This window comes from Giraffa tippelskirchi, chromosome 4 (assembly GCF_054371585.1).
Source record: "Giraffa tippelskirchi isolate mGirTip1 chromosome 4, T2T-mGirTip1v1.2.pri, whole genome shotgun sequence".
Lineage (NCBI taxonomy): Eukaryota > Metazoa > Chordata > Mammalia > Artiodactyla > Giraffidae > Giraffa > Giraffa tippelskirchi.
Window position 1 is genome coordinate 120,285,522 of NC_137278.1, and position 144,179 is coordinate 120,429,700.

At 39.0% G+C, this 144,179-nt stretch overlaps 1 protein-coding gene and 1 pseudogene across 5 annotated transcripts; one reads left to right on the forward strand and one right to left on the reverse strand.

Moving 5' to 3' along the window:
* Positions 1-7,453: 7,453 nt before the first annotated feature.
* KITLG (KIT ligand) lies at positions 7,454-106,619 on the reverse strand. 5 transcript variants are annotated; one of them, XM_081483551.1, is made up of 10 exons: positions 106,107-106,619; positions 66,561-66,674; positions 52,926-52,988; positions 34,177-34,347; positions 31,518-31,677; positions 30,710-30,787; positions 22,115-22,224; positions 21,386-21,453; positions 20,321-20,397; positions 7,454-11,811 (listed from the first exon to the last, which is right to left on the reverse strand). In XM_081483551.1, the coding sequence occupies exons 1-9, from the start codon at positions 106,119-106,121 to the stop codon at positions 20,358-20,360; spliced, it is 819 nt and encodes a 272-aa protein (XP_081339677.1). In that variant the 5' UTR covers positions 106,122-106,619; the 3' UTR covers positions 7,454-11,811; positions 20,321-20,357. The 5 variants fall into 5 exon arrangements, with proteins under 5 accessions (XP_081339677.1, XP_081339681.1, XP_081339680.1 ...); XM_081483555.1 differs by lacking the exon at positions 20,321-20,397 and adding an exon at positions 36,150-36,193 and having other exon boundaries at positions 106,107-106,313; XM_081483554.1 differs by lacking the exon at positions 30,710-30,787 and having other exon boundaries at positions 106,107-106,589.
* Positions 106,620-128,764: 22,145 nt separating this feature from the next.
* On the forward strand, positions 128,765-135,504 carry LOC145545641 (small ribosomal subunit protein uS2 pseudogene; annotated as a pseudogene).
* The last annotated feature ends 8,675 nt before the right edge of the window (positions 135,505-144,179 follow it).

The window sequence follows — 144,179 nt, forward strand, 5'->3', positions numbered from 1 at the left end:
ACCTGTGTCTCTTATGTCTCCTGCATTGGCAGGTGGGTTCTTTACCACTAGCGCCACCTGAGAAGCCCCTCTTAACCTCATAGTAATTTAAATTTACTTCCTCAATCATCTTTATTGTTTTTGTTTCACATCTATTATTTATTTAAGTAGCTTTTCAATTATTAAGTAAATAAATACAGAAATGACACAATTTACCCAGGTAGAACTAATGGTAAAGAACCTGCTTACCAATGCAGGAGACATGAGACTCTGGTTTGATCCCTGGGTCAGGAAGATCCCTTGGAGGAAGATATGGCAACCCACTCCAGTATTCTTGCCTGGAGAGTCCCATGAACCTGGCAGGCTACTGTCCATGGGGTTGCAAAGAGTTGGACGTGACTGAAGTGATGGAGCATGCACGCACAGAAGTGACAGAAACGGATCCTTTGTTTTACATGTTTGAATCAGGAGTTTGTAATTTCTGAATTGTGTTATGAGCCATTCCAAAATATCTTCCCAAATTGGAGTTAAATGATGAGTCCGAATTTCATCAGTTTTTTTTTTTCCCTCATGTGTTTTGACTTTTTGTTTTGAATCTTTAAAAAGTATATGTTGGAAGTCTTTAAAATGTCATCATGTCCCAACAGCCTGATACTGGGGAGACCATCTTGTTATACAAAAGCGCAATAGAAAGTGCCAGTTTGCATGTGTTTAAAATACTCTATTAACAAGAGGACCCTGAAAAGAAAAAATGTAACAGTTGCAAATAACCAAAGTGATGAGCAATTGTAGATACTGTGTGAACTGCTTTTACTCTGATGGGATTAAGGGAATGAACTGAACAGGACACATACCCTATGTTCTTACATGTGTTTTTTAAAAGAATCCTTGCAGCTGCTCTGTGAAAGGCACTGTTAAGAGAATGATAAGACAAGCCACAGGCTAGTAGAAAATATGTGCAAAACACATATTTGACAGAGGTCTTGCATCTAAAATATGCAAAGAACTCTTAAAATTCAACAGTAAGAAAATAACCCAATTTTAATGGACAAAAGATTTGAGCAGACGTCTGACCAAAGAAGCTATATAGATGGCAAATAAGCATATGAAAAGATGCTCATTTATCATCAGGGAACTACAAATTAAAACAATAATAATATACTATTACCTACGTATTGCTGCTGCTGCTGCTAAGCTGCTTCAGTCGTGTCCGACTCTGTGCGACCCCATAGATGGCAGTCCACCAGGCTCCCCCGTCCCTGGGATTCTCCAGGCAAGAATACTGGAGTGGGTTGTCATTTCCTTCTCCAGTGCATGAGAGTGAAAAGTGAAAGCGAAGTCGCTCAGTCGTCTCCGACTCTGTGCGACCCCATGGACTGCAGCCTACCAGGCTCCTCCATCCATGGGATTTTCCAGGCAAGAGTACTGGAGTGGGGTGCCATCGCCTTCTCTAAACCTATGTATTAGGAGAGCTTAAAAAAAACTGACAATAGCAATCACTGGCAAGGGGGTAGAGCAGGAGGGCCTCTGATTCATAGCTCCTGGGAATGTTAAATGGTACAGTCACTTTAGGAGACAGTTTGCATTTTCTTAGGAACCTAAGAAGTCTTACCATACAGCTCAGTAATCATGCTCTAATTTACCTAACTAATTGGAAAACTTATGTCCACAAAAAATTGAATGTTTACAGTTGCTTTATTTATAATCACCAAAAACTGGAAACAACTAAGAGGTCCTTAATAGGTAAATGGATGAACAAACTCTAACATAGTCATACAATGAATATTCTTCAGTGAGAAAAAGAAATGAGCTATCAAGCCATGAAAGACATAGATGAATCTCTGACGTGTATTGCTAAATGAAAGAAGCCTGTCTGAAAGGGCTATCTATCTATCGTAGGATTTCAATTATATGACATTCTGAAAAAAGCAAAAACTATAAAGACAAAAATCAGTGGTTTCCAGAGGTACGGGGGAGGGAAGGAATATTGAATATGCAAAGCACAAGGGATATTTTAGACCAATGAAACAATTCTGCCTGATGCTATAATGGTGGATATACAGTGCTATGTATTTGTCAAGACCAGTACATTGAGAAGTCTAAAACATGTGCCCTTATGTACAGATTCTCTGGTTCCATAAAGATGGCAATTTTGTTAAATTCTATTGTGCTTCGTCACTATTAAGAGGGGGAATAAAGTCTGATTTGTTTATAAATGTCTAGTCTGCATTACTGAGTATTTTCTGGCTGAGGAAAGATAACTGCTTTTTTTTTTTTTCCCAGTTGCACTGGATCTTTATTGCTGTGTGCAGGCTTTCTCTAGTTGTAGCAAGTGGTGCGCACTGGGTCTTTATTGCTGTGTGCAGACTTTAGTTGCAGCAAGTGGTGCACAGCCTTCTCTTTTCAGTGACTTCTTGTTGCAGAGAATAGGCTGTGGGTGCTCAGGCTTCACTAGCTGCAGCATGCAGGCACGGTATTTGTGGCTTGAAGGCTCCAAGTTGCAGGGGCTTCAGTAGTTGCGGCTCACCGGCTTAGTTATTCAAGGCATGTGGAATCATCCTGGACCAGGGATCGAACTTGTGTCCTCTGCATTGGCAGGCAGATTCTTATCCACTGCGCCACCAGGGAAGTCTGAAAGCTACTGTTTTGATGAAGCATTAATGAAACCTGCAGAGTCTTCCATTTACAATTTACAATCATTTATGATGATTGTGACAGTTTTCCCTAAATTAGCTTCTGTTCCATTCATTTTAAACCTTGTTTCTCCTCCATCACTGACATATTTCTGGGGTCAGTCCACAGAACACATTCACCAGGGCCTCATAATACAGCCTCTGACCACACACCTTTGGGTCATGATGCCCTAGTGCACTGGCACAGTGGTCAGTGAGAGAGTTGCTGGAAGCCACTGCCACACAGAACACTTACTAATAACCTAAAGATAAATGGAAATGATGGCAATTTTTACAAAAATATATTTCTGTGGGAATACATTGCTAGTCCCCTTCCTATGACTTATAAAAGAACTATGTAACAAAGGACCAGGCATTTAAGCTTCTTCAGCTTCACAGAAAATCACCCTCCACGTACGCAAGAGTCCTTGGAAGTTCTCTTTTATTTTCTTCAGCTTTCAAGATGAAATAGCAATCAGGATGGATAACCGTGAGAATGAGGAATGAGGTAGGTAATTTGGAAGAGAAAATAACATATGAAGTGTCTATGAGAATGGAAAAAGACTAGGGAAATTGTTGAATGGCATTAGGACCTCCTTCATGTTCTTCAGGAGGAATTTATAGAAAAACCAGTAGGTGTGATGGTGTATTACACTCTGGCCATGTTTAGTCACACAATTATACACCAAAGAGTGGGTGGAGAACTGGATTTGAGCAGGGGGATCATTGCCAAGCAAATATTGCAAAGTGAGAGGGATCAAGGGGGAAGAAGATGATGCAGAGAGTGATTTTAAAACTGGATTATGAATTTTAACCTGTGTAAAGAGAGGAGAAAGGTTATCAAAAGTTGATGGTTAGTGAAAAGTGGTAAAATCAATAGGTTGAGAGGTCTTGTGGATCAAAGGATTGTTAGAATTGAATGCATGAGGGAGTAAACTGGAAAGACACAGAGTGATGACAAGAAATGGGATGCATGGAATTGAGATACGAATGAGTTGCTGTTAATGGCAATGACAAAGCCTACAGGGTTACCATCAGACTGAGTGGGCAGGGTGGTGTTGAGGACTGGTCACTAGGACAGACATTTCAAAGACCTAAAAGGACAGGATATTGAAAGGATCATGTATATGTGTATCAAATTCCCAAGAATTAAGACAGGAGTACAAATGAGTTGGGTGACAGTGAACCTTGGTGCTCACACAAATAAGAAATGAAGGAGAAGAACTTGGGAGTTAGTACATGAAAGTAACAGTGAATAGCAATGGGTATGTAACCTGATAAAATGAGATTCAAATATTGGAAGAATTAGGGAGTAGAAAAGAAATACCCAGAAGCAGCAATGAGGAGCAGATAACCCACTCCCAGACCCAGTTATGCAAGAAATGCAGCCACCAACAGAAAGGGCTGAAGAGACAGATATATCCTCAAAAGAGAGCCTCATTTTAATTTGGAAGAAAAATTTCTAAAAGTACATTGGATTTTACTAAGTATGGACTGGAATTCCAAAGGGCACATGTTTTATTACAATTTCAATGTCCAGATATAATATCTGGGCTATGGTAGGGGGTAGAGGTTTATGCCAGCTGATGCACTGTGTTACACACTTTTCTAATAAATGGAAAGGGTAAGGTTAGAGGATATAGTATTGCATATAAATGTATATACACAGTATTTCTGATGGCTAACAAGAAATAATTGTTTTCCTCTGGAGGAACTAACTAATGTTGGAGGGAGAATTTTGCCTTTATTTTATACTGAAATACTGCAATGCATAATGATATGAGACAATCAAAATATGAATACTTATTCGGTCTTTTCTTAATATTTATTTGGCTCAAGTGGGTCTCAGTTGCGGCACCTGGGATTGTCATTGTATCATGCAGGATCTGTCATTGTGGTGCAGACTCTCTAGTTGTGGCACGCAGGCTCAGTAGTTGTGGTGTGTGACCTTAGTTGCTCTGTGTCATGTGGGATCTTAGTTCCCCAACCTGGGTTTGAATCCGTGTCCTCTGCAATGCAAAGCAGATTCTTAACCACTGGACCACTAGGGAAGTCCCTTGGGTCTTTGGCATTAAAGAATTATTACTTTATCTTAGGTGTGACAAGGGTATTAGGATGATGTATTAAAAGTTATAATTTAGAGATGCACGTATATTTACAAATCAATTATTTGTAGGTATCAGCCTAAAAATAATATGAAAGGGGGGGTGGAAAAGAGGAATAAATAAGAGACTTAGAAAACTAAGATCATTCACAAGTTGAGTAAGGTTGAAGCTAGGTTATGTTTACATGGAGTTTCATTACACTGCTCTGTCTACTTTTGCATATATCTCAAATTATCCACAAAAAGTTACAGAAAATAACTCATTTAACACTGCAATAGGTAATATCTATCAGATAGAATTTTGTTTCAATTCCATACTTTATTATTTGCATTAAATTTGGAGAATGAGTGAAAGTCACTCAGTTGTGTCCGACTCTTTGCCACCCCATGGACTATGCAGTCCATGGAATTCTCCAGGCCAGAATAGTGGAGTGGGAAGCGTTTTCCTTCTCCAGGGATCTTCCCAACTCAGGGATCGAACCCAGGTCTCCGGCATCTTGGAGGTGGATTCTTTATCAACTGAGCCACAAGGGAAGCACAAATTTGGAGAATGCAGTGATATAGATATTCAGTTCTAGTCCTTGTGTTATTTATAACTTAAAGGGGAAAACAAACTATTAGCAAACATCCCCCCCCACCCCGAAAAATTATGAGGTGAGTCAAGGAGGGCCTTGAAAACCATGTTGAGTTTGGGTTCTCTCCTAAAAATAATTAGAAGCCCTTTCGGTGTTTTAACCAGAGAAATATATTATCCGTTGTCTCCATATTATTCACTCTAACAGAGGAACTGATTGAAAAAGTGCTCAGTAGTTGAGAACTGTGATCAATTACAAGGCTATTATGATCAAGGCTTATATTGATGGAAGTTCATAATATAAAATGTGAGTAGAGAGAAAATCAGCAGAGAAATTGAAAAGAAATGGTGGGTGAGTATGTGTTGTGTCATAAAGCTGGAGGATGGTCTCAAGAGTCCAGTACCAACTAAGGGTTAATAAGCAGGATGACTATTTATTGCCTAAGCCACATAAGCCATGGTGTCTGATCTTGCCATTCCATCTTTCTTCTCAGAAACATGCAATGGCTTACCCTAAGAATAATATGACTTCCTTGTTTTGGTATCCAAGGTTCTGTTCTCATCTCACTGTATACCTCTTTATGGGTTCCATGCTCTCAAGACACAACTGATCTGATTTGATGGGATAAGCTGAAACATTTTACAACTATTTGCTTCAGAAAACACTGCACAGGCTGGGCATGATTCTCCTTCTTTATCAAAATCTGTCTCATCCTTGTAAGTCTTGGCCCAAACACCAACTCCCCCATAACCATCCCCGGTCTATCCATTTCTCCTTCCTTCATGCTGCAACCATACTAGCTGGACCTCAGTTTTGCACTTAGGAAGTTTCTTCACTGCGGCTTTATGCAGTCAAAAGTGGTTTTCATATGTACTCAACTTCCCTCATAGCTCAGTCGGTAAAGAATCTGCCTGTAATGCAGGAGACCCGGATTTGATTCCTGGGTTGGGAAGATCCCCTGGAGAAGGAAATGGCAATCCACTCCAGTATTCTTGCCTGGAAAATCCCATTGACTGAGGAGCCTGGAGGGCTACAGTCCATGGGGTTGCAAGAGTCAGACATGACTTAGGGACTAAACCAACCTCAATGAAGTTAGAAACCTCTTGAGATCTAACAATGTGTTAATTCAGCTTTACCTTCTTTGATTACCTTACCTATCTTTCTCAGTTACTTAACCAATACATATTTATTGGGATAAAATGATTCCTTTTTTTAATCTTTCTTATTGGAATAGAGTTGACTTATAACGCTGTTAGTTTCCACTGTACAGCAAAGTGAATCAGTCATACATATACATATATCCACTCTCTTCTCGACTCCATCCCCATATAGGTCACTACAGAGCACCGAATAGAGTTCTCTATGCTATACTGCTGCTGTTGCGGCTAAGTCGCTTTAGTCGTGTCCGACTCTGTGCGACCCCATAGATGGCAGCCCACCAGGCTCCGCCGTCCCTGGGGTTCTCCAGGCAAGAATACTGGAGTGGGTTGCCATTTCCTTCTCCACTATGCTATACAGTAGGTTCTTATTAGTTATCTTATTTTTAACCTTTTTTATTTTGTATTGGAGTATTGGCAGTAGATAATGTGATAGATTCAGGAGCACAGCAGAGCGACTCAGCCATACACATGCATGTATCCGTTCTCCCCCAAACTGCCCTCCCATCCAGGCTGCCACATAACATTGAGCAGAGTTCTCTGTGTTCTACAGTCGGTCCTTGTTGGTTATCCATTTTAAATATAGCAGTGTGCACATGTGGATCCCAAACTCCTTGACTATCCTTTCCCCACTGGCAACTGTAAGTTTCTTCTCTAAGTCTGTGAGTCTCTTTCTGTTTTGTAAGTTCATTCGTATCATTTCTTTTTAGTTTCCACATATAGGGGATGTCATATGACATTTCTCTTTCTCTGACTTCGCTCAGTATGATAATCTCTAGGTCTATCCATGTTGCTGCAAATGGCATTATTTTGTGGAATAAACTGATTTCTTATCACCTTGTGTGCATATCACAGCAAAATACAGATTGATGTTTCCATAGAAAAAATTTGAGATTAGCTTAAATGCTCAATCAACCACATTATGAACATGTGTGATAACCTTAAGATATCAAATCACAGGAAAACTTTGAGTGCATAAAATTCTTTATTTAGAACAATAAAGTATATGTATATATAATGTAATTTCAAATTCAAACCTGTATAAAAAAGGGTCAGGACATATACCTATTTTAAAAAGTACACATACAGTACATACACATACACATCACATTTTACAAACTTTTTTATTTAATTAAACTTCAGTCATAATAAAACTATAGAATAGTGTTGAAAGACATTTACATTACAATATGCAAACTCCAATCTATGACTGAACTAGCAATATATCTATACATCCATCTAAATGTCTGAATACTTTAAGTCCACTGATTAAAAAAAAAAAAACAGTGGCAAGTGGACACTATAATCACACATTAATCCTTAGAATATAGGAGAATAGGATATTTTGATTGGAAACTTTTACTGAGTCATAGCTCAGAAATTAAGTAACTGAAAATATTATGGTTTTTAGTTTAAACAATGTTATTTTCAAAAAACAATATAATTAAGATGTAATTGTAGATGGCACTTATAAATAAATCTACAATGCTTAGGAAACATTTTTAGGATCATGAATATCCATTATAATATGGATTATTTCTAAAACAATACCTTGTTAGGAAATGAAAGTACCATTATTTTATCTTCACAAAGGGCATTTCCAGCAACACTATAAACACCACAAATGAAGTGGTTGGAATTTCAATCTGAATGTTTGTATTTTAATGCCAATTTCAAAATAATACTGTTTCCAAACAAACTGGCTTTCTTTAAAATTCTTATCCCACTTTCCAATTTTAAAATTTAATTTATGGCTTACCCATCTCCAAATGGATTCTAAAGTATCTTTTGGCACTTAAGAACTTTATGAGCATCTTACATTTTCTGCCCTTAGCTTTTAAGAAAATGAGAGATTTGAATGCTTAATGTGGTGCACTTCCAAATGCTACACACATCTTATAGTATCTTTTCCTGGATAAAATATACTCTTGGTTTTCATTCTCCCGAGGTAATCCAAAAATGTTTATTTAAGCAAAGGAAAAAGCCATCTCTTGTGTAAATGGTTATCCAATTCAACCTACAGTAGACTGAATTTCACTTTAAGAATGGACCATATTTACATTACAAACAAGAACAGCCATAGCTTTTTATGTTCAAATTGCTTATTCACAGAGATCATAGTTGGATATTTTGTATGTGATAGCTTCAGGTCTATTTTATCTATCATCTTTGTCATTCACATATCAATAGGTTTCTCTCACACCTATGGTATGACCTGACTTCACCACATAAATAAATAAAAAATTGAGATCCAAAGAAGGGCAGTGATTTATCAATACAGGTTAACAGCAAAGTGGAAGCTCCTGACAATTTTTCCTAACATCCATCCCACTATGTCAAACTGCCTTTTTGAAAAATGTATTTTTTAGTTAAGTCAGAATAGGTAGGCAATGGCTAAACGCCCTATACTGGAGTTACATTTTGAAACCAGAAACTAGCTGCAGAAAAACATGAAGAACTATCTATGAATTCTGAATGGATTTTTCTATAAATTTAAAATTTCATTTGAATTAGAATAGTGAAATATGCCACAAAGTTTCCCCAAAGTACTTTAATTTCTTACTAAAAGCAAATGTTTCTTTGTGAACATACTTTATCATAAATTGTCGTTTTCACATACTTAGTCCTTTTTAAAGAGAATAGGGTATTGTTCTATAAAAGTGTTGAAAAAATCATCTCTGACTCATTAGAAAGTGGCAGTGTGGTAAGCACAACAGATTACAATACAAAATCCAGCAACACTTCAATATCCCTGGGCAGGCATCATTTATCACAGAGCCAGTTTCTCTACAGACTTGGGTTCTACCAAAGAGGTACAAAGCTTTTAGTATAATTTAGAATCTGAAGACTTCTGAAATTATTTTAAAAGACAATTTTAAAACATTACAAAAGAAGACTATCAGATACACGGCACCAAATTTAAAGGGTGATTTCACTGTTTAAGATGTCAGTTGTGAGTTTTCCATGATTTATAAAGGCTATTCAGAACACATACTGGATAAAGTAAAGCAAAGATATATATATATTAATCTCCAAGCAGATATGACAGTTAATTCTCAAGCAACTACCATCCAAAGTAATGTTCAGCATTTTTCTATTGTTCATGTATTTTATTGAATTTTAGTGTTTTAAAAATTGGTATCTATACAACTGTCAATGAACCAATACATTTAATTAGGCAGAATACATCTCCCCTCACCCTACCATGCCAGATTTCATAACTTGCTGAATTTGTTTATTTAACTCTATTGATTTAGGACCATGTCCTTGAGTGTTAAAAACCCAGCTACCAGTTTTGAGAACAAAAGTACATTTATTGTACTCTGAAGCTCATTAAGCAGCATTTTCACATACCTATGAAAATCAAAACCATTGCTGAAATAAACTATTAGATTGAGAAGTATCAATCTTCTCAATCTATACATGATACACACATACTCATGTTAATCTAGTCTATTCAGAACAGTATCACATACTGAGACAGGTCCTTACAGCCATTAACTTGATCTCTTTTATTATACATATCATAGTTGTACCATGGGATATTTGAGGGCCTAAATAAATTAATGCAGCTTCCCAAAGCACCTGGGTTGTATCTTAGAGAAATGACTAGTACTTGAGGAACCACAGCACTTTAGAGAAGACAAGGGTCATAGAAATCATCTGAGCTCTTTGGTATAAAAAAGAGCAAAGGCCACTTACTGGAGCTGGATTCAAATTAGCATTGAACGTAAGCTAAAATCCAACTCTACTAGAAATTCTTGGACTAGTAAAGTCAAATAAAATGTAGCAGTTTTTCATGCCCTTCTGTGTCACTGCATTGAAAGGTAATCTGATGGTGGTAGGATATGGCAATGATGTTATCACAAGGATGAAGTTAGAAGGAAAGCTTTGGATTCCTTTATGTTCATGATATATTGAAAGAATCTTCATCAAAATAAACCATAAGAAATCATTATTTGACCTTAGTCAGATGTTTCTTTGATATAAAAAAAGAAAATTGGCAAGGGAAATTCACTTAATGTCTTTACAAGTTCTGGTTTAAAAAGTGCAATGTCCATCTTGGGAATTTCTGCCAATTTCACTTAATATGACAATAACGCTGTCACATATTTTAATAGCAAACTGACATGCATAACTACATAAAGCTCTCTTTTTATTTTTAATTCATAAACCTTAATGAATATAGAGTGCCTGATTTTAAATAAATGGATCCTTTAAACAGATAATGGTGATTATAGTATAAATGACTAAAGTTACCTGATTCCCTGCATTCTTGTAAAAGCCAAGTCACCTAATTTTCAATACCCACTATCAGCATGTGAGTGTGGTTTTCTAATCTTAGATACTAAATATCATAACTTATTTTTCCTCTCTCCCACAGCAGAAATTGAAAATGGGGCCTCCATACATTCAGTGATTCCTCCTAAGTCCCTTTACATAACTCTGTAATAGTTTTAGAATATAAACATCTTGTAATATATTTTGCAAGCACAATTTATACACTTTAGAGTGGTCAAGGGCAAAGGCCGGCTTCACTAGGGGTGCCAGATGTCCTCCTCGGCAGATGGTTCTGCTGATCAGCGTCCACAGCTTCTTCATGTGACAACTCTCCAGGAGTCTCTTTTCTGCAAAGGCATCATGTTGTCATTCAGTACTGGCTAGCTTGTATGGACAGACCTAGCCAACTATGTCCATTTGTCTCGTGGGATACATGTGAGCACCTTCTATGTCAGGAAGAGACCCAAGTTCAGACCCATATCCCTCACTGATCAGCAGCTATGAGGCTGACCTGCACCTACCCTCACACTGTTTCCACTGCTTTCTAAGTAAACAGTGGATGATGCTACTGAGTTTTTGTTTTTTGAACATTTTCTAGATCCCTTTGATAAAAATGATGACCCCCACCCCCCACTATCCAGGCTGAAATCTACTTGCAGACCAAGATAACTATGAACGGCAGGTTGTCACTGTAAAATAAAGCTATGTGGTTTTTCAGCAGTTAGATGCTTCTGGAGGCATGCAAAATTGTATGTGCAATCTGGGACACGTGCTTTCTCTCCCAATATCAGTTTGCAAGTTCTAATTGAGACCACAACTCCCTGTAGGTCCTTAAAATAGAGTCCCGCTCCATACAAGTTCTTCTTGATAGATGATTAATTCAGTGCCAGTTTCACAGTAAAACACTTTGTTCCAATTTCTCAATCATCCATAGAGAGTCATGGGTAGCAAGAACAGATAAAGATGCGGTCTGTCACTCCAGACAGAATAGGAACTTGTTTAAAGCTGCTTCATTTATGAAGCAAACATGAACTGTTACCCGCCTAGAGAAGAAAGGAAAAGAGAGAAATTATATAGCATATCTGCTTTCTGCCTTCTTTTCTTTCTCAGTAGCTAAGTTCATGTGCCTACAGAATGAGTAATAGATTTACAATGTATGTTTCACAGCCTAAAATAACTTGACAAATATTTTCCTAGATATTAGTGATCACTCTCTGATCTCTCTAGTAACATTTTACCAAATCTGAAATGATCTTTTTATTTAGTATGTCTTCCCATTAGAAGGTAAGCCCTCTGAGGACATGAAGCTTTGTTGATCTTTTTCATTGCTGTATTCCAACAACTGAAACAGTGCCTGGGACAAAATCCATACAGTTATCCCCTGCTTTTTCCAAGTTCTCTTTACACTACTTTGCTTTTACAAAAGACCTACATTAGTACCGGTTTTCAACACATGATAGAAGTCTGAAGAGGATTTTTGCTTCTATGAAAAAAGGCAAAAAGTGATACAGCATTCAGGATTTGTTTTGCGATTAGCAAGTGTGCACCCCATCAGTATGAGTGGCACTTCCACCAACTTCTTTCCCTGGAACTACACTTAGAATCTCAGCATAAAGCTACTGTATCATCTTTGAACTGTGTCTATAAGCGTCTGTGCTTCTCCTCAATTTATTTTGTGCATCCTGTTAGTAAGATGTGTCCTAAGATGATTGCTTCTTTGCTTTAAGCCATTTTGGTTTAAGAAAGGTTTCATAGGAATGCTCTACTCTTGGATAGTGCTGGAGTGGTCTGTGTGTGCGTGCTCAGTCATGCCCAACTCTTGGCGACCCCATGGCCTGTAGCTCACCAAGCTTCTCTGTCCATGGAATTTTCCAGGCAAGAATACTGGAGTGGGTTGCCATTTCCTTCTCCAGAGGATCTTTCAGGCCCAGGGATTGAACCCATGTCTCTGGCATCTCCTGCATTGGTGGGCAGATTCTTTACCACTGAGCCACAAGGGAAGCCCCACTTATATTTGATAAATACGTCTTGAACATGGAGTGGATGAATGAATGCCCTGTGGCTTTCATAGCCCCAGGCACACCACAGATTATCTCCGTTTGTGATGAGAGTTATCAATCTATGTAGCCGTGAATTTCTCTAATGAGGCTATGAAAAGGTTGTAGACAGGCAGTGAGGTATGAGGGACAGTGGCGGTGTCAGAGTGGAGAAGTGGAGTGGCATGAAATATATCAGGATTCCCACAAATGACAGCCTTCCAGCCACTGAGCAGCACCAGTGTCTTGACTGCCTACCCAGGTTCTAGCAATCACTTCTTCCAACCAAGGAAAGAACAGCAGCAAGATGTCCAGTACTGTGAGCCAAAAAAGAAACAAAGAAACCCTGTCATCATGTCCTGACAAAGCCTCTCGGGAAGTTCATTTGGCCTCAGTGCAGCTTATTGTACTTGTATGAATCATGAAAGCCAGACTCTGTTTTAGTTTTTCAGTGCTGGGGTTAAACCGCTGAGCTGTTGACTCAGCTCTCAGATTTTTCAACTTTTTATTCTTATTTTAATTAATTGATTTATTTTTCGTTGTGCTGGGTCTTTGTTGCTTTCTCTAGTTGTGGTGAGTGGGGGCTAGTCTTCACCGCAGGGCAAGGGCTTCTCATTGCGGTGGTTTCTTTTGTTGAGCAGCACAGGCTCTAGGCACGTGGGCTCAGAAGTTGTGGCACTCAGGCTTAGCTGCTCCATAGCACATGGAATCTTCCTGGACCAGGGATTGAACCTGCACTGGCAGGTGGATTCTTATCTGCTGTGCCACCAGGGAAGTCCCAGATTTTTCAACCTTCAACTGAAGTGTTTGTACTTTTATCTTTTCTTTTTTAAATTATAGGCAGCGTTTATATGTTATCTTTAATCACAACCCCTAAATAAATGTGTATTTTGCATTTAGTTTCTTCCCTGTGAAAAGTTACAGTGTTAGTCATTCTGTTGTGTCTGACTATGTATGACCCCCATGGAGTGTAGCCCACCAGGCTCCTCTGTTCATGGGATCTTCCAGGCAAGAATACTGGAGTGGGTTGCCATTCCCTTCTCCAGGGGATCTTCCCGACCCAGGGATCGAACCTGAGTCTCCTGCCTTGTAGGTGGATTATTTATCATCTGAGCCACCAGAGAAGCCCCTACTCTTCACCTATTTTTGTCCTTATTTATCAATCGCAGAATCAGAGGTCACTGGTTTTAAAATGTTTGAGATCATTACACAGGCTATATTAAAAACTTTATAGTATGAGTGATAAGAAGTACAGTATTTTTTCCAGTAATATACTAGATGTATATAATCTCTAAATGTAATATATTTTGTATATTCTCTAAATGTAATTTACTAAAAATATAAATATATAAAATGTAATAATATACTAAAAACTGTATTATATGACAATTTACCAAATTCTGAAAAATAGGAAAATTATATTTAGGAAAGCAGAATTAAATCCTGAAGGAAAAATTAACAGACATTAAGAGAAAATTCCAGAAATACAAATTACCAAGTTTAAAAATAAAGCTTGGTTAGAAAAGCAGAAGGGACTAACAAAAGGCAAAAAAAAATAGGTATTTTTTAAAAAGCTATGAAGAATTCGAAATTCTAAACTTAAGCAGAGAGAAACAAGATTGGAAATCACTTCTGACTTTGTCTTTGAATCATTCAGAAAAAAAAAAAAATTTAAAAGCCAACAGCTGGTTTCCTATAGAACAAAACTACTATTTTTATAATGATACCCTGGATTCTTACAACAACCTCATGAAATAAACAGGCTGAGCATTATTATCCTTTCAGTTATATTTGAAAAACCAGGGATCAAAAACAACTGACTCATCCAGGAACCTACAGCTAGTTAAGGTGCAGCTCAAGGTTTGAACCTAAGTCTAATTCCTTCTAATCCTCTGCATCACAATGTATCAACAGAGAGCGAGCTCCAAAACCAAACCTTCAAAGCTCTAGAAATTCTTAGGAACAAAGTGGTAAAGAGTCACAGATCCGGCCCTTTGGTAACCAACCATTCCTGAGTCCTGTACATTAAATGTCTCAGCATAACTTGCCCTCATCCTTATTCCAGTTCTAGGATCTCCCTTCTGTCTTAGCTCAGATCCACTGGAAACTTCCAAGTTATGTTTCTTTTATAAATCTCTCCGCCAGCCTAATTATAATAAGAATTACTTTCTCCACTTACTATGCTGGGATAAGTCTACAAATACTGCTATATGAGTGTCTACAGACTCATGCTGTTTACCTCCAACCAAACTGGGCTTTCTCCATGATCATGCAGTCCTTCCCCCAAGGTCTCAATTAAAATTCTTTGTAGATGACTTCCCAATCCCAAATCTACTATTTCCATCCCTGACTGTTCACTGAAGTTCCAGTGCAACACATTCGGTCACTGGTTAATAATTACTAACATCTCCTTCTCCCATTTTTTTCTAATGGTGCTGACATCTGATTGGTCTTATAGGCTCCAAATCATCAAGAATCCATGTGCCAATGCAGGAGATGCAGGTTTGATTCCTGGGTCAGGAAGATCCTCTGAACAAGGAAGTGGCACCTTACTCCAGTATTCTTGCCTGGAAAATTTCATCGGCAGAGGGGCCTGGCAGACTACAGTCCATGGGGCCACAAAGAATCAGACACGACTGAGCACATACATCCCTGAGTGCTATAATAGCAAACCTTACATCCCACCAGGAACTAGGACTTGATTCTTTTACTGCCGTGTCTCCAAAATGGCCTATGCTTTCCTATTTCCATGGCTGTGACCCTAGCTCAGGTTGTCATTCTCTCACATCTGTTTTGAAAATCCACTCGTAAGTACACTTCCTGACTCCAGTTCACCACTCCCATCCATCCGGCCACATCAACATCTGATTACTTTCCTAAACTTCTGCTTTGATTGTATTACTCACATTTTTCCTAAACCCTCCAACAACTCCTTATGTGACTCAATAGTGTGTAAGCCCTGTATATGGAATTCAGACCCTATTTCACACTGATGTCCATCCTTTCTTAGCATTTCAACCCTCTATGTGTGATCTCCAGCTGTATAAACTCTTGAACACAGCCTGTACTTTTGGTCTTCTGATTTAGCTTATGCCATTTGCAGCAACTTCCCTACTGCCAGTAAAATTTTAACAATCATTCAAGACCTAGCTCAATACAAATGCCACCTCCATCACCTACCCAGTGAAGCTTTTCTCCTAGCGCTTTCGCTCCCCTGTTAAATAAGACAGTTGCATCAGTTCATTTCAGTCGCTTAGTCATGTCTGACTCTTTGCAACCCGATGGACTGCAGCATACCAGGCTTCCCTGTCCAACTCCCAGAGCTTGTTCAAACTCATGTCCATGAGTCAGTGATGCCATCAAACCATCTCATCCTCTGTTGTCCCCTTCTCCTCCTGCCTTCAATCTTTCCCAGCATCAGGGTCTTTCCAATGAGTCAGTTCTAAGACAATTGTATGTGGTGGTGCAATTCTAAGGGATGCCATCCATACCATTCATTATCTAGAGTTATGTTGAGGGTACATCCTCTACAACCATATGCAGTGGCTTTGCCTTTGATTCTTTACTGCATTTCTCTGTCAGCTCTTTCTGTTGATTTTTAACCAACCCCTTCTTTGGTGCTTTTAAAAATAGATTATTTATACATATGTCTTATCTCCTTTTGCAGGCCATAAGCAATCTGAGGACAGAACTAGGTTATAGTAAGTTTTGTTATACTAGAGCTTGTTGGTATCATATTTGTGATTAGAATGAAGAGGAATATGTGCTATGATCTACTCTATTTCTCTCTCCTAAACTGTGCTACAGGCAACCTAATAAATGAAAAATTCTGGGATGTCACATATGAATACTTGTCATCAGCTAGTTGACGAAACACATTTTTAACTTTTCACAGCGATAATTTCACATTTGATATCAAATAATCACAGCTTTAGTATATTTTCTCCTAGAGGCAACTTATTTTTGTTTCTGGTTCATTATCTACATTCCTTCCCTGTATTTAAAATATCAAACCCTCCTCTTCATTTTCCAGTTATAGATTGGAGATCTAACTATTCCATATGTTTTCTATTCTAGTGTTCCGATATTTGTCCTGGTTTAATTTGTTTTAGTTCAGGGAGAAATTTTTGCTACAAACCCGAGTCATTCCTTATATTTTCCCTTTTTTTGTTAACCAAGAAAATGTCTATAATACAAATTATATCCAATTTTTAAAATATATAATTACAACTTCACATTTCATTTATATTTTGATACTTTTTACTATGGTTATTCTTATTTCTTGGAAGACTTCCTCTCCTACCATGCCACAGCCTATTCTCCCTCCACCACATCCCTTTCCCCAAATTATTTTCAATTTCCTTGGCAGGTTTTAAACCTCTATTCAATAAATGGTCACAAATGATACACAAACATTTTAACTTTGGGGTTTGCAGATTCATGATAATGAGCTGCTTTTTACTTCCTTTTATATCTATCTTTCCCTCAACATCTGAATTCTTATTTACTTCTACCTACACACATCTATTTTTACTACACAAAATTTATTCTCACATTATTGCAATTCTTTGATGTATTCATTTATCTCTTCATTTATTCAACAGATACAGTCATCATCACTCACATGCGCAAAGTATAAACTACATAGTTTAGTGGGATTCTGTAAAGAAATTGAGAAATGAGTTCTGTCCTCTCAGAGCTTATGGTTTATAAGAGGACACAAAACATGTATGTAAGTAATTGTGATATCTTCCTAATTTATTAGTATGGTATGAAATGTAATATAAAATATAACTGTGTGCGTGCTCAGTCGGGTCCCACTATTTGCAACCCCAAGGACTGTAGCCTGCCAGGCTTCTTGGTCCATGGGATTTGCCAGGCAAGAATACTGGAGTGGGCTGTCATTTCCTCCTCCAGAGGATCTTCCTGACCCAGGAATTGAACCTGCAACTCCTATATCTACTGCACTGGCAGGTGGATTTCTTTAGCACTGAGCCACCTGGGATATCATAGATATTACTTTCATTTGGAAAGACAGCTTTTCAGAGAGGGTGGTTTCTGACCTGAGCCTTGAGAGAGTTTTGCCAAGATGATGATGAGTAAGGTCATCTACTTCACACCAACTACTCAATTATTATGTGATGAGTTTATTTTAAACAATCTGGGGCTTCTTTAACCTGCTTAATTTTCATCCATTTAATTATATGAGTAATATTTCAGATTCTAAGAAAATAAGTTAGCCGTTTCCTATATGACCATCTTCCCCTTGCTGTACACACTTTGCTGTCCTGAACAAAATCAGCAACTTAAACATACACATATAAGATAAAAGTAAACCTTACTGCACTTTTTTAAAAGATTGTTTTAAAACATCTTACTTTATTGCAGTAAGAACACTTAATATAAGTTCCAGCCTCTGAATATATTTTTAAATACACAATATAACTTTTAAAAAAAAACTCTAAGCATTATGTTGTACAGCAGATCTCTAAAACATACTCATCGTGTAAAACAAAACCTTTTCAAAAAGGTCATTTCACAAGAACTGTATTCCTTACCATTTAGTAAGCTTTTCATTTAGGGTTTATTTATTCCCTCAGTCACTTATTCAATAGACATCGACTGAGCGCCTATAATTGCTTAGGCAACAAGTGAGGTGCTCGTGAGGAGATACAGCAAGCAGCATACAGCCTTGGTTCCTATCCTTGCGTGTCCCCTGACTGGTAGACATGTGTTAGTTGCTTGCTTACAGCCTTTAAAATGCCATCTTGTTTTTCCCTCCTAGGCCAGTGCCCTGGGCTTTTCCATCAAAATCCATTCTCCAAATGTCACAGGACAAGTACCACAATTAAACACCACATGACCTGAGGGCCCAAACAGGATCCCAGTGATGCCATCCAAAAGCAAACCACAGAGGACATTATTTGAACCTTGAAGGTTCAATTAGCCACTTAACGTGTGCTTGGTGGATGTCTGGCTTAAGGGAACTGAAACGGCAGATAGGGAAGAAGCAGTAGGTTTGTACTGGGATTCAAGGGCCGAGAAGTTAAGTTTTTAGGAATAACAATGATTTCAGCTTAGGGAATACTGGGCCTGAAAGTAAAGAGAGTCAAGTGTTCCTTTACAGTATTTGATAGGAAACATAAGCCTAGAGAGGGCTAGGATGGAAGCAGAAAAAAAGAGAGGGTGCTATTCATGCCCCAGACATGGTGATCAAGGGCATGATTCAAGGTAAAAATGAAGTCTGCATAATAGCAGGGTTCAAGTGTGAGAGGCATATGTGACATAATTACTATTATTATATGATGTTATTTTGGGTTGCTAAAAATGACATTTGATAAAAGCGAGTTCTTGGAGGAGACAAGAGACTCTGCGACCCAGCTTCCCTGGGGAAGATTCAGTGTAGAGAGAAATCTCTGAATCTGGGACAGAAGGGAGAGCTGGAAGGACAGTGGCATGAAAGTAAAGGGCGAAGCTCCCCAGACACCGTGTCTGTAATAATCTGGGCAAGTAAATGATCCTCCAACCACAAGGGGGTGCAGGGGAAGAATGGAAGATTTAGAAAAAATGAAAGAACACTCATACACCACTGGAATGCATGGGAGTTCATGGGCAGAACAGAATTAATAGCCAGTTGGTGGAAGTAAAATGGGAAGAGCGTGCATGATGTTGAATCAGGTTAGTGTCATTCAGGGTGCTCCCCGCACCACGTCTGCAACTTTTTTGGAAGCTAAGACAGTAGACAGGAGAGAGGAGAGGAGATATAAATAACAGCGCCCTCTAGTCACGTTCTCCTGGTCTCCTTTCTCCCTGAGCCCTCCACAGACCCACACAACCACCAACCTCAGGTATCTATCCCTGGCTTGTATTCAGTGCAGCTGGGGGTCTGGACTGTGATGAGGCACAATGATGACCAGTCATGTGGCAGGTGGCACCTTACCTTGACACTTTCCATCTCCTGACTATGAGGGATTTTGACCTTTACTCCTTTTCCTTAAAATAGCAGGGAAATGTTTTTGGTTTTCATTTGATTGAGCATTTAACAAATGAGATAATTTTCCTTTCATGTTATAGTAATCACATCTAATTGAAATTGGTTTTATTTATTCTTCTGTTTTATTTTAGTCCTACTTTGCTCTATTTATTTGCCCTTGTTTATTTTCTGGCCTCAAAAATAAGAAGCACTCAGGAATTCCCTGGTGGTCCAGTGGTTAGGACTCCACAGCTTCACTGCTAAGGATGTGGTTAGGGACCCAAGATCCCACAGGCCGTATGGTGTGGCCAAAATAAAAACAAAGGAAACACTCAACTGTTAATGTGTTGTATAACTCCTATACAAGATGAATCCACTAATCTGGAATAACACTGCTTGCCTTTCAAAACTTGAGAATGCACAATTCAATGTAACAGTTTCAGCTGACATACTGACATCAGCTTGATAGAAGACAATAATTCTGGCATCTAGGATGCTGTGTAGTTCCTGTTATATCTTTTAGCTTGAATTCTAAAAACTTACCAATGTACGAAAGTAACAGTGTTGATAGAAGCCACAATTACACTTCTTGAAACTCTCTGTCTTTTTCTTGCAACATACTGAAAACCAAGAAACATGCTTATTTGCTTTAAGACAGATTCTGAAGTATAACATGATCTGGGCATTGTAAAGGGCAGTTTTTACTTTACAGGAGCAAAAGTCTTGCTAAATTGGGTAGGAAGTTTACTTTTATAATATTCCTATAGGGAGGACTTCAACACAGTCTCCCCAAGTCTTTAAAAAATTCTCTACACATATGCAGATACATATACAGAAAATGCTTATATGTGCGTAATATGTGAATGTGTACACATGCAACATGATATAAGAGAAAATAACACGCCAAATGGAAAAACTATAACTGAATGTAAAGTCAAAGTATTGGTCCTGGGCAGTATGTGGTAAGAGTAAAATAGTGATCAGAAGTCAACTATCGTAAGTGGAAAGGTATCTTAAAACAAATTTTGTATCTGGCTTTAAAAAAATACTGAGTAAGTTGAGATAAGTTAAAGGCTCCAAAAGCCAGAACGAGGTCTAATATATGAAGCATGAAAGAGAAAAGTACTGAAAATATCTTGACTAAGAGGTTATATCAAGAATGGGGTTTACAGAAGGAGACAAAGGTGGAATTTAGAAGGGCTGAGGAAGGTTTTGTGGCAGCAGCTCAGTCAAGATGAAAATAATGACTGCTGCTAAAGAAGAAACTAAGCATGTCTCGGTTATAGTGTGGAAAAGAGGAGGGTAAACGTGCCTCCCGAGCTCCATGACCAGGAACATGATGAGCAAGATTCTGCTGCTTATTGAAAAAGAGCATACCCTAAGAAGGGTCAGGAAGACAATTCTGTAAAGGTATTTCACAGGTAAGTGGAGATGGGGGACTGAAGAGACAATGGGAGATCAGAAATGGAGCTAGAAGTTGGAAGACATTGGTTAGGAGCTGCCATCATGAGAGTGAAACACTTCTTAAAAGATGTTATGAGCACATGCATGGTATGCGAAGTGGCAAGGTCAAGCTTACTGATGAACATATTTAGTAAACTGAAATACCTTATTTCATTATCCTCTTCATTAATCTGTCTGTTTTCAACTGTCCTTGTAAGATTTGGTTGTTTCTTCTGGGAAAAGAACAATGATATGTATTGTAAAATTATCATGTCCTATTTAAGAGTTAAATAGTCTCCACTATTATGTTTTCATCAGCAGGTAGCCTATGAAAATACTTTTGCAGTAAGAAATTATGAAAAATGCATGGTATTATCACTGAAAAGTTTTAGGATGTTGGAGATGAAAGAGTAGTAAAGAAACTGAAAGATTTAAATAGTAATCAAATTAAAAAGACATTTCAAAATGCTGACTTGCAATCATTTAGCACATTTAAAAATTTTAGACAGGCTTCAATGAGAAGAGAACGTAAGAGTAGAAATCCAAAATAGCAGATCATACAAATGGCATTTCTAGCTAATTTTAAGCACATTGTATATTTATTCCTTTTTATATTCAGTTCAAACTAATAAAACCAGTTTTTACTTTCTTAAGTATGCATTCTCAGTTAGAGGAGTGGTCTTCAAAACATAAGGAGGAATGGGAATATAAACCTTTCTAAGGTTTATATTCTGTGGAGGCTGTAAGTTAAGACATATCTTATCTTACTATTTACTTGGTAGGATCCTTTCTTAGAAAAAGGCAGTTTGGTAATTATTTATGTCATGTAGTATGAACAAATAAATATGTAAAGTTTTTGATTAAAGGGGAAAAAAAAAGAATAACAACACTTACCTTCCAGTATAAGGCCCCAAAAGCAAACCCGATCACAAGAGAAAAGAATGCTGGCAATGCTATGGCTGCCCATTGTAGGCTGGAATCTTCAATGGAATTTGAGGCCTTCCCTGTAATTTAAACAGTACAGTGGTGAACACCGCATACCCATACCCATGCCAGAGGTTTTGCTCTTAATGCTGTGGTTGTTCCCAACTGTTTCCGAAATGTACTCTGGACTTATCTGTTTAAAATATTTAACATACTGATTTTGCTGCTTTCAATACAAGTTCATGTAGTTTCTGAAAGATGTAAGGTGAAAAAGAAACCCCACAGACCGAAGGCTGTCTGACTCTGTTAATGTGGACCCATATGGAACGCAGATAACATATACCTGAAAATGATTTCTATCTAATCAAGCAAATCCATCTTCTATGCCTTTATCTTCTAACACCTTTTCACTTTTTTACACATCACAGCTTGCCAAGAAAATTTAAAAATGACATTCTGCAACCCGATCAAGGTCTCAATGCATCAAGCTATGTCTGGCCTGCCTCAAATTTTAAGTTAATATCTGCACATTATGCTTAGGGTATTTTCAGGGACCTTAAGCTTAGAATTGTGGTGTCTCTCCATTGCATCTTCAGTTGGCATTTACTGGATACCAAGCAGTGCTCTGCACTGTGCTATGGACTAAAGATTTCAATTTTTCAGACTTTCTGTGTTAGAAAGCCAGAGACTACTGAATAGGGAAGAATGGCTGGAAACACCAGTGTCTCCCCATGTAACTAAGTGAGAGAGGAAACCTGTGCATGCAATCTGCTTGGGACACCTCCATTCATCCTGCTTTGATCTTCCTTGAGAAGCAGAATGATTCAGGAATTAAACAACAAAACTCCCCTCAGGGTCTCTTGCTTCCATCACAAAACTTAACATTTTGACAGATTTTTCCTCTCTGTCTCCTTACAAGAAACAACTTCCTTGTTTGAGAATGTGGACACATGTGTGTCAACTTGTAAGAGTTAAACTTTCAGTTCTCTTTGGAAGGTGTAATACATTTATAAATTGTGTAATTTCAGCAATCATATCAAAATGTAAGCCAATTAAGTACAAGTGACTGTTTTGGGCTATGATATTTTGCAATGATACTTGGGTTACTGTGTCAGCCTACAGTCACCTATTTAATATCAAGTACCTAAAGTACATGATCTAAAAGAATCAAACCACTGTATGCATATCAGCATTTAAGAGGGAAAAAGAAACTCATAGATTTAACCTGAGAGGTAAGAAACAAAATCTTATCTATTGTAGTGAGAATAGGAATTGCCCATTTCCCTACCATTTGTAGTTGGAACAGGAAAACTCACTAATTCTACAATTCTTTTATGTTTCCAAAGAGGTTCTCATAATACTAAGTTTGGATGTGTGCTGGGGCAGGGTAGGGGAAACACAGTGAGTCATGGTGCCCCTTATACTTAAAGGAGATTGAGTAAAGAAGTGGACTCTTCCATTCATGTAACTATGAATCACTTCCTAAGACCAGACTGGCAGATCTTTTGGCCAACCCCATGGGAAATATGTTTTAGCCATCTTAAAGCTCGCCATGAATTCTATCACCAAAATTAGCCTGAGTTATAAAATGGGATTTGGCATAATCGAAGGAACACTACTATTACAATGATACAGCCATTTTAAGGGTTATATAGGATTATATGTGCTTGTCTGAGATTTTGCTACTATTTATAAAAGTGATTTCTATGAGGAAATGTGTTTGGCGTTACAGGCAATTCTGACCATTTTAGAAATGTTTGTATCACTATCGGTAAATAATAATTTGGGTATTTGTATTTGTATTCCAGTGACATGTTCAAATTCCCATTGATGGCCAACCCACTATGGCCCACACTGTCTATTTTGACTACTGGCATGTGATTATGATTTGGCCAAGTGACATATCCAGACATATACAGAGAACAAAAGGAAGCTATGAATATTTTGTCCCCAGACTCCAATGGAAAACTGACTAGTGGGGATGATGCTAGGGAGAACTCCGTTACCTATGTTTGAGCAGCCAGATGCCCCAGAGTCACGGCAGCTAAACATTTGTTCTTCCTGTTCTATCCAAAGGCCAAATCTTGAATTGTTATTAGTCAGACCAGAGGAAAGACCACACCCACCAGCAGTAAGCCCAAGGAACTTATTACAGAGTGAGGTGCTCTGGGATTCCCCACTCTAAATCTTTCTCAGCTAGGAGTACAGCCCCCAGGAGAGGTGTCACAAATAAAGCCAAGCTGGAGGAGAGACTAAGAACTCTTCCAGGACGCTCTCCCAGAACACTGACTTGTTAACCAAACACTGATTTGTTAACCAAAGTGCTACCCCTAAAACTGTGGCCCTGAACAAAGTTCTGGAATTTGACTAACACCTAGCACCAGTCTTCCTGTATGAGAGAGAAAAGGAGATAGGAGGTGGTCAGATCCATAGGAACTGACTTCACCTGCTACAGAGGTGTCACTTCCTTATTTCTTCTCAATGTGAATGGCTTCACAGCTAGGCGTTGGGTTCTCTTCAGTGATCCCGCCATCCGTCTTCCAGGAGAGAAAATCTACTTTACTAGAAAAGGGTTGCTTATGCCTCCAAGGCATGATTCCCAATACTTGCTACTGCTGCTATCCATCAGGGGTCAATGAGATCTAAATTTTGTGCCTCAAGGGCCAAATGAAGGGTGTGTGTGTGTGCTAAGTCACTTCAATTGTGTCTGACCCTTGAGACCCTATGGACTGAAGCCCGCCAGGATCCTCTGTCTATGGAATTCTCCAGGCAAGAATACTCGAGTGGATTGCCATTTCCTACTCCAGGGGACCCTCCCAACCCAGGGATCGAAACTGTGTCTGTCTCCTGCATTGGAAGGGGCATTCTTTTACACTAGTGCCACCTGGGAAGCATAAATGAAGGGTATTGGCGTTGCTTTTGTATAAAGATGCCTCAAAGTTTATGGGGTTGGGAAGCTCATCTGGACAGGATTTGAGTAATCCTGAATTCCTGAGTTCTTATCCTATTAGTTATTATTATGAAAATTGTCTAGTATTCAAAATTGGTGGGAACTGACTTATGTGGTTTGACTAATAATGCCAGACATCTGTACAAACATAGACCACAAAAAGCTGTGCTACAATTCTGCTGAATTTCTTCGTAGAGTGAGTCTGCTTATGGGCACCATGCCCATGAATTTATCTCTCTTCTTGGTCCTTAGAAAACATGCAACTCAGTCTTCTCCCGTGATTCAGAGCTCACCACAGGCTCACCACTTACTGACCCAGCCTAGCGGCCTCTAATTGTTCTAATAATTCTTGATGAACATGTGCTATAAGTCAGGCACGGTGCTAAGTACACATGTGCTAACTCATTTAAAACTCATAGAAAACTTATGAAGGAAAGATTATCAACCTCCATTTGAGGAGTCCAGAGCAATTAAAACACTTGCCCAAGATCACACAGCTAGCCAAGGGCTAGAGCTGGGCACTGGTCTTTCTAAAAGATGTGTAAGGTAATGTCAAAGTAAGGATTTTCTCTCTGTCATGTAAATATACTGTCTGTAAGGATCGCAAATTTAAACATTTTTAAAACACACTTTAGCTTGGTACAAAGAACATTACCATTACTTTGAAAGCACAACTCCCTTTGGATAACTTGTACACTTTTACCTTATCCCATGATTCTCCCTTATAAGCTACAGGAAGGGCACTTATGCCTCTGGACTGCTCCATCATATGCCATGGTCCTCTGACCAGCATGGCAACATTTGGGGTCTTATCCGTGAAAACAGCATGCTTTCTTCAAAGTTCCCTGACCGTACTCCCGAAAACATCTTTACTTTCCTTATGCTATAACTAAAGACATTTACATACTTCTATTAAATATAGTATAAATAACATAAAATATGAATATTTTTATTTGTGTCTGCTTCTGAGACTGTACACTCCATAACAGCTAGTCCTATCCATGGGTATCTAAGTGCCATATTCATGAGTGAGAATACCTGGCCAAAAGCTGCTGATCATGCAAGACCCACTTTTTTTTTTTTTTACAAAAAAGAAGAAAGGGAGAAAAGGGGAAACAAAAAATAAGTCTGGTCATTCATATTGCCATTTAAAAACTACCGATAGTCTCAAAGGTATAGGACTGAACAGGTGTTTTATATTCAGTTGTCTTGTAAGTAGAAAAGATTTTGCATTCAACCCTGATGAGAGCAATCTGAACTTCCCAACATAAATAATTATATACTAAACAAATTATACTAGGCAACTACTTTCAGACCTTGGCCAAAAGGCACTGCGAGAGTATAATACCTGAGAGAGGGAAAAGGCAAGTAATAAGACACACAACTGTCCTGATTTGCTGGCTGGGTGACACCTTTTGACTTAGTAGTCTCACTGTGATAGAAATCAGAGAATGAAGCTTAGGGTTGCTGCCTTCGCTGGAGGCAGGGTTATTTTTGGGGGAGGAACTGTGCAGAAAAGAAGTGCTACAAGTGTCTGGAGGAGACTCAATCATTGGTTGAATAATAAGCTGTACATGCACAGGGAGAAAATTCACAAAAGCTGGCAATAAACATTGTCCAGGAAGCTATGACAAACAAAGACCCTAGCACTCAATTCAGAGACAAAGAAGTTCTGACAAGCAAGAATGGAGAGATTTTTCTAGGCATTCAAGAAATACCTCAGGGACACCATGCCTTAGAAACAATGTTACTCTCCCTCCACCCTCTAAGAAAGCTTTAAAAAAAAAAAAAAAAAAAAAAGCCTAGGAAGGAAGAGAAAGCTGATCTGCTAGGAACTGAACTAACCGCCTATCAGAACAAAACAGTCACTGAAGGAATGCTACAAAATCCAGATGTTCAACAACATAATATCTATAAAACCCAGCATATGTTCAAAAATTACTAGCCAACTGAAGGAAGATGTGACCCACAATCAGGAAGAAAAAACATCAGTTAATAGAAACCACACTGGGATGACCTACATATTAAAATTTGAAAACAAGAACTTTAGAGAAGCTATTGTAACTATTTCCAAGAGCCAAAAAGGAAAATATTGTCATAATGAATATGCAGATGGAAAATCTCAGCAGAAAAATATAAAATATAAAAAGAATCAAATGAAAAGTCTAGAACTCAAAGTACAAATTTAGAAATGAAAAAAATGCACTGGATTCAAACCCATAGAACAGATAGCACCAAGAGTGAACCCTATGTAAACTGTGGACTTTGGGTGATATGAGGTGTTCATGAAGGTTCCTCCATTGTACAAATGTACCATTCTAGTGGGGGATGTTGATAATGAGAGAGGCTATGCATGTGTGGCAGGGAGTATGTGGGAAATCTCTCTCTATTCCCCTCAATTTTGCTGTAAACCTTAAACTGCTCTAAAAATAAAGTCTTAATAAAAAAAAAAGTACTGGAAAAAGGAAAACTTACTGGAAGAAAAATTTAGCAGATGACAGAAAAGTCAGGGAACTTGAACGTAGGTTGAAATTATTCATCTTGAAGATTAAAAAGAGGTTGGAAAAAAAATGAACAAAACTTCAATGATCTGTGAGACTGATTTTATCAATAATATATGTGGGATTATTGTGTGTGTGATTGTACATATGTGTGATTCTTAAACTTACATATCCAAGAAGCTTCTTGACAAACAAGAAAACCACTCCTAGGTGCATCTTAATTAAACTCCTAAAACAGAAGTAAATTTTGAAAGGCAGAGAGGGAAAATGACTCAGTACATATAAGGAAAAACATCATACAAATGCTGGCTGCCTTTTTGTCAGAAACAATAGAAGCAGGAAGACAATGGAGTGACATCTTTAAAGGACTCAAAGAAAAAAATTCTGTTAACCCAGGATTCTGTATCTAGTAAAAAGCACCTGCTATACTGAAGACAAAGACATTTTTCTATTAAAAGAAAAAGAATTTGTTGGCAACAGATCTGCACTACACAAAATGCTCAAGGAAGCTCTTCAGCCAGAAAGGAATTAACTCTAGACAGAAACTTGGATTTACAAGAGGAAATGAGGAGTAACAAGAAATAATAAATATGTGGGTAAATGTAAAAGAATTTTTTTCCTTCTCTTTAAACGATGGTTTTAAGCAATCATTTTAAGACTGTATTGTGAGGTTGATAACCTGCGTAAATGTATATGTCAACACTGCACAAAAGATGGTTATAGGCAAGTGGAACTATCCTGTTGCAAGGTTCTTACATTGTTTCTGAAGTGCTACAACATTAAATAGAATGTTACAAGTTAAGATGTATATGGTAATTCCTAAAGCAACCACAAAATGATGCCAAGAGGTGCTGTTGAAAAGGCAACAGAGTAATTAAAATAGAGCACTAAAAGTCAGTCAATCTGAACACAAAAGAGGGCCGGAGGGGAGGAAGAGAGGATCAGTAAGCCTGTGGTGCCAGTAACAAAATGGTAGACCCACATCTAACCACACTGATGACTGTATTAAATACAAAATGGATGAAACAGTCTAATTAATGAAAATAAGGGACTAGATAAAACAGCAGGGCCCAACTTCATCCTGTCTATCAGAGATATACTTTTAAAATAAAGACAAGAAGAAAAACAATATATATGAAAACAGTAAATATAAGAAAGGCTGGCTCTACCAATGTCAAACAAAATATGCTTCAAGATAAGAGCTCTAGCAGAGTTAATAAGGAATATTTCAGTACGATGTAAAAGTCAATTAATCAGGAAAGATATAACAATAATAAATGTATAAGTACTTAATAATAGAGCTGCTAAGTAGGTGAAGCAAAAACCTTAGAACCAAAACAAGAAATAACCAAATCCACAATCAAAAGGAAAGATTTTTAATACTCCCCTCTCAGTAAACGATTAAAAATTCGACAAAAAAATGTAATAAGGACAGAAGATCTGAACGTTATCAACCACTTGTATCAAATTTCAGAATGCTACACCTGAAACTTTAATATTCATAAAATGTTTCAATAAATTTCACAAGACTACAGTGTATGTTCTCGGACAATAATGGAGCTAAGTTAGAAAGCAATAATAAGATATCTAGAAAAATCACATATTTTTAAACAACAAACAACCCACTTTTATATTCCCATCAACAAAAGAAGAAATCATAAGGAAAATTAAATATTTTTAAAGAAATGATGATGGAAACACAATATATCAAAATATGTGGAATTCAGCTAAAGCTGCTTATAAGGAAATTTATACCTTTAAGTGCTTATTTTAGAAAAGAAGAATGGTTTAGAGTCAATGATCTAATTTTTCTACCTTGAGAACTTAAGTTGGAACAAATTGAACAAATTAAACACAAGGTAGATGTAGGGAAATTATTAAAGGTAAGATTATAAATCAATGAAGTACTAACAGAATTTTAAAAGTCAAAAATTGCTTCTTTGAAAAGATAAATAAAATTCTTAGTAAGAAAGACCTTAACATATACAGTGTCTTCAAATTTTTCAAATCCAATGGGTTTTTAGAATTTAAGATTTTAGAATATTTCTGTCCTATAAATATTGTATATTATATAATATCCTCAGTGAAGTATGAGTAGCACCCTATAGTCGAACACATTAATATTTCTTAATGAAAGGCATGCCCACTTGTAGAAGGTAAAGATTACAAATAACCTCGTCACAATTCAGGTCAGGTTTTGGTGGCAAAACATCCAAAACAGATTGATTTTAAAGGTTTTCCTTTTAATTTCTGAATTGCAGCATTGCTAATGTGGATTTGTATTAAATTGATTACTCTTTTTTACAGATAGGTCTTTGATGCTCTTGAACATATGCGAGTGTTCCATTACTAACTTTTAAGGGATGATCTTCTCAGCTAAGATCACAGGATGAATTTTTTCCTCCTACAGCATCCATGAGACTAGAGGGTCAGAATATTTAGTAAATCCAATGACCCTTATAGTGACCTTTGCCTAGGTAGGTAAGTTTAGTCTGTCAATTGTGTCCAACTCTTGCGACCCCGTGGACTGTAGCTCGCCAGGCTCTTCTGTCCATTGGATTACATTTGAAAAAGGACATTAGACTTTCAGGAAACTGGATTCTTCTTCACGAACAAGGATAGAAATTTTAGAGAAAGAAGCATATTGTCTCCCAACATATAATTTATAGTAAGATTTAAAAAAATCATCAAATTTCCAAACATGAATAGTAAATAGTGTTATACAAAACAAAACAGAAGATATCCTTGGAATTTTACACAGCCAGCACCTGTATTTTCCATTTTAAAATTCCATTTTTTGTCAGGCAAATTCCATGCAAAATATATTTCAAGTCAACAATGAAAAAAGTTTAAATCATTTGAAAGTAATTTCATGCCTTATTGAAAACGATCTTAGCAGAAAATTTATTACCCCAATTAAACATTATCTCCAGCTTTAGGGAAATCCAATTGTGCAAACATAATTATTTAATTCTCAGGAAAATCATAACAGGAAGAATAGTAACAGAACAGAATTAATAGTAATGATTGTAGAAATTTCCTTTAAAGCTCATGCAATACTCCTAACAAGCTAATTGGAGCCATGCATTCATTAAATCAGATATATGTACTTACTGCTACTGCTGTCATTCCTAAGGGAGCTGGCTGCAACAGGGGGTAACATAAATGGTTTTGTGACACTGACTCTGGAATCTAAATAGAAAGCAATAATGTGTCAGTGTTGCACGGTGATTTACATAAATTAAAGAGTGCTCAAAAGGTGAAGTGCAATATTAGAGTACTTTCCAGGACTATTTCCCAAATCTTGATTGTTCAGATCCTATTTGTTTTATACTGGGTCCTGCTATTCTGTTTTTATGAAGAAATTCACCAAAGTCACCTTACAGAACAAAGATTCACTGCCTACACATGCTAATAAATGTAAATAATGCAAATGGTGGCAATTGGTCACTTTTTCAAAATAAGTAATGAAATCAAAATTTTGTATCATAGGGATGGTAGTGGGGAGGAAGTCTCAGCACAGGGTAAGTGGTGAAGATCAGAATTCATGACTCAGAGTTAGACCCCTAAGGAAAAGATTTGAGAAGGGGACATTAAGAAGACTGGAAGTGAAGAAGAATATAATTGTATATTACTAGTAAATATCAGGTGAAAATGAGGGACTAGCTCATATATCGTTTACTCACATGCAATTTTGTACCTTGAAGATGGTTAAGTGTTGTTTGGGCTTGAACACCAACAAATATATAACTGGTTTTTTTTTTTTCTTTCATGCCACTGATATTTGCTTTTATATTAGACATACACACACATGTCTTTTTCTAGCTATATATATATTTGAGTCAGAGGTAGATTCTTACCTACATATATAAGATTCAATCCTGCTTTTTACATTTATATTAGTAATGCTTGTATGTCTTACCTTTTTCAGGACTTGATGTTGAGGAAATCACACATTCACTCATTTTAGAAGCCACTATCTCCAAGTCCTTGAAGGCATCGATGGATTTATTAAAAATTCCAAAGAATTTCTCAGGAGTGAACTGCCTGGGTTCTGGGCTCTTAGATGATTTTTTTACATTCTAGATGAAGAAGAAAAAAAAAAACAACAAGATTAGGTTTTTCAAATAGTCTGCAGATTTAACTAAGGTCAAAATAATAGACTACAAACATGCCCTTGACACATTCAAGTGAAACTGACACTTTTAGACAACTGTGTTTATTTTTTTTAAGTAACATTGTTAATATTTTAGGAACATATCTATTGAGTTAAATTTGAATTAGATTTTTAAAGTCTTTTTTTGCCTCTCCATAGGGAATGTAGGATCTAGTTCTCCAACCAGGGATCAAACCTGTGCCCCCTGAAGTGGAAGCCCAGAGTCTTAAACCACTGGACCACCAGGGAAGACTCTAGACAACCGTTTTAACATTCATAATTCAAACTGGCACTACAGGACAAATGATTCCATGCAGTTCAGTCTGGGGCTCAATTCCGGATAAAAGGAAGAGGGTGGCGGAGAGGGTGAATAAGGTGAAAGCAACATCATGACAATGAAATAATCCTAACAACAAATTACAGACTGTTCTCTTTAGAGATGTTCATTAAAATCATTAGTTCTCATTAAAAATATACACAACACATGCTCCAAATATGCACAAATTAAAAAGTCTAATGATGATAAATACTGGCAAGGACATGGAGCAGAGGGAGTCTCTTACGTACCAGTGGAATGACATAAATTGGCACTTTGATATTAGTAAGGTTAGACATACTCCCATCCTGTGACCCCAAAACTCCACTCCTAGGTAACTACTTTAAGGAAACTCTTGCAACATGTACCAGGAGGCATATTAAGAAAGTTCTTGCCAGAAGTGTTTATAAATTCTTACACCAATCAACAGGAGAGTGGTTTAATAAATAGTGGTATATTGAATCAATGAAATGTTCTATGAACAGTAAAAAAAAAAAAAAAAAAAAATCAACTACAGCTTTAATAATCAATGTGGATATCTTATAACACAGAGTGGAAGAAGCAAGTCTCAAAAGCATAAAAAGAGTATGATTTTCTATAAAATCCCCAAACAAGTCAAAGCTATATTTTAGGAATTCATAAATATATGAAAAGTGCAAGTCGCTCAGTTGTATCTTTGCCACCCCATGGACTATACAGTCCGTGGATTTCTCTAGGCCAGAATACTGAAGTGGGTAGCTTTTCCTTTCTCCAGGGGATCTTCTCAAATATGGTTATCTATAAATAAAAGCAGGCAATAATAATTGGAGTTAACACCTATGTACCACTTACTACATACTACTCTGTTTTATACATGTTAAACTCTGAAACAACTGAGAGATACCACCTGGTATGAATCTCTTGGGTTCTAGCCAAGTGCCATGGTTAGTAAAGGTACACTTTTTGGTATCTGGAATGCTTTTCTAGATAAATTACCATTTGTTGACCAATTAATTCATCTTTCAGGCCCTAGGGCATATCTTATTTTATTCATGACACTTTGTCTGATATACTCTACTTTTTGTGACCTCCACTTATTATTGCCATTAGTACATCATTCACATGGATATGATAAAAAGGGATGCTAACTCTAGGATGTCATTGATTATAAGATACATTCTGATTGGGAAATTAGAAAGTAAAACAGTAGAAATGATGAATTATAGTGATTAGGTTACTGGCATTATGAGAATTTTAAGATTGGAGAGCACAAATGGGATGGAAGTCGGGTCTTAGAGAGTGACTGGAATTTGAATGGAGACAGAGTATTTGACTATTACTACACAGCATCATGGTTAAAGCCTTAGGTTTGAACTTCAATAAGGCCTGTAGGCTAAACCTTGGTTTGTGAACTCTATGCCAAAACAGGTGTCCCAAGAGGTCATTTATTATATAGACACACTGTTATAAAATTTAAAAAAAACTGTTAACATTTTACTTTGCCAAATTTGGTGCTAAAAATTCATCATTAATCACGTAACATCAACTTCTCTTATTGTCCGCATTTTAGGTGTAAAGAAGATGAGCAAAGCTATTACTGAACAAAGCCAGGATTTGACCTCCAGCATCTCATCCTTAGTCTCTAGTGGGTACATTGCTTCTTTAATATGCTTAGAACCCAAAGCACTGCCATACCCATACTCTGAAGTGACAACTAATTATCAAATGACCCAAAGACATTAAAATGCATTTCTTTGTTGTGATATTATTACTATAGATAAGAGGTCAAGTGTTCAATATCGGCAATTTTCCATTTAAAAGTAAATGAACATTGGTAACCTCATAGGAAGGCTATGAGAACCTTATCCATGAGATAAAGTCAGGGTTGTTTTTATAAGTGTATTGTGAATACATTTATTTTTATATTAAGTGACAACATTTAATTGTCTTAATATACATTTCAGTTGTGATATAACTATAAACATTTATTTTCTGTGCTCATCTTCAAAATTTTTTAAATTATAAATTTATAAATTAAAAATCTCACAAACATGTCCCCACCCCTGCCATCACTAATCAGCCATAGGTTACAGAGATGAGTGATAAAAAGCAGTCCCAATACAAAGTTACCTCAAATGAGTGTTCTTCCATGCACTCCACAAGGTCATCAACTATTTTCACAAGTTTGTCTATGATAGAATAATTACTCAAGCCTTCAGAAATATTTGAAAACTTGTCCAGAAGATCAGTCAAGCTGACTGACAGTTGTTCCACCATCTCGCTTATCCAACAATGGCTAGGCTGTAAGAAATTGAAAGAAAAGAAGACAAAGCACCTGTTTTAAGTACAGTCATTGACTGCTGGACAAAAGATTTCCTTATATCAGAATAGGTTAGTTCTTAGACTAATAGGTTAGTTCTTAGACTTTTGTTTATGTCATACCTAACAGCTGTTTCAAAATTTCCAAATGCATAAAGATCAGAGGAAATTGTTGATGGTAAAGATTTTGCCCTTCCATGGAAATAAAATTAAGACAGAGCCCTTGACAAGGTTCAGATACTGCAAAATTTAATTCTATTGAAGCATATTTATTTCTTACTGATTGTATTCAGAAATGAATTTTAGACCCAGAGAAATTAAAAAAAGAATTATAGTGGGAAAGATTCCTATTCTTCAAAGAACTTCCAGTCTTTTGGGGAATTGGAATATGAATCAGTGGATCAATAATAGCTTATTTTTCTCAAGATCTTGAGAGATTTCAAAGCTTCTTCATAGGTCAGTTCCTGTGGGTGTTAAAAAAAAAAAAAAATAGCCCTGACAGAATGTGGTCTGGGAGAGAAGCACTTTTGCTTTAGTGTCAGGACCAGCTACATAATTTGTGGGACTAATAGTAAAACGGAAATGTATTTACTGTTCAAAACGTGTTCAAAAAATGATGAAGAGTTTCACGATGGTGACAGCAGAGCATGAAACCAAGCGAGGAGCCCCACCCGTGAAGCCAGGGGTTAGAAGCTCAAGCCTTGGAGTCAAGCAAAACTGGGTTCAACTCTGGCTGAGAGAATCCCGACAAGCTACATAAATTCTCTGAGCCTCATTTTGCCCCTCTGTAGAAAAGGAATATTGAAAGTAAGGTAGTTCTGAGGAGATGAGGTACATAATTTGAATGTAAGTTTCATGAGGGTAGGATTTTTATAAAATTGTGTTCCCTGTGTGTCCCTGAGACCTAGAATAGTGTCTGGCATATGTGAGTTGCTCAGAAACTAATTGCTTAACTGATATAGAAGTGAAAAAAAATAAGTGAGAAAAAATACTCCATAACAGGGGTCCCACATTTTCTGGAAAGGGCTAGACGGCAAATATTTTCAAGCTTTGTATGCCAAGAGGCAAAAATCAAGAATATTGTGTAAGTCCAGTTATATAAGAGAAAATGAATTTCCACCCATTCTTATTACTGTTTAAAATGTAATGATTATAATTGGATATAATTTCTTTTGCATAATTAATAATTTAGCTTCTTTTGTAACACAGGTTTAGCAATAAGAAGAATGGAATTCTTTATTTTGGGTCAATATTTTTGTTCACTTAGGGTTAAAAGCATTCTCTATTATCAAGTAGACTGTAAATGTTCATCGGTAAAAAGACAAACTCAGCTGGCTGTACATGTAATATCAGCAACAGACTGGATCTGGTCTATAGAGTGTAGTTTGCCAACCCCTCTTATACATTACTGCAGATAAATAAAGGTTTAGATTATTAGGGAAAACTTCTTAGTATATTAGAATAAATTATAACATTTTTAAAAATTAATGTGACATCACTTAAAATATAATACTTGGAAATTTATATACTTTGTATACTGTAATATTCTCTTTTCTCTTATAAAGAACTTTGAAGTCTAGGTTCTGATTTATATTTTTAACTCTGTTAAAATGTTATAATGAAAAAAATAAGACAGTTATTAGACAAAGGTAAAATGGTCTTGGCTTATTAAGATCTCACATAATTTTAAATTATTTCTATTGTAATAAAAATACATAATCAGAGAGGGTAACTGACGCCATGTAAAATAAATAAAACCCACTACACTTTATTTTTCTACTTACCAGCAGAATATCTCCGTGGGGGAAAGTCATGTAATTCGTGTTTTCTAAATTATACAAGAGAGCCATTTTACATTTATTTAATAGAACAATTTTAATTAATATGACTCAGCCAAAGGGTAAACTGGTTTCTCTACAATAGGTACCTTGCAATTTCTGGAAGCATTAAATGCCATTCAAAACTTTTAGGGAGTGTTGGCTCTGGCTTCAGATAAGTAGAATAAACAAACTCCTAGTGGGAATTAGTTCAATTTGGCCATTTCATTTGACTCACTAACCAAGTTCTCAAAGACTGTTTCCAAAATATGCTGAGAATGAACTCTTTGTTTTATAAAATCAGTGCTTATCTTAAGCACATGCAAGTTCATATTTGCATCATTAACAAGTCTCTTTACAAGCTCTCAGTCTTTCTTTGGAGGCTGATTGCTCTACCAAGTTTCCCTCCATTTAGACAGCAATAATTCCCTTTAGATAGTCATCCCTATCAGCAAGAGGCAGATTTCCTAGGATATGGGAAACAGCACATTCTGTAAATACTGCTTTAGTAGTACTTATATGGTAGAACAGCCTTCACCAATTAGTTCATCCCACTGAAACTGTGCAAATTTTTCCATGGCAAGTACAGCTCATGTATTAATCTTTTCAAACTCTGTCCTTGCTCCACTTTATGAATAAGCTCGCTTGTCCTTCTCTCTGATTCTCTGATGTGTAGTAACCAAAATCAAATTCCCCTATTCTGAATTAAGGTATTGGGGTCTTTGCCTTAAATGAACAGGTTGTTTTTTCTTTTTGTTTTTTGTTTGTTTGTTGCTTTTTTGTGGTTAAAGCAGAAAGGAGTTTGTTTATATGTTTCTTAGTTTTCAACTGGGAATTCTGGGGTGCTTACTGTCACTTCTGTTTATCTCTATCTTCAACTGAACTCTGTGTTTACATTCCTCATTCAAGTTCTTACTTAGCTATGACTACTCGCCCCATGGCCACCCACCCTTGTTTTCACATACCTAATCAACAGTCCAAGCAATCAACTTTTCCCAGAAACATTTTCAACTCTAAACCTGTAATTTCTTACTGTTAAATCATGGAAATCCCACAATCAAATCCTAGCCCAATATCAGCCCCTTTAAGGTTATGAAAAATTCATTAATATTTGACATAAACATCGAGACTACACTGCTGAAAAATATATTTCTAAACACCTTTAACTGTATTTCATTCATTATATATTCTTGCATAATTTTCTTGGAAAAGACTATAATCAATTCAAAGTTATTTCTTTTCACTAATCTGTTTAAACAGCTATATTTTAGCTTTTAAAGTTTGTTGAATTTAGGAAAGATAAAACTGAGGTGAAATTTCTAATTTCTAAATTTAATATTAAATATCAGCCAGTTTTAACTTGTCTGCCTACAAGAAAGGAAACCAGCCTTGACTAGAACATCAAGCAGTTTTCCATTCTCTTTTTAATTAAATATAGTCAATGATTTGCAGACAGCAAAACACAGTGACCTAAATATTTGATTTGTGAGATGATATGAAGTCTGTTTTTCAACTCTTACAAGATTATTATGATTAGGAAATAGATAATTAAAAGTGTGCAGTTCACAAATTTAAATTTTTCCTTTGCCTTAATAAACAGGCATTACTGTCACTCATCTTTGAGAGACCATTTTAAACAGTTTTATATTGCATAGCTATTAACTCACAATATATATTAGAACAATGTAAGATATAAATAATATTCTCTATTTCACTAGAAGAATGTGAAAGATTAGTAAAGTTGATAGAGTCAAACAGAATGTCAAAGAGGTGATGTAAAGAGTATGTTTCAAATTCCTGAAGTACATATAATGTTTTATTCACCCAAATACACACAAAAAGAAATATAGTTTTTTGCTTTGAAAGGGAAAGCTTGTCTGGATCTTCCTTGAATTCATACTCTTAATTTCTTACCTTCGTTTTTGGTAGCCTCTGTCTTACATTTTCTGGATCAATTATAACAGCTCTACTTTGGATTATTGGAGCAACATATGCTTTCTATTCATGTTTGTGTGTGTATATATAAATGATATATAACATGTATCATTCTAGAATGCTAACTGAATCGATGACATTGAATCAATGTCCTTGAACTGCTCACATGCCACCACCACAGAAGTTTTGGGTAAAAACTATGAACTTCCTAAGGATTTTAAAGTACCATAAGCACCAAATTAATGATAAGATTAAAAAAAAATAACTATGATTGAAAGCATTCTAAACATAATTAAGAATATGATCACTTCCAAAAACCAACAATGAAAACTCACACATTCACACAAATTTAAAATAGATGATATGTGAATTTCACAGGATATGTGATATAATATCTCTGCAGACCTGGAACTGGTAAATTTGAGATCGTGGCTGAAATAAAAACATCCGAGAGACTTATTAACTCTGGCCTGCCTTCTTCTCTCCATCCCCTGGTTTCATTTAAGAAACTGTTCTGATTTCTTAAAAAAAAAAAAAAAAAAGAAACTGTTCTGGTTTATTAGCTGAAAACATTTGACACAGTATTCTGAATCAGTCTTAGATGAAGAGTCTCCAAGAGCAGTCCAGAAGCCTTTTGGAACTAGAATCTGAAAGTGGACAAAACACACACTAATGTTTCTTCACGGATGTACTTGGCACTACTTTTCCATTTAGTAACTGTTCTTTGAGAGATATGTGTCTGCTTCGTCAGGAAGCCTCATGGAGGTATGTGCACTGTGAGGAAATTCTCCACAAAGGAGCTGGGATAAAACACCCATTAGAGATTCTGAGGGAGCAAACCCCTGGCTCATAAACTATGAGGCTTCTGAGGAATATTCACAATGAGTCTCACCCCATCTTCTAATCCAACTAATCTAATTACCAGCATTACCGCCCAGTTTGATTGTTTCTGTTTTGTTTTCTTTTATGTGTCAACCTTCAATCTTGCCAGAATTAGAAGTATGAATGCCCACAGGCACAAAGCACTCCTTTCTTTCCTCTTGTGCTTCCAGCATTTACCTCCTGGCTGGTCAGTCAAAAAGAATCTAGCACCATGCCACTAGAATCACAATGGTTTAGATCTGGAAGAAATGCTAAAAGGCCATCTGGTCCAGCCCCACCAATTTCATAAATGGGAAAATCAAGGAAGGCCTCCAGCAGTGAAGTGGTTCACCAAGGTTACACAACAAATTTAAAACAAATATTAGAAACCAAAACTCCCAAGCACTCGCCTAGTTCTTTCATCAGTAAATACAGTCAAAACACATACAGCTGCTGCACTTTCTTCTGCTGGGTTCTCCATGACTCATGTGGTCCCACTTTTGGAGACACACTGGTCCTTAAACTCAATTAAAAGATAACTTAGGAATTAGAGATGGCTCTGTATCATTTCAGTGAATCCAGAACTGTATTATAGGAACCAGATTTCTTCTACTAACTGTTGCAACCAAACAGCAAATGCTAATTGCTTTCAGTGGGCTTCCCTGGTGGCTCAGCTGGTAAAGAATCCACCTGCAATGCAGGAGACCAAGGTTGGATCCTTGGGTCAGGAAGATCCCCTGGAGAAAGGAATAGCAACACACTTTAGTATTCTTGCCTGGGAAATCCCATGGGCAAAGAAGCCTGGGTGGGCTACAGTCCATGGGGTCACAAGAGTTGGACACAAGTTAGCTACTAAACCATCACCATCAATTGACTTTAACGGACTCTCCTTACTCCTTCCGGTTTTTACTCTTAGGACTAGAAAGCAGACACTCCTTGCCAATCTCAAACATTTCATGGGCAGGCAGATTTAAAACATTCCTACAAAAACACTTTGTAAAATATTGTGTGCTCATGTTACTGCTGTAGAGTCTCCAAAACCTTAACTCCTTTTTTGAGCTGGGTTTTGTCATGATTTATTTTAGTCCTCTCTCTAAACAATTAATTTGGGTCTTCAGTGTTCACTGCAGACATCTAACTGCATTTTCTCGCTTTAGAGTAGAAACCTCAATCTGATTAAGATGGTAATCAGTCCAAACACTATAAATGCATGTTGTTTCCCCAGGCAGGCCTATAAATGGCCTCTGGGCCAGATACCAAATAGCACCAGGAAGAAAGGTCAACGTAGGAGATGAGGGCAACTGGGATGAACTAGAGGCTGAGTCTAGCCCTAACTCTGTTAGCACACTTTGTGATTTTAGGCAAGTCACTTAATCTATTCAGAGCATCAGTTTCTCTGTCTCTAAAATATCTCTGTCTAATCTGTGTGAGCTAATAGCAGGGGCCATTAGCCACCTTCAGCTACTCATCACTTAAAATGTGGCCAGTATGACTGAGGAACTAAAATATCAATTTTGCTTAACTAATTCAACATGTTGAAAGTTAAAAAAATCATTACTTGATTTGGTGACTGGAACACTTTTAAGAATCTTTGGAAAAGCTTAGGTATGTGAATCTGTGTTTTCAATTGTCAATTTGATAAAATTCTAAATGAGTAAATATTTCTGATGAAAATTTAGTGTCTGAACTGGAGTGTACTGTAGATATGAAATACACAGTGGATTCTGAATAAATATTAAATATTAAAATATGTTGATAATTTTATATGGTTTACAAGGTACAGCGATAACATTTTGAATATATTAGACTAATAAACTGTATTATAATTTTTCATGTTCCTTTTTTTTCTTTGTTTCAATGCAGCTACTGGACAATTTAACATTACATATGTGGCTTCTGGGCTTCCCAGGTGGCTCTGTGGTAAAGAATCTGCCAGCCAAGATCTCAGCAGACACGGGTTTGATCCTTGGGTCAGGAAGATCCCTTAGAGACGGAAATGGCAATCCACTCCAGTATTCATGTTTGGAAAATCCCATGGACAAAGGAGCCTGGTGGGCTACAGTCCATGGGGTCACAAGAGTCAGACAGGAGTGAACAATTTAACAACATGTGGCTTCTATGCTATTTCTTTCAGGTAGTAATGGTCTAGATGTTCTGAAAGTATCTTAATATAATCACTTACTTATTAAGATGGGCCCTGTAGTTTGAGTATACAAAAGAGCCACCTAACAAATAGTATTTAATGTTACGTTTTATTCATTTACCTAACATTTTATACTTATTCCTTTGAAATAAATATTATATGAGAGCTAGAAGTAGACAACTACAGTGTCTACCTGACTGACTTCCATTTCTATAGTAAGCATTTCAAATCATAGGGGTGGATCCTCAGGATCCACAATTGCAAACAGTGACCTTGCCCAGCAGCCACAGCTGACTGGACAATAGTGGCCTCCTGAGACAAATGGTCAATCGGAAAGTCTCTCCCCCAAATAGGCAGTAGTGATAAGAACTGATAACTAGTCTCTGAGCAGGGTCAAAACTGTAATATGTAAGTGTGGGAGCTCTGGGCAGCCATTACACCACCAGGTGACTGAAAACACACAAAAAATTCTGCACAGGCGAAACAGAACAAGGCAGAGATGCAGAAAAGGGAAAAGGAAAACCTGGAGGCTTTCCAATCCCAGTCTGAGCCCCTTCCATGAAGCCTGGCTGCATCCCTCCCCTTGACTTGAAATGCTATTCTTCAGTACCTTTACAGAAATGGGACTTTTTTTTTTTTTTTTGATGAAGCTTGAGTTCATTACTGTTAGCGAGAACCAAAGGAATCTAAACAAATAAGGTAGGCTCCCTCAAGATTTGGAAATCAGACATTTTTTAGCCTGCAGTTAAATGTTTACTGGTAAGTAGCTTTTGAGTGGCTAAGACTGCTAAGTCGCTTCAGTCGTGTCCGACTCTGTGTGACCCCATAGACGGCAGCCCACCAGGCTCCACTGTCCCTGGGATTCTCCAGGCAAGAATACTGGAGTGGTTTGCCATTTCCTTCTCCAGTGCATGAAAGGGAAAAGTGAAAGTGAAGTCGCTCAGTTGTGTCTACTACCTGCTCAAATGGTAAGGAAATACAACAGAGTGAAAGGTTTGATTCCTAATCTTTAGATAAATACACTAAAAAGAGAAAATATGACAACAAAATAATTGTGAGGACATAGAACAACTATTGCATGTACACTATATCTTGGGTTTTTCACATCTTAATCATTTCTCACAACAATACTATGAGACAGATCCATAACACATACAATTTTAAATAGCTGTGTAAGCAATATATGATCAACTACCCCAAATGATTAGTTTTGAGACAAATTCTATAGAAACTGAGAGATAATAAAGTAACAGATGAGGTCCACAGAACAGATACCACATCAGTATTGCTCATCACTTTGTCCCACACAAGCACCAAGCAGAAGCACAGATTAGGGGTGATGTCAGTTTTTCCTGGCCAATGATACAGGGCAGAGAGCATGGTCTGGGACAGTAGGAAACGGTCTAATGAGAAATAGGGATCTTAAGCTGACCTTGGAGGAGATGACCACTAAGATGCATTCAGTACCAGGATATTGCAAAATTCTGTGGATAGAATTTGGATGAGTGGATGCGTGAGGAAAGAACATTCCTAGCAAAGGGAGGCTATACCATGCAGTCTTGGAATTGAGAATAGAAGAGAATGGCAACCCACTCCAGTATTCTTACCTGGAGAATTCCACAGACAGAGGAGCCTGGAGGGCTAATAGGTTTGCAAAGAGTTGGACAAGACTGAGTGACTAACACTTTCACTTCAAGGTGATTCTAGGAGGGTGGGACTCACCTGACTGGATGACAAGTTTGTGTTGCAGAATAATGGGCATTAAGATGAGGTGGTTGGGGTGGGGCAAGAAGGTTATTATGGAAGGTTATGAACATCAGACTCAGGAATCCGGCTTTCATCCTTCAATCATTGGGAATAGTGAGAAAGTTCTTGATTAAGGAAATGACTCAATTAAAAGTAGTAGGGTAACAGAAGGCTCATGGAAATCATGATTTCTCAAAATAGCAGGATATTACTCTTAGACCTAAAACTTTTTACGAAATGCATACATATCTAAAAGAAGATGAGTAAAACACTGAGGTGCAAATACTGTGTGATAAGTTACAGTCACTCACCGCATCATCATAATCTTATAGATTCTATTCGATTGGTACTTCAGGGAAATTACAAGTGATTACATCTTAGAGAACTTTCCTCCTTCCTTCCATCTTCACTTTCAGCACATAAGTGCCTATCATACATTGAGTACAAAAGAAGCAGGGCAAACGCTAACAGAGTTTTGTTAAGAGGACACACTGGTCATAGCAAACACCCTCTTCCAACAACACAAGAGAAGACTCTACACATGGACATCACCAGATGATCAATACTGAAATCAGACTGATTATGTTCTTTGCAGCTGAAGATGGAGAAGCTCTATACAGTCAGCAAAAATAAGGCCTAGAGCTGACTATGGCTCAGATCATGAGCTTCTTATTGTAAAATCCCGATTTAAATTGAACAAAGTAGGGAAAACCACTAGGTCATTCAGGAATGATCTAAATCAAATCCCTTATCATTTACAGAGGAAGTGACAAATAGATTCATCGGATTAGATCTGATAAACAAAGTGCCTGAAGAACTATCGATGGAGGTTCCTAACACTGTACAGGAGATGGTGACCAAAACCACCCCCAAAAAAAAGAAATGCAAGAAAGCAAAATGACTGTCTGAGGAAGCCTTACAAATAGCTGAGGAAAGAATTGAAAGGCAAAGGAGAAAGGGAAAGACATACCCACTGAATGCAGAGTTCCAGAGAATAGTGAGGAGATACAAGAAAGCCTTCTTAAGTTGAACAATGCAAAGAAATAGAGGAAAACAATAGAATGGGAAAAACTAGAAATCTCTTTAAGAAAGTTGGAGATATCAAGGGAACATTTCATGCAAAGATGGGCAAAATAAAGGACAGAAATGATAAGGACCTAAAAGAAGCAGACGAGATTAAGAAGAGGTGGCAAGAATACACAGAAGAATTATTCAAAAAAGATCTTAATGAACCAAATAACTATGATGGTGTGGTCACTCACCTAGAGCCAGACATCCTGGAGTGCAAAGTCAAGTGGGCCTTAGGAAGCATTACTATGAACAAAGCTAGTGGAGGTGATGGAATTCTAGCTGAGCTATTTCAAATCCTAAAAGATGATGCTACAAATCTGGAAAATTCAGCAATGGCCACAGGGCTGGAAAAGGTCAATTTTCATTCCAATCCAAAGAAGGACAATGCCAAAGAATGTTCAAACTACCATACAATTGTGCTCATTTCACATGCTAGCAAGATTATGCTTACAATCATTCAAGCTAGGCTTCAGCAGTATGTGAACTAAGAACTTCCAGGTGTACGAGCTGTATTTAGAAAAGGTAGAGGGGCCAGATATTATATTGCCAATATCTGCTTGGAACATAGAAAAAGCAAGGGAATTCCAAAAAAAATCTGATTCATTGACTGTGCTAAAGCCTTTGATTCTGTGGATCACAAAAAACTGTGGAAAATTCTTTAAGAGGTGGGAATACCAGACCACCTTACCTGCCTCCTGAGAAACCAAATGCAGGTCAAGAAGCAACAGTAAGAACCAGACATGGAACAATGGACTGGTTCAAAATTGGGAAAGAAGTATGTCAACACTGTGTAATGTCACCCTGCTTATTTAACTTATATGCAGAGTACATCATGTGAAATGCAGGGCAGGAAGATTCAAAAGCTGGAATCCAGATTGCCGGGAGAAATATCAACAACCTCAGATATGCAGATGATACCAGTCTAATGGTGGAAAGCTAAGAGGAACTAAAGAGCCTCTGATGAAGGTGAAAGAGAAGAGTGAAAATGCTGACTTAAAACTCAATATTCAAAAAACTAAGATCATGGTATCTGGTTCCATCACTTCATGGCAAATAGATGGGGAAAAAGTGGAAACAGTGGCGGATTTTGCTTTCTTGGGTGCGAAAATCACTGCAAATGGTGACTGCAGCCACAAAATTAAAAGACGCTTGCTCTTTGGAAGAAAAGTTATGACAAACCTAGACAGCATATGAAAAAGCAGAGATATCAATTTGCAAGTTTTGTAGAGTCAAAGCTATGGTTTTTCCAGTGGTCATGTAAGGATGTGAGAGTTGAACCATAAACAAGGCTGAGCACTGAAGAATTGATGCTTTCAAACTGTGGTACTGGAGAAGATTCTTGAGAGTCCCTTGGGTAGCAAGGAGATCAAACCAGTCAACCCTAAAGGAAATCAACCCTGAATATTCATTGGAAGGACTGATGCTGAAGCTCCAATACTTTGGCCACGTGATGCTAAAAGCCCACTCATTAGAAAAGACCCTGATGCTGGGAAAGACTGAGGGCAGGAGAAGAAGGGGATGACAGAGGATTAGATGGTTGGATAGCATCACTGACTCAAAGGACATGAGTTTGAGCAAACTCCAGGAGATAGTGATGGACAGGGAAGCCTGGCATGCTGCATTTCATGCAGTTGCAAAGTCAGACACGATTGAGCAACTGAACAATAGTCATACATTGGACAGTGAGAATGCACAAGCAAAATTATACAATTCCTGCCCTCAGGAAGTTTATAGGTAAATAGAAGATTACAACTAAATAATTGCACAAATAAACAAAAACATTCTGAGGAGTACTATTAAAAGTTTCTAATATGAGGGTATGGCTTCCTAAAGGAGAGCGAAGGCTTCCTTAAAGAAGTGCAATTGAAAATGAACTTGTCAGACAAACAACAAATGCTTGAGAGGGTGCAGAACAAAGGAAATTCTCCAATGCTGTTGTGGGAATGTAAGTTGGTGCAGCCTCTGTAGAAAACAATATGGAGGTTCCTCAGTACTCTTGCCTGGAAAATCCCATGGATGGAGGAGCCTGGTAGGCTGCAGTCCATGGGGTTGCTAAGAGTCGGACACGACTGAGTGACTTCACTTTCACTTTTCACTTTCATGCATTGGAGAAGGAAATGGCAACCCACTCCAGTGTTCTTGCCTGGAGAATCCCAGGGATGGCAGAGCCTGCTGGGCTGCCATCTATGGGATCGCACAGAGTCGGGCACGACTGAGGTGACTTAGCAGTAGCAGAAAACTAAAAATCGAGCTACCATATGATCTTTAGCAATCCCACTCCTGGGCATATACCTGGGCAAAACTACAATTCAAAAACATACATGCACCCCTGTGTTCATAGCAGCACTGTTTACAACAGCCAAGACAGGGAAAGAACCTGAATGTCCATCAACAGAGGAATGGAGAAAGAAGATGTGGTGCATAAACACAATGGAATACTAAGTCATAAAAAAGAAAAAAACAATGCCATTTGCATGGATGAAACTAGAGATTATCACACTAAGTGAAGTAAGTCAGAAAGAGAAAGGCAAATATCATGACATCACTTATATGTGGAATCTAAAATATGACACAAATGAACCTATCTATGAAACAGAAACAGACTCACAGGCATAGTGATCAGACCTGTGGTTGCCAGGACAGAAACGGGGAGGGAATGAGGGGTGGGGAGATGCAAATTATTACATGTAAAATGGATAAACAACAAGGTCCTATTGTATATCACAGAGAACTATATCCAATATTCTCGATTAACCATAATGGAAAAAATATTAATGTATATTGATATAAAACTGAGTCATTTTGCTATACAGCAAAGATTGACACAACATTTATAAATCAACTACTGCTGTTCAGTCACTAAGTCGTGTTCTACCCTTTGTGACCCCATGGACTGCAGCACACCAGGCTTCCCTGTCCTCTATCTCCTGGAAATAATCAACTATACTTCAATTTAAAAAATTAAAAAAAAAAAAAAGAAAAATCATAGAAGAAAAAAAAAGAAAATGAAAGAGGAGTTATCTAAAGAAAAGAATTGACCAGCACACTAGGTTCAGAGAAAGACATGCAGGAAAGGAACAGGGGCAGCAGGGAACACGTGAGGCTGCAGGACTGAAAAAGAATCTGGAAAGGTGCCAGATCACCAGAGTCTTGGAGGCCATGTTTAAGGAGCTTCTTTTCCTAAGAGTAACCGTTCAAAGTATATGAAGAGGAGGGATAAAATGACCAGGTCTGTTTGTTTTGAAGAACCACTGTCTTTTAAAGAAGAGTTGAAATATCAAGTAATAAATCCTTGACTGGTGAGGGAGATGAGAAGACCCAGAGGGGGCAGACCAGCAAAAAAAGGTATGAATAGTTGAGAAAGTGAAATCGTCCAGAAGGGAGGAAGGGTGCTGCAAAAGGGAGATAGCTGGGAGCCATATTTTTAGAATAACATCATGTATTGCCAATGACTTCTTTGTTTAACCTTGACTTAAATAAAAAAACAAAAAACTGACATGACAGTAAAGACTGGTTCATGTAAAAATCATTAATAGATACTGAACCTACAAGAGAAACTTTGATGAAGAAATGTACATGGTCTTCAAGTATCTTCCCAAAGATTGCTGCTTAGTTGTTAATGAGTAAATACACAGGAATAGTGGGTCACCTGAACCAGGAGATTAAAACAAGCAGCACTACAGGGAGATGGACACTGTGCCTCTGGGTGTGATAACTAGAGGACACATCATTCCTTAATGTAGCATCACACCTTGGGATGCTTATTCTGACAAGACGGTTGGATGGCATCACTGACTCAATGGACATGAGTTTGAGCAAGCTCCGGAAGAGGCCTGGCATGCTGCAGTCCATGGAGTTGCAGAGTCAGACAGGACTGAGTGACTGAACAACAACAACAGGCTGAAATTAAACACCTTCCCTCTAGTTCCTAAACTCCCTCTCATAAGGATTTATGTGATTAGATTCGGTCCACCTCGATTTTCCCAGGATACCTTCCCCATCCTCAGATCCTTAATTAAATCTGCAAAGACTCTTTGCCATGGAAGGTAATATAGTCACAGCATGAGACATCTTTGGGGGACCATTATTCTGCTGATCATACATAGTATCAAAATGCAAATCATGATGTTGGATTAGATCTTGTACCAGAAGAAAAATGTGCCAGAAAAATTAGGTAACATTGAAATACAGCCAACAGATTGAAGTATTTTAGTTACTGCTAAATTTATTCAAGTGGACAACTGTGGTTATGTAAGAGAAAATACTCAGGAAACACACACTTAAGTATTTAGGGGTAAACAGTCATTTTGTATATAATTTACTCAAGGGGTTTAGGTATGTGCATACACAAAGCAAGCATTTATAAAGCAAATGAAGCAAAATGTTAAAAACAATTGCTGCTGCTGCTAAGTCTCTTCAGTTGTGTCCGACTCTGTGCAACCCCACAGACGGCAGCCCACCAGGATCCCCTGTCCCTGGGATTCTCCAGGCAAGAATACTGGAGTGGGTTGCCATTGCCTTCTCTGAAAAACAACTGAATCTGTATTAAAAGGTATATGGGTGAATATTCTTATAACCTTCAGTAAATTTGAAAGTATTTTCAACTAAAAATTTAGATAAAAAGTGGTAAGTATGTAATTTAACTAAAAGCGGATTAACTTTATTATGCAAATACCACAAGCAACTCAGTTTATATCATTTTAGAGAGGTCAGAATGACTGCAGATTGAGCAACTCAATTTCTGTTCTTTCTACAATGACATGACTAGTAAGTGAAAAGGATCAGAAACTGATCCTTTGAGGATCAGTTTGAGGATTGAGGATTTTTAGGCTAAGTAAGAATTTAAAGGAAACCCTAAGTCTAACAATATTATAGTTTCAAAGAGTTTAAACTAAAATTGGTAATTATTGTTAGATTTAAATACCAACCAGTGGATCATACCCGGCTATTTGTGAGAGACAATCTGCTGGGTAATTTTCTAAAAAGGCACTTAGAAAAGTAACCTCCCTTTTTCAGGAGTATTTAGTTGATTTTTAAAACAAAACCAAAAAAAAAAAAAGTATTCTATTCTAGAGCTTTCTTCTGCCCAGGGCCTCCAGCAGAATTTTATTGGTTTGGCCCCAGAGATTCTTTCTGGTACCCATCCTGGCTCCCACTCCACCTTGTATTGTTTAAAGACAAAAGTGGGACTCCAACCACTGACAAATAAGCCTGAGCCTCTCCATTGGGAAACTCCTCTGGTCTTGGAAGAAACTAACATTTTTAAATGAAGGTAAAACAAAGCATAAGACCCCCTGTTTCTACCCAAAGGCTATGTTCGGGTTTGTTTTTCTTGCCAACTGTGGTAGCCAAGAACAGAGTTCCTCCAACTGTGCCAGGACGGTGTGCCAAGACCAAATAATAGTGGACTTTTCTCAATTACAGAAACAAGGAGGAAAAAATACGTGGCAATGAATCAGTTTTATTTTTATAAGTTTAGCTCTTGTTAGCACCAGCCAATACCAAAATCTATGATTCGGCACAATCTATGATTATACCAGCACAAAAGAATCTATTTTGCTATTTTCAGTTTAACACATTGTTTTTCAAAGTGTTGCATGACTTCTTTAAATGAGTTTGCCAGCCCCAGCCTAAGTGCTTCTATAGCCAGGAACAGGGTATGTCTTTATTACCTAGATGCTTCACTGAGAACTCTTTGCCTTGCTATTAATAGATACCCACATGAAGGGTTAAGAGTCAGATGACCTAGGATTTCTTTCCAAGACTATCACTTTATAGTTGTTTAACCTTGGTCAAAATGCTTCTGGTTTATAAAGCTCAGGGTGTCATTTGTATAATAAGAATCACAGTAGCCATCCTGCTTTCCTATTTTTCTTAATCATCCAAGGAGATTACATGTGAAATCATTTTGCAAATAGAAAAGCATTATAAAAAGGCCAGCTACCCCATCCCCATAATTACTAGTTTTTGAACATAAGGTTAATTGATGTATGTTTGTTTGTTTCTTAAAGTGTCTCATAAAGTGCTCACTCCATAGTTTTCCCTAAACAAATACTTGCTGAGTGAGCAGATGATAAGATTAATTAAGGTTCAGGCTGCTATAAAATTTACATTACTATATCTCAAGAACTTCCCTTATTCAATAGGACAGACATTGACCTAGACCTGCTTGTCTAGGTCACAAAAAGGATAACTGGTTCAACAAGAAGTTACATGTTCTAAGGAATTCTAAGGAATTTAGTAGACAGTAAAGATTTTAGCATGGACTAATGAAAAGAAATATGCCTTTCAAGAGAATCCTCTTGAAATGACAACCTTACAAAGTTTGGAAGACTGTTTAAGCACAAGCAGTTAGTGATGTGCTTATTTAACCTATACGCAGAGCACATCATGTGAAACGCTGAGCTGGATGAGTTATAAGCTGGAATCAAGATTGCCAGGAGAAATATCAACAACCTCAGATATGCAGATGATACCACTCTAATGGCAGAATGCGAAGAGGAACTAAAGAGTCTCTTGATGAGGGTGAAAGAGGAGAGTGAAAAAGCTGGCTTAAAACTCAATATTTAAAAAAAAACTAAGATCATGGCATCAGCCCCATCACTTCATGGCAAATAGAAAGGGAAAATGTGGAAGCAGTGACAGATTTCCTCTTCTTGGGCTCTAAAAGCACTGTGGATGGTGACTGCAGTCATGAAATTAGAAGATGATTGCTTCTTGGCAGGAAAGCCATGACAAACCTAGACAGTGTGTTAAAAAGCAAAGATATCACTTTACTGCCAAGGTCCATATAGTGAAGTCTAGGGCTTCCCTGGTAGCTCAGCTGGTAAAGAATCCACCTGCAATGCAGGAGACCCTGGTTTGATTCCTGGGTTGGGACGATCTCCTGGAGAAGGGAACAGCTACCCACTCCAGTATTCTGGCCTGGTGAATTCCAAGGACAGAGGAGCCTGGCAGGCTACAGTCTATGGAGTTGCAAAGAGTCAGACACAACTGTGTGATTTTCACTTTCACATGGTCTTTCCAGTAGTCACGTACAGATGTGAGAGCTGGACAATAAAGAAGGCAGAGTGCTGAAGAATCGATGCTTTTGACTGTGGTGCTGAAGAAGACTCTTTAGAGTTCCTTGGACTGCAAGGAGATCAAACCAGTCAATCTTAAAAGAAATCAACCCTGAATACTCTTTGGAAGGACTGATGCTGAAGTTCCAATACTGTGGCCACTTGATACTAGAGCTGACTCATTAGAAAAGACCCTGGTGCTGGGAAAGATTGAAGGCAGAAGGAGAAGAGGGTGACAAAGGATGAGATGGTTGGATGGCATCACCAATTCAATGGTTACCTTGAGCAAACTCTGGGAGGTGGTGAGGGACAGGGAAGCCTGGTGTGCTACAGTCCGTGGGGTCGCAAAGAATTAGACATGACTTGGCAACTGAACAATAACAGTTTACTGACTTGCTTATTAACACACTTGAACTGGTAATAATTCTCATGGATGTATCCACAGAAAGGACTCAAAGTGAACTTGCAAGAAGTCAATATGTAATAAGTATTTTTGGTGTTATAGAAAGATGTCACTTTGCAGAGCAGAGAGTAACCCAAGTGGTTTTAAATTAACTCAAAGGAACACAATACAGTAATTAAAATGAATCAACATGGAACATATTATGTGTCAAAGGCATGTTGCAAAATATGAGCAAGTTGTAAAGTGATATGTGCATTATAATGGTATCAACATAAAATATGCAAAAATATGGTATCTTATATATGGATGTAGAGTTTGCTATCAAAGTATAAGAAAGAGAGGGCTACTGTGGGCTGTTACACTCAACACAACTCCGAGGGGATGGTCTCCTCATGTCAAGCCCTGAAAACATGCATTGGAATGAAAAACTCCACCTCAGAATACTTATTCCTAAGAGATAAGCTCTCCCTAAGAGAAAAAATGGTACTTAAGGATATAGGAGAGAGGCATCGATGGGGCTTTAATTATATTTATCATGATTCACTATTAAAAAGTATATTTGAAACCTATTTCCAGGGCAAGAATAGAGATGCAGAAGTAGAGATTGGACTTGCAGACATGAAGGGAAAGAGAGGGATGGGGGAAGGGTAGGATGAATTGGGAGATTAGGATTAACATATATACACTACCATATGTAAAACAGATAGCTAGTGGGAACCTGCTATTTATATAAAGCACAAGAAGCTCAGCTTGGTGCTTTGTGATGACCTAGATGGATGGGGTGGAGGCAGGTGGGAGAGAAGTCCAAAGAGAGAAGGGATATATGTATACACATGCTTGATTCACTTCATTGTACAGCAGAAACAACACTGTAAAGCAATTATACCCCAATTGAAAAATACAGTTGAAGTAAATATTGCAAAATGGTAACATCTGAGAAGTTATGTGACAGGTCCACAGGCATTACATTAGTCCCTATATGTGAAATATTTCTTCATGTCTTAATACTAATACTAGGTAATTAGAAAATCAATGAAAATTCTTGGTTACAGTCATAAAAGCATACTTATAATTATAGCTACATTTTTATTGAAAATTTTGAAGAATCAATCACACTGCAAATAAATTCAGAGATAAAACATTTTGTGTTCTCATTAAATAGGAGACTTATATAGGACCTTTTCAGGTATGAAAATAATTTACATAATTTTACACTTGAGCCTTTGTTTGGAGGCACGCTGAAAGAAAAAGAGAAGTCAGTGGCTGGCTATAAAGAAGGTGATCTTATGTGCTTTGGGAGTATAGAGGTAAGACATATGCTGAAATGTTCACCCCAAACCAAAGTTTAGCAGTTGCCTGAGGAAAAAAACATAAATATACAAGTCAAATTCCAAAGATACCTTCTTCAAATTCTGACAATTAGCAAACTCTTAAATGGCAGATAACTTCATATCTCAACATGAATGACCCCATTTCTTTTGTCAGCTACCACAATGAAACCCAGAAATATACAGTTTACATACCAAAACATCCATCCCGGGGACATATTTGAGGGTTATCATATAGTCTTTTGGAAGATTTGCCACCTACAGAGACCAAAAGAAAAAAAAAAACATATCTGTAAGAAAATCCATACACATCAGTTAATCATATTGTTTTTAGTGGTTTAAAGAAAAACACCTGCAAACCTAGTATGCTTTTAAATTACCCACTGATTTTCAACACTTACATACATAGTGATTTTTCATTCTTGATTTCCCTTTGCAATCAAAAGCACTCTCCAGAAATGAAGTAATAATACAAATCTTTTTTTATTCCAAATTCAGTTATGGGTGGCTAACTATAATCTACTGAGTTTGGAAACATGATTTGAATTTCAGCTTCCATCTGTGGTCTTGGAATTTCCCTTCAGGACTATTTTCCTATTTGTTCCTCCAAAGGATCAGTAACACAGTCTATTTTTCTCGTAAGTGGTTCTCCAAGTGATGTGTCAACGGCACCAGGGAACCTGTTAGAAATGCAAAGTCTCAGGCCACACCAGACCTACTGAATCTTACTAAACAAGTCCTCCAGGTGATTCTGATGTGTGCTCAAGTTAGAGAACTACTGTTCTATGTTAATCCTAGAAAAAAAAAAGTGTTAAATTTCAAAAGAACAATGATACTTATAAGCTGCAAATGCTTTATCAGTTAACTAATTTAGAAAGATTCAGTTTTGTGATATAACGTAACCTACTTGCCTGGGACTGAACGTTTGAGATGCTTCAAATGTTTAACTAGCTTCTTTTAAGGAAAGACTTTCAAAAAATATCTAACCCATTTCCATCAGTCACTGTGGCATAAGTTGAACAAGCACCTGATTTAGAACCAGGGAATTTAGAACAAATCTAAAGTCTACTTTGGTTTCTCTCATCTGTAAAGTGGAGATAAAAGTACCCATGTCCTATATACACTACCATGTATAAAATAGCTAGCTATTGGAAAACTTCTGTATAACAGGGAGCTCAGTTTGGTGCTCTGTGATGACCTAGACGGGTGGGGATGGGGGTGAGACTGGGTGGAGGCGGGGAATATATGCATACATATGGCTGATTCACATTGTTGTAAGGCAGAAACCAGCACAACATTGTAAAGCAGTTTTCCTCCAATTTAAAAAAAAAAACCAAAAAAAGTACCCATGTCTAAGAGTCAATTTAAGAATTTAGATGAGTGTGCCAAACATCATAAACAATCAATCCATATTCTTTACTGAGAGCTATACTGGAAACTGACTTCCAAGGCACAAGTTCTAGTAAGTTACAGAGTTTTAGGTTCACTTGTCTCCTTTTCTACATATCACCAGCTCTGACATCTCATAATTCTAGCACAGTTAAAATTTCTTTCTGTAGAATATGGCCCATTTATTTTATGTATAAATTGACTTAGCCCGCTGGGTCTTAAAACAATAGACAATGTAAAAAAGTAGTTCTGCTCTATTATATCTTTAATGGGTCTACCTGCTCTGGCAGACTCATTTTCCACTTTACCCCATTTCTAAAATCATCACTATTCTCCATGGTGAGCTAGTATCTTGTGCATATTTTCAGGCTGGTTCATCTCTGACAAGACTCCCAGAACACAACCCTTATGTTTCTTCCTGGCTTTGCCAGTAGCTTCTAGAATTTGAGAAAATTTTGCTGAGAAAAGAATCTAGGTAAAGGCATATGCAGTCAGAGGGGAGCCAAGGGGGTAGGTGATCGCATTATGCGTGCTACCATCCAACATCCAATGGAACCACCTCATACTCATCTCAGCCTCCAGCCTAACATTTACCAAATACTTACCATATTCTAGCACTGTGCTCATTATGGGCTTATGTTGTGTGATCGCATCCAACCCTCAGAATCATTTCACATAGGATTGCTAAAGTAATGAATGAAGAACTTAAGACTCAAAGAGGTGAAGTAACTTGTCTGAGGTCACACGACTACTACCTGTCACATCTGGACTAGAACTCAGGTCTCTGACAGCAGGGCCTCTGTTACCTCTCAGCTCAACTACACATGGTCACCCATCTATTCTCTGCACAGTTGTCCTAGATATTTTCCATTCGTGAGGTTCACCGACATCCCTCCTCGTGCCACCCCCAAGAAAACAGTCAAGTCTGCACCGCTTACTGAGAACACACCTGGGCTGCCACAGAAGGTGGCATTCTTTAAGTTCAGGGTGACTTTTTACATTAACAGTCTCTCTCTTGGTCAAACTTCCCACCATGCTTCCATGATTTCTTTTGTCTTGTGGATCCTCACCCCCATATTTGAAAAACAGACGGACCTCATCATTTTATGTAAGCCCCGGTGGAAAACAGAGCTGACAGCTTCAAGGTATAAAAGCTGGAATCAGAATGAGCAGCAACATTCCATTTTGTTACGAACCAACCATGTAAGTGAAAGCTGTTCCAGATGGAGAAGCATGGCACAAAATGGTGGGTGTTCAGAACACAGGTGCTTGACAATCCAGCCCCCTTCCTGAAGCACAATTCACATTATCGGAAAATAAATATAGAATTGACCAAATTAGTATTCAGAAAACTTATGATCTGAGTATGTACCAAGAGAGCAGAGAAAATGTAAAAGATACGCTGGCCAATTCTGTTTTATTAGTAATTTACATGTAAAAATTGGTGCAAAGGGGTCAAAGAAACCTCCTTACCACATTGGGGGCGTGGTGGTATATCATAATAACTTCTGCCTTAAACTGATTTACTGATATTTAGTTTCTAATGGAGCTGAAAAGGAATACTATTTTTGAAAAATGCTTTAAAATTTTAACAAGTTTTGGTACACAGTCTCCGCCACAACCAAGATACATATTATTCGGCCTATTTTACCGAACGACACACGGAGGCTCAGAGGGGTTAACTGGCATCTCAGAGTCACAGACATGAGGAGTACACAGTGCAAGTAAGCGCGCAAACCCTGGCTCTGAGTGCTGGCCTCAGCAGTTATCTGTCGATCAGTCTCCACGTTATTACTTTCTTGGATTGCACTGGTTCATTTCCAATCACATTTGGAAGAGAAATTAGGAAGTCAAGTTGTATGTTTTTTATGGCCACTTCATGAATTATTATATTACTTTCTAAGCATTCATAGTATGTTGAATAGCATCCAAAAAGCGCAGATAACCTTGGGATAAATTCGGTTTCTCTTATGTATAGTGAGCACTGCAGAAATTTGATGGAGCAGAGGGAGCCTTTGGCCTGGAACTAGGAAGATAAGCTGTTCCTTCGAGGCAGTTACTTTAACGAAGGACTCACAGCACAGGTCCTGGGGACACACTGCTCAGGCTAGATCTAGGTCCTGCCACGTGCTAATTCAGAGATCTTGGGCAAGTTACCAAATCTTCTTTAGCCTCAATTTCCACATAGGTAAAATGGGAATCACAGAACTGAGCTAGTGGATTTATTAAGACTATACAAGGATAATGTAACTTGTTTAAACTCCTTAGTTATTTAGTGTTGTGTGTGAACGAGAACTATGATTATTAATTGCAAGGGAGAGGGACATTCTAAATATAGGAAGGAAGGGACATCTGCAAAGACAAAGACATGGTAGACCAGGGACAGATCATTCAGGCTCTAGCCGGTAGGAGGTAAGAAACACACCAGGAGACCCATATCAGTGAGGGACCTGAATGTTGGGCCATGGAGACCAAGTGGGAAGCAGTGACGTTCAGTGGAACCAGTTCCACCACTAGATCCCTACAAGTCACTCTTGCCTTAGGCACATTGCTTCCACCCTGTGAAACCTCTACCCCTCATCTGTAAGATGAAGAAGTTGAAGGAGAAAATTACTAAGAATTCAGTCGGATTTAACTTCCTCATGTAAGCAGTGGTGCTACACTGAATGTGTTTAAGCAGGAAGAAAACATGACAGCCAATTTCGGAAGGTTAGTTTGGAGGCATGGACTGAAGCAAAGAGAGGAGAGAGAGCAGGGGCAGTTTAGAAGACCAGTAGGAGAGTACTGAACACACATTAAATATTTCTACTGAGATTAGAAGCTGAAAAGGCAGAGATGTGGTTTAGATTCCAAGGAAGCAACCTGCTGGTAAGGTTATATGGATACATAACCAAGGCTACAGATTTTGAAAACCTAACTGTCCTAGTGAAATAAGTTCAGGGCAATAATTAAAATGAAATAGAACCTAACTGATGGAAAATTTATCAAAGGTCAAGTGATTCCAATAAAAGAAATGGTTTGGAGTATGAGGATTTAAACACTGTGCCAGATTAGAAAATGCATAAAACTTACAAAACAAATCACTTTGTGATATGATGGGCTCCCCTGGTGGCTCAGATGGTAAAGAATCTGCCTGGGATACGGGAGATCTGTGTTCAGTCCCTAGGTAGGGAAGATCCCCAGGAGAAGGGAATGGCAACACACTCCAGCATCCTGGCTTGGAGAATCCCATGGGCAGAGGAGTCTGGCGGGCTATAGTCCATGGGTGGCAAAGGGTCGGACACAACTTAGCAACTAACACTTTCACTTTCACTTTCACTCTATTACTAGACAGGCCCACTTGCTATCTTTTCATTTTTTTGGATATCTTAAGGATTGATCATACTCAGTGACACTAGGGGGAAAATGCATAAGAGAATAGCATGTAGAAATGCTGGAAACTTGGCCAAGAAAAAGTCTTTGCAAGCCAAACAGTCACTGGCTGGTTACCATGCCCTGCAGGTATTTGGACTTGGGAGAAAAAGAACTCAAAGTCAGAACATTTAACTCCCTCTCTAGATCACTGATCTAAAAGCTTTGGATCTCATGATCCAAATGTCATTGAGGTCTCTCAGTCTTGTGAAATCAGTGGCTTTTTGGACATCCTTGGTGAGATACTTACTTGTCTCAATTGTTTCTGTCAAGATCTTGATAAGAATCAAAATGCCATGACAGTAACTCATGATTCCCTTGACCCTACATAAAACAGTGCACACATAGACTTTTCTGACGAAAGAGTCCAGTTCTCGAAGTCTCTGAGACCCAGAGAAGTTTAAGAATCACTGCTGATTCTTAGAGCAAAAAAGCCTTCTATCCTGTACTTAAAATATCCCAGTAATACCCCAGTTTACTCCCATGCCACAGCTTAGTGTAATACTGATTGTTCAGTCTTCAGAAATAACACAGAACAAGGCTTTTTGCCTTTTTAGTTCCCCTTATAAGCCATTTCTTGTTAATACTGACTGAAAATCTAACCAGGTCAATGGCTTTTTTCTTTTTTAAATAATAACTCAATTAGTGATTTAGAAAAAATTAACATGACAACTCACAAGACTTTCTGGTTCATCTTTTCTCAGTGAAGAATACCTAAATAAATTTAGATGATCCTTGTCTCCTTCAAATAAAATAGATTAAAAACATTTGGTCTCTACCATCTAACACAGGAAACTCTACTAAATGCTCTGTGGTGACCTAAATGAGAAGGAAATCTAAAAAAGAGGGGATATATGTATAACTGATTCACTTTGCTCTGCAGCAGAAACTAACACAACATGTAAAGCAACTATACTCCAATAAAAATTAATTTAAAAACGTTGATCTGCTTCATAAACACACCTTATGATGATGACTCCTGTTAAGTAGTACTAATCTATAATTTCCTAATCATAAAATAAGGTGACTTCTACCTAGGAAATACAATTCAAGAGGATAGAAAGATAGTTCTTAAATTGCAGTTGACACTGACATAAGTTAAGACATCATAAATTATGAACTGGATTCTTATGTTCCAGAGATGGGCAGTTATGGGTTCATAGCTCTATTCATCTCCCAGTTTCCAGGTGAGAATTGTCAGGTTACTAACCATCACTAGGCTTCAGCTGCCTAATCAATACAATGGTGCATTAGTCAGGCTTCCCTTTGACCCAGATGGTAAAGAATACACTGGTGGACAAAATCATTACCTCCCAGGGTTGCAATGACTAAAACAGAGAATCCACAGACAGTGCTTTGCATTGTGCTTGGATGTTCACACAATAATATCTGCTGTAAAAAAGTCAAGGAGCAGGAGATACTGTACCTAAGTGGTTTATCTTACAAAGGAAGAACAACATTTTCTTTATGATAAGATTGACATGCTTGGCAACACAGCTAGTCAGTTTTTACAAATATTATTTCTAATATACTCTGTCCTTTGAATACTGTTTAAGTCCAAAATTTAGCTTTAAATAGAGAAAAAAAAAATCTACTGACTGCAGGAGCAGAAAGTAAAATGCTAAATATTGCAAATTAATAAAAAATCAACTTTAAAAACTATCCAGCTATTAAACTGTTGTTCTTCAATGGTCAAACAAAACTATGGGGGACCTCTGCTTTTAAAGCGAAGATATACTTAGAAATGGGAAGACTCAGAGACTCCAATCCTCCATTTTAATGCAGTGGTAATTCTATCCAAAGAACATTGTATTTGAAGAGAATAAAAATTCAGCACTATTCAAAACTGCCCACTCAAAGTGTGAAATTTGTTATCTAAGAATATTTTTATAATCTCCTATTATGTCAAACTGTAAGAGTCATGTATTAATGTAATCTATTTAAAATAATTGCCTACTGCAAGACCAGGAAAGCCACAAATTTCTGACTTTACCCTACTGATCTATAGACTGACCTTGAAAAGACAGAGTGATTTCACTTTTACAAGATGGGGGCTAGAATAGCAACCTGCCTTAAACATTTTAAGGAAGACAAATAATTACCCAACAGATAAAGATAAAAATGTTTTCAAAAAGCAGCAAAGTCACATTCAATTAAACTCCCCCAAATGAAGAAAAATTATCATAAATGAAGGAAACAGTAGAAAGAACAGAAGGAAAAACTAATTTGATCTATTTCAATGTTTGGATTCCTTTTTTATCAACACAATATTAAGAGCTGCAGTTGAACCACCCCAAAGATACAAGTTTTTAAAGTTTGATTCACCCCCTTCCCAAATACCCTTTCTTTAGGTAGGTCTGAGTTTGCCATTTAACACAAGTCTTGCCACATTTTTTAGAAACAAAGCAAAATGTTCTGTAAATAGATGAACTATTATGCTGAGTAAACATGCCAGAAGGATTTCAAATGGAAACTATGGGGACTATAGGTGTAGTACAAAATGTCCAAGAAGAAATTAAAAAGAAAATGACAGTAAAGTCACAAACCATGTGCTTCTGTGACATGGGAGTCACCCCAAGCAAACAAACTTTAGGTTTGTGGGCAGAGAGCACGTTGCCACCTACAGCAAAGGCAGAACTGGCAGCACTGGCAAAGGAATGATTTTAGTTGAATAAATTACAATGACCAAAGGGTAAAAAGGTATTCTCAACCCATTTTCTTTTTCTCAGATAAAATGTACAAATGTTATGCCTGCAAAGCAAGTAAATCCAACCTGATATAACCTCCTTTAGTTAAGGCATAACTGGATTATTCCAACATGTACAATATGAAGAAGTAGGACTATGGAATAAAAGAATCTCAGGGCTAAAAAGGGCCTCCCAAGTTATCCAGTTTGGTAGTTCTTATCTTTTGGGGGGGACAGTTACAGTCTTCTCTGGGAAGCAGATGAAAAGTTATACATGTTCTTAGAAACACACAAAGGGCTTCCCTCATAGCTCAGTTGGTAAATCATCTGCCTGCAAAGCAGGAGACCCGGGTTCAATTCCTGGGTCGGGAAGATCCCCTGGAGAAGGAAATGACAACCCACTCCAGCATTCTTGCCTGGATAATCCCATGGACAGAGGAGCCTGGTGGGCACAGTCCATGGGATCGCAAGAGTCAGACATGACTTAGCAAATAAACCACATAAGGCACACAGCAAGCATAATTTGGAATTTCATTTGAAAGAGTTTGAAAGTTTATGAATTCTAGATTAAGAACTACTGATCATGTCCTAATTCGTCATTTTCAAGACCAAAAGTTGAATCCTAGAAAGGTTCAGAGATTTACTTGTCCAAAGTCACACAGCTGGGTAACAGCAGAGCTGGTATCAAACACCCCAGTAAGCCTGACCTATTTCAAGATGCTTTTTTGCTCCACTGTTCTCCAGAGAGAGGCAGTGGTTATCTGTAGCCATAAAACTGAAAAGTCACTCATGTCTCTGTTTGAATTAGTGAAATCAATGAGTTTTAGGCTAAGGATGGGAATGCCACTTCTTTTCAACTATGGAAACAACCCCATATTGTAAGTATAATATTATGACCTCAGCAGTCTTGACCTATGCAAATGACTATCACCTGGGACGCCAGTCCGACACATTAAGTTTCCTACATCTCATCTCCATGAGCTGCAATCCAGTATTTCTGAGGCAGGGCCCTGATGGCTATACTTTTCCTAAGGACCCTCAGAGATTGTGACTGGATGGTCTCAAGTGATATTCCACAAAACACCAGTTTAGAGACGTGATTCGCAAACATTTTTCCAGAAGCTCAATTCTTTCTTCCACCCAAGTCTTATTTAGAAACCTAGACACATAAATAAAAGCAGAGCTGCTGGATAGTCTCTTGAAGCCAGTCTGAAAACCACTGTCCTAGAAGACAACATAGGTAAAGGGAACAGGAGCTGGGCTTCACCACTCATGGATCTCAGTTTTCCTATTTATGAAATTCTAAATTCTCTAAATTCAGCTCCAGTATCCTACGACCCCACAAACATCACTACACTACCATTCTGTCCTCAGTTGCTAAGTGTGTCCGACTCTTTGTGACCCTGGACTGTAGCTCACCAGGCCCCTCTGTCCGTGGGATTATCCAGGCAAGAATACTGGAGTGGGTTACCGTTTCCTCCTTCAGGGGATCTTCCCAACCCAGGAATCAAATCCGGGTCTCTTAAATTGAGAGATTCTTTACCACCGAGCCACCAGGGGAGCCCTATACTACCACTACTAACATAATATTTAGCAAGCACTTGCTATGTTCCTAGCACTGTTCTTTTAATTTATTTAATCTTTAAAATCACTCTGTGAGGTTAAGTACAATAGATCCTTGAACAACACGTGTTTGAATTTCATGAGTCTACTCATACTGTTTTTTTTCAGTAGTATTACACTATCACACAATCCACCATTGTTGAATCTGTGGATGCAAAAACCACAGCTAGGGAGGAACCTTATGTGCAGAGGGCCAACTATAGGCTGTGAGGTGATTTTCCACTGCCAGATGGTTGGCACTGCTAATCCCTGTTGTACTATTAATCTTTTATAATGATGAAGAAACTGAGGCACAGAGAGACTATGTGACAACAACTGTGGTAATATATATATATGTGTATATATATATACACACACACATTCTCTTATTTAATCTACACCACAAAATTGGAAAGTAAGAACTGAGCTTTAGATAGTTTCTTATCTAAGGTCAAAGAGGAGGTCTGTCAGATGCTAAAATCCATTCTAACCAAAAAATTAGTACAAGTTGGATCCCATACTTTACCAGAAAATCTTTTAAATGGCATCCATTTTCATTTGGTTATTGTGGTATTAGTGATCTGCTTTCATATATTCATAGAGATGGCTTAGTCCCAAACTAGATTATAAACACTCTGAGACCAGGGATTATTTTATATCTTTCAATTTCCTACCCTATGAAATACTGGCTGTGCATTAAGTAGGTCTTTATTCAATCAGAAGTGATCTTCTAAATCCTTTGTTGTTATTAGCTTGACTTTTCCCCCCAGTAATCTGAAGTAAACACACTAATTTCATTTAGATCAACTCTTGAAATTAAAAAATTCCCCTCTGAGTCAGTTGCTGGAAGGGAGAAAAAAGACTTTTTTCAGTTTAATGATTTTACATTTGCCCCTGGGGAAAGGAATTATATTAATATTTTACTGTTAATAAGTATCTCTTTCCAGGCATTTCTTTCTCAAAGTTTCTTGCATTTTTTGCTGTTATCAACTGATAGGTAACAGACTGAAAACAAGCAGATGGTTAAAGACAAGAACAGAAAATCTTGGAAGGTGCTTACAATACCTACTTATGCCACTTGAAAATATCGGTTTGAAGAAATGTCTGTTTAGTTCTTTGGCCCATTTTTTGATTGGGTCGTTTATTTTTCTGGAATTCAGCTGCAGAAGTTGCTTGTATATTTTTGAGATTAATTGTTTGTCTGTTGCTTCGTTTGCTATTATTTTCTCCCATTCTGAAGGCTGTCTTTTCACCTTGCTTATAGTTTCCTTTGTTGTGCAAAAGCTTTTAATTTTAATTAGGTCCCATTTGTTTATTTTTGCTTTTATTTCCAATATTCTGGGAGGTGGGTCATGGAGGATCCTGCTGTGATTTATGTCGGAGAGTGTTTTGCCTATGTTTTCCTCTAGGAGTTTTAAAGAAGAAATACAGATGGCTAACAATCACATGAAAAGATGCTCAACATCACTCATTATTAGAGAAATGCAAATCAAAACCACAATGAGGTATCATTTCACACCAGTCAGAATGGCTGCTATCCAAAAGTCTACAAGCAATAAATGCTGGAGAGGGTGTGGAGAAAAGGTAACCCTCTTACACTGTTGGTGGGAATGCAAACTAGTACAGCCACTATGGAGAACAGTGTGGAGATTCCTTAAAAAACTGGGAATAGAACTGCCATATGACCCAGCAATCCCACTGCTGGGCATATACACCGAGGAAACCAGAACTGAAAGAGACGCGTGTACCCCAATGTTCATCGCAGCACTGTTTACAATAGCCAGGACATGGAAGCAACCTAGATGTCCATCAACAGATGAATGGATAAGGAAGCTGTGGTACATATACACAATGGAATATTACTCAGCCATTAAAAAAATACATTTGAATCGGTTCTACTGAGATGGATGAAACTGGAGCCCATTATACAGAGTGAAGTAAGTCAGAAAGAAAAACACCAATACAGTATACTAATGCATATATATGGAATTTGAAAGATGGTAATGATAACCCTATATGCGAGACAGAATGAGAGACACAGATGCATAGAACAATTTTATGGACTCTGAGGGAGAAGGTGAGGGTGGGACGTTCTGGGAGAATAGCATTGAAACATGTATATTATCATATGTGAAACAGAACACCATTCCATGTTCGATGCATGAGACAGGGGCTCAGGGCCGGGGCAATGGGATGACCCATAGGGATGGGATGGGGAGGGAGGTGGGTGAGGGGTCCAGGAAGGGGAACACATGTAAACCCATGGCTGATTCATGTCAATGTATGGCAAAAACTATTACAATATTGTAAAGTAATTAGCCCCCAACTAAAATAAATAAATTTATTATTAAAAAAAAAAAAAAGAAAATATCGGTTTGACATTTAACAGGAAGTGGTGCTCATTAAGTAATATTCTTCAAACAGCAAAAAATACTGACTACAAGTAATTTTTCTTAAATGCCATTTTAATTTTGGACATGCTCAGCTTGTGGTCAGATACACCATCACCTTCCATCTGTGATTCCTTGCCCACAAATTTGAAATTGGATGCCTAGAACTACTTCCAATCTCCCCTGCTCATTGTAGCTCCATGGTTCCACAAATAGCCCCATAAGAGTTGTTAATTTCCCAGCTGTGACCTACTTTAAATCTGTTTTGGAGACTCGTATTAATCTAACATATATGTAAAACCCATACAACATAGAAAAACTATGGTTTTTCCAGTAGTCGTGTATGGATGTGAGAGTTGGACGGTAAAGAAAGCTGAGCGTCAAAGAATTGATGCTTTTGAATTGTGGTGTTGGAGCACACTCTAAAGAGTCCCTCCTTGGACTGCAATGCGATCAAGCCAGTCCATCCTAACGGAAATCAGTCCTGAATATTCAGTGGAAGGACTGATGGTGAAGCTGAAACTCCAGTACTTTGGCCACCTGATGCAAAGAACTGACTCCTTAGAAAAGACTCTGATGCTGGGAAAGATTGAAGGCAGGAGGAGAAGGGGACAACAGAGGATGAGATATTTGGATGGCATCACTGACTCGATGGACGTGAGTTTGGGCAAGCTCCGGGAGTTGGTGATGGTGAGGGAAGCCTGGCGTATTGCAGTCCAGGGGGTTGCAAAGAGTGGGACATGACTGAGCAACTGAACTGATACAACATAGATAAAACTAGTCATAACAAGAAATGAGGTTAAAGTAAGGTCACAATATTTTGGTCTCTAAACTTTGACAGCATAAACCATCTAAAGCAATGGTTCTTAAATCTCCTTTAAGGAATATCTTTAAAATCTAGGCTCTAGATGCCCAGGGCCCTTCTTCAGACCTGTTTAAACAGTGGGGCCCAGACACCTGTGACTTTCATGAATGCCACAGATAATTTTGATGCTGCACAGTGATGCACATCCTTACTTCATTCATTGAACAGACATTTCATGAGGGCCTTTGACCCATACCAAATTTTGAATATAAACATTTTCTTCTTAATAGAGTTCCTTGGGTCACAAACTAACAAGTAACTTGAGGAAAAGGATCATGATCTATGTTTTGAAAAAAGTACTTTCCCCAGCCCATCCTTAAACCCAGATGGAGATAAAGGAGGCAAATGTTATATTGCTTGGATCATCAGCCCCTCAAATAAAACATGTTGATATACCTTCAGATACTGCACCAGAGAATATTTTTAGCCTGGACTTTGTAGGTATACAAAGAAATCGGCATGGTGTGTGTATGTGTGTGCATGTATGTGTATATTCTTAATTCTGCATTGAGACTAAGCTAAGCAAGACTGAGATCATAGCATTAAACTTCTGTTTTGAAGTTTGGCTATGAACCCAAAATAACAACATATACACCAGGAAATGCATATCAAGATAGGGAAGATAAATATCACAACAAATATAGTTTCTTTTTTACATACTACAACCTTCATTTCGTTCCTATTCTCACATCACTCTGCTCTCTAAACAATATTCAAATAACTGAGTCCCACTGGGCTCTTTTAAACCAGGAACTTACAAAACGGCTTTTCAAACATTGTTCATTCCGAAAGCATACAATGTAGCTCAAATGAACACATACAACTGCCGCTAGATCGTGAGGGTTGGGAGGAATCCATTTCAGAGGCTGTGTTATGCCCTCCCGCTCTGCGGCCAGCATCTTAAGAGAAGTGTGGCATGAAGCTGGCAGTGACTAAGGCGCACTAGTGTAAGACGGCTTTTGCTGAGGGAAGGGTTACGATGGGATGGATGTGGGAGATGTGTCTGGTCAACGTTTGGGCAACAAATGACTCCAACTGTGTTTACTGAGGGGGCAAACACCCACGCATATGTAACGGGGTCTTAGAGCAGTTGGAAAGGGGAGAATGAGCATCTCAGATCTCCTGTTAGGCTCCTTAGAGAAGAGGAGGAAGACATGTGGAGGGAAAATAAAACATGCCTACGAGATAATGGGGAACACGCTAGTGCTCGCACATCAGCAGACAAAGCACCCACCAGTGTCCTTCCCTGCCTGCAAAGGAGATGACGAGACCAGCAGGGAAAGTCCCTCACGTGAGGTGCGGCAGGCCAACTTTACCAACAAGATGCTCCGTGACCATAAATATCTCCTGACCTGCCCTCTACAAACCCTTCAGGATAACTCAGTGACTTCTCTCCTGGTCTCTGAAAGACACTAACCTGGGGCAAGAAAAAATGGAAATCTTTTTCAAAAAGTACAAGAGTCAGGGAAATTGAAAGCATTCCTTACCAATTTTGTGACGTCTTTCACATCATCAGTCACACGGTTCCTGCAGATCCCTTGAGTGTGGACGAGAGGATTAAATAGGAGCAGTTGAAGATAAATGCAAGTGATAATCCAAGTCTAAACGAAAAGAGAAAAAATGCTGGTGACCATCAGTAAATATCCAGAGTCACTCAAACTATTAACAGCTAACATTTTCTGCCTTAATGTGGAAAAAAGAATTTATGTTGTTTTTTTTTTTCTTTTAATGCTTCTGGCTTAAATACAATTAAATGCCTTACACACAAACTATGCTAACCAAATTTCTTAAAAATTTTCAGTTAAAATACGGTTTGGATTTTTCATTTCAATGACAGTATCATTAACTTTTGTCAAAAGCTTTCTATGGGCAATTCCCCAATGGCAATTAGAAGTGAACTTGTAGCAACATGAAAAGAATTTATCACTTAAGCTATTTTCTAAAAACTAGGGAATGCATAAAATTTGCACCTTAAGGCAGCAAAAAAAAAATTTCTCTACTTTAAATGTAGACTGTTTGGCAAGTAACAGCAAAACTCTGAGCATTGCTTTAACCCAATAACCTACTAGAACACCCAGTTAAAGTGAGGGAAAGATATTTAGATCTAGGACAGAATTTAATCTAACTTGTGAGACATCAAAAGAATCATTGTTTTGAATCACAGTTTTTTAGCGATTTAACAAGGAAAAACATTTTCTTAGTCAATGAGAAGACATTTTTTGAACACCAGAATGAAGTAATCACACACACACACACACACATACACACATACTACCTCTCTTTCCAAATAACTCTTTCAAGCATGTTAAATAGTTACTTTTATGCATGGCTTACTTTTTCTTATTACCCTATGTTTTACATTTCTAAAAATTGGGGCATCTTTTTTTTTCCCCTCAGTATCTTTATAAGACATAACAGCACCTGGAATATAAAAAGCTCTTGCTAAATATTTGCTGGATGAATCAGTGATCAAGGTTAAAAAAGACTCAAATGCTTCAAATTTGATATCTATTTATTGATCTTGTAGGAGACAGGGACTGAGCCAGCCAGAGAAACAAAGGTGATAAGACTCCCCTGAAATACAGATTCAGGGAAAGAAGTAACACCCACACCCTGTGATAAATGTTTTGGGAGCCCAGAGGAGGAAGCAATTAATCAATTAATCTTAAGGGAGAGAACTTGTGGCAGAAAGACAGTGCCAAGAAAAGCCACAGAGAAAATGTGACTCCAACTGGATTCTGGTGGACAGAGGAGGAATTTGCAAGAGTTGACAGGGAGGGGATGAGCATTCCAGGAAAAATAAACAACAGGAGCAAAGGCATGGAGATGTGATGATATTTTAAAATGTGAGAATTCTTTTATGAGTTAACATTCATCTATGGCATCTTAAAATTACACAAAGGTACATCTGCACATGGCTAGAAATCTTTCCTACTTGTTATGTAACCAGCCATGTATTAAATGGAACTGGATTATTATTTTCAATTAATATCTGCCAGCTTAATAGCTATTATACTGGATCAAATTACAATCATTTACTAAAATTTCTAAGACTACAATGCTACCTACATAGATAATAATGGAGTGTAAACAAAATTAAAATCCCTTCATTGTTTTACCATTGTACTCTATGAATGTTAAATCCTGCTTTTCATTTTTTTTAAGGCTACTTTGAGCTTGGTGGGATTCTGCTCTTCTCCCTTGGGCCAAAATCAAGACTAAATTGTGTACGTCAGGGGTCCCCCACCTCTGGGATCTACTGATGATCTGAAGTGAAGCTAAGTAATAAAAATAATAGGAATAACATGCACAATACATGTAATACGTTTGAATCATCCCCAAACCATCCCCATGTCTACCCTGGTCCATGGAAAAATTGTCTTCCATGAAACTGGGCCCTGGTGCCAAAAAGGTTGGGAACTGCTGGTGTAAATGATTTGTTTGGGGGATTCTGCTTTTTGGACAATCCCAACACATAACATCTCCTCTAAGTCTCCCTTCATGTATGTAAATACAATGCTTAAACTCAAAGTTTCTCTCATACTGTCATCGCTAAAATCTAACCCTCCCTTGAAATATATTTCTCCAACACCCTCTTTCATAATCTTACTTTGGAATCCTCCTTAAGCACCTCTATATAAGGGCCAATCTCTAATAACCTTATTCATATTCTAGGCTGTAAGAAATATAAAGGCACAGGGACGAGGGAGGGAGAATTCAATAAAGGTGATCAAAAGGTACAAACTTTCAGTTAAAAGATAAATAACTACTAGGGATGTAGTGTATAACATGATAAATATAATTAACACTGCTCTATGTTATATATGAAAGTTGCTTGAGAGTAAATCCCAAGAGTTCTTATCACAAGGAAAAATAATTTCTGCTTCTTTAATTTTGTATTTATGAGATGACAGATGTTCACTAATCTTAATATGGTCATCACTGTATGATATATGTAAGTCAAATCACTATGCTGTACAACTTATATAGGGTATATGTCAATTATATCTCAGTAAGACTGAATGAAAAAAAGAAATAAAAGGGCAGAAATTCTGTTGATTTCTCTTTACCATGTCTCATGCCTGACACTGAAGAAACACTACACAAACATTTGTTCACCCATTCATTCATTCAGCAAATATTTATTAAGCACCTAGTGCTACCGTGTGCTGGGCACTGTTCTAGATGCTGGGGATAGATTAGTTAAAAAAAAAAAAAGCACAAATCCCTGCCCTCATGAAGCTTAGCTTCTAGTGAGAGAAGGCAGACCATGACCAATCAAACTGATAAATAACCAGATTATATAGTGTGTCAAAAGTGTGCCATGAAAAGAGAAAAACTAGATCTCAGTAAAGGGACTGGAATTATAATGCCTACTCTTTCTCTGCTAGCAGCAGGATCCTAGGTTCAAGGTGACAGTTAACACTCATGAGGCATTGGAGGCTTCACCCAGCACCAAGTGTACTACTGAGCTTTAAGGAAGGAAACAGGACAGGTGACAAAGAGCATGCACAGCAGATTAGAACTCATGACTGACTCCTGCACCATCTCTCATGTCCACATATCACTGCACCCTTGGGGCACGTGACAATGATTCACAATGCTGGGTGGGCAGCACCACTTCTCAAGCTTGTATCTCCCTAGTTGAGTAGCCCCTCAGGGACATGCCATGAGCTGCCACTCATTCTCCATCATAGCTACTCCCACCAGTAACAGTCTCAAAATAAAATGCGTACTGGTGATTGTTCTGCTACCTAGTAACTTCAGCAGGATTCTCTTGGGTGAAGTTTAGGCATACTCCTACCAGTTACTTGAGTTCTTGATACAAAGAGGAAGGTAGAGAGGTCAAATCCCCAGGCATCTCTGAATCTAGAGAAAAGGCCACAGTACCAGCTATTAACACCACCTCTCTTTCCCCAGAGACTGCAATATGAATGACTGCAAAAGGAAAGCTATTTTGGTGGGGCCTCATTGGGAAGGCAATGTTTTATCAAAGATTAGATGGCACTAAGGGAATTATCCATGCAGATGTCTGTAGGAGAGTATTATAGACAGGGAAAGAGAAGCTACTGTTAAGTCCCTAAGGTCTATTTTGTTGTTTTCAATTGAATCTTTCAAGATGTTTTACTATAAAAATAATATATTATCATTACCAAACACTTGGAGAATAAAGAAAAAACCTACTTGGAATGTCACTACCCTGACAATTTTTAGGAAGTGTATCTCCCCCCACCATTATAAAAGAAATGCATACTCGTTGATTTAAGGAACCTGTTTTATTTAAGGAAGAACAAGAAGAAAGCAGGGCTTCTCAGGTGGTGCTAGTGGTCAAGAACCCACCTGCCAATACAGGAGACAGGACACTTGGGTTCTATCCCTAAGTTGGGAAGATCCCCTAAAGAAGGGCACGGCAACCCACTTAGTATTCTTGCCTGGGGTATCCCGCGGACAGAGGAGCTGGGTGGGCTACAGTCCATAGGGTTGCAAAGAGCTGGACAGGACTGAAGCAACTTAGCATGCACGTGAGAATAAAGCAGGGAGCAATGAAGATGATGATGTCAAAGAGAACAGGTCAGATCATGTAGGGTCTTGTATACTCATCTGGATTTATGGCTTTTACTGTGAACCAAGAGAGATTCACTGCAGGATTTTGAGCATAGGAGACAGATGACATATTATATAATAATAATTAAAAAAAAACTGGTAGTTTCTTACAAAACTGAACATACACTTACCATATGATCGAGCAATCATGCTCCTTGGTCCTTTCCCAAGGAGCTGAAAATATATATCCATACAAAAACCTGCTTACTGATTTTTATAGCAGCTTATTCAAAACTGCCAAAATTTGGAAACAACCAGAACGTCCTTCAGCAGGTGAATAGATGAATACACTGTGGTATATCTGGGCAATGGACTTTTACTCAGCACTAAAAAGAAATGAGCTATGAAGCCATAAAAAGACATAGAGGAAACAAATGCACATTACAAAGTGAAGACGCCAATATGAAAAGGCTCTACACCATTTGATTCCAACTCCTCTGACATTCCAGAAAGGGCAAAACTATGCAAACAGTAAAAAGATCAGTGTTGCCAGGGGTTGGAGCGGGAGGCATGCACAGACAGAGCATGCATGTGTGCTCAGCTGTGTTCAACTCTGTGCGACCCTATGGACCGTAGCTCACCAGGCCCCTCTGTCCATGGGATTCTCCAGGCAAGAATACTGGAGTGGGTTGCTGTTTTCTCCTCCAGATCTTCCCAACCCAGGGATCAAACTCATGTCTGTTGCATTAGTAGGCAGACTTTCTTTTTACCACTCAGCCACCTGGGAAGCCCACAGACAAAGCACAGAGGATTTCTAGTGCAGTGAAAGTACTCTATATGATACTGTAATTGTGAATACATGTAATTATATGTTTGTCTAAACTCACAGAAGATACATCACCAAGAGGAAACCCTAGCATAGAACTATGGACTCTGAGTGATTAAGGTGTATCAATATAAGTCCATGCACCACTCTGGAGGGAGATTTTTGATAATGGGGGAGGCCCTGCGTGTGTGGGGGTCAGGGGCATTGGGGAAATCTCTGTACCTTCCTCTCAAGTTTGCTATGAACTGCTCTAAAAATATAAATTCTTTCCCTAAAAAAAAAAAAAATTAAAAAAGATCACTTCTGATTGCTGTGGTAAGAATAGACTCAGACTTTAACAATAGGTAGAAACAGGAAGACCAATTTGGGGATACTGCTATCGGGGATACTGCTATAATCCAAGCAATAAAGGGTTGTCACAGTGTACTTAGAGGTGGTTAACTCAGAGTCAAGGATGACTCGAGGATTCTGGCCTGAGAAACTGAATGGACAGTGTTGCCATCAAGTTATCAATACGGGGATGACTGAGGGGTAGAGAAGGTTTGAGGGGTCAGATCAGGAGTAAAGTTTTGAATGTCCTCAGTTTGAAATGTCTGTGAGATATCCCAGTGATGAAAGTAGGTCAGGATATTTGAATCTGGATTGAGGAGGGTAGTTTGGGCTGGATATATAAATACGACAGCCTTTGATACATAAATGGAATTTTAAGCAAAGGAGTGGATGAGACCATCAAAGGAGTGAATACAAATAGAAAAAAAGAACAAATAACTGGGTCCCATGGTGCTCCAACCTTCAGAGAGCCAGTGGAGGAGGAGGAGGAGGAACCCAGTTAAAAAAACAGAAAAAGTAAAAGAACCTTAAGGAGGTCAAACTATGAACTACGTCAAATACTCATAATAGATCAAGTAAGATGAGGACTGAGAACTGATCACTGAATTTAGCAGCAGAGAGGTCACTGGTGACATTAACAAAAGCATTTTTATTGAAACAGTTTGGAAAAGGCCGGGGAGGAGCGGATTGGAGAGTGAGGGGTGAGCGATTAGAAACAGTGCATAGAGATAGCTTTTTTTAAAGAGGTGTCTTTCAAAGGACAGCAAATAAATAAATGAACAAAGAAATAAAAACAAAGTGAGGATGTAGTTGGTGAAGAATTAGGTTGGGATGGGGGGAGACTTTTATCTGTAAGATGGTAGAAATACCAGGATGTCTGTATACCTATGGGGACAATCTAGAAGGAGATACAGCTGGCACTGTAGATCAGATGAAAAGTACATTAGAGCAATGTTCTTGAGGACAGGAAGGGATGAGATCCAGGTCTCAAACAGGGCCTGGCTTTAAATAGAGTATACACTGTAGGTCATCAGTACCACTAGGCAGAATGTCTGAATGTGTGCACAAATGCTGCTGCTTTCTGAACAGTAGTGAATATAGCTTTCACTTACTGAATATTTACTGGGTATCAAACATTTTGTCCAACTGATCACAAACAAAATTTAAGATTTATCTATCTCAATTTTGAAGGTGAAGAAACCAAGATAAATAGAGATTCAGTGACTTCTACATGGTGAGGGCTTCCCTAATAGCTAAGCTGGTAAAGAATCTGCCTGCAATGCAGGAGATCCTGGTTTGATTCCTGGGTCGGGAAGATCCGCTGGAGAAGGGATAGGCTACTCACTCCAGTATTCTGGCCTGGAGAATCCCATTGACTGTATAGTCCATAGGGTCACAAAGAATAGGACACTACTGAGTGACTTTCACTTTCACTCCATGGTGAGATCAGAATGAAAACTCAAGTGTGTCCAGTTTGAAATCCTGTCCTCTTCACCACCTCATACTGTCATTGCACTCCCAGGAAGCTGTTACATCATTGGTGAGGACTCTGGCACCATCTCTCAAAGACTTCAATAATTATTTAAACATCATGCACATGAAGACAAGCTTGTTTCCAAGTCAAAGCTGAATATTTTACATTTTTCTGAACTTTTAGTTTTATAATTTTATGTTTTTGATAGTTTAAAAATATATTTATTAATATATAGACTTCTATAACAATTGCAAAGTAATTTCACCAGGGCAGCAATTTCTTTTGGATCAACTATATACAAACATCTGTAAAGACGACTTTGCTCAATTTGTTAGAGTCTATTTGGGCAGGACTAAACTTAAATCTGTTAATACACTCAAATATTCCTGAGAGAATGTAAATTGGTGCAGCCACTATGGAAAATAGTACGGAGGTTCTTCAAAAAAACTTAAGATACATTTTCCATACGATCCTACAATCCCACTCTTGGACATATATCATGAGATATAATTTGAAAAGATACAGGCACCCCAATGTTCATTGCACTACTATTTACAATAGCCAAGCTATGGAAACAAGCTAAATGTCCATCAACAGATAAACAGATAAAGATGTGATACATGTATGGAATGGCATACTAGCCATAAAATAGAATGAAACAATGCCATTTACAACAACATAAGTAGATCTAGAGATTATCATACTAAGTGAAGTAAGTCAGAGAAAGCCAAACACCATATGATATCACTTATATCTGGAATCTAAAATACGACACAAATGAACTTACCTACGAAACAGAAAGACTCACAGACGTAGTAGTTGTGGTTGCCAAAGGGGAGGGGAGGTGGGGGAGGAATGGAGTGGAAGTTTGGGATGAGCAGGGGCAATCTATTACACATAGGATGGATAAGCAAGATCCTACTCTAGAGCACAGAGAACTCTATTCAATATCCTGGGATAAATTATAATGGAAAAAAGCATGAAAAAGAATGTTATGAATGTAACTGAATCACTTTGCTGCACACTGGAAATTAACACAACAGTAAAACAACTATACTTCAATAAGATAAATTTAAAAAAAATAAAAAACAAGTATCTCTGAGAAACATATTTCATGAAGCACTATGTTAAAGCTATTACACTGAAATTGTAATTTCATATTGCATATACAGTTGGCCCTTGAGCAATGCAGCAGTCATCCATGTATAATTTATAGTCAGCTCACCCTATCCCTGGCTCCTCAGCATCCAGGGATTCAGTCAATCTGAAACTGTGTAGTACCTCAGTATTTACTATTGAAAAACATCCACATAAGTGGACCCATGCAGTTCACACTCATTTTCTTAAAGGGTCATGTACTTTGCTACTGATTAGTATTCATCTTTCATAAAATTCAATCATTCACTCAGGCATAACTAAACATTAGGATGGAGGAGCAGTCAGGGTAGGAATGTATTGAGCATTCTGCACAACAGTCGTAATACCTCCCTATCAGTATTTTGGGGATAGGGTTGAAATGAGAAGCTTACTTCTTTAAATGGAGAAGTATTTTTTCCATATTATTCTATGCAGAAATTATTCTAATATATAGTACACACACTTCCCTGATTTCCTAAACAATGACTAGAAATATTAAACTTTGCTTTTCTTTGATGATTCATTCTCATCAAATAAAGGAAAGACTAAATGAATTAAGCCAGACACAGCAAGACAAATGTCATATGATCTCACATACATGTGGAATCAAAAAGAAAAAAGTATCGAACTCATAGTAACAAAGAGTAGAACAGAAAGGTGGCTAGGGGGTGGAGGAAAATGGGGAGATATTGATTAAAGGTTACAAACTTTCATTTATAAGTTCTGAGGGCCTAATGTACAGCATTTTGACTACAGCTAATAATACTGTATTGTTTACTTGAAAGTTTCTAAGAGTAGATCTCAAGTATACTCATCACACACACAGACATACACACACATATACTATACACCTGGTTAACTGTAGACATTCTGACTGTAGTCATCATCTCACAACGTTTCATATCTCAAAACATCCTATCATACACCTTAAATATATACAATTTTATTTATCAGTCATACTCAATAAATTTCCCACAGTTTGCTGTGATCTACAGTCAAAGGCTTTAGTGTACTCAATGAAGCAGAAGTAGATGTTTTTATGGAATTCTCTAGCTTTTTCTATGATCCAAAGGATGCTGGCAATCTGATCTCTGGTTCTGTGACTGTGTAGATCACAACAAACTGTGGAAAATTCTTAAAGAGATGGGAATACCAGACCACCTGACCTGCCTCCTGAGAAATCTGTATGCAGGTCAGGAAGCAAAAGTTAGAACTATATTTTAAATTGGGCAAGGAGTACATCAAGACTGTATATTGTCACCCTGCTTATTTAACTTATATGCAGTGTACCTCATGGGAAATGCTGGGCTGGATGAAGTCCAAGCTGGAATCAAGATTGCCGGGAGAAATATCAACAACCTCAGATATGCAGATGACACCACCCTTATGGCAGAAAGCGAAGAAGAACTAAAGAGCCTCTTGATGAGGGTGAAAGAGGAGAGTGAAAAAGCTGGCTTAAAACTCAATATTAAAAAAAAAACAAAAAACTAAGATCATGGCATCAGCCCCATCACTTCATGGCAAATAGAAAGGGAAGAGGTGGAAGCAGTGACAGATTTCCTCTTCTTGGGCTCTAAAAGCACTGTGGATCGTGACTGCAGTCATGAAATTAGAAGACAATTGCTTCTTGGCAGGAAAGCCACGACAAACCTAGACAGCATATTAAAAAGCAGAGACATTACTTTGCCCACAAAGGTCTGTATAGTCAAAGCTATGGTCTTTCCAGTAGTCATGTATGGATGGATGTCACAGCTGGACAATAAAAAAGGTTGTGTGCCAAAGAACTGACGCTTTTGAACTCTGCTGTTGGAGAAGACTCTTGGAGTCCCTTGGACAGGAAGGAGTTCAAACAAGTCAATCCTAAAGGAAATCAGCCCTGAATATTCATTGGAAGGACTGATGCTGAAGCTCCAATACTCTGGCCACCTGATGCGAAGAGCTGACTCATTGGTAAAGACCCTGATTGTGGGAAAGAATGAAGGCAGTAAGAGAAGGGAACAGAGGAAAAGATGTTTGGATGGTATCATTGACTCAATGGACATGAGTTTGAGCAAACTCTGGGAGATGGAGAAGGACAGGGAAGCCTGGCATGCTGCAGTCCATGAGGTCGCAGAGTCGGACACAACTGGGCAACTGAACAACAACCTCAATAAAGCTATGGGGAAAAAAGCATTTTGGTTACGTAGTTGTGACTGCCCTTCTCCAAATTACTGTACTTGTTTGAATGACTGTTTTTCAATTTTCAGTTTGTTGGTTTGTGTCTTAGTTCACCTATTTCTCCCATATCATCAAGTAATGATTTGCAACATAGTTTTACTGTTAGTATGCCCATATCTAGCCTCTTGTAGTCTCCATGGCAAATACAACACACATCCCATGGGGGGCGGGGCAGTACTTATGACAGACAGAATAGTGGCAAAAAGATGGCCATATCCTAATTCCTGGAATTTGTGAATATATTGCCTTACATGGCAAAATGGACTTTGCAGATGTGACTAAGCAAAGGACCTTGAGATGGAGAGATTATCCTGGATTCTCTAAATCCAACCTAACCATACTGGTCTTTACAAACTGAGAACCTTTCCAGCTGGTCAAAGAGATGCAATGATGGAAGAAGGGTCAGAAAGTTGTGACACGATCAGGACTTGACTTGCCACTGCTGGCATTTAAGATGGAAATAAGAGGCCAGGAGTCAAGAAATGCTGGTGGCTTCGAGAAGCAGAAAAAAGGCAGGGAAAGAGTCTCCCTTACAGACTTCAGGAAAGCACAGGGTCTCACCTTGCTTTTAGCCCAGTAAGCCCCATTTTGGACTTTGGACTCTCCAAACCATAATATCATAAAAGCAGTATTGTTTTAGGTCACTAAATTGATGATCATATTTGTTCCAACAGCAATAGAAAAATAAATCAAAGCTCAAAAAATTTACTCTCTGGATGAATTAAGCAATGAATGGAGCACTGTACAGTGGTCAGGTTGTTCCTGGTAAGGAAAATATACTGCCTCACCAGAATTCTGGGCCCCCGATGCTTGCTTTAAGCAAGCAGCTCAGCTTTTTTTTTTTTTTTCCTTTTCTATTTGTTCATGCTTCCGGGTAAGATTTTGTTTGAACAAAAGTTTCCAAGGACAAGAAAGAAAAAAGTTCACGCTTTTGAAAACTTGTAGTGTCAGAAGGTAGATCCAGAAAAACCTCTGAGCCCCTCATTGTGTGACTTCAAACAAGCCAGTAATCTTTCTGAGTATCTGTTTATCAGTGTCTACAGTGAGAATCATTTTTGCCTCCGTGTTCATGAGAATCAAATGAAAACTTCCCAAGCCACAGGTGCTGTGCAGTGATTTGTTGTGTGCCCTGTAGGTTTTGGATTGTCTAGGAAGTCAGGGAAACAACTGCTTCAAAACCATACAAATAAGAGTCCAAGAAAGGACTTTATAGAATCAATCCCGCATGAACAAAGAGCCTGATCTTTAGTACATAGGTATTCTGACTCTAATTTGGGGGTCAGATGGCTTTCTGAATTTATTTCTTAGTTCTCAGCTGTGTTGAAAGTAGCTTGGGTTAACAGACAATTGACTTCCAATGCAGTGAGGTGTTCCAATACATCGACAAAATATTTATCTTTGTTTTCTCTCCCTTCCTCTTTCTCTAACTTCTGGAAACTCCAACAGGGGTGCGCGGGTGCTTGAACGCGTGGGCAGGTGCGTACACACACAGCCTATGGAGATAGAAGCTGAAGCAAAACGTCCCTCGTTTGTGACTTCGGCTCTACAATGTATCTTTTTGGCTTGGGTAATCATCTCGCTGTTTTTTCCATAACACTCTGCTTCTGCAGATGACATTTTTCTTTGGCTACTTTGTTTTAGCATCGTACAACTTTTCTCTCTAGGTCACACTCATTGTATGATAACCCCTCATTTCATGATAACCTTTCACTGCACAGACACGTTAAACGAATCTTATTGTCGGCCGTTTCTAGATTTTTTTTTTTTTTAATTTAGAGGCATGCGTCAAAAGTGTCCCCCACGTCCTCCCCACAGCACACAAAATTCCAGTAACACTTTCATAGTTAAAAGAGCCCTCAGCTTATTTACATGACGAAAAATGAGAAATCTATAGGCACTGTTAGAACTAAAACATACAGTAGAAACGGTCTTAATAGAGGGAGGTAACAGATTAAAATTCACATTCAATTGTGAATGACAAGATATAGCCGGTCTTTTTCTGGGAGTAGGTTTTAACAGTGGCAGAGAGTACTGAAAAAGAACTTTAAAAGGGAAAATTTACAGGAAGATGATGCTGGAGACCACTAAAGCAAAGGTCTTACCTAAATCTCATTTTTGTTGAGAACTAATCTCAAGAGACTCTAGTGGACTATTCACCCATTCATCAATCCTGAAGCAAAACAGCCTTCTTTACAATAAAAAGCCACATGCCATAAAAAGGAGCTGCAAAGCCCCCTAAAGCAAACTATCTACTTGATCTGAACATGTGTTACTACACAGAAGTCAGGTTGCAGACTCCTTTCCTTTAGTATAAATTAACATGCATGCAAACCAAGAACATCAGGGCAACATATGCTGTTCGGGAAACCGGAAGATTCTAATTCTTTAAACTTGGAAAAAAGCAAACTTTTCTATGCCCATGAGAAGTGGCTTTAAAATATGCATTGCCAGGGTCCACATTACAGACTTTTCAAAGTCGAAAAGGTAAGCAGGGCGTCTGTGTAGCCCTTTTTCTTTATGCCGAGAACTACGGAATGGTATTAGGACTGCCCCGAACAAAACAGCAGCTGCTGCCAGAAACATTCATCTCCTCTTTAATCTCGCCTGCCAGCTAGCCAAGCAGGCAGTTCCCTTGTAGCCCAAATGTGCTTTGGAAGACAGCCAACTGGCTCAGCCACCCAGAGCCAGGAAAGCAAGTTACCAAGATACAGGTATAGAAATGAGTCCTGAGTTCAGATTTTCTGAGGTCATACAAACCATATCCTCCCAAAATAATCTTTACCTAAACCAACAGCAGATTGTCAGTCAGTGAATAACCGTTTAGTTCTATGACTTCTTCCTTCAGATTTTTTATTGCTCAACAAGATTTTACCATCCAACATTATAAAGAAAATACAGAAGCATCCTACACAGACTCGAATTCTTCTCTAGTGATTGACCAGTAATCTCGAGGAGGCAAAAGAAACAGCAGATTGGTTGTGTTTACCGTTATCAGGAAGAGAGATGTTAACAGGCCAGTTAAGTGAAACGCAAATCAGCTTGAAGTCCAAGTTGGTCCAACAAAATCCTATAAAGATCTTCACCCTTCTCTCTCTCTCAATGCAGGTCTTTTTTGTGAAGTAGAATATTTTGAAATATGGGTAAGTATGCTCTTATAACAAAATCTGAACATTCTGAAGGGAACTGCTTATTAGAAAAAGGCAGACAATGGCTTTAAAGTAAAAGGAGAATTTAAGGACTTCAAGATAATCTACAGGAAAAAATGGGGGTGGGAGGAGAAACACCTGTGACAGTTCATCCTTACTCTATATGTAAATAATATTTAAAAGTGGAAATGACTCACATTTATTCACCCCTACGAAGGGCCACACACAGCAATCTGCAGATATTTCATATGACCTTCTCATCAACCAGGTAGATTATTATAACCCCATTTTGTAGGTAAGTAAAACGTGATTCAGTGAGATTAAGTAATTTGTTTATGACCACTCTGCTAGTAAACCCCTGAAACCAAGTTTATTCTTTTAATTTTATTGAAGTATAGTTGATTTACAATGTTTTAGGTAGACAGCAAAGTAATTCAGTTGAATATGTATATTCTTTTCTATTATTAGTTTATTATAAGATATTAAATATAGCTTTCTATGCTATACAGTAGGTCATTTACCTATTTTATATATAGTAATGTGCATTCTATACACCATATTTTATGTGCATACTATATTTTACATAATGTGCATGTATGCATGCTCAATTGTGTCCAACTCTCAGCATCCCCATGGACTATAGCCTGCCAGAATTTTCCAGGCAAGAATACTGGAGCAGCTTGCCATTTCCTTCTCCAGGGGATCTTCCTGACCCAGGGATCAAACCCACATCTCTTGTGCCTCCTGCATTGACAAGCAGATTCTTTACTGCTGAGCCACCAGGAAAGCCCTTACTTACTTCACTTACTATGATAATCTTTAGGTCTTTGCTATAAATGCCTTTATTTCGTTCTTTTTCATGGCTGAGTGATATTCCATTGTATATATGTGTCACATCTTCTTCATTCATCTTCTTTATTCATTCATCTGTTGGTGGACATTCAGGTTGTTGGCTCTTCTAAATAGTGCTGTAATGAACACTGGGCTGCATGTATCTTTTTGAATTATTGTTTTCTCTGGATATATGCCCAGCAGTGGGATTGCAGGATCATTTGGCAACTCTAGTTTTTTTGAGAACCTCCATACTGTTCTCCATAGTGGATATACCAATTTACATTTCCACCAAGAATGTAGGAGGGCTCCCTTTTCTCCACGCCCTCTCCAGCATTTACTAGTTGTAGACTTTTTGATAATTGCCATTCTGACTGGTGTGACGTGATACTTCATTGTAGTTTTGATTTACAGTTCCCTAATAATTAGCGATATGTTGCATTTTTTATGTGCCTGTAGGCCATCTGTATGCCTGGACCAAGTTTAAACCAAGACCTACACTACACTGGAAAGAAAAACACTGGGCCAGTTAGTAAAACTTCTGTTGTTGTTGAGTCACTAAGTCGTGTTCAACTCTTTGCAACCCCGTGGACTGCAGCATGCTTTCCTGTCATTCACCAGCTCTGGGAGTTTGCTCAAACAACTTAATTGTTATATCTGATGAACAATTGAGTTTTATTTACTATGGCTTCCCTCATAGCTCAGTTGGTAAAGAATCCACCTGCAATGTAAGAGATCCCAGTTTGATTCCTGGGTTGGGAAGATCCACTGGAGAAGGGATAAGCTACCCACTCCAGTATTCTTGGGCTTCCCTTGTGGCTCAGCTGGTAGAGAAACCGCCTGCAATGTGGGAGATCTGGATTCAATCCCTGGGTTGGGAAGATCCCCTGGAGAAGAGAAAGGCTACCCACTCCAGTATTGTGGCCTGGAGAATTCCATGGGCTGTATAGTCCATGGGGTTGCAAAGAGTCGGACACGACTGAGCAACCTTCACTTCACAATGCCTGTGCTGTGGACAGCATATAGGTCTCTTTAACTGCATCAATTTCTAAGTGAAACAACTATCTCAAATTACGACTAGGCTGGGTAGACAAGTAATGCAGGTAAATCGGGTTCTGCTTGCCGTACCTTAAAAAATTGCATAGCTAGAGGGAGGGGAGAGCTCAAAAAATGAAGTGATAAGTTGTTCCTTCTGATAAAAAACAAAATTGAGTGCTTTCAGACTTCTAAGAAGAGCTACTTATTCATCATCAGATCTATATGGAGTACCTGATAAGTACAGAAGGTAATGATACAGAAGATACGGTCATGGCCTCCAGGAGCTCAAGCTCTTGTCGAACACAACTAGGTGATAGAGCATCTAAGAGGGGAAGGGCCCAGAGAGACAACTAAACCGGACTTTGGGATGGGAGAGTAAAGCAGGGGCTCAGTGACAGCTTCTGGGAGGAGATCTCTTTTTCAAAGGAGAGGGGAAGGTAGCCAGGTCAAAGGGAGCTGTGATGAAGACCTGTGACAGAGAAATTAAAGTAGCAGGTGCCTACAGAAGTGAAAGAGGCATTTTCATAGATCTTCATGTTTATGACATGAATGAAAAATGAGTCTCAAGGAATACGCAACAATAGATGAGGGTAGAAAGATAGGCAGAGGCCCTCCCAGTTTCGCTAATTGATTTGAATTTTATCTTAAAGGCAATGGGGATCTCCTGCGGGATTTTCAGCAAGCAGTATCAAGATGTGACTTATTTTTGAAACCGTTGTCAGTAATCGGAATAAAGGATAGATGGGGTGGAGGGGGGCAAGCAATAAGCCCGGGGCAGGAGGTCAGTTAAAAGGTCAATGGAGTCATCCAGAGGCCACAGAAGGAGGCCCTTAACTCACAAGTGGCAGTTAATAGAGAAACAGACAAGTTCAAGAGGATGTGGAAGTAGACAGAAAGAAGTGTGGGGTGTAAGGGAGGGAGTCACAAATGTCTTCCACAGGTAACTGAGGCAGAAGTGGTGCTAGTCCCGTCAGAAGTGGCAGCTGGGGATTGGAAGTTATCACCCAAAACCCTGGAGAATACCATCATATAAGAAGAAAGAATTAGCCACATAGGAGATGAGAGAATGAGAAGTCAAATAGAAATGAGATGCAAATTAGTTGAGTTGGGGGTACCCTGGCTAATAGAGGAAAAAAGTACTAAAGGGAAAGTATAATCAATAAAGCAAGCACTAAAAGATGTCAACCGGTTGGTTGTTGGAAGAGGACCTAGTGGAGGTGACCTTGATGAGGGCTGTTTCCATGGAGTGAGACCATGGAGGATGGACCATAAGAGTCAATGAGAGTGAGGAAATTTCAAGGGCTTACTTACTACAACAGAGAGTGGCTAATGTCTGGAATGGCTAGCAAGTTAACTTTAGTCTTGGTAGATGAGAAAAGGCACTTCTCTAAGAATGGGGTGGGACTTCTCTGGTGATCCAGTGATGAAGACTTCACCTTCCACTGCAGGGAGTGCAGGTTTGATTCCTGGTCAGGCAGCTAAGATCTCACATACCTTGAGGCCAAATAACCAAATCATAAAACAGAAGCAATACTGTAACAAATTCAATAAAGGTTTTTAAAATGGCCCACATCAAAAAAAAAAAAAATCTTAAAAAAAAAATAATGGGCTAAAATGAGTAACTAAGCCTTCTTCCACCTTAAATAGCCTAAGCGTGGAGAACTCCCCTGTGGTTAATGAGAACCAAGTTAGCTCAGAGACTTTGCCCCTGTATGAAAATATCTACAAAGGACTTCTACCTCAGGCTAGAATCTAGGGGCTATGTGTTCAAGTTTTATTGTTATTACTTTTAATAGAAGCACATGTGATAGCATAAGCTTTGTGTAGCAGTGGAGATTTCATTAGCAACAATGGTGATAGATAGGTCATTGCTATTCATAAATATAGGTCTTCAGAAGTTACATCAATCCAAAGAGAAAGGATGTATTTTATAGAGATGCTAGCTGATGACCTAATTCTAATCAATATTAAGAGGAAGATGATATGTAACAAACCAAACTGGTCTAGAGAATCAGTGGGTGCTAGCTCAATGTTGAACCTAGATTTACACATCTGTTGCCAATTCTTTTTTGCTATCAGTGTTTTTTTGTTTTTGTTTCTTAAAAAGAGCAACAGGCCCTCAACATTGGAAAGTATAGGAATATTGCAAGAAAAAAAATTGTACAGTTCTGAAATCCACATACTCAAAAATTCAGCACTTTACCAGCACTGATTCTTTAGGGATGGCAGTATTCACTATTATGTTAATTGATTGCTCTTAAAACAGAATCACCATGACATACATTCTGAGGGTTTGTAAGCTTTCCAAAAACAGTTACAAAACCTAAATCATAATTTATCTTCTTCCATCTATGTGACTTACTTCTGAAATTGTGATCTCCTGCAAATCAAAAGTTCTGCAAAATCTGTACAATCTTTTGAACTCCAAACAATTCAGGGATGGAAAATGAGCATGGGCTCCAGTTGCTCTCTGATTCCATGCACTGAATTTGGACTGAATGCCTGAGCTTCCTAGAACTTCTTGTGTTCCCCCCCCCCCACTTTGGCTGTAATTAAATGTGCTCAGATGTCTTGTCATATCAGCTATTGGGAGTGTGACAAGTTTGGTCTCACAGGCCCTTTTAATTTTTAAGAAGATTCAATCTGGGGAAGCAGCTCAGGAAATCTCCGATGAAGTTTCTTTTTTTCCCCCACCTGAGTTTTTAGACTACAAATAAACTAAATCTTTATACTCTGCTGGAACTGTTCCAAATAGCATCAAAACCAGGAGGTCAAACGCATGAGCTCAAAGAACACTCACAATCTTGATCATTTTCTCCATCACATCAGATGACAAGCCAGATTTGCAAAGGTCACTGCATGAGCGTCCCTGATTATGCAATGTGTGCTGGACATACCAAATGCCTCTGGTTGAACTGAATAAACTGTTGAAATGTTCCCCCCACTTTCATGAAAGGTGTCCCAACTGAAACAAGGGGAATTGCTGTCTTATGTTTAGATCAAAGTATAATCATCTAGGGGTATTTATTTAGAATGCAGGTTCTTGGGCATCATGTGGAATCCAAATTTCTGAGGGTCCATCTCAGAAATGTGTACTTTTAACAAGATTCTTAGGTACTCTCTGAAGTCCAAGACATACTATTTTAGGCTGCACTAGCTCATGGGTGCTATATCATTAGAGAAAATGAAAATGTCTGAAAAGGTACGCGAAGTTGCATTTGGTTCAAGGGTTACACGTTAGATGTTCCTGATTTAGAGGAACTTGAAAAAAGAGTTAAATATAGTGAGTGTAGAGGAGACTGTCAACTGACCCTTAATTCCCATTCCCGCTCTCTCTGACCATATTCTTTTGTATTGTAGTGGCTGCAAAATCAAAATTTCCATGTCTTGGACTCCTTTGCAGGTAGCGACAGTTGCAGATGTGACTTAGGTTTTATCAGTCAGGCACAACTCTGTAAGATTTGATATGGAAAGAAAATCCAAGAGACGAGAAGCTGGATGGATGCTGGGCATGCATTTTGCTGAGTGGTGGTGGTGGGGGGGCAGGGAGAGCCTGCCATCAGGAGCGGTCCTGGCTGGACAGCACTGGCTGTATGTAGCTGCTTCACAGGCTGCCTTGGACTTAACTGGGTTCTGGGTGTGGGAGTGTTCTGAAATCTCAACCTGTTCTTCAAGCCCTTCTAGTGGTTTCATAAGCCATCAAATATACTTCAATATATCCCTTAATGTTTAAACTAGCTAGAGTAGATTGTATTGTCTGCAACTAAACTCGAAGCAATGCTAGGAGAGAAACATTTAAGTTACTGAGCATTTATTTCTCACAAAGGTCAGTCTAAACTCTCCTTAGGAATTTTCCATTAATATTTCAAAATTCAAATTGTAAAGTAAGAATCATTTAATTTTTCTCTTTTAAAGGCAGTTTTTGGTTGGCAATTCATGAGACTGTTAATGCAATTCTACCACCTGAAGCCCAGCAATCATGTATCTATGGCATGCCTAAAACATGCTCCTCTGGTAATTCTACCAGCTGAAGCCCAGCAAAGCATCTACTTTTGACATGCCCAGGACATGTTCCTCTGGTAACAATATATTTCAACTGCAGGTTTCACTGCTTATGAAAGAGATGAGATGATGTTTAGAAAAGAAGAAAATCAGCAAAGTAAGATGTAAACTCAAATCTTGATTCTGTCACTTACATGCTGCAAGCTTCACCAAATTATGGAAACTCTGAGGTTCTTTTGGTTTTCTCATGGTGATAACATTTCTTTAGATATTTGAAAAGATTAATAAAGAAGACAGTGTTATATAAAGCTGTTACACAAAGGGGCTGGCACACAGTAGACTGAGACATGACTGTTAAAGCTACGCATGTGTGCATGCTCAGTCACGTCTAACTCTTTGCTACCCCACGGACTGTAGCCTGCCAGGCTCCTCTGTCATGGGATTACCCAGGCAAGAATACTGTGGTGGGTTGCCATTTCCTTCTCCGGGGGATCTTCCCAACCCAGGGATTAGACCTGTATCTCCTGTATTGGTAGGCAGATTCTTTACCACTGCACCACCTGGGAAGCCCGTTAAAGCTACACTGGCATATCTTGGATGGTAGGGTCAATTCTAGACCACTGCAATAAAGCAAGCAAGTCACACTAATACGTTGGTTTCCCATTACATACAAAAGTTGTATTTACACTATGCCATCATCTATTAAGTGTGCAATAGCCTTACATCTAAAACAATGTATAGAACTGAATTAGAAAATACTTTATTGTTAAAAAATGTTGCCTATAATCTGAGCCTTCAGCAAGTCAAAGAAGTCACATGAAACATCACTGATCACAGATCACCATATTATAATAATGAGAAAGTTTGGAATATTGCAAAAAGCTGTGACACAGAGACACAAAGTGAGCAAGTACTACTGGAAAAGTGATGCTGAAAGCCATGGCACAGGCAAGGATGCCATAAGCCTTCAGTTTGTTTAAAAAAAAAAAAAAAGGCAATATCTAGGAAGCACAATAAAAGAAGGTATGCCTGTAGTTATTTTATCATTACTCCTGGTTTTTTAACTGTTGACTTTTAAATTAAAAACTATACTCACAGTGGATGTCACAATCCCGTTTATTTTCCACCTTCCCCATAGATTAAAGATCAGCACAACAAGGTGATAAAAAGAGGTTGTGAAACTGACCCCTGAGCTTAGATTCAGGATCAGCTCTCCCAGAGTCGAGAGGCTCATCTCCACCTGGAGCAAAAGTGAGATGGAATTGTTTGGGCAATGGGTGAATGTTAACCTGAATAGTAGAGTTTCAAAAGTCAACTTCAGCTGCGGTAATAATCCAAGATGGTTTTAGAAAACAGAGTGTGTTTACTCAGGCACAGAGAACAGTTATAGAGTGGGGGGCTGGGAGGCAATGATTCTACAATCAGGTTGCTCTAGCTTTAATCTCTACTCTGCCACAGACTTGCCTCATGGCCTTTGGAAAGTTATATTTCTCTGCTTTAGTTTCCTCACCTGTAACATGGAACTCACTTCACAAGCTTCTTGAGGACTAAAGTTACATATGCACTCGGTATGGAGTATCTCACAGCTAGCTCACCCTCCTAAATGTCCACTACTGTGGTTATCAATGCTGTCTTTTCAACCACACCTAGAACAAGCATCCCCAGTAATGTCATTTCCAGACCTGAAGCCTGGTGGCTCAAGCTACAGCCCTGAGCACCATCCTTGATCCTTCCCACTCCCCTAGTTCCACATCGACTCTGTCAAGTCCTGTTAGTTCTACCACCAAAATAAGTCTTGAAACACTCACTTCCCTCCATCTCGGAGCATTACCACTTGTGCCCAGCTCCATCACTCCTGCCTGGAAGACTCCAAGGACCTCCTACTTAGCCTTCTTTGCTTCCATGCCTGCTACTCACAAGACTGTGGTCTTCAGGCAATGCAAATCACCACCACCTGCTTACAACCTCGGAAAGCCTTTCCATTACATTTATGATAAAATGCACATCCCTACCAAGGTCTCCAAGGCCTTATTTAACACAGACTTGTCCTGCTCCGTGCTCAGGCTCACCATGCCTCTCCCCTCACCATACTCCAGCTCCACTGGCCTCCTTTCTGGTCCTAAAACACCGGGGATATATTCCTGCCTTAAGCTGTTGCACCACTGTTACAAGCTTTCTCCCTCTTGGGCTGTGAATGAGGCAAATCTTTCTGATCATTCAGGATTCAGTTCAGATTTCACCTTCTGGGAAAAACCTTCCCAGGTGACCTGCCTTAAGCAGCTCCAGCACTCTCAGATCACAGTTTTATTTCTACTGAAGCACTTTTAATCAGAAATTATGAGAAAACTGTCTTGATGGCCCAATTCATTTATTCTTATCCATGTTCCTTCTGACAAGTGGGAAAATGGGGTGAGGATGAGGATACTATTATTGTTGTTCATTATTCTTATCTCTAGCTCATTGAACTATTCAGGCACTCCTACCATCTAATTCTCTTTTATATAGTACAGACCTGGTGGGAGCACGCTCTAAGTTGTTTGCATAGAGAATAAACTTAGGTATGTGAAACGAGGCACAGGTGAAGCCAGGATAGCGTGTGATTCAATCCTTAGCAGATGGTGTCCTTCTTCGCACAAAACTGACATTACCCACCAGGCAGGCTTGTTACCCCCTGGAGAAGGAAATGGCAACCCACCCCAGTACTCTTGCCTGGAGAATCCCCATGGACAGAGGAGCCTGGCGGGCTACAGTTCATGGGGTCACATAAAGTCGGACACGACTGAAGCAACTTAGCATGCTTGTTACCTGTCTCCTCCTCTTGAGTTTGAGCCCCATAAGGCAGGTACTTTGTGTCCCTCACTGTTTTGTCCAGGGTGAGTAGAGCAGTGCTAAATACAGAGGCTCTTCTTATTAACATTATAAAATAAATCAATGAATGAATGAATGAAGGATAAAGTGAATCAATGAATGAAGGATAAATGAAAACAGTTTTGCTCATCCATTGGGCATAAACCACTGTCTTCTGAATCCAGTAACTGCCAGACCCTAATGATGACACACATGAATGCTGCAACATTTTCTTAATTATCCAAAATGCAACATCAGCTAAATGCTTCTCAGTTTGTACTTTAAACAACTTGCTTTGTACCTTTAAATACTTCTCTAGCCCCACGAAAATGGAAAATAAGGATATAAAACCAAGGCTACACTGTAAGCCCCATGAAAAGCAGGAATGATGTGTTTTCTTCACTACTGTAGCTCTAGCCTCTAGTACAGTGCCCTGCTAAATGCTAAATAAACTGTTTTTAATAAACAACCAGTGGAAAATGTTTTTACTGGCAGATTTGGCCAAAATGTGATAGTATCCCAAAGTGCTGACCTGCCTATAAAATTCCAATTCCCTTTCTAAAGGAACTAGATGAGTATCATGTGTAGCTACTTTCTTTGATTGACTCAACAAGGGCATTAAAAAAAAAAAAAAAGACCTGGAATGCAGACACTTTCCTATAGTAAGTTCAGTGGAAGTCTATAAGAAGTGTACAATTCTACACTCTTATTTAGAATTCAGTATAACATGCATCTATAAATTTCACCCTGTTTTCCCAGGGAGCTGCAATCCATCAAAATTTCTAAAGCAGTCATTCATAAAAAAATTATTCATGGTGGTTCTGCACTGGGAAACACATGCAAGGAATATGATTTCACTAGGGAGCAGGCACATTCAGAAGTGATGACATAGGTTAAGCTTTTAAATGCTAATCTTATCTTTTCCCAAAGCACTGGTTGACTCTATCTGTCATCCCTACTGAAGCAGGCAAAAAGAAAAAAAAAGAAACAAACTCACAGAACTAAATGACTTTTTTATGTCATCAGACCCATTCCTAGTTTGACTAAAGAATAAAAACAACTACCTTTTCTTCAGAGCAACACAGGCATAATATCACCGTTCCCCTCTTGCAAGACTTGTTTGCAAGAAACAGAAAGTTGCATGCCAGACTACACAGGAGTGGACTCAGATGACACTGCCTTCACCACCACTCCCTCCAAAAGAGACATTTTCATGCTAATAAGCATGACTACACGGCAAGCTCTTTTATTGCAATTTTTCACCAGGATATCCATAAAGTTGTGCTTAGCATTCTCCATAATATGACTATGTAGGAAGAGACTCCAAACTCACTAGAGAAAGGAAGATGTAGGACAGAAATAAAAAAGGAAAAGACTTTTTAACAATGTACCAGGATGTGAGGAGAGGCATCACACACTTTTTATTATTACTAGCTTTTAAAAATCTTCAAAGTAAATGTCAACTATTTTGAGTTCTGAAATTCTTTCTCAGAGATGACCTGGAAAGATGATCAATTAAGTTTCCTTGTATAATAAGACAAAAGAAGAATATGGAAATTGTACTTTAAACCCACAAGCCTTAACTAAAAAAAATCCTAGAGGAAAAAAAAAGAAAGAAAGGAATTTCTCCTTGGGTCAGGAAAGAAGAAGAGTGAGTATTCATTGCAAGACTGTTCTTTGGGCTTTTTCAAAGCAGCTGTTTTGCTGAGGAATCAAAAGTAGATGGAGGGATACATATAAACATGGAGAGTGCTTGGAGAGCAAAGAGATTCTCTCACTATTCAGGAAAGAATAGGAATCCAATTCCTCAGGAAATGAAGATAGGGCCGTGTATCCAACTAAATGAAATTTCAAAGATATGCTTCAGCTGCCGTATGATTCGAGTGCCAAATCTGCAGAAGTCATTTTGCATGTCAACTTTATTGTTTAATTTGTGTGTGTCATCTCCCCTTCTCATGTATGATACTTTTTGGAGCTTTTGTTTGTAAATAGAGACAGGAGGTAGATTTTGCTCCTTATAATGTAGTATTATCCAAAACTTAAAAAGTTTTTACAGGTTTCAGAAATGCTAACCTTTCAGTTCTACACCCCAAACCAAGCAGCTTACCTGATTAGAAGGAAAAAAAAGAGTAAAACTAGGGCATGCTATAAGGTTGCATAACTAACAACTCCAGAACTAGTTAAAACTTGGCATCAAAATAGTTTTGTCTTTAAGAACTCTGTGTTATAAGTGGTATCATTGCCTTGGGTCACTAAGATGGTAGCTTCTAAACACAGATAAAATTTGAAAGTGTCACTTCATATTAAATCCTTCTCCAACTTTCTTCAGGCACACTTAAATACATCTTTGATCCTGAGTACTAAAACATCATTTTTGCTAAATTTCTTAACCACATCAATCTTAAATCCATAAATATCACTTAGGTTGAATCATCTAAAGTTCTCATATTGTCTATTGTCTCATATTTCTTTCATCACTTTCTTGATAGAGATTATACACATCAGTATCTAAAGCTGCACAACATCCTTCCCTTGTCTGTTACACTGGCTAACCATTAACCAACACAAACTGTGGAAAGAAAATATGAAAGGAAGCTTCTTGAATGTGGGTAAGCTGGAAAGAATTTCATTTATTCTATTTATAACAGTCTTATTCATTATCATATATCAAGAAAAACATCTTACCTAAGCAAAAAGAGAAAATGTCAGCAATACTAATACCAAGCAAACAGACTGGGTTTAAGACTAACTAGTTGTAAGATGCTGAACAGCTTGAACAACCTACCTATTCCTGTTCTGTAAATGGAAGGGCTCACATGACCAGACTCATAAGTGGAGAGAACAGTGCAGATAAAAGTATGTGACACACTTAGGTCAGGACCTGGCACCCCAAATGAGAGTCAGAATCAGCATTTTCTTCATCGTTATCAGCAGCAGTATCATCTCCTAAAATCCTTTCTGGCTCTTAGACCCTGTATAATCTTGAATTAGCCAGTACCATCACAACCTGCTATTCAACCTACTGTGTTATTTCCTTAAAGATGGCCAGCAACTTGACCCACTCAACTCTTTTTTTAATCCATAGTTTCTATCTTCTTCTACAACCCCAAGTGGCCCACTTCTCTCTCCAAACAGAAGTATGCTTGAACAACGTGTGTCTGTGCCAAGTGGTACTGCATGCCCGGTTACACGCATTTCCTAGGTATGACATCAATGCATGACTGATGTTCCTACCTTCCAAATGACCCCGTGTGCCAACTGAGGCCCATGCTTAGAATGCTATAGTCAAAGATCCAGTAAAAGACACAACTGATGTGATTCATTCACTCATAGTTTGGTTCCAAAAACCTTAATAAGATCTTGTTGTTGTACCACTAGCTAGGGAAATCAACGTGAACCAATTTAGCCAGGTGGACAGGTAAATAAGAAAATTTTGTTATATTGTTTTATATACATATATATATATATATATATATATATATTAATGCTATAGAAGCATGGGGTAAGATCACCAAATACAGGGGGAGTGGAGGCAGGGAAGAAGGGCGACAGACTTCAGGGAGGGCTTCTGAGAAGAGGAACCATTTCAGGTAGATCAGCTGGAGGATGAAGAGGGGCTCCTGGGGCTTTCAAGACCAAGTGCAGCGTGGAGTATATCACTGTTTCACTGTACGTTGGTTAGGTGACACTGGCATGAAATTTACCACTGAGGGAGCAGTGGAGATAAGCAACAGCCAAATCGCAGAGAATCCTGTACACTGTGTTGAGGGTTTGGACTTTATCTTGCAGGTAATATAAAGTCAGTGGAGGATTTTAACCAGGGCAGCCACATGATCAGACTTCTTTAATAATCAAGACTATGTGCATTACAGAGAATCTTTAACATTAGAGAATTCACTAATCATTTCGTTGAGTTACAAAATGGATGCCGTCAGAGGGACGAACTCTATATCAACACCATAGAGCTGAATTTAGGATGCAGATTCTTGTGCAGTCAGTAAAGTGCTTGTTTTGACTGCTGCATTGCCCCTCATGTGCCAGGGCACACATTTTCAAGAAAAGATGCAACAAGCCCCTTTATAATCTAACTCTCCTCTTAAACAACTTATAAAAATAACACACATATCAATGATTCAGTCCCATTCTCCTTTGGGCCTTAGAAGAATGGACATACCTTTTTTTTTTTTCCTTTTTAAACTTTTTTTTTTTTACATAAATTAGTTTGTTTATCTATTTTTTAACTTCACAATATTGTATTTGTTTTGCCATATATTGACATGAATCCACCATGGGTGTACATGTGATCCCGTTCCAGAACCCCCCTCCCACCTTCCTCCCTTCTTAAACATTTAAAAGAGATCTTTTTGCTTTTGAGTTTCACTTGAGTCTTGACTCAAGTTGTTATGTTAAAGCCTTCTCTGAATTGAGCCCAAAGTCATTTCACGCTTCTCTGGATTGATAACTTAATTTCTGAAGTCGTGAGAGTCAAAGATTCAATCAAGAAACCTCTAGAAACAGTCTTCAGATTATGCAATGTCAGAAAATAGGAGCTGTTTTCTGTCTTCTGCAAATCAGCTCTTCATCAAAAGGAACATAACAGTTTAATGTTCTGTCCAAGAAGGGAATGCTTGTTTACCTGCAATAATGGACTGATAAAAGTAACTTGCATCTGGTCTTGATTGATACAACACTTACTTGAAGATTAACCTCAACAATCAAGCCCTTAAACTCTAAAACACCATCACCCACAAGAAAATAAAACCTGAATTTGTAATGCAAACATCCCCAAACTGTTAATCCTACACCCAAGCAAATTCAATACATGCAGACAAAACCAAAAAAATGCAACCAACTGAATGCAAAAATGAATTTTGTTCAAAAGCAGCTAGCATTTACATAGGTTTCCTGGGTATCTGGCATGGAATAGCCCTTCTCATGCATTGGCTCCTTTAATCCTCAAAACCACCTGATGAGTTAAACATTATTATAAATGTCATCTTACAAATGAGAAAGTTAGAATGTTAGAAGAATTAAGCAATTCAAAGTCATTCCAATTTGAAGAGGTGACTCCATATCTATGCTTCTCCAAAACTATGAATACATACTGTATGAAGCAGTGTGAGGCTCATTTTGGGAGACATTAATAAACTCAAAACTTTCATTATTTAGAAAGTTGGACTTATTCATTACTCATGACTGTAGGCCTCTGAAAGGAACACCGCAGTGTGAGGAGCACTGCTCTATTAATTATCTCTGTCTCACACAACAACTGGTGATGTAGTCAAGACATGCGTCAGCATCCTTGGTTTCAAAGCAGAAGGTTGATCCACATACAGACCCTCACTAGTCTCAGTTCACGGTTACACAATCCCATTTCCCATAATCTGTCTCTGTTTTTCTGCTTTTCAGTGACAACAGGTTTAAATAATTATAGCTATCACACAAGTGGAGCAAGAGACAGAGCAGACTGATCCATATGGATCTGTTTGCTGGCGTATCCCAGTCCCTAAAGATTAGAGATACCACTCATTGAACATCAGTTCTGGGTCAGCCAATTTCCATACATTATCTCATGTAATCTTTGTATTCTTCCAACTATATATTATTACCCTTACCACTCCATTATACAGATAGGAACACTGAGGCCCAGAGAAAGAAAGTGGGTCTTGGTGAATAACAAGACTAAGGACTTAAGCCTCATTCTAACTCCAAAGTCCATGCTTTGATTGTCTAATGAGGCCAATGAATCAAACACTTACACAATCACAATTTAGTGGTTAAGAGTATAGCGGGAAAACATGTGTTCAGTCCGAAAAGCACTTTTTTTATAATAGTACAATTCTGTGAGTGACAATCACAAAGCAGATATACGACACTATTTTAAGGTTAAAAAGCTGCAAAGTATTATTCCACTTTACAAGAGAGGCAATTCAGTTTAAGAGAAGGCTGCTGCTGCTGCTAAGTCGCTTCAGTCGTGTCCGACTCTGTGCAACCCCATGACGGCAAGCCAAGTTAAATAATTTGCCTAAGATCCCTTTGAAAGCTAGAATCAAGAGCTAGAGGTAAAACCTAGGTGCTTTTGACACAAAAGTCACGCTCTTTCCTTTCTCCCTCAATAAGTGGCTATATTTCTGTTGATGCAGAAAACAACTGCTCCTCCCAGAGAGGGAAAGGAGATCACTCACCAATTCAGGGGAAGGACTCATGGTCTGTACCCTCAATTCCAGGTAGAGCATAGGGCTGAGGAATGCAGGATCTGGTTCCTAGGCCAGCTCCACCATGTATTAGCACTGTGACCTTGGGCACACGATAGAAAGAAGCAACTTTGCTCTAGGTAAACTATCTTGAAGTTATAACTACACACATTTAGCTCTTTTTCAGTTTTTTGGTTAGAGTAGGGAATGAAAACAATTATTTAGAACTAATGTGAATTTCAGGCCTGAGTTATTTGGATAAATTGCTTCAACTTTCTGTTTCATTCTGACAATGGAGATTTTGCAATGAAAGTCACTTTAAAACATAAGGCTTCATTGCATTGATAAGCTTGGTTGTGGTGGTGGTTTAGTCACTAAGTCATGTCCAACTCTTTGCAACCCCATGGACTGTAGCCCGCCAGGCTCCTCTGTCCATGGGATTTCCCAGGCAAGAATACTGGAGTGGGTTACCATTCCCTTCTCCAGGGGATCTTCCTGACCCAGGGATCGAACATACATATCCTGCATTGGCAGGCATATTCTTTACCACTGAGCCACCAGGGAAACCATCTGTTTAATAGAAATGTAAGTTTACCATTTGTTTAATGCTAATGATTACTCTGAATATTTACTTAGGATTCACTAGGTGCCTGACACTGGACTGAGGACTTTTTGTGGATTATTTCACGTAATTTTCACAACCACCTTTGAGAAATGTACTTCTCTCCCTTTTGGCAGATGGGGAAACCGAGGCTCAGAGGATAAGCCAACCAAAGCAGGCCATCTAACTGCTGTCTGTTTAGTTCTGTTTAGCTCATCACACCTCTGTTCTGCTGTTTCTTTCACCTGTGTTCAAATGATTCCAAGATCTTTTAAAGAACACTTTCATTTCCACTAAACTGATAAGTTACAAAGTGATGCTGCCACCAAGGATGCTCCAACAGCCATTTGTTGCAAAAAATCATAACATCAATGCAGAAAATGAATTTTTACTATTCATGTAATTGGACTGATAGGGAATTACAAAGCAAAGGTCACAACTTTAACAGCTGATAGCTTTAGCAACTAGACATAAGCATAAAGACATCATTCAGTAGTTTTCCAAAAATGATCACAGTCACTGAAAATTGTCTTCAGAAACAGCATGAAAATACAGAACAAATTGATTAAAGTAATCCTTGAAACAGCTTTATTCTCCCAAGAAGTTATTTTGCAACAATTTTCAAATATTTAACAACTTTCCCCTCTGCCAACAAAAGTACTATTTTATTTGACAGACACCAAGAATTTGGCAGGGATTCTTAATTCCATAAAATAAAATGGCATTTTTCCAGTTAACAAGGGGCCTCCCTCACAATGGGTCAGCAGAGGCAAGCATCTGATGGCTGAGGAGACTGAGGACCAACCCTGGGCTCCCAGACCATTTACACTCCTGGGTGGTCCTGGGAGCTGAGTCAGAAGCAACCCTTCACTCACCCCAGGAGCTCTGCTTTGCCTGCTCAGCCTTCCCCTTATAAGATTAAAAAACCATCATCTTCACACACACATTTTTTTTTTTTAAAGTCTCAAGCCTTACAGATTACATGTATATTTAAACATATGTGCATTCCATTGACGTGGTTCAGTGGAATCTAGTTTTTAGAATTAAACAGGCTTGGCTTCAAATCCAAACTCTTCCACTTACATGAATTTTTCCCCACTTATAATCTTGGGCAAGTGTTCTTAATCTCTCTGAACTTTAGTTTCCTTATTTGTTGAACAAATGATATAAATAATGATATATGCTTCATAAGATTTTTTTTTTTTTTGGCTAGAATCAAATGAGAAATTCCTGTGCAATTTGTGGCCTGGTGCCTCAGGTGTGGTGAGTAATCAATGGATATTAACTTATTAACTAGTCTTTTTATTTCCTTATTCTTCCTTTCTTAAGCAGCTTGTCTTTCGGCCCATTTTGTATACCTGTCACCATCCTAGCAAGGGGAGAAAGGAGGTAGAGGATGTAAAATTGGAGGAAAATTCTGCTTAATCTGCTAGAAGTGCTAAAGAAGGTAGATTGTGTATCAAGAAGGCAGTTAAGGTATAAAGCTCTATTTTTTTTTAACTTTTATGTTGGAGTAATAGTTGATTAACAATGTTATCTTAGTTTCAGGTGTACAAAGTGATTCAGTTATACATACACATGTATCTATTCTTTTTCAATTCTTTACCCATTTAGGTTGTTACATTAAATTAAGTAAGTAGAGTTCCCTGTGCTATACAGTAGGTCCTTGTTGGTTATCCATTTTAAAAATAGCAGTGTGTACATATCAATCCCAAATTCCCCAACTATCCTAAGCTCTATTATTTTAATTCACTTATTCATGCAAGCCCTATACCCAAAGTCAGGAAATGTGAATAATGCATTTATGTCTTTCAGTATGTGGATATGCTGAAAGGTTCTGTGATTCACTCTTCTTGCTGAGAAGGAACTGGTTATTTACTAGGAGCAAGTCCCTGTGCCCTTACACAGTCTATCTCACTTAGTCACGACATCAATACTACCCACAGGTAGTTATTTCTGCACCCATTTTAGAGACTGGGAAAGTAAAGCTCAGAGAGAAATACTTACTGAAGAGCATATGGCTAGTAAGTGGCAGAACCAATACTATGTTTGCTTCAGTCTAGTGTTTTCTGTACTCTCACATGCCCACCAGTTTTGCTTGGTAAACAGTGCATATTCACTGAAAATTAAAGCTGTAAATGGGGACCAAAGTAGCCTTTCCAATCATTAACCAGACATTTCTGTGTATGACACAGCCAGGACAGTAGTTAAAATTTGCCTTCTGTTAAAAAAAGAAAGAAAGAAAGAAAAAGGCTTCTAAAACAGGTTATTGGCACTTAACCTGATATCAGGCATTTATTCATTCCACAACATTCCATTTATTTTCATTGAGCCTCTAGTATGAACCACTCTGCTAAATCCACTGAAATCACAAAATTTTTGTTGCCAAATTCTATTATAGGCAGCTATTTTTAATATCTGATTGCATTTTTTAATTAATTTATTTATTTTAGTTGGGGGCTAATTACTTTACAATATTGTAGTGGTTTTTGCCATACATTGACATGAGTCAGCCATGGGTTTACATGTGTTTTCCATCCTGAACCCCCCTCCCACCTCCCTCTCCATCCCATCCCTCTGGGTCATCCCATTGCCCCAGCCCTGAGCCTTTGTCTCATGCATCAAACCTGGAATGGCATTCTGTTTCACATATGATAATATACATGTTTCAATGCTATTCTCTCAGAACATCCCACCCTCTCAATGTTCCTATGAGCACAATGTGTATCTTTGAGGTTCTGAATAAGCTGCACTAATGGACTGTTGTAGTGCCAACTGAATCTTTGGGTGTTAATCATGACATAAAACACTTTGAGTTAACAAGGAAAAGACTTTATCTTGGTTTCCTCATCTGTGAAATGGGACTTAAGAAGAAAAGGTCTTTGAATTCATTCATCTTGGAATGGTTTTCTACTAAATGCTATTTTGGCATAATTTTATTATCGGGGTGATCTGATTTTACAAAATAACCATGAAGGCTATTTAAAATGGCTACACATTTAAATGTCAAATGCTTGACACAAACTGTAGTAAATATCATTCCTTCAAGCCAAATCATTTATGTGTGACATTTATACAGAAATGCAAACAATAAATGGTCAAATCAACTTGGGGGTTAAAAGTCTATGGAAATGTTTAAGAATATAAAAGATCTGAGTTTCAAATGGAGGGCTATATTTTATAGTTTACTATTTCCTAGTACTGTTAAGACATAGAGTACCATTATGGCTACAGCACATTATAAACAAATGTGTCCTAAAGTTTTAAAATACTTTCCTGGGCAGGGATTAAGAATTAGAAAAAACAAAAACAATATTGTTACAATTTGTTGCATAACAATGGAAGGATTATATAAACCCTACTTTGTAGTGCTATGCTTTTCTACATAGAATTAATTTCATCCAGTATTAAAAACATTATGCTAATAACTTCTTTTGGATTCTTCATAAATGTTTTCTAACTTCTTTACTATCCCTGCATTTTAGCACCCACTTTGGACCATCTGGAGGCAGAAAGCACAGAGCCAGTTCCTGTAGTGTGATAATATATCTAATAAGCAGTAGAATGACCTGAGTTCATTCTCTGCCTAACAGAACACATCAGAGATCTCTGAGGAGGGCTGGCTGAAGGCAGCAGCTTTCTAAAATTGCCAGAGATCCAAGCTAAAGCAATCACAGAGGTTTTAGTCAGTCATCAAAAATGAAAATTCCTAATGCAATGACTATTTCAGAAGTGTTAAACTGTAGGTTTACACAGAACCATAAATAATGATGTGCAACTGCTAGGGTTTGTTTTGCAATCCTTGGGTTTTCTAGATCACATTAGAAACCATCTTACATGAAACATCTCTACCCTTCCTCCCTCCTCCCATCTAAAAGTTCTGCATTGAATGTCAATTTTAACAGCCATCTATAAGCCCCCCCACTCCAATATTCTTGCCTGGAGAATCCCACGGACAGAGGAGCATGGCAAGCCACAGTTCATGGGATCGCAAGAGTCGGACATGACTTAGCGCTATCTTTCTTTTCTTTCTTATAAGGACAACACATTCCAGGAGAGGGGCAAGGCCTTTATAACACAACCTACTTTCTCTGCAACACTTTTCTGGGAAATCAAGAGATGCGTGTTTTCATTAGGCATCTAGGAAGGCTTCAGAAAGGGACCCCAAGTAAACAGTAGAAAACTCAGCACAACAGAGTCCGTGACAATAGATTACCACCATCAAGCTGTAATTTTTAGAGGCAACTTGGTTTACTACCACTCAAACACTGGCATTTAGACGAAACAGGCCAATTACCAGATGTAATTCAGTCCTGGACTTTGGTAAAGACACTTAAAAGGAAAGGTCCTTGGCTTCAGAGATTTCACGTCAAGGCGACAAAGAGGCAAAAGTGCTAAGCATCCACAGGGCTTTTAAACAAAAGATGAACTTCTGCTCCTGAAAGGGCAACAGAGTACGTGTATATAAGACAAACAAGGGCTCCTCCGGGTTGTGCTCTTTCTTCCTCGGTCTCCAGTGGTGGCACAGTGTACAGTCAGGGTACATGAGACAGCAGGGACACCCTTTCTGCAAAGGTGAAAGAGGCTGGGGCTTGCTTTTTCAAGTGAGCAGTGACGGAGCTTTGCTCTTGCTCTCGTCTTGTATGCCCTTTTGCGTGGTCACCCTGGAGAGCAACGGCATTATTTGCAAGGCAACTGTCAGATTTCTCAGCTGCTGTCTGTGTGCCAGGAACACAGAAAAGGCACCCTAACTGCCCCCCTTAGAGACTACATTCTAATCAGCTGCACTCCAAGCCCCAAGGCAACAGCTTACACCTGCAAAGTCAAGTGCTGAATTCTTGCATCCAGATAACAGAAAGATAGCCACTGCTGCTTTGTAAAATATCTGGATCACTGCCTCAATTCTCAACATGGTTTTAGTAGGAAGCTCGCTAGATTTTGCTGATGCTTAGTGCAAATGGTACATTGTTGTCACTGTCACAGTTCTATTTTCTGCAGAATTTGTAGTCTTTTGCCTGGAAGAGGGGGGTCCAGTTGATCTTTGAATATTCTCATGTCAATCATGAGAAAAGTGGCTTCTGGCTGCCAAGGAAAACCAGCTACTGGCTACCAGGCTAGTCCCAGGTTCCAGCTCTGTCAGTCAGCAAGAGAAGCTAAGGAAAAGTGGTGAGTAAGAGGTGTTCCAGAGCGATCCTAGACCTGCAAAAAGCCAGGACACAGAGAGACTCAGATGGCAACAAGCCATCCTCAGGAACGGTCTCTCCCGGAGGCAGAAGAGCTGCTCCCTCCTTTCTCAGCCTCCACGTCTCCAGCTGCAGACCCCTCCTCTTCATTCTTTGCTCAGGATTAACTCTAGGGCATGACAGGACTAAGACTCAGTGACTCGCCCAAGACTACAGAGACTCAGTGACTGGCCCTGGAGCCTGAGCCAAGTGCAGGACCCATACCTCTGATACCCTCCACGAAAGCTCTTTCTATATAGGATCAACTTCTCTCCATTTCTACTCCAGGCACACAGATATTAGAAACTGCAGGGGCAGAAATGACAAGCTAACATGGGGAGGCAGGCATACATTAGTTATGTAAGAGGACCTCTCTGGCTGGCTGACTTTGCCTTAAGATTCTTCTTCACTTAAGAGAATTTAAAGATTGGAAGAGAGAAAGTAAAGATCTCCTTTAATGAGGGATACTGCCAAAACAGGAAGTGTAAACACCATTCTTTATAGAAAAATATCTAGTAGGTGAAAAGGCTAAAAGTAGAGCAGTCTAAAGTGAAATCTCCTTCATTTTGACCCACTGGATTTATTTTCCATATATATATAAGTTATATGGTTATATTCCATAACCATATATAAGACAATGGTTATGATTTCTATTCACACCAAAGCAAGGACTACATGAACCTCAGAACCAATGGAAGCTTAAACGCCAACTGATTCAAACATCTATTTTACCAGAACCTTAGAAATAGAGAATTTTAGAAGTGTAGACACTGAGAAATCACCTAGTCTCACCTAGTCCTACTTTTTCATTTTACAGTAGAGGAAACTGAGGTCCAGAGAGATTCAAATACCTTCCCAAAGTCATATAACATAGTATCTGTGCTAAAAAAGAACTCCATCCCCTAATAACCAAGTCAATGCAGCAACCTAGAAAAATAGGAAAATGCAGTCAAAAGACAAAGAGAGTTATATAAGGGACAATCTTCCTGTCCTTCCTGACACACATTGTGATTTTAGAAAAAGGTCCCTGAGACTAATTATAAGAAAATCACATTCCCCCCATCACCTCCATTTTTCTGGACAGAAGGAAATAGGTAGAGATAGATAATGACAATTCTCTCCCACTCCCAGTAAACAGTTTAAGCATGCCCATAATTAAGTGAAAAGGCAAAAGCATATCACTGCATCTATGGTTTCTATGAGACAAAGTCCAAACAAAATAATCCTGAAAGGAGCATATATTAGAAAAGCATCCTGGTGTTACTTCAATTTGTTTTCTAAATTGTTCTGACTACACAGGTGACTAACACTGAAAAGACAGTCTCCTGCAGCTGCTCATGATTCATGTACTAGAAAACAAAGATAAAAGATCATTCCTGACAGATTTATATCCAAATGCCTTACACTAATTTACGAAAGGGAACGTTAAGGTAATCAAGGAAAAAAAAATCTCCCAAAATTGCATAATGGGAGAAAAAAAATGTCACCGCATGTTGCCTGGTAAAGACAATAAAGAACCCTGCAGACATGAATGCTTGTCCTCATTCAGAAGAGCAAGTTCAGGAACATCAAGGACAAGAAGCTGCCCCAGTCCCTTTAGTCTAAAACAAAATAACATAAATCCTCAGATTTCAGACTAGGGGGACTCAGAAAGCAAGAGTGCAGAAATATGAAAGTGAATCAGAGATAGTGATAATATTTCCTTTTTCTATTTTCACTTTTAAAGAAAATATTTTTAAGAATTTGGCATCTCCCATGCCATGGATAGCCTTTCTTTTCACACATTCTTGATCTGATGAGTACAAACACATATCAGCCTATAAAGTTGAATCCACAGATCCAGATTATGAAAATCTGGTCTCTATGCTTTGATGGTTAAGCATCATTTACCTGCAAAAGCTAGTTTTATCTCTGGCTTTTAAGAGAGCCGGGAGGCAATGTTCTTCTAGGGATAATAAATTAAGAGTGTAACCACAGCAAGCCACTGTGCTGGGATACATAAAATCTCATTTAATCCTTACAAATCTTTATAACTATTTGATAATCATGGTACAGGTTACAAAATGGAAATCCCAAGATGTTAAACCACGTGCCTAAAGTCATTTTTCTCACCAGTGGTAAAAGAGGAATTAGAATCAGTCTTGAAAAGCTAAAGTTTAAGATCTCTTCACTATTTCTAGGTGCTCCCTGGACATGGATGGGGAAGGGCGCATGGAGTGGGGCTTGCCAGACCGTGCAAGAACCTCTCATATTCAGACTAGATACTTGGGGAAGAATTTACTCTTTTTAACATTATTGATGGTGATGGAAAGATTTCAATCACCTATCATTATGGAATAAATCTTACTCACAATTTGCTATAGCTAAATCAGCAGTTAGATATAAATAAAATTTGGCAATTTTAATTGGTTTGGCTCAGGCCTTCAGATTTCCATATGGTTATTTTCCTTGTTTTATGTTAAACGTAATCGATTTAGCACTTGAGTTTCAAAGTTTTGGCAGAATGTATCAATTAAAGGCTACATAAATTAGGATTGTTCAAAGCACACATTCCAAATGGAGTGATTTCTAAGGACAAGATTAAAAAATGCTCTTTTCATAAATGTTAAATTTTTCTACAAAAAAAGGGGGGGGGATATCTTCTTTGGAAAAACAAAAGCTAATAATCATTCTTTTTGCTTCTTCTGAGAACTAATGTGTGCCTAAAGTGGTCTTTTCTATACCATTTGACAGATGAATTTTTCCTATCTTCATATTTCTAAACCCAACAGCAGTTGTGAAAACTCTCACAAACCATCTCAAAACTAAAATGTAAGTACAACATCAATAAACATGGCATCGGCCCTATTAATCTGATAGCACTTTTCTAATTGGTCTTGCAAATTAAGATGTCCAATTGTTATTGTACGTTGAACATAGATGTTCTAAGCCAGAGACACAATTCCTTCAGAAACCGTAAAACCACACAATAAGGATAAAATACATACAGAAATCTGAAAAATGCAAAACACTTTCATTTCTGTAGACTTGTGATTAAAAACTTAACCGTTCAAATTGCTCCTGACGACTCCTGCCGTGTAATTATTGCCCATCTGCTGGTCCATCGCATGTGCTAAATAAATGAAAGAATCGTTTTTTCACACCCCAAGTGGTTGTTGGTGGAATTTCCACATTTATTTAGCTTGACTATAAGGCTAGAATGCCTGGTGTCTTTGTGATTCTTGGAGAGCTGCATAATTCAAGTATATTATTATGAATTTCTCATTTTATATCTTGGGTAATGGAAGGGTACACAACTGTTTGCTTTATAACAGAACTCGGAATTGATTCCATCTTTATAAATGACTATTTCAACCACTGAATATTAATAGATATTCCACCCTTTCGAGTATAACATTAAATTCACTGGAACAATTGATCTCATCTCTTAATGCCAGATTACCTTATGCTACTCTCCCTCCATACAGAGTTGCACTAGGAAATTTCTTTGTAACTTCTGGATTAGAAAATCTAACAATATGAATGAGGACCTACGCACCCTCCTCCATTTCTACTGATTACTTCATTGATTTCATTTATTTCCAGGGTCTCCTTCTTCAGTGGCAAGAATGTGGAATTGCTAGAAGTATCCTTAAAGGAAACCTTGAAGGTCATTAGATCCCAGGCAATGAATGCCTTCATTCACCAAAGGCACTGCCCTCCTTTGCCTCCAGCCCTTCAGCATCAGCAAGTTCCCCCAAAGGGCTTGCACTTTTACTCAGCCTGAGCAGGTCACATTTCTAAAATACTTTTCCCTGTCTCCAACATCCCTGGTCAGCAGTACTGAGTCACTACCACCAAGGAGTTTCAGGCTAGTTCAACCTCTTTCTACTTTTCAATGGAATTATTCCATGTAATCCGATTTACACAGCCATTTAATCAAAGTGAGAAAGGAGATTACAGAGCTCACAGTTTGTTTTGCAAAGCAGGCAAGGGTGCAAGGATCATCAATCCTACAGAGTCTAAGTTGACTTGATAGTACCGTCCCATACACCCCACCCCCACTTTTGGATTGTTGGTCATTAACCTGATCTGTCTCCAGAGATCTTGTTTAAATAGGAAGGTTTAGGCTCTTTTCCTGAACTGGAAGGTAGCGGGGTTCTCCACCCAGATCTCACTACTGCCATTCATGTGAGCAGATGCTACTGTAACAAAGAATTGGTTCCTCGCCCATGCTTATTAATTTCACACAGCAGAAAGCATGTATAAGTCAAGTAATTATTTTAAAACTTCTGTTGCCAGTCTTCCACATTTGCATTTCAACAGCCCGCTGCGGTGATCCCAGGTGCTCTGCCTATAAACTAACCTGCTTGCAAGAGAGAAACATGTGCTACGATGCTCCTCTGCTCCGCCTTGGGCAGCTGCCCTAGAGACTACACAAACCTTTCTGCCAGGCCAAGTCCCAAACCCCTGCCCTTTTCCACACAGTGTAATGGGCTCGGGTCTTTCTACTCCCTTCTGAATGCGTTGGTACCCTCCCCAGATCTAGACGTCTATTGAAAATGTGACACTGAGTGTGCCATTAAATAAAGCATTTTCAACACATTCTAAACTGAAGACGTGTACAATCTTTTCACCCGCCACTTCCACATGTTTCAAGAACTGCAATCTACGACAGAACCTCGGGCGTGAGAGGGCAGCCTTACCCAACCCGCAGCAGATAACACAGAAAAATTCCTAAGGGGAGAAGTAAGAAGAGGCGAGACCTGGCGAAAAGAACTGTGGATGGAAGTGCCCCGCCGGCCATTTATCAAGGACAAGGCAGAGATATCTGCTGCAAGGAAAGAAGGGGGGGGGGGAACTAATTGTACCCCTAGACGGTGCTCTACCCTGTGCTTGTGTATAATGCAAATTTTGCAGCACGGGGAATTACCTCCATAACTACCACCAGAAGTGCCCATTAAAACACGCACGCGCGCACACATATACAACTTTTTCTCTTCTGTAATGGAAGAAAGTGGGTGCAATGTGGAGGTATTACGCTCTCTAGAGCTCGCCTAGAGCCGCAAACCTGGCAGACGCCGCGGGAGCCAAGTTTCCCCCGGCTAGTGGGGCAGGTTCTCCGCCCAGCTGAGCGTGGCGAATAAGGACCTCGGGGTTGGCTCGGTTCCCGCGGCCGCACTGGAGTCCGCACGAGCCCGGCACCCACACCGGAGCCACACAAAAATCTGAATACGCGAGTGATCGAGGGTGGCGCGTGGGGAACTGTTGTGTAATCTTCCCGAAATCCACGGGAAAATGTCTCCCGTGCAAAGACATGCCTTTCCGGAATAACTTCAACTCTCCGGCCAAAGAACAGATCCTTCTGTCTTACAGGAATTGCGGCTCCCGACTGACAGCTCCCAACTTACGGGCTATGGCTCCAAACTTGACACCCGCTCCCTCTCATCCCTCCCACTCCCCCTCTCCAGGCTCACCCGGGCCGGGCGACTACGGCTCGCGCGCCTCCCCCGCCACCCCTGCACCTCCAGGCTCGTCCGGCAGGCACAGCCCCGCACGCCGGGGCAGTTGGGGCCGGGACGCGCCGGCCTCCGGGCACGGTTTTTCTTGGAGAGCTGGCGAGCTCCCGGGCGCGCCCTACTTACTTGTGTCTTCTTCATAAGGAAAGGCAGCGCTGTGATCCAGCCCAAGCAGCGGTGTGGCAACTCCGTTTAGCTGTTCTGGAGCTCCAGCATACTGCATGAGCAGCGGCTGCAGATAGTCCACGCATTGAGCCCGAGCGCAACGCCCTCTCCACTGCCGGTGCTTGGCGCGGCGATCCCTGTCCCGGCGCGAGGCGGTGAGCGAAGCCCAGGCCGGCGCGCCGCCAGCACTTTTATACGGCTCCCGCCCGCCTACTCCGGACACGCCTCCTTCCCTTCCGGAGCCCCGGGGAAGCAAGCCTGGGCTGGGGCGGGGGGCAAGGGGGCAGACCCTGGAAGGCGGCTGGAGCACCAGAAGTTAGACAGATCGAGCGAAGCGCGTTCCGGCGCTGGGGGGCCACCCGGGCTCGGGGGCGCCTAGGACGAAGGTGAACACGCTGCAGCCGCCGCTCGCGCTGCGCGCCGGGCGCGGAGAGTCTCTGATCTGCCTCTTAGCCTGGCACGGCCGGGGGACTCACGAGAAACCTTGAGCTTGGGCGAGGGCTGGCAGTTCCTTCTCTACTGCAGAGGCGGGGCGGGAGGGGTCACTGGGGGCCTAGCGAAGAATTCACCTCGTTCTGCTTTAGGGAAAAAAATGTTTAAAGCTTACTTAGGATCTATATAGTTAGGCCATTGTCCTACTTCAATTTTTTTTAAACAATTACTTTAGTGAATGGATATTTAATCATTGAAATGATTGTTGACTCAGAGTTGAATGTTGCTAAGGGAGATGCTGTTTCCAGAGTGATTTACGGCTGCTGCTTTAGAAATTAAGATGGGAAGAGAAGCGGTAGGTAACAGGCAGGCCATAGAATCAGGCAGTTTTGAAACCTGTACTTTCTGATGCTGGAGAAGGTTTTGGAGTCAGATAGTGCAGCAACAACAATAATAGCTAAAACCACTGTGTGATGCACTTAATTACATGCCAGGCGCTGTGCCTGTAAAGTGTTAGTACTTTACAGCGATTATCTCACTTAGATCCTCTCCACAGATCTATTATATAGGTCTTGTCATTTTTATTTCCATTTTATAGTTGATGAGACAGTCTTAGGTCAACTTTCCCAAATCACAGCTAGTAAATGGCAGAACTTAACTTGAATCCAAAGTCCTGGCTATACAGCTTTTAAAAATATTTAGAACAATTATTGATTCTCTAAAGCCCCATTATATTTGTTCTTATAATTTCAGACCACTAAAAAGCATTTTATTCTTTGAAAAAAGTATGTACTAGAGATTAATGTCAATAATCTATAAGAAAAAATATTATGTAAATTTAGGAATTAGGTGTTTTAATGAGTAGGATTCCAAATTAATTAATTTCAGTGAGCCTTTTTAAAGAAATGAATATGCCAAACCTATAATCATGAAAAACAAGAAACTAGGTAAAATTTGAAGCTCATAGTATTAGTTTTCCATCACTGCTGTAACAAATAACCAAAAGTTATTCACGTTAAACAACACGTATTTATTATCTTACAGTTTGGAGGTCAGAAGTCCAAAATGGATCTCCCGGGGTTAAATGTTGACAGGGCTATGTTCCTTATAGAAGCTCTAGGGGAGAATTCTTTTTCTTGCTTGTCCAGGGTTCTAGAAGTTATCCAGAGTTTTTGGCTCACAGACATCTTCCTCTTCAAAATCAGTTATGGTGAGTTGAGTCTTCTTATCACCCACTCTGACCTTCCCTTCTGCCTCCTTCTTCCACTTTGAAGGACCTTGTGATTACATTGGGCTCACCTGAACAATCCAGGGTATGCTCCCTAAATCATCTGATTAGCATCATTAATTCCATCTGCAATCTTAATTCCCCATTGCCATTTAGCATAGCATATTCACAGGTTCCAGAGATAAGAACATTGATATCTTGGTAGGGGTTGGGGAGCAGCAGGTACAGGCATTCTATCTGCCATACTCAATGTGAGCTTCCCTGGTGGCTCATAGGGGAAAAAATAAATCTGCCCACAGTGCAGGAGACTCGGGAGACGTGAGTTTGATCCCTGGTTTGGGAAGGTCCCTTGGAGGAAGAAATGGCAACCCACTCTGGTATTCTTGCCAGGAAAATCTCGTTGACAGAGAAGCCTGGTGGGCTACAGTCCATGGGGGTCACAAAGAGTCAGATGTGACTCAACACACACCACACTTACTAGCAAACAAGTTCTGGGAGAACATGGAGTGGAAATGTGGATTTATTTCACTATGCATCCTTCATCAAGTGCTTTACTCCAAGCAGCCACAGATCTCTGGCTAGGAGACTATCTCTTCCATAGTTACAAAAACAAGTGTTTGAAAAAAGACCACAACCCAAAGTTCAGAGTATTAAATAATTACTTACTTTCTGTTAAAACAGTGCTATAAAACCATTTTAAACAGAGTGGAAGTGTGAAAACAGAAGCAAATAGGACAGTAGAGGAAAAATCATTTAACTAATGACTCCTCCCTGGCAATCCAATTTAACATAACCAGCCTTTAGGAGTAATTTTGGTCTGCCAGAATCTTTCAAAGAGTTGCATATATATTACGCACTAAAGAGTTACACTCCTGAAATGTATCATTATGGACCAATGGAAGGGAAATGAGTTTGAGGAAGGGTTCTATTTCAGACTCTATGCAGGCTCTATGATCTTGTCTCCAATTAGGGATTTAACAGTGTGGCATGCATAATTGTAAAGATTCCCCAAGTGACTATAGATACTACATCTTTGTTTATCAAATGAGAATGAGTTGAAATGCATATTTTTAAAATGTCTACTATATATTTACATGTATAACATATATAGGGTTTCCCTGGTGGCTTGGATGGTCAAGAATCTGCCTGCAATGCAGGAGACCTGGGTTTGACCCCTGGGTCAGGAAGATCCTTTGGAGAAAGGAATGGCAACCCACTCCAGTATTTTTGCCTGGAGAATTCCATGGACAGAGGAGTCTAGCAGACTACTGTCCATGGTGTCAGCAAGAGTCAGACACCTCTGAGCAACTAACACACACACACACACACATATAACATATATATCATATTAAACAGATGTGTCCAAGTTGATTGCTTTTTAGAAAAAAAAATTAAGGGTAAATTTAAAAAAAGTTTAATTTATAACATTAAATAAAACTGGTAGTAAAGGAAGATAGATATTGACAAAAATCATCATGGTAGAATTGCTGAAGCTTGGCCAACACCTATCTAACCATACTAATTTTATGAAACCAATAAGAGGAAATGGCCTATAGGTTAGAACAGGTTTAAAGAAACCAGAGGATTTAGACCTAGCAGAAATTCAGTCCAGTTTCTTTTCAATCAACTGGATAATTCATCTCAGTACTCAATATGCTCATCTCCTAGAATGGCTCACTCTCTTCTCTCCCTTCCTCCCTTCTCCTTTTCTTCTCTCTCTCAGTTCTGTTTTCTCCTTCCACCTCCACAATCAATGGCTTTTTAGCTCCATTAATAGCATCATTGACTTTCTCATCGATAACTCTGTATCTGTTGTTTCCTTCATACAATGCTACAATTCTGATGGTGACTGCAGCCGTGAAATTAGAAGATGATTGTTTCTTGGAAGGAAAGCTATGACATACCTAGACAGTGGTCACGTGCAGAGCTGGACCGTAAAGAAGACAGAGCGTTGGAAAATTGGAAGGACTGATGCTGAAGCTCCAGTATTTTGGTCACCTGATGCGAACAACTGGCTCATTGGAAAAGACCCTAATGCTGGGAAAGATTGAGGGCAGAAGGAGAAGAGGGCTTCAGAGGATGAAATGGCCAGATGGCCTCACCGATGCAGTGGACGTGAACTTGGGCAAACTCCAGGAGATAGTGAAAGACAGGTAGGCCTGGCCTGCTGCAGTCCATGGGGTCCAGAAGAGTCGGACATGGCTGAGTGAACAACAACAACAACAAAGAAGATATCAAAGCAATTAGAAGAGCTAGCATACAAATCGAAGACTGTGGGCAAGCTCATCAGGAGGTCAGAAGTGGGTCAGAAAGACTAAGATCTCTCTTCAGGGTAGGCTTTTGAGAGAAGACAATAGCCAGCATCCAGCCCCTTAGCAGAAGAACATCAGGCGCTACTTAAAAGTGAACAAGAGGTAAGGCTATGCCCTAAATGGATAGGAGGCATCAGGAATTTTTTCTTGCAGAATAGTAGGCACCTGTTATAGGGTACACGGAGTTCAACATTTGATACATTGGGAAGAAAGTCTGTCCATGATTATCTAGTCTTCACTTGCATACATTCAGTGCTAGTTGGTCCATCATGCTGTTTTTGATTAATTGTTGAAAAGCTTTTTTTTTTCTTTTGAGCTTTAACATTTGTTGTTGATGATGTTGTTTAGAGATATATTTAATTAGTAAGTAAGTCTGGTAAGTCTTGCCTGCATACAAAACATCTCTTGTTCATTCACTCCTTCTGGTTGCCCTCTGTTAGATGTAACACTTTGATCACATAATCTCCTCTGCTGAGAAACTCTGGTGGCTTGCCGTTACTCTTGGAATACAAAAAAAAGAAAAAAGAAAAAGGCTTTAAGACTTCTGAGGTCTGGCTCCTCACTGCCTCTCCAAAGTCAATTCGTGCTGTGCTCCTGCTCCAGAGGCAAGAGCCATTTGATATTCCTCAGAATTTTCTTCTATCTCAGAGCCTGTACTTAGTCAGTACTCTTCCTTCTGCCTCTGCCTAGACCACTTTGCTCAATTCGCTCCTCTTCGCCTAGTAAATATCTTCTTATTCTTTAGATCTCAACTCAGTATTCCCTAAATTCCCTTCTTCAAGTAGGTTTTCCCCAACCTCTGATTTGATCAGCTCCCTCTTATTAGAGGGGCTTCTCAGGTGGCTCAATGGGCAAAGAATCTGCCTGTGATGCAGGAGACACAGGAGCCGTGGGTTCAATTCCTGCATCAGTAAGATCCTGGAAAAGTACATGGCAACCTACTCCAGTATTCTTGCTTGGAGAATCCCATGGATGGAGGAGTCTGGTGGGCTACAGTCCACAGGATTGCAAAGATCATGTATGACTGAAGCAAATGAGCATTCATGTCCCTTATTAGAAGGGCTTCCCAGGTGGTGCCAGTGGTAAAGAACTCTCCTGCCAGAAGACATAAGAGAAGCAGGTTCAATCCCTGGGTTGGGAAAATACCCTGGAGGAGAGAATGGCAACCCACTCCAGTATTCTTGCCTGGAGAATCCCATGGTCAGAGGAGCCTGGTAGGCAATAGTCCATGGGGTTGCAAAGAGTTGGACATGGCTGAAGTGACTAAGGCACACATGCACATTCTTACTAGAAACTCAAGTATGAATTCCCTCTTTTATAGCATTTATAAAACAGAGGCTATTTTACATTTGTTTGTGTGATTATTAAAGTCACTCTGACTGTCCTCACTCATTATTTTACCTTCAATGTTTAGTGCAGTGAGCAGAACACAGTGAATCTCTTAAATATTATTCTGATTAGTTTGCTGATGCCAGACAGGAGGCAGTATTTGGACAAGGCCCAGAGCTTATATGATATCACCAATTTCTCAAAACAATCATGTAAGGGAAATAATTTTTCTGTTTGATCAATAAGGGAACTGAGGACCAATAAGATTCAGTTCAGTTCAGTCACTCAGTCGTGTCTGACTCTTTGCGACCCCATGAATCGCAGCACGCCAGGCCTCCTTGTCCATCACCAACTCCCGGAGATTACCCAAACTCATGTCCATCGAGTCGGTGATGCCATCCAACCATCTCATCCTCTGTTGTCCCCTTCTCCTCCTGCCCTCAATCTTTCCCAGCATCAGGGTCTTTTTAAATGAGTCAGCTCTTCGTATCAGGTGGCCAAAGTATTGGAGTTTCAGCTTCAACATCAGTCCTTCCAATGAACACCCAGGACTGATCTCCTTTAGGATGGACTGGTTGGATCTCCTTGCAGTCCAAGGGACTCTCAAAAGTCTTCTCCAGCACCACAGCTCAAAAGCATCAATTCTTCGGTGCTCAGCTTTCTTTATAGTCCAACTCTCACATCCATACATGACCAGTGGAAAAACCATAGCCTTGACTAGATGAACATTTGTTGACAAAGTAATGTCTCTGCTTTTTAATATGCTATCTAGGTTGGTCATAACTTTCCTTCCAAGGAGTAAGTGTCTTTTAATTTCATGGCTGCAATTACCATCTGCAGTGATTTTGGAGCCCAGAAAAATAAAGTCCGCCACTGTTTCCACTGTTTCCCCATCTATTTGCCATGAAGTGATGGGACCGGATGCCATGATCTTAGTTTTCTGAATGCTGAGTTTTAAGCCAACTCTTTTACTCTCCTTTTTCACTTTCATCAAGAGGGTCTTTAGTTCTTCTTCGCTTTCTGCCATAAGGGTGGTGTCATCTGCATATCTGAGGTTATTGATATTTCTCCCGGCAATCTTGATTCCAGCTTGTGCTTCCTCCAGCCCTGCGTTTCTCATGATGTACTCTGGATATAAGTTAAATAAACAGGGTGACAATATACAGCCTCATACTCCTTTTCCTATTTGGAACCAGTCTATTGTTCCAAGTCCAGTTCTAACTGTTGCTTCCTGACCTGCATACAGGTTTCTCAACAGGCAGGTCAGGTGGTCTGGTATTCCCATCTCTTTCAGAATTTTCCACAGTTTCTTGTGATCCACACAGTCAAAGGCTTTGGCATAGTCAATAAAGCAGAAATAGACGTTTTTCTGGAACTCTCTTGCTTTTTCAACGATCCATCTGATGTTGGCAATTTGATCTCTGGTTCCTCTGCCTTTTCTAAAACCAGCTTGAACATCTGGAAGTTCACGGTTCACGTATTGCTGAAGCCTGGCTTGGAGAATTTTAAGCATTACTTTACTAGCATGTGAGATGAGTGCAATTGTGTGGTAGTTTAAGCATTCTTTGGCATTGCCTTTCTTTGGGATTGGAATGAGAACTGATCTTTTCCAGTCCTGTGGCCACTGCTGAGTTTTGCAAATTTTCTGGCAAATTAAGTGCAGCAATTTCACAGCATCACCTTTGAGGATTTGAAATAGCTCAACTGGAATTCCATCACCTCCACTAGCTTTGATTAAGTAATTTATTCAAGATCTTCAACTGGTAAGTGAAAAAGGCATGATCTAATTCAGGCTGTGGACTGTAGTTAGGATTTTTTACCTACTCCTATTTTTTACCTCTCCTATTCTTTTTCCTCTGCTACCAGCATCCCACTTTCTTTTGTAGAAATCACACAAGATGATTCCAAGTCTTTTAGGAGGGATTGTCATTCACAAGTCTTTGTTCCCCACCTTCGTCCTTCACTAGAGGCCTGGGTTTAGAATCCTGGCCAATCCCCTGATTGGTGATGTATGGCTACATCACTTGAGATGGACCAATCAGAATCCACTGAAATATTTTCCTGCTAAAGTTACTTGGAAAGGTTACCTTCTTCCTATGGATTTGCCACAAGCTACAGAAATGTGAAGCTTCCTTTATCCTATTGATGTCTGGTTTGACCAGCCTTAAAAATGCTGAAAGATAACAGTTCAGAGTGTTCTTTGAAAATCCAACAGTTCTTATATTTAGGGAATACTATCAAACTCATTAGTTTATTTTTTCTTGATTATAGAATACAGATTAGAAAATATTGCCAAGGATAGGACATACTTAAATAATACTTAAACGCTGACTACCATCAGCATTCTTTTCCCTTTACAGGTACCTGAAAATTAATCACAGGTCCAATTTAAAAACAACAGTAAATAATTACATTCCTGAAAAAAGTTGTAGAATTAACTCATTTATTCATTAATGAATTCATTTGACAAATATTTTAATTCTTTCGGTAATTATAACATAATTTTTAATTACCTCCAATAATCTCCTCTAAAATGTATTATTCATTTCAGTCCTCACTACCACACTTCAGAGCTCATGAATTTCATTTAAAACTATTTGAACAGATTCACCTAATGTCTTCCCATCTCTGGTCTTTTCTTCTTCCCATCCACTTCATCATCACTGTCAACATTACAGTAGCATCCATAATAATCTAGGCACAGTACCTCACAGTCTATAAATGTAGTCTGATTCTCCATAACTAGAGAATAAAATCTGAAGTTCCCTGCAATTTGGCCACAATACATGTTTGTAGCTCCCTAGACTCATCAATTGTACTAGCTACTTTCTTCCAACTAGCCATATTGGACTTCTCAACATTTTCTCTTTGACACCTTTGTTCCTGTGTTCACATTGTTCCTTTTGCATGGAGTAGCTTTTTCTCTATTTTCTGCCTGAAATCTCCTTTTCATCATTTAAATCCTGGTTCAAATAACACTTCCTCTTAGAAGCAGAGTAGTTGCTCACTCTTTATAACATTCATTAGGCTTACAATTAATGAGAAAGTTATTTGGTAATCCATGAGCCCTCATTCAGAGAAGGAGAGAAGGATACTCTCAGTATGTGCTGAGCAAAAGAATAAAATGAGCTGTGGGAATTTGATGGGAACATTCAAGCGAGAGAATATGCACATGGGGGCTTGATAATAGTTAGCTATGTTTCATGTGATTTTTTTTTTTTTTACTAAAATGTTAGCAAATATGTTTTGACTCAAAGTTTTATTTTTAATAAATATAATTATTCCCTTCAACTTATATAAATGCTTTTATGTCTTTCTAATCCTTAAAGTTTTCAGAAACAGTTATTTCACTATTTCTAGGTTTTAAAACTAGAAAAGAATTTTGGTAAAATGTGTTTTACACAGTTCATCTACAGATGAAGATTTGAGGCCACAGAAAGTCTTATTTGAAAGAGGAAGAGAACATTTGTCTCCAGCATTGACTTATGAAACACTTTCCAGCTAGTCCGGAAGTACTACTTCCAAGAAATCCAGATCAAAGAGTAAATATTTTACCTTGTTTACAGTAAAGAGTGATTATTAATAAGATAATGATTTTAAGGTTATTTCCAGAAGAATTTCTAGAGAAGAGAAAAAGGTAGAATTGATTTTCTAATTAACATGTATTTCTGGGAATATTCATTTCTATATACATATATATACATACATATATATGATAATCAAATACCATCAGCTGTTATAATTTTTAATATTTTAGCTGTTATAATTTTTAATATTTTACTACAAGTCCCTCTTCTCCAAGACATTTAAAAACATATTATGTAATTCCACATTTTTACAGAATTTTCCTTGATATTGACATCCATATATGTCCCATAACTTTTATATGTATTAGATAGATTAATTTAGGGTGATGTTTTTATCAGTGATGTTATTCTCTTCACTTATCTGATTTAAAAGAGATGTGTGACTCGAACTGTAGCAGTGTTCTTTTTTACATTGTACTTTTGAAATGTGTTCTCTAATGAATCATTTAAACAAGAAGTTGCTAGCGTATGGCTTATTTCCTAATTGATAAGTTTCTATATTCAACTCTTGAATGGCACAGTTAGTGAACAGTATAGAGACATAGACAAATGCACTGCTACTGCTGCTGCTAAGTCGCTTCAGTCATGTCCGACTCTGTGCGACCCCATAGACGGCAGCCCACCAGGCTCCTCTGTCCCTGGGATTCTCCAGGCAAGAACACTGGAGTGGGTTGCCATTTCCTTCTCCAATGCATGAAAGTGAAAAGTGAAAGTGAAGTCGCTCAGTCATGTCCGACTCTTCGCAACCCCATGGACTTCAGCCTACCAGGCTCTTCTCTCCATGGGATTTTCCAGGCAAGAGTACTGGAGTGGGGTGCCATTGCCTTCTCTGACAAATGTACTAGTACTTGGTAAAGCTCTATCATGAAATGTATTGTGACTGCCCTGGTTATCTCCCTTTAAAAATTATAAACAGGGAATGGCAGGGAAGCTGTCATGTATTTGGAACTTTCCTCTTTCTTCTTTTGGAGCATGGTGGGTGAAAAGAATTTGACATTAAGGCAGCTAGAGAACAAATAAACTTTACTCTTTATTGTAGGTTCCAAAGTCTCAAACAAGCATTGTAGATACTTTTTTTTTTTAAGTGGATGTGCAAATTGCTTAGACAAGTAGCAGATTTTTCATGTCTCCCTCCAGCGTCATCAGACCACTTATCAAGTTTGGATAAAAGACTTTTTATTAACAATGTACCTTATTATCTATGTTTTCCCTCAGCGAGAAACTATTTGCAATGACCCCATCTTTAGAGGTTATGCAGATCTTGACCACTTTTCAACCTAGTCTGCAAAGGCCTTGAGGGAAGAGATGGCTTTCAGAATTGAGAGATCCAAGCTTTGAATGGCTGGTAAGCCCTAGACATTGTCATCTTAGCCATATACACCAGCCACCTTCACCCACCTTTCTTAAAAACATTTTTTTTTTTTCCATTCAAATCTGTTATTCCATACTATGGAGGCTCTCATAACAAATCCTTGGTACCAGCTTTCTTATTCTGAGGCGTGTACCCAAGGTGAGACAGTAGATAAAAATAAGATAATCATTGTCATAATCATTAATTTTTAAATATATATTTTCTTTTTCATTTATAAAGAATTCATGCTTAAATTGGATTGATTTTTACTATGATATCTTTCATTTACCTTAAAAATATGCAGCTTGGTACTGTGTGTATGTTATTTGATGGAGAGTACATTCCACGTGCTGAAAACATCCTATTCAAGAATTTTAGTCTAGGGCTGGCCAGCTAGCTTTCAAGCTAAAAGTTCCATGTACTATGAGATGCTAATGTACGCACTTCTATCATCCATATCTATGCTATATAAATCTAGCTTATTTCATAGATGGCAAATAAGTTAGAAATAGGAATATTCGATATTATTCATAAACAGCTATATGGCAAATAATTTTTCAGAGGTGAAAATGCTGGCTTATTGATCAACATCATTAATGTAAGAAGACAGTCTCATTGGTAAAATTAAAGCTCTTCAGGATATGTGCACTGACTAAAATTGTTCTAGAAGCATAGTCATGAACAGGGTGTAATAATTCAAGGAGGCCTGAAACCTTTGGAAGTAAAAATGATGCTTAAGACTTGAGTCCTAAACAGATTGGTTCCAGCTATCGGGTAAGAGAGTTTCTAATGATGTGTTTGTTTTGAGTAAATGTTTCATGTGACATGTTAATGGAACACTTAACTGTACTAAGAGCTGGAACTTTATCAAGCTATAAAGAATACTTGGTGTGACCTGATTTATGCCTATTTGTCATTATATCGGGGCTTCCCTGGTTGCTCAGAATCTTCCTGCAATCTGGGAGACGCAGGTTCAATCGCTGGGTTGGGAAGATCCCCTGGAGAAGGTCTATATGTGTTGCACAATTTGGTCTGTGATTTGCTTTCAACATGATCTGGTAGCCACATAATCAATCTACCATAAGGAATCTAAGAGTTGTGCATATTGAATTGGCTTGAGTCAGTTCATAATGGTTTATGGAGCACTTACCATGTACTTTGCATATATTATTTAACCTCTATTCTAATCTATACAATAGTTCTCACTTTACTCCTTGCACAACAGTTATTGTTTGGTTTTGGCAAACCACCTATGTACAGGATGATGCTAATCATTGTCATTATTTAGAGAAAGAGAAGTAAGATAATTAAATCGAGTTGAACATGACTTAGCAACTAAACTACTACTACTATGAGGTGGGCATAATTACCTGTTTTACAGATAAGGAAACTATAGCCACAGAGCAGTTAAGTGACTACTCAAGGACATACAGATAGAAAGTGGCCAGTCTTGGATTTAACCTGTGCCTGAATGACTTTAAAACACCATCCTTCTAACCATGATGTTTTACTGCATTCCCTAATGATTTTTTCTTGTTCATAGAAGAATTTAGGGGCTAAGAAGTGAGTTAAATATTTCTGATAGTACAGTATCTACTTTGCAGAGTTTTCTCCTGGGGTCCAATGATAGAAAATAATTTGTCAAGTGTAGGGCATGCTGGATAGCTATCAGGACTCAGAGATAATTAGACACTTTTCAAAGCAAGACTCTCAGCATGGAAAATGTCCTTAAGGATTTTGATTCAAATGACTGATTTCATGACAATGAAGGGCTCCAAAAGCAAAGCAGTGCTCTTTTATGTAGAGCACAGGAAATAGTTAGGCTAGCACTGAGTCTTTTCAGGGCAAACATTGGAAGCTTAAGATTATCTGTGCTGATTTTTCCCCTAATCCACCTTATCGCGTTTCTGGATACCCGACCTCAGTATAGCTTGTACAATATCATCTCTGTAACCTTTGTGTGTGTCGGCTTATCTTGATCAACTATCAGTGCAAAGTGAGAAGCTGCCTTTCATCTGGTTTCCAATGGTGCTAACTAGGAAAAAGAGAAACTAAAAAGTTTGCATTGAGCAGAAATAGAGTAGTAAAGGTATTAAAGCACCAACAGCTAACCTAAAGAAGGCATTTTGAGGAAGGAAGGCTTCCTAGGGAGAAAGTTCACTAAAGAATATCGACAACATAGTAAGTGGTGAACAAAAAGGGTTGGTTAAAATCTTGATTATTTGCAGTGGTACAAAGTTTTCCTATTTGAACTTCAATAAAGAGTTTTTGTCAATTCATCCTTACGCTGAAGCTGTTCTCCTAAATCAAATACATCAAATATGTGGCTTTGTTAAGGAAGATAATCCTTGAACTCTTAGCAATATAAGCAGAACTGATTAAAAAAAAAAAATAGAAGGTATGATGGTATATAAGCCTTTTTCTCTGAAAAGGAAACAGAACATGTATGACTTCTGGAGACCAGCTAAATCAGGTAGAAGAGCAGAGAGAGGCTTTGTAGCCAACAATGGAGGAAAAAATGAACAAGGAAGTTATAAAGTGCAAAATGATTGATTTTACAATGTGCATTATATAAAAAGAGGAAGTATATTTTGTGTCTAATGTCTTCCTTTTACACTGTGTTGTAATGAAAAGAACATTAGCTTTGCAGTCAACAGACCTGGGATAAAATCCTGGCTTTAGTACTTTCTGCCTAGGAAATTTAGAGCAGGTTCTTAAATCTCTCTGAGCCTCAGTTTCCCCATAGGTTAAATGGAACTCCCAGCATCCATCACCTAGAAGTGTTGAAGCCTATATCTGTCATAAACCTTCTTTTTGACTTTGGGAAACTCAACTTTTCTGAGCCTCAGAATCTCCATCTGTAAAATGGGAATAGTCATGTTTCCTGGCTCCAATCTAGAACTTTTCCTGCACAGGCAGACGAAATATATAGGACTGACTCTCTTGATGGTTTTTTTCTCTGTCAAGTTAGAATAAAAATGACTACCTAGTAGTAGTTGCCTTCTAAAGATTAGAGTAATACATTTCAAGTTCGTAGTTCATCAGTTCAGTTCAGTTGCTCAGTCATTTCCAACTCTTTGCGACCCCATGGACTGCAGCACGACAGGCTTCCCTGTCCATCACTGACTTCCAGAGCTTGCTCAAATTCATGTTCATTGAGTCAGTGATGCCATCGAGCCATCTCATCCTCTGTCATCCCCTTCTCCTCCTGCCTTCAATCTTTCCCAGCATTAGGGTCTTATCTAATGAGTCAGTTCTTCGCGTCAGGTGGCCAAAGTATTGGAGCTTCAGCATCAGTCCTTCCAATGAATATTCGGAACTGCCCAGCTCCTAGTTCACAGAAGCAGGCAATAAATGATACACAGCTGGGATGCAGTAAATGTTTGGAGTACATTGTTAAATCCACATTAGATCTATTGGTGGGATTGGCTTACTCAATACTTGTTTTCATAGGGAAAAATATATGCCATAGCAGACAACATAGGAGACAAAAATTTCCCATATTTAAACTGTTTGCTACTTTTTGAAGCATAAACATATCCTTGTGGAGAAGGATTTATACATCATACTCTCTACTTTCCAGAAAAGGCTGAGATCCAGAGAAATTTAGCGGTATTCTGCAGAAATGGTATGATTCAGAAGGATCAACGCTGGAATCTGGATTCCTGAATTCTGTCCCAGAAAACAATCTTTCCATCATAAAACATTCTCCCTGTCTTATTTTTCTGGTATAACGTTCAAGAAATCTTGTTGGGATAAATTGTAAGAGCAAGAAGTAAGCAATCAAGATAGGCTTTCCTCTAATGAGTTCATGATGTGTTGATGCCCTTGCCTTATCCTTTTTTTTTAATGGAAAAATGATGATGAATTCTCTATAACATTTAGAGAGGAACAGGGGACATACTTTGCTAAATTGAATGGATTTGTGTCACTATCAGCTTTGAGACTCGAACTGATTTCAGACCCTTGAAAGCTGAAATAGCAAAATGTTTTGTCTTTCTTTGGGAAAAAATATCAAAGTTTTTAAGATCAGAAATCAAATTTCTCAACTTGAAACAGCAAAGAAAAAAATAAATATTTTGATGAATAAAGCAATTGGAATAGTAACAAAATGATTAAAATTTCTTTGAAACAGAAGTCTTCTTATCAAACATGGTTACTGACTATATAGTGTTTAAAAGCATTGGGTTTGTAAGAATCAAGTCCAAACTAACTTAGATTACTTAAAATAGTTTATTAACCTCAGTTAACTACTTAAATACTTGATAAATTTTTTCTTTGCAATATTAAAATACTTTTAGAAAGTAACAGAAATAAAAAATATGTAAATGTATATATAAAATATAATATATATTTTGGTTCAATTCAACTGGCAATTTAACTTAACCTACAATTCTCAAAGAGAACCTGTTCTCTAGGGCATGATACTGGCCCTAAGATAATACAGGTCCCTGTCCTTGAGGAATTCAGCTTTATGGTAATAAAATCTTATAGTTACTAACTTTTATTGATCTCTTATTATATATCAGCCAGTTTGCCAAGAGTTTTGCATATGTTTTCCTTTTTTTTTTTTTTTTTGATTGGTAACAAGTGGATTTATTCAGATACAGAGAGAAGCACCCTCCACAGACAGAGTGTGGGCCATCACAGAGGGAGAATGCAGTGGCAAAAAATGGTGTGGTTAGTTTTTTAGGCTGGGTAATTTCATATCCTAATGAGTGGAAGGATTAGTCCAACTATTAATGGGACGGGGTGGAGATTTCCAGGATTTGAACCATTCCTTGGTCTTTTAACAGTGCCTTGGGAACCCAGAGTAACCTCAGATATGCAGAAGACACCACCCTTATGGCAGAAAGTGAAGAAGAACTAAGAGCCTCTTGATGAAAGTTAAAAAGGAGAGTGAAAAAGTTGGCTTAAAGCTCAACATTCAGAAAACTAAGATCATGGCATCTGGTCCCATCACTTCAGGGCAAATAGATGGGGAAACAGTGGCTGACTTTATTATTTTGGGGCTCCAAAATCACTGCAGATGGTGACTGCAGCCATGAAATTAAAAGACGCTTACTCCTTGGAAGGAAAGTTATGACCAACAGCATATTAAAAAGCAGAGACATTACTTTGTCAACAAAGTTCTGTCTAGTCAAGGCTATGGTTTTTCCAGTAGTCATGTATGGATGTGAGAGTTGGACTATAAAGAAAGCTGAGTGCTGAAGAATTGATGCTTTTGAACTGTGATATTGGAGATGACTCTTGAGAGTCCCTTGGACTGCAAGGACCTTGATCCAACAAGTCCATCCTAAAGGAGATCAGTCCTGAGTGTTCATTGGAAGGACTGATGTTGAAGCTGAAACTCCAATCCTTTGGCCATTTGATGCAAATAGCTGACACATTTGAAAAGACCCTGATGCTAGGAAAGATAGAGGACAGGAGGAAAAGGGGATGACAGAGGATGAGATGGTTGGATGGCATCACCGACTCAATGGACATGAGTTTGGGTAAACTCCAGGAGTTGGTGATGGACAGGGAAGCCTGGCATGCTGCAGTCCATGGGGTTGCAAAGAGTCGGCCACAACTGAGTGACTGAACTGAACTGAATTGGGAACCCAGAGACCCCAGAGAAACTGAGACATAACTGTGTTTGAGTGTCTCCTGTGGAGGTACAGGTCAGCAGTGGACTGCTACAGAGGCAGGGGCTCTGGGAGCAGTAGACCTGGGTATGGCATAAGCCCTCTTGGAGGAGGTCACCATTAACCCCACCATAGAGCCGCCTCTTGTAGGGCACAAACAAAATCTTGTGTGCACCAGAACCCAGGAGAAAGGTGCAGTGACCCCACAAGAGACTGATCCAGACTTGCCCATGACGGTCCAGCAGTTCTCCGGTGGAGGCGTGGGTCAGCAGTGGCCTCCTGCAGGGTTGGGGACACTGTGTGCAGCATTGTGGGCACAGGACCTTTTGAAGGAGGTCACCATTATCTTCATTACCTCCCCCCCATAGTTTGGCCTCACGACAAATAACAGGGAGGTGAACATAGCCCTGCCCATCAACAGAAAATTGGATTAAAGATTTACTGGGCATTGCCATGCCCATCAGAACAAGACCCAGTTTCCCCCTCAGTCAGTCTCTTCCATCAGGAAACTTCCATAAACCTCTTATCTTTCTCCATCAGAGGTCAGATAGAATGAAAAAGACAATCACAGAAAACTAACCAGTCTGATCACATGGGCCACAGCCTTGTCTAACTCAATGAAACTATGAGCCATGCTGTGTAGGGCACCCAAGATGGATGGGTCATGGTGGAGAGTTCTGACAAAACATTGTCCACTGGAAAAGGGAATGGTAAATCACTTGAGTATTCTTGCCTTGAGAACTCCATGAACAGTATGAAAAGGCAAAAAGATAAGACACTGAAAGATGAACTCCCCAGGTTGGTAGGTGCCCAATATGCTACTGGATATCAGTGGAAAAAGAATGAAGAAATGGAGCCAAAGCAAAAACAACACCCAGTTGTGTATGTGACTGGTGATGGAAGTAAAGTGTTGCTGTAAAGAGCAATATTGCATAGGAACCTGGAATGTTAGGTCCATGAATCAAGCAAATTGGAAGTGGTCAAACAGGAGACAGCAAGAGTGAACATTGACATTTTAGGAATCAGCGAACTAAGATGGACTGGAATGGGTGAATTTAACTCAGATGACCATTTTATCTACTACTGTGGGCAAGAATCCATTAGAAGAAATGGAGTAGCCATCACAGTCAACAAAAGACTCTGAAATGCAGTGCTGCTGCTGCTGCTAAGTCACCTCAGTCATGCCCGACTCTGTGCAACCCCATAGACAGCAGCCCACTAGGCTCCACCGTCCCGGGGATTCTCCAGGCAAGAACACTGGAGTGGGTTGCCATAATTGGATGCAGTCTCAAAAACGACAGAATGATCTCTGTTTTTTCCAAGGCAAACCATTCAATATCACAGTAATTCAAGTCTATGACCTGACCAGTAAGGCTGAAGAAGTTGAAGTTGAACAGTTCTATGAAGACCTACAAGACCTTCTAGAATTAACACCCCCAAAAGATGTCCTTTTCATTATAGGGGACTGGAATGCAAAAGTAGGAAGCCAAGATACCTGGAGTAACAGGCAAATTTGGCCTTGGAGTACAGAATGAAGCAGGTCAAAAGCTAATAGAGTTTTGCCAAGAGAATGCGCTGGTCATAGCAAACACCCTCTTCCAACAACACAAGAGAAGACTCTACACATGGACATCACCAGATGGCCAACACTGAAATCAGACTGATTATATTCTTTGCAGCCAAAGATGGAGAAGCTCTATACAGTCATAAAAAATAAGACCAGGCGCTGACTGTGGCTCAGATCATGAACTCCTTATTGCCAAATTCAGACTTACATTTAATAAAGTAGGGAAAACCACTAGACCTTTCAGATATGACCTAAATCAAATCCCTTACGATCATACAGTGGAAGTGACAAAGATTTAAGCGATTAGATCTGATAGACAGAGTACGTGAAGAACTATAGACAGAGGTTCATGACATTATACAGGAGGCAGTGATTAAGACCATCGCCAAGAAAAAGAAATACAAAATGGTTGTCTGAGGAGGCCTTACAAATAGCTGTGAAAAAAAAGAGAAGCAAAAGACAAAGGAGAAAAGGAAAGATATAACCATTTGAATTCAGAGTTCAAAGAATAGCAAGGAGAGATAAGAAAGCCTTCCTCAAAGATCAATGAAAAGAAATAGAGGAAAACAATAGAATGGGAAAGACTAGAGATTTCTTCAAGAAAATTAGAGCTACCAAGGGAACATTTCATGCAAAGATGGGCATGATAAAGGACAGAAATGGTAAGGACCTCACAGAAGCAAAAGATATTAAGAGATGGCAATATTGGAAATAAAAGCAAAAATAAACAAATGGGACCTAATTAAAATTAAAAGCTTTTGCACAACAAAGGAAACTATAAACAAGGTGAAAAGACAGCCTTCAGAATGGGAGAAAATAATAGCAAATGAAGCAACAGACAAACAATTAATCTCAAAAATATACAAGCAACTTCTGCAGCTGAATTCCCGAAAAATAAATGACCCAATCAAAAAATGGGCCAAAGAACTAAACAGACATTTCTCCAAAGAAGACATACAGATGGCTAACAAACACATGAAAAGATGCTCAACATCACTCATTATTAGAGAAATGCAAATCAAAACCACAATGAGGTATCATTTCACACCAGTCAGAATGGCTGCTATCCAAAAGTCTACAAGCAATAAATGCTGGAGAGGGTGTGGAGAAAAGGGAACCCTCTTACACTGTTGGTGGGAATGCAAACTAGTACAGCCAGTATGGAGAACAGTGTGGAGATTCCTTAAAAAACTGGGAATAGAACTGCCATATGACCCAGCAATCCCACTGCTGGGCATATACACCAAGGAAACCAGAATTGAAAGAGATGCGTGTACCCCAATGTTCATCGCAGCGCTGTTTACAATAGCCAGGACATGGAAGCAACCTAGATGTCCATCAGCAGACGAATGGATAAGGAAGCTGTGGTACATATACACAATGGAATATTACTCAGCCATTAAAAAAAATACATTTGAACCGGTTCTACTGAGATGGATGAAACTGGAGCCCATTATACAGAGTGAAGTAAGCCAGAAAGAAAAACAACAATACAGTATACTAATGCATATATATGGAATCTGAAAGATGGTAACGATAACCCTATATGCGGGACAGAATGAGAGACACAGATGCATGGAACAATTTTATGGACTCTGAGGGAGAAGGTGAGGGTGGGACGTTCTGGGAGAATGGCATTGAGACATGTGTATTGTCATATGTGAAACAGAGCACCATTCCATGTTCGATGCATGTGACAAGGGCTCGGGGCCGGGGCAGTGGGATGATCCAGAGGGATGGGAGGGGGAGGGAGGTGGGTGGGGGGTTCGGGAAGGGGAACACATGTAAACCCATGGCTGATTCTTGTCAATGTATGGCAAAAACTATTACAATATTGTAAAGTAATTAGCCCCCAAGTAAAATAAATAAATTTATAAAAAAAAAAAAAAAAAAAAAGAACTTCATGACCTAGATAAACACAATGGTGTGATCACTCGCCTAGAGCCAGACAGCCTGGAATGCAAAGTCAAGTGGGCCTTAGAATGCATCACTATGAACAAAGCTAGTGGAGGTGATGGAATTCCAGTTGAGCTATTTCATATCCTGAAAGATGATGCTGTGAAAGTGCTGCGCTCAATATGCCAGCAAATTTGGAAAACTCAGCAGTGGCCACAGGACTGGAAAAGGTCAATTTTCATTCCAATCCCAAAGAAAGGCAGTCCAAAGAATGCTCAAACTACCACATAATTGCACTCATCTCACACGCTAGTAAAGTGATGCTAAAAATTCTCCAAGCCAGGCTTCAGCAATATGTGAACTGTGAACTTTCAGATGTTCAAGCTGGTTTTAGAAAATGCAGAGGAACCAGAGATCAAATTGCCAACATCTGATAGATCACTGAAAAGGCAAGAGAGTTCCAGAAAAACATCTACTTCTACTTTATTGACTATGCCAAAGCATTTGATCGTGTGGATCACAGCAAACTGTGGAAAATTCTTCAAGAGATGGAAATACCAGAACACCTGACCTGCCTCCTGAGAAATCTGTGTGCATGTCAAGAAACAACTGTTAGAACTTGACATGGAACAACAGACTGGTTCCAAATTGGGAAAGGAGTACGTCAAGGCTATATATTGTCACCCTGCTTATTTAACTTATATGCAGAGTACATCATGAGAAACGCTGGGCTGGAGGAAGCACAAGCTGGAATCAAGATTGCCGGAAGAAACATCAATAACCTCAGATATGCAGATGACACCACCCTTATGGCAGACAGTGAAGAAGAACTAAAGAGCCTCTTGATGAAAGTGAAAAAGGAGAGTGAAATGTTGGCTTAAAATTCAACATTCAGAAAACTAAGATCATGGCATCCAGTCCTATCACTTCATGGCAAATAAATGGGCAAACAGTGGAAACAGTGTGAGACTTTATTTTTTGGGGCTCCAAAATCACTGCAAATGGTGACTACAGCCATGAAATTAAAAAATGCTTGCTCCTTGGAAGAAAAGTTATGACCGACCTAGACAGCATATTAAAAAGCAGAGACATTACTTTGCCAACAAAGGTCCATCTAGTCAAAGCTATAGTTTTTCCAGTAGTCATGCATGGATGTGAGATTTGGACTGTAAAGAAAGCTGAGTGCCAAAGAATTGATGCTTTTGAACTGTGGTGTTGGAGAAGACTCTTGAGCCTCTTGGACTGTCAGGAGATCAAGCCAGTCCATCCTAAAGGAAATCAGTCCTGAGTGTTCATTGGAAGGACTGATGTTGAAGATGAAACTCCAATACTTTGGCCACCTGATTCGAAGAACTGATTCCTTTGAAAAGACCATGATGCTGGGAATGATTGAATGAAGATGACAGAAGGGGCCCTCAGAGGATGAGATGTTTGGATGACATCACTGACTCGATGGACATGAGTTTGAGTACGCTCTGGGAGTTGGTGATGGACAGGGAAGCCTGGTGTGCTCCAGTTCATGGGGTCACAAAGAGTTGGACATGACAGAGTGACGGAACTGAACTGAACTGGAGCTGTCATGGCACTTCTGGGTGTGTCATTTCACTTGCTGATTAAGGATCAGGATCTAGTCTTGTCTGCCATCTTCTTCCCATCTGATTCTAATCAGTTTATATTATGTGCTTGGGCTATGTCATTCTTTCAAAAGTTGTGCCCTGCCCCTTTCCCTCCTATTACGTTCCCCCCACAGAGACTTTACTCCTATATTCTTACGGAAAACAGAAGGGCCATCTTCTTTAATTGTTTCCAGGCTGAGTAGAGGCATCCTCCCTGCTTATCAGTGAGTAAATATCTCTGGATCCCTGACCTAGGGGCCCCAGGGGCAGGGAAGCTCCTTGTTTTAGTCCACAAGGGCTGAAATCCCTACATAGCCATCTTCTTGATGTAGAACTGTTGTAACTGGTTTCTTAGTCTTTTTTGTATCTTTTTGATGATGAAGCATTTTGTACCAGCACCAGTGTACAGAAATATCTATAAATGACAAAAGACTCAAAAGTCATGCTCAAATATCCGATTATAGTGTAAGATAAAGTTTGGTTGCAATAACCAGAATTACAAATGATCCCATTTAACATAACATACCAAATAACCCTAGTTAAATATTTCTCTCTGAGATTCCTCAGGAGTCCTCTAAAACATCCCAAAGTTAGTTTTTAGTCAGATGAATCATAAGTCACAAGGAGACAATACTTATTCCCTATCCAAAGTTATAAAGATCTCAAAAGCAAATATAAATCACTTACAGGTGAAGAGACTCATTTCAATTTGTTTGTCAGAAGTAGCATTTCAAGAATCCTTTGAGAGAGAAACCAAATCCAATCTTGTCTTAGCTTATTCCTAACAAAATCCATTTACCCAACTAAATTTCATCCAATCTTACAAAATCCTCATCAGCTTCATATAAAGCCTTGATTACTTTCCATGTTTGAGCTTGTGAAATCATAATCTTTTTACCTAACATATACTAATGCTTTGACTTATTAACCCCCTATTTTTAGAGCAACTTTTCCCCTTGGTTTAGCAAGGTTGTTGCATTTCCTCTGTCAAAGCCTGGGACTTTTAAAACTGCCTGTGTTTTATCTGTTGGTATGTAAGCTGCTTTCTTTGCTTCTTGGTCAACTCGGTGATTTCCCTTTCCAATTTCAGACCTGAGAATCTGAGACTGATGTTCCCTACAGTGAACAACAGCTATTTCATGAGACTCTTGTGTAGTAACCATTAGCTAGACATCTTTGGCCAGACCTGGGACCTTGGAATTCCACATTCCAGGGTCTTCTATCTCAACTTCAGATTCAATCTGTCCCTTTCTGTCTTCTGTTAAAATCATCTGGCAATGAGGGTGGTTCCTTTGCCCTTCCAGAAACAGAGTGGCCCCTAACTTAGTTAATAAATCTCTTCCCATTAAAGAGATGGGACAATCAGGCACAAACAGAAATGAATGTAAAAACAGCTGACCATTAGCCATTAGCATTGCACAAAACAGGCTCCAGAACACTGTGTCCCTGTTCCTTCCCCGACAACCCCATTACATATTTCTTATGATTGCTAAGGTTTCCAATCCTTTGAGTTAAGACTGAGAAGGTTGCCCCAAGTGTCTGTAAGAAAATTTACCAAGCAGCCGGCTACATCAATGATCACCCGAGGCTGGATATTAGTTTTGTAGACGGTATCTCCAGGCAGAGCCACTTTTGGCCTTAGGTCCCGTCAGTCTTCTGATTGCTAAACCATCAATGGCTGAGGGGTCCCTGTCGGTCTCTGGCATCTGGGGCATTCCCTCTGCCAATACCCTGGCTGCTTGCAAAGGACACATCGACCACAGTCTTCCCTCCAGTGCCCCTTTTGTCTACACAGGGTACACTGGCCTTGTATGGGTACCCATGGGCCTTGTGATCTGTCAGCACCAGATTGGTGGTCTTTAAGCAGACAAAGCCATTGCAATCATTTGGGTCTCTTGTGTATTTCTCTGGGTGCATTCAGCCTTTTCAGCCATATCCTGATTATTGAAAACCAAATGAGCCAACTGGATTAAATCATTCATTGGAGTCTGAGGACCAGCAGTTGCTTTCTGAATTTTGTGCCTGATGTCTGGGGCAGACTGGGCTATGAAATGCATAGCCAGAAGGGCCCGTCCTTCAGGGGAGGAGGGATCTCCATTTGTATACTTTCTTAAAGCCTCCAGTAATCCCCTTTGGAAAACTGCAGGATTTTCATCCTGTCCCTGTTGGACCTCTTTCACCTTTTCATAGTTAACAAGCTTTACTGTAAGTTTCTTCATACCCTCTATTAAACAGTTAATCATTCGATCCTGTGTATCTCTATCAATAGAATTCAGCTGGTAATTCCATTGTGGGTTTGCCTAAGGGACAGCATCGTTCCTCACCTGCTGCACTGTATGGTCCTGTCTGGCTCATGGCGCGGTGCCAGTTGGTCTGCAAGGCCTCTGGCTGCCAGTATTATACCCTGGTTTTCCTCAGGGGTGCACCAATAGGATAGTAAAATCTGTAAGTCCTCCCAGGTGAGATCAAAAGATCTCACTCACTAGTAGGGTAAATTCTAAACGTTCAGGGTCCTCAGAAAAACTTCCCAATTTGTCCTCTGCCATACTTAGATCAGATATTGAGAAAGGTACATAGACTCTTATTGTTCCTCGAATTCCATCAGGAACTTCTCTCAGAGGCAAAACTATAGGGGTAGTTGGTTGGTGACTTAGATCTTTGACAGTGCTAGCTGAGCCAAGGATCCTGAATATGGGTGGGGCCTGTTTTCCATCCTTAGCTGTGTCTTCCCCTGAGGCAATGGTTCCTCCCAGTAGTTAAGGAGTAGCTGTGGCTCCTCCTTGTAAAGGATTTAATCTTTAGATGGCTCTAGAGAGTAAATTAGCTAAAACATCTTTTGTGTCCTTACTAGAATTATCCCTCAGAGCTACACACACCTTAAATCCTTTGTGGATCTAATACAAGGTCTAAATACAAGGCCATGAAAATTCAAACATGTGGAAGCTCACTCCATTTAAATTTCCTTCTACAATATAAATCTAGCTGCAATATAGTATTATAACTCAGGGACCCATTTAGTGGCCACTTCTCTTGGCATCCTAGCTCATATTGTGGCCAAACATGATTACATAGCCTAACAAATTTCTTTGGTTTTAATCCCAGTAGTCTGAATTTTTCCCAATCCTGGAGGATTAGACCCAGGGGGTATTGGTTGGGATTGATGCTGCCTGACCCATTTCAGACCCAAGCCAGAGATGATGCTTCTAATTCCCGTTCTATTCAAAATTGTACCCTTAAGTTAGAATCCACCACACAATTTGGTCAAGATTTGCACTTACGATTTTAGGTGCTATCCCTTCCAAGGGAGTCTCCCAACCAGTTGTTAGTACCCAAAAGCTGTTGCGAAGAAATGGCACAAAGACATCCCCAGTGGTGTTGATGATGAGCTGGAGGTGGTTTAGCTATAAGTTGGGAATAATGGGTCAACACTTGTAAGGGTAAGAGGGAGGGGAATAAAAGCAATCTTCTGGGGTTAACGGAAGAAACAGAACAGAAATGAAAAAGAACAAAAACTGTAGGAGAAAAGCCTCAGAGTCAAAGAAAACAGTATAATTCTGTCCTGGACCTGCTGTTGGACATGCATAAGCATTTGGAATTGACCTGCCAGTCACAATAAGCAGACAACAGCAGGGCATTCTCCTCAGTATACCTGGCTCAGGTGTCCCAGGGACCTCTTTAGGACCAAGACCTAACGCTAAACCTTTTCTTACCTTATCACCATCCCTTCATGATTGCCAGCTGAGACCATTTAACACAGATTGGGACTCGAACCCATATACTGGAAATTGAACACAGCCAATACCCGGTTTGGGACTTGAACCCACATGGCTGGAACTCAAACCCTGCCAAAACCCTGCTTGGAACTTGAACCCACGTGGCTGGGACTCAAACCCAGCCAAAACACACAGTATCTGGTTTCAGGACCTAATGAAGCTCAGGTTCTTGATATCTCATCGCAGAAAGAATTCAGTGAGAGACAAAGTGATAGGTAAGGAGTGGATTTATTCAGATACAGAGAGAAGCACACTCCACAAATTGTGGGCCATCGCAGAGGGAGAATGTGGCCATGTTTTCTTATTTAATCCTCCCATGTCAATCCTTTAGAGATTTGCACTTGATCCACCAATTTTTTAGATGAGGGAACAGTGTTTTAGGTTTAGGAATTTATCCTAGGACACAGAGTTCATAAATGGTTTATTCTATTGACTTAATTAATGTGTTAATACAAATATACAGACATAAACAAGTAGACTCACACAAGTAAACACAAATACTTGCACATTCTACTTTTTAAAAGAGTATGAATATATTTTTCCTTTTTAAAATGAAACAAAGGTGTTTGTTGTTATTATTGTTTCTCCTGTCAGCTTATGCTTAAATAAGCAGCAGTTCCATCCTTGTGTAGAAAGGTCAATGCATTTATAGCCACACAGAGGAGTGCTTAAGTCTCTTGTGGCTACTAACTCAAGTATCAAATGCTCTGATCCTAAAGCTGCACTTTGTTCATTTTTTTTAAAAAAAAAGATTAATTAAAAACAAAAGGCTATTTAAACATAGGTTCATTTCATAATAAAACTTCTCATCTTAAAGCATATTTGTGCTTTTCCTAGGGAACTGTGGTAGTAACATGCTTTGAATATACTTAGAACTGTCTTTTTAAAAAGGATCACAAAGGACCTTAAACATAGGTGCCTGAGGAGCACAAGTATAGGAGGAATATTTAGGGAAACAAGTGGACAGACCCTGATGCTGGGAAAGATTTAGAGCAGGAGGAGAAGGGGACAACAGAGGATGAGATAGTTGGATGGCATCACCAACTCAATGGACATGAGTCTGAGCAAACTCTAGGAGACAGTGAAGGACAGGGAAGCCTGGTGTCCTGCAGTCTATGGGGTCGAAAAGAGTTGAACACAACTGAGCAACTGAACAGCAACAAATGAGACTTTACAAAAGACAGACTTCTCAAAATTTTACTTAAAGTTTTTGGATAGAAAACACTTGATAGAATATTTAGAAAAATATTGAGAGATATCTAATTCTGTTCATGCATTTAAATAGTAGATTGAGTGGCTATGTTAGTTTACTAGGCTGCCATAATGAACTACCACTGACTGGGCGGCTTACACAAGAGAAATGTAATTTTCTTACAGTTCTGGGGGCTGAAAGTCCATGATCACAGTGTCAGTGGGGTTGGTTCTTCTGAAACTGCTCTCTTCCCTTGCAGGTGATTACCTCTTGCTGTGTCCTCACATGGTTGTCCTTCTGTGCATTTGTGGCCTGGTTTTCTCTTTGTGTGTTCAAATCTCTCCTTATTATAAGGGCTGGCTTCCCAGGGGGCTCAGTGGGTAAAGAATCCACCTGCATGCAATGCAGGGGACGCAGGAGATGTGGGTACGATCCCTGGGTTGGGAAGACTCCCTGGAGGAGGGTATGGCAATCTGCTCCAGTATTCTTGCCTGGAGAATCCCATGAACAGAGGATACTGGTGGGCTTGTACAGTCCATAGGGTCACAAAGAGTTTGACATGACTGAGCAACTGAGCACATTATAAGGACAGCTGTCAGGGGTTCGTTCACCCTATTGCCCTCGTTTTAACGAGTCACCTCTTTATAGGCCCTCTTTCCAAATACAGTCATATTCTAGGTATTGGGGATTAAGGCTTCAACATATATAACATTTTGAGGGGACTCAGTTCAGTTCCTAAGAGTGAGCTGTAGCTGCAAAGAGCTCTGAGTTCTCTCAGATCTACAATGCATTTTCTTCAAAAATTTCACTGCATGTAAATTGACCACCATTTAATTTGCTAGTCTAATGTTTTTTCCTAGGAGGCAGGTGAGGTGGTCTGGTATTCCCATCTCTTTCAGAATTTTCCACAGTTTGTTGTGACCCACACAGTCAAAGGCTTTGGCATAGTCAATAAAGCAGAAGTAGATGGTTTTCTGAAACTCTCTTGCTTTTTCGATGATCCAACGGATGTTGGCAATTTGATCTCTGGTTCCTCTGCCTTTTCTAAATCTAGCTTGAACATATGGAAGTTCACGGTTCACGTACTGTGGAAGCCTAGCTTGGAGAATTTTGAGCATTACTTTGCTAGCATGTGAGATGAGTACAATTCTGCGGTAGTTTAAACATTATTTGGCATTGCTTTTCTTTGGGATTGGAATGAAAACTGACCTTTTCCAGTCCTGTGGCCACTGCTGAGTTTTGCAAATTTTCTGGCAAATTGAGTGCAGCACTTTCACAGCATCATGTTTTAGGATTTGAAATAGATCAACTGGAATTCCATCATCTCCACTAGCTTTGTTCATAGTGATGCTTCCTAAGGCCCACTTGACTTCGCATTCCAGGATGTCTGGCTCTAGGTGAGTGATCACACCATCGTGGTAATCTAGGTCATGAAGTTCTTTTTTGTACAGTTTTTGTGTGTATTCTTGCCACCTCTTCTTAATATCTTTTGCTTCTGTGAGGTCCATATCATTTCTGTCCTTTATTGTGCCTCCTGAGAAATCTGTATGCAGGTGAAGAAGCAACAGTTAGAACTGGACATGGAACAACAGACTGGTTCCAAATTGGGAAAGGAGTACATCAAGGCTGTATATTGTCACCCTGCTTATTTAACTTATATGCAGAGTATATCATGTGAAATGCTGGGCTAGATGAAGCACAAGCTGGAATCAAGATTGCTGGGAGAAATATCAATAACCCCAGATATGCAGATTACACCATCCTTATGACAGAAAGCAAAGAAGAACTAAAGAGCCACTTGATGAAAATGAAAGAGGAGAGTGAAAACGTTGGCTTAAAACTCAACATTCAGAAAACTAAGATCATGGCATCTGGTCCCTTCACTTCATGGCAAATAGATGGGGAAACAATGGAAACAGTGACAGACTTTATTTTGGGGGGCTTCAAAATCACTGAAGATGGTGACTGCAGCCATGAAATTAAAAGACGCTTGCTCCTTGGAAGAAAAGCTATGGCCAACCTAGACAGCATATTAAAAAGCAGAGACATTACTTTGCCCACAAAGGTCCACCTAGTCAAAGCTATGGTTTTTCCAGTAGTCATGTATGGATGTGAGAGTTGGACTATAAAGAAAGCTAAGTGCCGAAGAAGTGACGCTTTTGAACTGCGGTGTTGGAGAAGATTCTTGAGAGTCCCTTAGACTGCAAGGAGATCAAACCATTCAATCCTAAAGGAAATCAATCCTGAATATTCATTGGAAGGACTGATGCCAAAGCTGAAACTCCAATACTTTGTCCACCTGATGTGAAGAACTGACTCCTTGGAAAAGACCCTGACGCTGGGAAAGATTGAATGCAGGAGGAGAATGGGATGACAGAGGATAAGATGGTGGGATGGCATCACTGACTAGATACATATGAGTTTGAGCAAGCTCCAGGGGTTGTTGATGGAAGGGGAAGCCTGGTATACTGCAGTCCATGGGGTAGCAAAGAGTTGGACACAACTGAGCAACTGAACTGAACTAACTGCATGTTTTTATTTATTAAAATGATATTCCTGCTTTTCTGCATTCCCCAAGAAAGGGGTCATACAGTGTTGTTCTGGGTTCCCCTTGTATGTTAAAGGAAAACGATCACAATATTTGGAGCCATTGATGTCCTGCAAATGAGAAAGGAAGGTATCCTCAAATTGTTTGCAGCAGGAACCCACTTAGGTGGCACCAACCTTGACTACTAAATGGTCTATAAAAGGAAAAGTGGTGATGTTACTTCTTACACCTACTGAGAGTAGCCTCCGCTGGCAGCTCCTGCCATAGTTGCCATTGAAAGCTGGGCTGATGTCAGTGTCATATTCTCCAGGGATACTGGCCAGCGATCTGGGCTGAAGTTTGCTACTGCCACTGGAGCCATTCCTTTTGCTGGCTCCTTCTTTTCTGGAACCTTTCCTAACTCTATCCAGGCCTCCATTCCGGAGCCAAGACTTCTAGCGGTTACTGGCCCCAGGATGATCTTGGAGGGGTCTTCTGTTAACCGGTCTCTCATCACCATTTCCCAGTGACTCTCCTCTGTGCTCTGTGGACAGCACCGTTCTCGAGCAACAACAATGGGTCCGCCGGGTGGATGCACGGTGAGAAGTTCTGCGCATGCGTGCCGCCGACTCCCGTGAGCACCCTCCAGAAGGTCAGCCTGATCTCTACTCTGCAGAGGTGATGAGTTGGCTGCTGCAGGAAAGGCCTTGACTCGGGAGGAAGTTCAGGGTGAATGGACTGCTCCAGCTCCCAAATTTACTGCTACTTGACCTGAAGTTGCAGATGGGTCTGCAGGTGTCCTCTGGACCCATCCCTCAGTTCCTACTGAAGACTGCCGCGCTCAGCCCAACACCAAGGACAGGATTGCAGCTCCCACTGCTTAGGCCACTGAACAGGTAGGAAAACCACTGAGTGGTCTTAAGTTGCTCTTCCACAGACCCTTAAACAGGAAATGGAAATAAGACAGGCAGAAAATAAAGTTTCCTAAAAAAAAAAAAGACATTTCTGAATTAGCTATACACACAGATACATATGTATGATATGGGGGTATATGTATATATCCTCATGTATATATGAGTGTGTTAAGGTAATAGAGAAATAGAGAGAGAGCTGTGATTACATCTACCGTTTAACTCATACATTTATACCCAAAAGTGTGTACCTATTTATTGACCAATTACACACGATCAAATGAATAACCAAAATCACATCTTTTCACCATGTTAAAAGCATTCTGTTTAAAAATGAATTTGAATAAGTTTCTTTTTAAGATTAACCTACAATTTCATGCTACATTCAACCTGGTTTTTGGATGCATTTGTATAGACTAAAATAAATTATGTGGGGTTGTACTCTGAGTTAAAAGTCATCCCAAGTACGTTCAATAAGAGCCGCGCTGTTGTAGATTGTGTTTTCCAAAAATGGCTGCAAGAACTTTTCCAATCCTACAGACTTTGGCAATTTCCCAGTCCAGAGGTGGAGTCTGTGTCTCTCTCCACTGTGGTCCTCCTCTTTAAAACTTGGTGGGCCCTTCTGACTGCCTCCATAAATAGAAAGAAGTAGAAAAATTACTATGGGACTTCTGAGAACAGGTCATAAAAGGCAACATGGCAGTTTGTTTTTTTTTTTAATTTGCTTAGTTAACTTTTTATAGATGGTTTTCAAATATACCTTTAATCTTTTAAATGATGCATATAGTTCAAAATTTACTTAATTTCTTGAAAATGATTCTTATAATAAATATTGTTACTGTTATATAAAACATTTGTTTGCCTTTCCATAAAGGATAGTTCTCTGTTTTTATTGTGGAACTAATGTCTCATAAATCTAGAATTATTCTGTCTACTGCCTTAAATTATGAAAAGTTAATTAATAGTCTTAGGTTGGCTGTTTTTAACCATCGGTATTTTACTTCTCCAGAGAAGTTTCCTCATTTATTAAAGAATAGAAGGTTGTACCAAACCAGTATTTTCCAGATTGTATGACCATGAAATTACCTAAGACATTTATTATAATATTCCAGGTCTCTCCCTGTGAAGATTCAGTAGGTCTGCTTAAGACCCTTTTTTTTTTAATAAGACCCTGATATGATTCTTATGTTTAAGCAAGTTTGTAGGAAGATATCAAACTAAGTAGAACTACATTTAATTCATGATCATCATAAATAATGGGAGCAGGATGTTAATAATTCAAAGGAGTATATAATTCCCAGGTTTTGTACTTTTGAATTCCAAATAAGTTCTGCATTATTTTTCCTACTGTTATACTGTCCTAATTATTCTTTCTCATCGAGATATAAAAATTAGTATTAATTGCAACCATATGCAACCATATACAGTTCCATTAAAAAGTTTAAATTACAGGGCAGAGTTCTTGAGGCACTAGCCTACTGTGTTCCCCTTTTGCCTAGCAAAGTAACAAAGCCACTTTTTTTCTCTTCCCCCTCCAAAAAAAAAATCTGGTATTACAATAAAATCTGTATTTTATAAAATAATATGGCAGCAAAATATAGGAGAAATTGAAGGAAAGAAAAAAATATATATATATATTCTGCTCCAAATAGTTTTTCCTTCTGGAAATAGTCACCTATGTTGTCAAAAGGTGCTTTAAAAAATACTACTTGAAGATTTTATATTTAATTAGCATGTGTCTTCACTTCTAAGACTTTCTTAGGGCAACAATTCAGCCCTCTAAAATTGGGCTGTGTACACTGTAATCTCTGTGAACATTTCACATTGCATTTTTCTTTATTAGTGATGCCATGGAAGTTATTAGAAATAGGATGGGTGGTTGATGAGCTAATGACTCTACAATCCACTTGTACACTCAGTTTTATATACTCTGAAGCCAGATCATACTGTAGATGAGAGGGCTATTTATCTCCCCTGCCATGGTAACTTTTGGCAGAGTATGTTCCCATGCTAAGACATGGGCATCAGCAGGATAGGGTAAGTTAAAAGCGGTGAGACTAAGAACTCACAGACAGAAAGGATCATGTGGGCATGGTGATACATCTATGGAAATTAGATTCAGTAGGGATCTGCATGCAAGTTTTCCAGGTTAAACCAAGCAGTGATTGGTAACCATACTGGGGAATGCAGGAGTAAGGAAGGAGAAGAGAATCTGTAGCTTGTTCCAATTTCCCTGGTATAAATACTCCTTCCAAAACTACTTTCAAGCTACTAAAATGAGATAAATGGACTTGCAAAGTTTTTGAACTTTTAACAACTCTTTGGTATGAGCTGGTATGGGTCAGCTCTAGCACACTAGCAGTACTACCACAGAGGTTTAGAACTCTGGATAATGGACCAGGAATCAGTGACTAGGCAAAGAGATTGCGTGAGACATTGCCTGAATCCAGGCAAATCATCTGAGTGATATGTACCAGTATCATCATCAAGAAAGACCTAGCAATGTCATTGAAAAAATCGCCTGAGCCATGGCCTCCTTATATTCTTCTTCTTTAAAAAAAAAAAAAAAAAAATCCTGTGGGGGTAGGTTGGAGGCAGGTGGAAGGAGGTTGGAGTATCTGCCAGAGTAGAGACCGTATGGCAGTCCCTGCCTTCTTTCTCCCAGGTAGATAGGCTGGGTTTCTGAGTTATTAGTGTTGCTGAGTCCAGAGTCCAAGCTTGTACTGCTCAAGGGCCCAACAGGCTGGTGAATCGAGAGATGAATTGTTGGAGGCAAAGAATAGTGACTTTATTAGACAGAGAATGCCCACAGACTGAGAAGATGGTGGACTGATGCCTCAGGTCCAAGCCCCTCTCTGATAAAGTACCTGATCCTCTTCTCCAAATCTCCCTGTGAGGCCCAAGGGCTTCAAGCTTTTCCTCTCTTATAAAGTCCAGAGGCTCTCCCAAGTATGAACTTATGACTCTAGGCCCAGATTGACAACACTTCTGTCCTGCTCCTTATAAATCCACACCACATGGTTGTGTGTTGGAGGCCTCTTTGTCCCTCTCTCCCCATTTTTTTTTTTTTTTTCTGAGAAAGAGCTAGGAAAGTAGTTTGGTATCCTCTTTTCTTGACTTTTGTAGGAAGTCATCCCTGGAGTACAAATTAGAATTATGCCTCCCTAAGCCACTTCTTGACCTCTCTATATAGATTGTCCTCACTCAAAACTTTAGTCATACTCCCAGCATTTTTTCCCTTTTCAGCTTTATTTTCATCCCTAATATTCATCACTGACCGGAATGCCATACATTCTACTTCTATATTCATCTATAGTTTTTTTTCCCACTAGAATGTAAATTGCAGGAAATCAGTGCTTCTCTCAGTCTTGTTCATTGCTGTCTCCCTGGCAACTTGACTCACAGCATACCACAGGTACTAAACAGTTTTTGAATATGTGAACACATAAAAGAATGAATGAACACATTCTGGAGGACAGGGCTGAGAGCTGGTAATAGGGTTCAAATCTGTGGTTTTCTAGTGTCTGGCATCCTGAGAAATAAGATGAAAGTTATTTCCATGCACAGCTATCATTTATGTTTTATTCATTTATCCATTCAGTTTGTTGAGAGCCTTTTGTATACAAGGCACAGTTCTATATACTGGAACTTGGTACAGAATTCCAGGATAGCAGGTTTATTAGGGTCAATAGGGTTTAGAAATGATATTACTATACACAGTTATGAGTGTTTACTTACATGCTGGCTGAAAGAATATGTGAACGAATGCTAGAATAAGTGTCCTGTTAGAGGTAGGTGCAAAGTGGAACCCAGAGAAAGATGTGAATGCCTTAAAGAAGATGGTGGACAGGTGTTACTGGGCATGGATTTACAGAGGAGAAAACATTTATTTTATGGACTAAAGGAGTTGTTGGCAGACTTCACTCTGGGTTAAGAGAACTGAATGCCCAAAACAGATGAGGAAGCTTATGGCATTTTGAGGGAATTGCGGAGTTATTTGTGACCAGGGATAAGGCTGGGAATGTAGATTGGGACAGTATTTGAAAATATGTTAAGGATTTTAGATTTATATCCAGTAGGTTATGGGAAACTATTTAAAGTTATTAAATGGAGAGTGCCATATATTTTATATATTTCAGAAACATGAACTTTTTTGGTGCAAAATGTCTGGAATTGGAGGAAGAAAGAGATTTCATTCAGGGATGCCTGCTAGGGAGCCATGACTTTGGTCCAAGTGGAGGTGATGAGGACAAGGGTAACAGTAATGGGAGCAGAGTGCAGACAATGGAGTATGTAGATATTCTGGAGGTGGAATCCATAGGATTTAATGAAAAGAATAAGATAAAGTGAGGAATGAGGAACAGTGATGGAGTTTCTGATTCAGGAACTGATATGTTGTTTTATCCTTAACTGATAGGAGTAGTATATAGGGCAGAGATGAGGCTGGTGGAAAGATAGGGAGGGAGACACCAGTTTGCGGTTAGATACGCCATATTTGAATTGCAGATGCTCTTCAGAAGGTGATCCCTGAGCTCAGTATAAAATGGGATTGTAGATGAAAATCTGGGGTTCATTGCTGAGGCTTTGATCACCATCAGAAGATATAGAGCCAGCATAAAAGCAATCCTAGGATAGAATCCTGAGGTATATGAAGATGTAAAAGAAATTGCTAAAGATAGACAGCAAATACTTGGTTTCACTAGAACCAGAGGAGAGATAAGGTAGAAATGGTTAAATAAAAAATGCTGCAGAAGTCAAGAGAATAACGTTCAGCAGTTAGGTGTCCTGAGCAACCTTAACAAGAGCCATTTCAGTTGGATGCTGAGAGTGACAGTTGCACCGTGGGATTTAGAAGGTGGGAAAGCAGACAAATGCTGTACATTTTGTATGAATGCACAGCAGCACTCACTTTATGTCCTTGACTCTACCCCATGCAACCCTTCTCACAGAAGCAGATCCTCAGTCATGCAGGACTTGCAACCAGTTGAATTAATTTAGCACCTTGTGTTCGCATGAGAACTCTATAATAGTGTTCACGCGTTTACACAGTGTGACTGCCCGCCCTTTCCTCTTCCTTTAGCATCCTCACAGATTTTTTTATATAACTGAGGAACACTACTTACTGATCAAAATGTATTTGAGGAGGTGAGTGAGGTCCAGGAAGCCTTCATTTTTAGAATGATCAAGGACGGGATGCTGTAATTACCACTAGCAGTCATGTATCCTGAGATGTCCTCGATTTAAGCTTTGTATCCACTGTCACCTATATAATAAAAGAAACAGTTGCTGAGATCATTCTCTAAGCAGAGCTTTCCAAATAAGGGCAAAAAGCACACACATGCACACTTATGTATTTATGTGTGTAAATGTATAGAAAAATCTGAAGGGTACACATCTAACAGGAGTAAGGAACTTTGGGGAGAGGAGTGAGATTAGGGGAGAGATAAAGGAGGAACCTCACTTTTTAATTTACAGTCTTTGCACTGTTTAAATTTTTCAATGAGCATATATGCATGTGTTATTTGAGCAATTCTTTATGTGGGAGACTGTCCTTTCCACACCTATCCCAACACAATACTACATGGAGTTTTAAAGCACTGAGGGTTTAAACATGAGTTCTGTTTGTTGACAAGTTAGTCATGAGCCCATTGGCAAAGGAAGAATTGTGAGAGGTGAATCAAGAAATGAAGAAAATGTGTATAGATACCATGAGCAAACTTCGGTGTTCTTCTCAGCAGCTGTTGTACCCTTTCCCTCAGTGGGGTCCACCTGAATCACAAAGGGGAGCTCAGTAGAAATACATTCTCAGATTCCATACCATCTACCAACCAGGATGCTCTGAGGATGAGACCTAGGAGCTTGGCATTTTTCAAGAGCACTGCTGGTGATCCCAAGATATACAAACATTTGAGGATCACTGGTGCATATAAAAGAGTACCAACTGGGAATCTGAGGACCTTAATTTTTAATCCTAATGCTTACCATCGCTGCGGCCTTTGCACACAAGGCTTATGCTCTGAGTCTCACTTTCTTTTCTTTTCCTTTTTATTTTAAATGTATTTATTTTAATTAGAGGATAATTACAGTATTGTGATGGGTTTTGCGATACATCAGTATGAGTCAACCATAGGCATACATGTGTTCCCCCCATCTTGAACCCCCTCCCTCCTCCAACCCTGTCTCTCCAGATTGTCACAGAGCACTTTCTTTGGGTGCTCTGCTTCATACATCAAACTCGCACTGACATATGGTAATGTGTAATGTATATGTTTCAATGGTATTCTCTCAAAGCATCCCACCCTCTCTTTTTCCCACTGAGTCCAAAAGTCTGTTCTTTACATCTATGCTTCCTTTGCTGCCCTGTATGTAGGATCGTCAGTGCCATCTTTCTAGATTCCATATGTATGCCTAAATATACAGTATTTGTCCCTTTCTGACTTACTTCACTCTGTACAGTAGGCTTCAGGTTCATCCACCTCATTAGAACTGGGAATCTCACTTTCTAATCTGAATATCGAGCATCCCCTTCCAGTTCCAGGATACTCGGACTGCAAGCACTACATGGCACCGTGAAGAGGAAACACTCCTCCGGAGAAATCTCATTATCGTGTATGTGTTGGTGCCTGGTCCTCCCAAGTAGGAAGAAGGCTTTAATGAAATCATGTTTATTGTTTCCAACTTTTGAAATCTGAGGTTATCAAGCCCACAGGTGCTTATCTCTGACAGGAATTCCTGCTGCTGATGGTCATGGGGATCCACTACGGGGCAGGTCCTTGACAATGTGGTACTAGAACAGTCATTACAGTTTCTCCTGTTTCTTCCTCATTGGCAAGTATTTGGTTGTAAAGTGTCTGGAACTGGCTGGGGCAGGAGATGAGGTTGGTGGAGGAGGCGTGGGGAATAGAGGCAGTGTTGTAAACGGAAAGAAGTTTAATTTCTTCTTAACATGGAGGTCAAGGAAATGCTAAGTTGCCTTTACTGTGGATGTGGTACTCTGACCTTACTATGTTTAGTGACTGGATAATGAGGTCTTCCTGCCAGCTTGCTTGACTCCTGTCCTGGCACTTTGGACCAGGTTCCCTGTTTGCTGGCCATGCAGGGCTACAGGGTTAACTTGGTGAAATGGCCTTGGAGTTGTACCGTAATGTAAGAAAGTAGGAGCAAGCAGTTGCAGAGCATTAAGATAGAGATTCTCTCTTTTGTTAACCTTTGTTTGGCTTCTAACCTAAAAAAGGTAAAAGAAAGAGGGAGGCCTGCTGTATTTTTGATATTTCACTGTATTGAATTCATGAGAATTTCTTACATTTGTTTAAAATTACAATTGTTAAGGACATACAAATGTGGTTTTGCTGTTTTGTGTAATACTCTACTGAATTCAGTCTAGGCTGGTATATCATAACCACAAGGAAAATAACCACATTCTTGTGCACACACGTACAAACTGTACCCTGAAACTTCATGATAGTATGTAGGATATCGAAGTCCCAGTTGTATTTTGCAAGACATTGTGGCCCTTTGCTGGGTTCTTTTCTTTTCCAGCCCTAGAACTATCGCCCTCCCTTTATCTCTCCCTCTCTCCTTCCTTCTCTGCCTCTCTTTCTTCTTTCATTGAAAAGTGACATGACTTACTCACGTGAGCCCCCAAAACTCTTTTTCATAGACTACAATGATTTGATACATTCAGTGGGCCAATATTATGAAAGAGCAACTATTTATGAATTCTATCATGGTGGGGGAGCAGGATTCAATTTTGAGTGATGACTCCTTTCGTTTGTTAAAAAAAACCCACCTTAACAGGATTATTGCTTATGCAAAAAGCAAGTCTACAGCATGGACTCTGATGAGAGAGGTTTGCCGAAAGAACAAAGAAAATGCTGTGTGAGATAGTGAAAAGGACACTGTTCACTGAGTAAGCAGGCAATTCTGAGAGATTGTTAAGCCAACATTTTTTAAATGTCCTTAAGTTTAGCAATATGCTATTGAAAGTGATTTCATTAACTACCCTATGTGAGGTTATGGGGGTTAAATCTTATCCAGATATACAAGACCACAATAGGATGGCAATGAAAAAGATGGATATATTGGTGAGACTGGACTCTTTAGAGGTCATCTAACTTTGAAAAGATAAATGGAGTCCACTTGATTGACAAATCTCTTAAAAGAGAATTTTGATGGAAAAACAATCTGACTCTGTAAGCAGTCACAGTGTGGTTTTTCACTATCATCCTGGAATTCTGCCACTGATACAATGCCTGTTTTGCAATCTGTTTTTTCTTAGTCACTGCTTTATTCTCCAAAATTCTCTTCATTAAGAAGTACAAAGCCACACTCAGTAACAGTGATTCACAAATAAAAAATTCTTGATCCATTGTCCTTCTATAGCTCTCATTTTTTTTTCCCTCTTGAGCTTTTCAGTTTAAAAATAGAGATGCTTCTGGGACAATTTAATTTGTGTTAAATTGTTGTCATCAAGTTAAAAATCATTCAGTTCATATTGGTTCATTCTATCCCAAACCGTGAGGGTTTTATAGATAATATTCCTTAACATTAGTTAATTTTAATCTTTGGGGAAAAGGAATCTCTACTGCTAGTCAATAATCCAATGACTGGGATTAGAAGGTGAGTGTGGGTATTAATTGTGGTTGACACTGCACACCCTACATCAGTGATTATATCAGGAGTCGGG

Coding starts and splice junctions, on each gene's coding strand:
- KITLG (XM_081483550.1), bottom strand. Junction 21,454..22,114: donor TTGGGGCCTTATACTGGAAG/GTAAGTGTTGTT, acceptor TTCTTTTCCCAG/AAGAAACAACCAAATCTTAC. Junction 11,812..21,385: donor GAAGAGGATAATGAAATAAG/GTATTTCAGTTT, acceptor TTTCTTCTCTAG/GCGGGTAACAGTTCATGTTT.